Source organism: Dermacentor variabilis, chromosome 6 (assembly GCF_050947875.1).
Source record: "Dermacentor variabilis isolate Ectoservices chromosome 6, ASM5094787v1, whole genome shotgun sequence".
Taxonomy (NCBI): Eukaryota; Metazoa; Arthropoda; class Arachnida; order Ixodida; family Ixodidae; genus Dermacentor; species Dermacentor variabilis.
In genome coordinates, this window is record NC_134573.1 from 50,097,174 (window position 1) to 50,241,352 (window position 144,179).

The 144,179-nt window shown below is 47.9% G+C and overlaps 1 protein-coding gene and 1 long non-coding RNA gene across 2 annotated transcripts; one reads left to right on the forward strand and one right to left on the reverse strand.

Annotated features, from left to right (window-relative positions):
* Nucleotides 1–15,741: 15,741 nt before the first annotated feature.
* LOC142584159 (uncharacterized) lies at nucleotides 15,742–17,134 on the reverse strand. The gene is made up of 2 exons (XR_012828714.1): nucleotides 17,053–17,134; nucleotides 15,742–15,878 (listed from the first exon to the last, which is right to left on the reverse strand). It is a non-coding gene; the product is annotated as an uncharacterized LOC142584159 (long non-coding RNA).
* A 5,732-nt stretch (nucleotides 17,135–22,866) lies between these two features.
* LOC142584160 (decapping and exoribonuclease protein-like) lies at nucleotides 22,867–98,757 on the forward strand. The gene is made up of 6 exons (XM_075694329.1): nucleotides 22,867–23,333; nucleotides 57,162–57,391; nucleotides 85,941–86,163; nucleotides 89,746–89,881; nucleotides 92,876–92,961; nucleotides 98,595–98,757. The coding sequence occupies exons 1-6, from the start codon at nucleotides 22,918–22,920 to the stop codon at nucleotides 98,713–98,715; spliced, it is 1,212 nt and encodes a 403-aa protein (XP_075550444.1). The 5' UTR covers nucleotides 22,867–22,917; the 3' UTR covers nucleotides 98,716–98,757.
* Nucleotides 98,758–144,179: the final 45,422 nt, after the last annotated feature.

Below are 144,179 nucleotides of genomic sequence, written 5' to 3' on the forward strand. Positions count from 1 at the left end.
GTAGAAAATTCGCGCACATCGTTCACGACGTCCTACCGAAAAACAGTCGCATCGAGGCGATCCTAATCGAGCTCGTAGCTAACCGACTCTTAAAACAAAGTGTTTTCGTACTAAACGTCTACAGCTCCCCCGCGCACTACAACCAATCCTTCCACGCGTTCCTTACTAAAGCCACATCATTGGCACGAAACTCACCGCTCATTATCGGAGGTGAATTCAACGCCCCCCACCCGTCGTGGGGTTACCCCACAGTCAGGCCTAGCGGCAACAACCTCTCGCGCGCAATATACGACCTGTATCTCACCCTGGTGACAGACCACAGCTTCCCCATCAGATTGGGTACGTCAACGCGGAGCGATACCTACGCGGGACCTCACGTTACTCCGAAATGTTGTAAACTACACATAAACGAACACGCAAGAGAGCCTGGGCAGCGATCACTTCGTCATACGTACAGAAATACCAAACACGACGGCCCCACCCCGAATATTCACCCTCACAGACTGGGACACCTTCCGTAAGTTACGGAAGGAAGATACGATCACGTATGACTCCTTCGCGGAACTCCTCTCTGCGATAAAGGGCGACGTACCCAGTGGCACGAAAGCCATTCAAACGGAACTGGATGTCCCAAGGGTTCACCCTCACCTCGCACACTTACAGAAGGCCAAGGCTGCGATACGTGCGCGAGGAGAAAGCAACGTCTCAACAGACGCCTGCGCAAACGCATCGTGATACTCAACCGAGACATAGACCAATCCTGTACGGAGCTCACAAGACTTCAATGACACGAACTCTGTTCGGCAGTCGACGGCTGCATGCGGACAGGAGGTAAGTGGAACCTCCTGAAACGCATGTTAGACGAAAGCCAAGCGAAGGATAATCAAAGCCACGCGCTAGACCGACTTCTACACTCACATAGAGAGAAAGGGGGAAGGGAACAGTCCTTCGTGGAAGAAACTGCCAAACGATACGTTCCGCCACGCGACGCTCACCCCAACGATTACCGAGCATAAAGTGCGAAACCACTCCCGAACTAGACGCTGCCTTCACGGAAGCAGAAGTCCGAGAGGAGGTACACAACCTAAACAGCAGGTAGGCTTCAGGACCGTAATTTATTATGAATTACGGTCCTGAATTATTATTATTCCTTATTAAGACCGTAATTTATTATAAATTACGAATCATTACGTAATTTAGACGACCAAGCCATTACATTACTCACGAAAGACATCAACCGCGTGTGGGAAACAGGAGAGGTACCAACGCAATGGCACACTGCCATGGTGGTCGTCATTCCAAAACCCGGCAAACCATTTAACCTCGACAATTTACGCCCCATCTCCCATACTTCATGCGTGGGTAAAGTAGCCGAGCACGTAATTCAAAACAGAGTCACGATACATTGAGGAACACGAACTCCCACACAACATGGTAGGGTTTCGACCCCACCTATCCACCCAAGATGTCATGTTACTCCTCAAGAGACAGATCTTCGACGTTAAAGCAAGAGACGTTCGAGGCATCCTCGCCCTCGATCTCACGAAGGCATTCGACACCGTCTCGCACCGCTTCGTACTGGAGTCTGTGGCAGGCCTCGGCCAGAGATTTGAGCAGTACGTACGCTCCTTCCTAAAAGACAGAGAAGCCCGACTGCGAGTCCCAGAACTTAAGTCGGACCCTTACACACTGGGCTCCGCCGGAACACCGCAAGGCTCCAGTCATCTCTCCATTACTATTCAACATAGTGATAAAGGGACTCGCCGACAAACTACGAAACATCGCAAACGTAAACTGCGCTCTATACGCAGATGACATTACCATCTGGAGCCCGGGAGGCTCCCTGGTAGACATGGAGCAGACATTACAGTCTGCCCTAGATGCCACGGAAGAGTATCTACTAGACACAGGAATGAAACTATTCTCCAAGAAATCGGAACTCTTACTATTTCGCAAGTCTTGCCAAGGCGTCCGCTATCGAACACCTCTTGACGAACTTCCGATCGCACTACACACAAGAGTCGGACAACAGATTCTGCGAGTCAACCACATACGCATTCTTGGGCTCCTAATCGAAGCCACCAGATGCCACGGACACACGATCAAGCCCTTAACCGCCAAAACCGAAAACATGATCAGACTCACCCACAGAGTCTCGGGGCTCAGGAAGGGTCTATGCGAAGATAACCTTCTGCGCGTATGCCACGCGTTCCTTAAGAGCCACATTAATTACGTCGCCTCTGCCCACAACTGGACTAATATAGAAAAGACGAAACTAAACACACTCATGCGCAAGAGCATCAAACAGGTCTTGGGCATTCCACAAAGAGCAAGTACAGCAAAGGTTTATCAGCTAGGCATGCACAACAACATCTACGAAGTGATTGAGGCTCAGACTATGGCGCAAATGCTTCGTCTATCCTCTTCCAAAGCCGTGTTGCGTTTCGCCTGCGACACGTGGTTTTGCCGGCGCGACGGCGGCGGGGCGGCGGACATTTTGGCCCGATCGTCGTCACCGCAACACTCATCGCCAGGTGTTTCCAGGCGCGTCTGCGGCGATGCGACCGCCTAGGGATTTCGTTCCAGTCATTGTGCCCGAAACAGGCGATGCCAAAGCAGGGATCTCATTCCAGTTATTGGGCCCGAAACAGGCGATGCCAAAGCAGGGATCTCGTTCCAGTCATTGTGCCCGAAACAGGCGATGCCAAAGCAGGGACCATCTTCTCGTTACAGTCATTGTGTCCGACCGGCAGCGCCACGACAGTGTGCTGCGCAGCGACACGACAGTGTGCTGCGCAGCGCCACGACCAGGTGCTACGAGATCGTGCGCAGCGCCACGACATGGTGCTACGGCGTCGCTACGACAGTGTGCGTCACCATTAGCCCATTGTACATTCACGTGCTCGTCTTTTGAGGGGTTCCTTCTTGCCCTCAACTGCGAGAGTATAAAAACAGCTGCCCCCGGACGCCAGAGGAGGGCTCCGATTTCTTCCGTTGAGTGAAGTGCTCTCCCGTCTCTCTACTTCGGTCAAACCTGACCGCCAACTCTTTGCGATGTTAAAATAAACAAGTTGTTTCGTTGTTACCTGTCGACTCATGCTTTGCCGGGACCTTCGGATGCTTGCAGTTGTACCCCAGGCCGCCAGGCCAACGCTACCCTTGGGGCTTGCGACCCAGGTACAACCACGGGCGTCAGCGCCGAGTTCCCAACAGATCGTACCAGAAGTCAGATCCAAACATCTGGTGGCAGCGGTGGGATCGCCTACGACTTCAAGCATCTGGTTGCCAGCGGTGAGATCGCCTACGACTTCAAACAACGGTCTGCCAGCGGCGAGATCGCGACAACGGAGGCCAGCAGCAAAGAGATGCAGTTGACAGTATGCTGAGCAGCTCAACGACGATCCGGGAGCAGTGCAACGAGCCCTGTGTGACGACTGGTTGCCTGCAGCGGAACGACTGCGCGGAATTCCTGCCTGCGAGGTTTGGTGAGTGCGGGACTTTCTTCTTCTGAGCTTTGCCAGGCTTTTTGTTAGTGTCAGAAACAGAGCTGGTAATTGTGGTTGTCGTTGCTGCCGGGTTAGTTTGCGGCAAGACAATAGTAAGCAGTAGAGAAAGCAGCATTCAGAGCAGCCATGGATTTGAAGTCGTTGCGCAAACCGAAATTGTTGGAGCTTGCAAGAGAGTTGGGTCTGGATGTCTCAGACAAACTAAGAAAACCTGAACTGCTAAAGGCTATTCTTGAGTTAGAGGCTGAGGATGACGAGCTGTCGGAATGCCTTGAGACTATTGAGGAGAGGTCAAAAAGACAGGAGCGCGAACTTAAAGAGCAAAAAGAGAAACAGGAGCGCGAACTTAGAGAGCAAAAAGAGAAACAGGAGCGCGAACTTAAAGAACAGAAAGAGAAAGAAGAGCGTGAACGTAAAGCAGAGAAAGAAAAAGAAGAGCGTCAACACGCTTTGGAAATGAAGCGTCTTGAGGTAGAGATGGAACGCGCTCGTAATGGAAGTCAGGCACACGGTGCAGGAGAACGCGTATTGTTCAAAATGACTGACCTGATGCGGCCGTTTAAGCTTGGAGAGGACATTGGTTTGTTCCTGGTTAACTTTGAGCGAACGTGCGAGAAGCAGGGGTTCTCTCGGGAAACGTGGCCACAGCGCTTGCTCACTTTGTTACCCGGCGAGGCGGCCGACGTAGTCGCTCGCTTGGATAGAGAGGAAGCAGAGGATTTCGACAAAGTAAAATCGAGTCTGCTAAAAAAGTACCGGCTGTCTGCGGAAGCGTTCCGTCGGAAGTTTCGGGAAAATGAGAAAGGCAGAAGTGAGTCATATACAGAGTTTGCGTATAGGCTTATGTCGAACATGCAGGAGTGGCTCAAAGAAGAGAAAGCGTTTGGTGACCACGATAAAGTTCTGCAGTGCTTCGGGCTAGAACAGTTTTATAGTCGGTTACCTGAGAACGTGCGATACTGGGTCTTGGATAGGCCAGACGTGAGTACGGTGGCTAGAGCCGCTGAGCTAGCCGAGGAGTTTGTGACGCGTCGAGCTCGCGGAGCTAAGGACGGTCAAAAGGGTGAATTTGGCTCCAAGTCTGAGAGGCCAAGGTTCACGCCCATGAGATTTAAGGGGGACACGCGTAGTGAGGATGCGAGTGAAAGCAATCCGACCAAACGTAAAGAGACGGCAGCCGAAGCCGAACGCAGAAAGCGGTTCGAGATGAGGCGAGCGGGCGTTTGTTATACGTGCCAGAAGCCGGGTCACTTTTCGGCGCAGTGTCCGGAAACAACACCAAAAGTTGTGTTTTTTTCAATAGGCAGCACGGACGAGAACATGAAGCTTCTCGAGCCTTACATGCGAGACCTCCTCGTGAACGGGAAAGAGTGCCGAGTGCTTCGCGATTCCGCAGCTACGATGGATGTAGTTCACCCATCTTACGTAGAACCCCATATGTTCACGGGCGAGTGCGCGTGGATCAAGCAAGCCGTGGAAGCTCATAGCGTGTGTCTGCCAGTAGCAAAAGTGCTTATTGAAGGACCTTTCGGAGCGCTTGAGACAGAGGCGGCAGTGTCATCTATGCTGCCACCCCAGTACCCGTACCTATTTTCAAACAGGTCCGATCACCTCCTGCGCGAGAAGGGGCTTTTGTTTGGTGAAGCTAGTGTTCAGGCCTTAACCAGATCGAAGGTTCGGGAGCTCGCTGCAAAGGCGGTAGTTGCGGGGCCGACGTTATCAACCAACGAAAAAGGGTCAGAGGCGCAGCAAGCTGATATTCAGAGCACGCCCGAACAGAATAAAATTGAGTCTGTAGCGTTGAAGGCGCAAGATACTGGAGAGGAAAATCCCGATTCGGGAAAGTTAGAAGAGCTATCTACTGATTTGCTCATCGCGCCTACGTCAGACGGACTTGATAGGTTGCTAAAAGTCAGCCGGTCGGCTTTGTTAGCCGAGCAAAAAAAGGATGGCAGCCTGGAAAACGTGCGCTGCAATGTCAAAGAAGGTATCGCCAGGAAAACTGCGCGTTTTGTGGAAAGAGGTGGAGTCCTGTACCGGAAGTATCTAGACCGCCGAGGAGTGGAGTTCGATCAGCTGGTCGTGCCTCAATGCTATCGTCAGGATCTGTTGCGCTTGTCACATGGGGGTTCGTGGTCCGGACACCTAGGAGTTAAGAAAACTAAGGACCGTCTCTTGCAAGAGTACTATTGGCCAGGGTGTTTTCGGGACGCAGACCATTTCGTGAGGACATGTGACACTTGTCAGCGGGTGGGCAAACCAGGGGACAAATCGAGGGCGCCGTTGAAATTGGTACCTATCATTACGGAGCCTTTTAGACGGCTCGTTATTGATACAGTGGGACCTCTGCCGGTAACAGCCACGGGGTACAGACACATTTTGACTGTGATCTGCCCAGCGACAAAGTTCCCTGAAGCAGTGCCGCTTAAAGAACTCAGCTCAGTTGAGATAGTTAATGCACTACTGTCCATATTTGCGCGAGTTGGTTTTCCTGCAGAAATTCAATCAGATCAGGGCACAGTGTTTACTAGCGCTTTGACGACAACTTTTCTCGAAAGGTGTGGGGTAAAGCTGTTACACAGCTCAGTGTACCACCCACAGTCGAATTCCGTTGAGAAGCTCCACTCCGTCATGAAGCGCGTGTTGAGAGCCTTGTGTTTTGAACATCAAACTGACTGGGAGCTGTGTCTGCCTGGGGTGATGTTTGCTTTAAGGACCGCGCCGCATGCGGCTACGGGGTTTTCGCCAGCTGAACTGGTGTACGGTCGCTCGCTTCGGTCTCCGCTTCGCATGCTTCGAGAATCATGGGAAGGTAGGGGCGACGACCCAGTCGTGGTGGAGTACGTACTTAAGCTCCTCGAACGCTTAAGAAGGGCACAGGAGTTGTCAGGTGAAGCAATGACAAAGGCCCAGCAGAGGGCCAAGGTTTATTATGATCGGACAGCCAGGGCCCGTCGTTTTGAGGTTGGCGATGAGGTCATGATATTGCGCACATCGCTAAACAACAAACTAGACGTGCAGTGGGAGGGCCCAGCACGAATGGTTCAGAAACTGTCGGACGTTAACTACGTGGTAAGTCTGCCAGGAAAGCGGAAAGCACAGCCAGTTTACCACTGTAATCTGCTCAAACCTTATAGACAAAGGGAAGCAGTGGTGTGCATGATGATAAACGTTCCTGAAGAGCTTCCGGTCGAGCTTCCAGGACTAGGCTCAGTGACGAACAGGGAAGACACCGGTCAAGTCATTAGTGACCTTATCAGTAAAGCACCGCTGTCGCCTGAGCAGAAAACCGAACTACACCAGCTATTACAAGAGTTTCAAGGTCTGTTCTCTGAGAGGCCTGGTAGGACTTCTGTACTTACTCATGATATAGAACTTACCTCCACAGAGCCAGTACGATCCAAGGCGTATCGGGTGTCACCCCGCCAGAGCGATATTATGGAGGCTGAGGTAAAGAAAATGCTACAGCTCGGTGTTATTGAGGCAGGTGAGAGTGATTATACCTCCCCTTTGATTTTAGTTGAGGTACCGGGCAAGGAACCTCGTCCTTGCGTCGACTACCGCAGGCTTAATTCCATCACTAAGGATCAAATTTATCCGATCCCTAACATCGAGGAGCGCCTTGAGAAAGTTAGTAGCGCTCAGTTTATTTCCACCCTAGATCTTGTCAGGGGTTATTGGCAGGTTCCACTTACAGAAGAGGCTAGTAGGTATGCGGCGTTCATTTCACCAATGGGAACATTCCGTCCTAAAGTGTTGAGTTTTGGTTTGAAGAACGCGCCATACTGTTTTTCAAGTCTCATGGATAAAGTGTTGCGGGGACAGCAAGAATTCGCTTTACCGTATCTAGACGACGTAGCGATATTCTCCGCATCCTGGTCTGAGCATATGACACACTTGCGGGCAGTGCTAACCCGCCTGCGCGAAGCAGGCTTGACAGTAAAGGCTCCTAAGTGCCAGTTAGCACAGGCCGAGGTTGTCTACCTCGGTCACGTGATTGGTCAGGGTCGTCGCCGCCCCTCTGAAATAAAAGTGGCCGCTGTGCGAGACTTTCCGCAACCGCGCACCAAGACCGATATTCGGTCGTTCTTAGGTGTCGCCGGCTACTATCAGAGGTACATCCCTAGGTACTCTGATATCGCGGCTCCCCTGACGGATGCTCTAAGAAAGACAGAGCCTCAAACAGTCGTCTGGGACGAGACAAAGGAAAGAGCTTTTAGCGCCCTAAAGAGTGCCCTAACAAGCCAGCCTGTGCTACGATCGCCAGACTATACAAAAGGGTTCATTGTTCAGTGCGATGCTAGTGAGCGAGGCATGGGCGTTGTACTGTGCCAACGGGAAAATGGAGAAGTAGAACACCCCGTCCTGTATGCTAGTCGTAAGCTGACCAGTCGTGAGCAGGCGTATAGCGCCACCGAGAAAGAGTGTGCATGTCTCGTGTGGGCCGTTCAGAAATTGTCATGCTATCTAGCCGGCTCGAGGTTTATCATTGAGACAGATCACTGCCCTCTCCAATGGCTGCAGACCATCTCTCCCAAAAATGGCCGCCTCCTGCGCTGGAGCCTTGCTTTACAACAATATTCCTTTGAGGTGCGTTACAAAAAGGGGAGTCTCAACGGTAACGCCGTTGGCTTAAGTCGAAGCCCCTAACGTAGGAATCAGCCTCAAAATTGTTTGTTACTGATGTTTTTCTTCCTGAGGCAGGATTTTTTTTAACATATTGCTTTTGTTTAGTGTTTCAAAGTGATGATATGCTTTCTAGTGCAATTTTTCAATTTGTGGACGCGTTCTGAGTGATGCTAGACTACTGTAAGGAACTAGGCAGTGGTATAAAAAGGGGAAAGAGCCTGGCAGGGCTTAGTGAGGGTTGTGCCGTGCTTGCTGACTGAGCGGTTGAGTTTTCAGCGTAGTTCTAACGCTTGCCGGGAACGAGAACAAAAATGTGAACTCTCCCGAAGTCACTTTGCAGTGTCCCGTGCGAACCTGAACGAGAGAACGAGGCCTTCTCTGTGCGCTGCGCTCAAGAAACGTCAAGGGACGCCCGACTTCGGTTATGAGCATCATCGAGCGACATCCCTCCGGACAGCGGATGCAGTCCCCTGTCCATCGGGATCTCCTTTCCCCGGCGGGGCGGTCTGTTGCGTTTCGCCTGCGACACGTGGTTTTGCCGGCGCGACGGCGGCGGGGCGGCGGACATTTTGGCCCGATCGTCGTCACCGCAACACTCATCGCCAGGTGTTTCCAGGCGCGTCTGCGGCGATGCGACCGCCTAGGGATTTCGTTCCAGTCATTGTGCCCGAAACAGGCGATGCCAAAGCAGGGATCTCATTCCAGTTATTGGGCCCGAAACAGGCGATGCCAAAGCAGGGATCTCGTTCCAGTCATTGTGCCCGAAACAGGCGATGCCAAAGCAGGGACCATCTTCTCGTTACAGTCATTGTGTCCGACCGGCAGCGCCACGACAGTGTGCTGCGCAGCGACACGACAGTGTGCTGCGCAGCGCCACGACCAGGTGCTACGAGATCGTGCGCAGCGCCACGACATGGTGCTACGGCGTCGCTACGACAGTGTGCGTCACCATTAGCCCATTGTACATTCACGTGCTCGTCTTTTGAGGGGTTCCTTCTTGCCCTCAACTGCGAGAGTATAAAAACAGCTGCCCCCGGACGCCAGAGGAGGGCTCCGATTTCTTCCGTTGAGTGAAGTGCTCTCCCGTCTCTCTACTTCGGTCAAACCTGACCGCCAACTCTTTGCGATGTTAAAATAAACAAGTTGTTTCGTTGTTACCTGTCGACTCATGCTTTGCCGGGACCTTCGGATGCTTGCAGTTGTACCCCAGGCCGCCAGGCCAACGCTACCCTTGGGGCTTGCGACCCAGGTACAACCACGGGCGTCAGCGCCGAGTTCCCAACAGATCGTACCAGAAGTCAGATCCAAACAGCCGGTAGGCTAATCCCAAACGAAGCCAATGTCTCCCCTTCGCCATATCTCGAGCACGCGGTTCCCCTACCGAGCGAAATTCGAGACAACTACAAAGTCTCACCGTTTCCCAGAAACGTCCACCCACAACACAACGTGGGTAGGCGGCGGGCCCACGCGATTCTAGACCGCATCGACGCGGATCGTGAAGCCACCGCATTTGTGGACGTGGCCCAGTACGGCAACACATCCACTTTCGCAATAGCAGTCGTGGACGGCAACGGAATGCTACGATCATCCCCATCGGTTAAAACGAGCACCAGCGCTAAAGCAGAACAAATAGCCGCAGCCATCGCCATGGCAGACCCCACATTTACTCATGTCTTCACGGATTCGCGTGCCGCAATTCGGGCCTACGAATGCGGCAACGTATCTAAAGGAGTAGAACGTATACTACTAGCGAGCTCAAAAGAGAGCAAAAAGTGCCTCTCCTGGTTCCCCGCTCACATGGGGAAAGACATTGACCGCCAAAAAGCTAGCCTCAATGAGAAACGGCCCAAGGCCGTGCGCGACAACTTGCCCGCCTAGTCTTGCTAGCCGACTATATCAATTTTTCTTCTTTTTTCCGCCCTTCGTCATCGGCTCGGACACGACTTACTCGCCGCCGTGCTGCCACTATCCCTGCGATCTGCCCCATGACACGTTTCGTCATCTTGATGTAAACAAAAATTGCATTTTGCAAGACTTCCGTCTCCCTAGACAAATTTCAAGGCACGTGAGCTCTCGACAACCAATCGCAGCGTAAACATGGCAAATAATGGCGGCCGTGCAGCCGCGACGCGTGTCGAGTATAGCGCACAGGGGCGGAATTTTATAACGGTTCGGGAAATGAACCGATCACTACGCCGCTTACGTCACTAAATGTGCCACTCCCAAGCCGATGGTGGAAGAAGGGGAGGACGCGACCAATAGATGAGAGGGTGCCACCTCTTAAGTGTACGTCATTATATGACGAGCTTATCGAGGAACTGCAGAATGTTTCTGCTTGCTAAATAAATATAAAATATAAATTATAAACGTGTGGTACAAACGTCTGCTGCTGGGCGTTTACGCAGTGCAGAAGTACTTTATGTCATTTTTCTTTCATTCTCAGCCGACAGTCGGTATCGCAAGCGTAAATGAGTTGGCAGAGCGCAGCGCTATCTAGTCTGCTACCAGGAGCTTGCACGATGCACGCAACATGCACGACAAAACCCTGAACTGGTTCTTAGGGTCATTTTTGCTAGCCGACTATATCAATTTTTTTTTATTTTTTTCGCCCTTCATCATCGGCTGGGACATGACTTAAGGCACGTTTATAGTCCGACGTTATCGGCGCGCGGGCGAGCGTCGTTCGCGGTCAGTCACGCTACGTCGGTTGCGCTGCGCCAGCCGAGATGCCATCCCCTCTATACTTCAACGCGCGCGCCGTCGGCTGCTATCTTCGGAGTATGCGCAGAACGTTAGCCGAGTCGCGCGCCGTCCGCAAAAGCCGTCTGCGGAGTTGTGTTGGCGCCTTTTTCTTCGCGCGCAATGCATTGTAGGTCGACGCGGTCGGCGGCGCCGGCACGCGAATGCAGCAGGAGCCAAATTTGCGCCGAGCCCGTCGGGGCGCGCTGGCAGCCGCCGGTTACGTCGGCGCTGCAGTGCGTCGCACTATAGACAAGAACGGCACCGAGAGCGGCGCTGCTGCGCCGGCGTTGAGAGCGCCGCAAGCGAAGCAAAATTCTAATAGCGGGTGGTACCCCTCTCCCATCTCTCGTTCGCACCGCCTTGATTGCCTCTTGCACTGCGCGTGTTTGGGCACGTTTCGTACCGCGCGCGGTGTGTGCCTACGTGTGTGTGCGTGGACGTTTTATTCGAAGGACGATGTACAGTCTGTTTCACAGTTAGAAAACTCGGAGCGCATTGCATCGCGATGCGGCGAGCGCTTGAGTCAGGCGGCGGCAGCAGCTCGCGCAGGTGGTCGAGGGGCGGGATCTTGAACGGCGTCGTCTGCTACGGCGGTGCGCGCTGGCCGCATTGTCGGGAAGCGTTCTACTGTCAGTTGCAGTGCGCCGATCTCGTCGTTACTGCGTGAAATGAGCCGGTATTCTTTACTAAGCGTTGTGCGACGCCCACTGATACGCCTCGAAGGTAAGTTCATTGCTGAAAGGTGCAGGGCAGTCATAGACGACGTACTGATTCCATACATTCTTAACGGCCCGTTCCTGGAGGGCGACTATATATTCTAACGCGATAGGTCGCCGATCCACACTGCTCGCGTTGTGCAAGAACTGCTGGAAGAGCGCGCAGTCACTCTCTTGGATTGGCCGCCTCAATCCCCGGGCGCCAACACCATTTAACATGTCTGGGGCTCGTTGAAAGTATCGCTGGCGCACCATCCCCTCTATCAGACGCCCGAGGATAGGCTTCGATCCACCATCTTCAGTGGCTGAGAGGTGCTGCGAATGAGCACATCCCTGATCAAGTCATTCTACACTTCACTGCCTTCCAGGATGAGCGCTGTCATCGCTGCCGGCCGCTGTGGACATGACGAGATACTAACTGAAGTTCGGAGCGTGGCGTGTACAGTTCCCCGCCGGCGGGTGGGGTCTGTCTGGTGTAGTGAATGATTGTCAAGAAAAATCACTTCCAGCTCATTGTCTTAACCTAAAACATTCCTTTAATCGTATCCGTTTGTTTCATCGTGTTCGACCCCCATATTTATCATTGTTGAGTGCTTTGTTTTCTTTTCGAGTCAAATAAAGACTGAGCACGTTCCGCGCACATCTTGGTGCGTCTTGTCACTGCTTATTACGGTAGCACACACAGTGAAGAAATATACGTGCACGCGCTCAGTACCCCGGCCTTTCGAAAGAACAAACCAAGCATGCTGTCAAAAGAAGTTTGTGGAACTCCATTATCGCCAATGCCTTCATTGCCTCGGAGTTTGGCTTCGCACAACGTTTAGTAAAGAATATAAGCTCAGCTCCCGCAGTACCGATGAAATCGGTGCACTGCCCCTGACAGTAGCACGCTTCCCGACAATGCGGCCAGCGCGCGCCGCCGTAGCAGACGACGCAGATCACGACTCCGCTCCTCGAGCGTCTGCGCCTGCTCGAGCTGCTGCCACCGCACGACTCCATTGCTTGCCGCATCGCGATGCAATACGTTCCGAGTTTTCCCCTAAGTGTGAAACAGACTGTACACGCTTCTATTTACCTTTAAGAAGATCGATACGATTGACGATTATTTTTATGGCTGCAAAAGGGCAGCGTCTGTTTAACCGTGTAAGTGACGCTGAGCAGGTAATTGTAAACGACATCGTATGTGCCGCTGGAAAAATCGTCAGCACATACGATGCGGCACATACGAGCTAAAGTCATTTTTGCAGTGTCTCACAATGTTTGCTACAAATCCGTGTTCTCTCTGATGGCGACAACGGACTTCCATCGACACTGTGCGGAAATAAACAAAATATATCGCTGCATAGCACATTTACGATATGCGCACACAACTTTACCTACTACGTCCCCTACAATATGGAATAGAGGCAGCAATGTAGACAGCTTGGCCATTTTTTAACAGTGCTCAAGAGATGGAAGTCGAAAGTATTAGTAATCATTCCTGCTTCTGCAATGCCGGCGCGACCAAGACACGGGCGTCTATCGTCCAATAACTCAATCGATCGGTGCAGTGGTGAAGCGGGAATAATAATAATAATAATATTTGGGGTTTTACGTGCCAAAACCACTTTCTGATTATGAGGCACGCCGTAGTGGAGGACTCCGGAAATTTTGACCACCTGGGGTTCTTTAACGTGCGCCTAAATCTAAGCACACGGGTGTTTTCGCATTTCGCCCCCATCGAAATGCGGCCGCCGTGGCCGGGATTCGATCCCGCGACCTCGTGCTCAGCAGCCCAACACCATAGCCACTGAGCAACCACGCCGGGTGGGTGAAGCGGGAATGAATTCCGGTCATGTTCAATGCATCGTGCACATATTCAATTTCTCGGCACGCGTGAACTTCAGCCACTGCTAGCGCATACAACAGAAGTGGTTTCCATTCTTGGGCAGCGCACACACAAATGAAGCACGAGAAACAAGACAGGACAAGCGCTCGTCGAACGCTTCGTTTGCCAGTTGCTTACTTCGCTCGGCGCACCGCAGTAATCCATGTCTGTCGTCTGCTTTTTTTCGTGCCATTTTCTTGTGAATTGGCAGAATATATCACTGGTGGCATCAACCCTTTCGTGTTTACATTGCGGTCGTGACAGTTAACAACACAATAATTTCCGGTCATCCGAAGAGGCGCTGTCGCAAAGAAGAGACGTTGCGCGCGCAGCGCGTACTGAACGCGGGCGCTCCGGCCAAGGGAAGCGGCGGCGGAAACCTACACCCGTTGGAGATGAAATCGTTCCGCCAGGGGAGAAACGAGCGCTGGCGTCTAGGATGAAACTTGGCGTGCGGTCGTCTATAGGCATAGAGAAAGGAATACAACAAGGGGCTTCTTCGATTTTACACTTCTGGCTACCCGCGGGCTGCCAGAGCCAGCTAGAGCGCCTTCGTTTTTCTCGGGTTGCTCCGCCCACCGCGCGACGCACTTCCGCCGGGCGTTCGTTTTGCTCGGGCTGGACGGTTCTGGCTACCCGCGGGCTGCCAGAACCTGCCAGGACGATTTTGGTCTGGCTGCTCTCTGGAAGTTCTCTGGCTAGCAGACGACTAAAAGAGGCGATGGGCGCTCGCCGCCATCTTTGCTGGGACTTCACGGATTGCAACGCGGGCGCTTGAGGACTTACATTTACCTCGCTCAGCCAACTGTCTACGGTCATCTTCGGATTTCCTTACTTCTAGCGTTATCTTTTTAGGTGCTAACGCTCCGTTGCGCATCGCGAAGCGGTGTGATACGAGCCGTGGTGAACCGCTTGAAGCTTTTGTGTGTGTGTCCCTTGATTGCTTCTTCGCGGCGGTGAACAGAGCGCCGCGCTCTCATGCGTGCATGTTAACTGCATCGTGTTCCACGAAAGTTGTAGACGCTCATCCACACATTGCGGTACATTTTGGGTTCGTCTTTCGCTGGTGGCGTTCCTTCTCACATATCTCGCGTATGTATATATCTCTCCTTTCTCTGCAATTAGCCAAGGCTTTGCAGCTAGCCCATGTTCGCTCCGTCTGTCCGTCGTATGCTTAGGTGGCAGCTCGAAACCGATGTGTTCGAACTGCAGGCCGTTGATATAAGAATACACTGATTGCACTCGGTACATTAGACACACACGTATGTACATTGGCTTATTGCTCTCATGATTGCGACTAATGTTTTTCGTGTGAAACGTTTCGCTGGTCACAGGCGACGTGCATTTTCATGCGCCAGCCGCGTCCCCAGCTCCTTGGGGTCAAAATGAGAAGCACCACCAGCCACAACAAACTCTGAAATCGAAGCCCGTGCAAGCAGGTAGGCGCGAAATTTTATGCGTATGAGACGTATCCGATAACCTGCTTTTTCATGTCTTGTAATGACACAGCGCTAACTTATCGATGTCGCCAGTGGGCGACGTGATCGCCGCGAACAGGGATCCTCCAACTATCGCTTTCGAGTATACAATCACGATTTCGCGTCTTGTCATCTGCCGCGTCGGAGGCCACCTGTTGCGCTGCGCAAGGCGAGGTTGGCCCAGTACGCGTCCTGCGCCGAGTCGCGCGAAATCGCGCGAAAGTGATCATATTCCTGATTGCAACTATATATTTTCAAGCTGGTAACGCATAAATGGGCCGACTACGCCGAGCGCGCGCCGGCCTCGCCGGGCGCTGCCATGCTGGTAGCATGTTTACATTTGGCCAGCTGTAGCGGCGTTCGATTTTGCAAACTTCGGGCAGGTTCGGGTTGTCTTGGGATCCCAGCCCACGTGACTTCCTGTCAGAACCGGAACTAGCTGGCTGCCATCTGGCTGCCAGCGGGCTGCCAGAACTCCGAAAATCGAAGAGGCCCAAGAGCGGACACTCCCATAGAGCCCAGCGGCCGAATTGACTGCAGCGCACCAAGCCGTGGATGTTAAAACCTGAAGCACACTTCCGGTTTCGGTTTTGTGCGCGCGCGTTTTGAATACTAGCTGGTGCGCGCCACGCCGGCTCAGTTTTTCATTTTTTTTTTTTTGCTTTTGCAGCAAATGTCTATATTTTTTATTTATTAAATATTTATTTGCAAATCATTTTATCAAGTAAAATTGATTGCGAACGATCTTCACAAGGCTCCATTGAATATGTGCCACGTGCAGTGTCATAAAGACTCAAGACACCTTGTGAAATGAGGCAAAATTAACGTTTATTTTATTCTTTGTAAATGCTCGTCGCGGGCTTTTTGTGCATTCATCCAGCGTTGTGGCACCAGGTAAGCAGCAGTAGTTTCCGCAGGAAGCTCCACCAGACGACGTGAGCTAAAAAAAAATACAAGCGTTATTTTGGTATTAACATGTAAGAATAATGCCTGTAGAGGCGAAGCGTGCGAAAGTAGTGAGTGGGCGGCATTACAAACAAAAGCAGTTCGTATTTACACACACGACGTAGAAAATACCAGACTCATCCCAAGCAATACCGTACATACCACAAACAAATTCCAATCCCAAGCATTCGCCTCTTCCCAGTACTTATTTCCTGCACTTTAATAGCACGAATGCGCGGGCAACGGCGCGTTTCGCGAACTTGGCTACAACCGACGCGATAGTACGCTACGAATGCACAGAGGTGGCCACAATACAGGCTCTCAACCAGAGCATGCTGGACGCTCGCAGAATTTCTTCTACTCGCACTCAAGACAAAATGCGTGGGTGCCGTTCTGAAGACAGAATTTTCGAGTTACTAGTTCCTGGCGTTTGAGCTCCTTGGCTTACCTCTTGTGCGTTCTGCAGGCGCAAGCAACGCACTCCCGTGTTATCACTCCTGACGATTGCTCTACGCGTTTTCGACAAGCGTGGGTACCGAAAGAAGGCTTAAATTGTTGCGGGGACATAAAATTGCCACAAACTTGTCGCAGTAAGATTCAGTACGCGCCAAACTGACTTTGTCACCACGGCCGAGCTGCTTTTCGCTGCGTCACAACAGGCGCGGCGAGCGGGCCTCATAACATAAGAGTATCGAAAATGATTTTCAACAATGTTGGGCGTCAGAGAAAGAAAAGCGCCATGAACTTGTCAGTGCATTAAAGCGCGAAACCGCGCACCACGGCCGAGCTGATTTTCACTAACCGAGTGACAGCGCCAGGCGCGCGCACTGCGCTCGAAAGGTAGCCCAAAAAGTAATGAAATTAGTTTCAATAATGTTGGCAGTCAGAGAAAGCGCCAAAACTTGTCGCAGTAAAATTCAGTACACGCGAAACTGCGTCACAGCACCCTGTGCGACTTGCGTGCCCAAAAACTACCGAAATTAGTTAAAATAATATTGGGGCTCATAGAAAGCGTCGCAAACATCTCCCAGTACGATTCATTAATTTAAATTAACTGCTCCACGACGGCCACGGTTTTTCGTTAACTGCGTCACAAGTCTAGCCTATGTGCCGGGCAGTAAGCCTAATTGCTTGAAGTGCGTCGCAGACTGTCGAACAAACTTTCTCACCTTGCCGTAGTCCAATAGTGCAGTGCTGCCATGTCGAAGTTCCGAATGAACGCAATAATTCACCGGGAGGCCACCAAACCAGGCTAAATCCCAAAATAGAAAAACAGGCACACGGGTGCCCGAACAGTCCAACGCTCAGATGCGCGGCCGGTCTCTCTCGCTTCGGCGGTGCGTCTGACGAATGACGCCAACATCTGGCTCGTCATTCACCGGTTCGCCTGTCGCTAGGCAACGGAAGTAAGCCGCAAAGTTTAATTTAATTTATACGCAGATATTTTTAATTTTTCCGGGAAAGAATAAAAAAATTAAACAATTACTGTTAATCTCATTTCACATACTTCTTTTTTTCGATGCTCGCGGCCCCAATTCGTCGATGTTAATACTATAGCGTGACGTGTTTCCTGTTTCCAATTTTCGCCGAGTATTCGCTCTTGTTCGATCCCTTTCTCTATGCTATAGGAGTTGTTTTCGCGAACGTGAGCGTGCGCGAGCGCGAGCGCGCGTTACGTCGGACTATATTTACGCCTTTACTCGCCGCTGCGCTGCCGCTATCCCTGCAATCTGCCCCACGGCGCGTCGCGTGATAGAAGCAACGGAACTTGAAATCTAACATGACGATATACGGGCCCTGCCTTGCCTGCGCTAAGTAAAATCAAAGAGTGTGGCGCTGACGGTGCGTGCTATGCCGTGAAATTGAGGAACAAAGTGCGGCACTCCCGAACTAGAGAAAAAAAGGCAGCCAAATAAAAGATCTCCACAATATCTTCCCGTCCTTACTGTATAGTTTTATCAGCCGAACGAAAAAAGTGCTGGACCAGCCTAGGTTGAACCCTTCTGATTGCTGAACGGCGACCTGCGAGCCGTTAACGCTGGCGATAGCACTGGGAATTCGATCTCACCATGCAAGTATCTCATTGGCAATGGCTTGGAAGCGGAGGTCACGGGAAAGCTGACCCAGCCCTTCTACCGGCCAACACAGTATTTGCGAGAGCAACTTCGTGGATAGTGTCGGCAGCAGAGATCTAGGCCCTTCCGAAGAATGCTTCGATTCAGACCGACTTCTGGGAGCTGCAGGCCGGTAGCGATGAACCGCAGCGCGCAATTCCGTCCTCCGCGTGGAATGACCACTGGTACACTGGTACCCGAGTCTCCTCCAATCGATAGAGTAGCCTGCAAAAGGTCTACTTAGAAAGCCGGCAGGGGCGGTGCAACTCATTATCTGTCATTTCTTCGAACGCGTATTGCACATCCGGCCGTGGTCGACACCGAAAGAGCAACACCAAGCAAACGACGAAGGCAAGTAATAGCCTCCGAAGCAACCAACGCACGCGCGCGCGACGCCCGCGTGTCTCCGGGGTCGCGCGACCGGCACGCGCGGCCAGGGTCGCAAGCCAACAGCCAAGCCACAGCAACGGAACCCAAAGCGGACTATCCCTTCGCCGCTTCCGCTCTTAGCCAAAGACGGGTTCGCATTGGAAATGATTGACAGATGCGTGAAGTGAACATGATTTGCATTGCCGCCCCGCTGTCTCTGACGGCCACTGACGCAAGAAAAACTTTGACGAATCACGTGAGGCCAAGTGACCCGGTCCCCTTCCGAACAGTTATAAGATTCGGCCCAGAAATACAAAAAGAGCGGACAATCCCATAGAGCCCAGCTGCCCATTTGACTGCAGTGCACCAAGCCGTCGGCGTTAATACCTGACCCACACTTCCGGTTTCGGTTCTGTACGCGCGCGTTTTGAATACTAGATTGTACGCGTCACGCCTGCTCCGCTTTTTTTTTTTTTTGCGTATACAGCTCTACTGTGCGCGGTATTTGTGCGAAATCGTTTTATTAATCAGGAAAATTGATTGCGAACGATCTTTACAAGCGTCCATCGAATATGTGCCACGTGCAATTTCATAAAGACGCAAGACGCCTTGTGAAATGAGGAAATTGTTTTATTCCACATAAATGCTCGTTGCGGCCTCTTTGTGCATTATTCCAACGTTGTGGCACAGGTAAGCAGCAGTATATAGCTTCCGTAAGAAGCTCCACCAGACGACGTCAGCTGAAAAAATGAAATTGCAAGCAAGTGTTATTTTGGCATTAACATGTAAAAATAATGCGTGTAGAGGCGAAGCGTGCGAAAGTGCTGAATGGGTAGCATTGCAAACAAAAGCAGTTCGTGTTAACACACACGGCGTAGAAAAAACCGTACTCATCCCAAACTATACCCTACATACCACGAACACATTCCATTTCCAAGCATTCCCCTCTTCCCGGGCCTTATTTCATGCACTTTAATAGCACGAACACACGGGCTACTGCGCGTTTCGCGAACTTGGCTACAACCGACGCGATGATACGCTATGATTACACATTGGTGGCCACGAAGCAGGGCCTCAACCAGGCCATGCTGGACGCTCGCAGAATTCCTCCTACTCGCACTCAAGGCAAATGCGTAGGTGCCGTTCAGAAGGCAGAATTTTCGAGTTCCTAGTTCCTGGCGTTTAAGCACCTTGGCGTTATCTCTTGCGCGTTCTCCACGTGCAACACACTCCCCTTCTTGGATAATTGCTCGTCGCATTTTCGCCAAGCGTGAGTACAGAAAGAAGGCTTAAATTGTTGCGGGCAAGAATATAGTCAGAAACTTGTCGCAGTAAGATTTACTGCGCGCCTAACTAACTTTGTCACCACGGCCGAGCTGCGTTTTGCTACGTAATGACAGGAACGGCGAGCGTGCGTCATAAGTAACAAAAAAAATGTAGCAAAATAATTTTCAACAATGCTGGGCGTCAGGGAAAACGCCATAAACATGTCAGTGCATTAAAGCGTGAAACTGCGCACCACAGCCGAGCTGATTTTCGCTAACCGCGTCACAGCGCCAGGCGCGCCCTCTGCGCACGAAAGGTACCCCAAAAAGTAAGGAAATTAGAATTATGTTGGCGGTGAGAGAAAGCGCCAAAATTTGTCGCAGTATAACTGAGTACACGCAAGACTGCGTCAAAGCACGTTGTGCGACTAGCGTGCCCAAAAACTACCGAAACAAAAAATACCGACGATTACGTTACTTCCTAATGCGAAATTTGAGCGCAGCAAATAAGCTGTTTCACCTTTTCGATAGATTGAGGCAAAGAAATCGAGCAACACATGTATGCGCTATCACAGAATTTTTTTTTTATATTTCCCGTACTCCTGGATCATCTCGACGGCGGCGACGGTAAGCTTGTGCTTCGGCGGCACGCACCTCTGGATTCTGACGGCGACGGCGCTGGGCCTCTGCTCTGGCAGCTCGTTTAGCAGCAGCAGCAGCAGCAGCAGACGGAGGACTTCCATCGGTCGTCTCGCTCATGGCTCAGAAAGAACTGGCAGATAATTTCGCAGTGGCGAACGGCAGCGGCAATTTCGGCTCGGGCGGTGCACATATACAGATCCGCCGCCACCGATCTGGCTCTCTGATTGCCACCGCACAGGGCGAACGGCAGCGGCAATTTCGGCTCGGGCGGTGCACATATACAGATCCGCCGCCACCGATCTGGCTCTCTGATTGCCACCGCACAGGGGTTGCATTGGAGGAGGAGCGAAGAAAGGAATTAAGTTCGAGCCGGCGCTTTGACAACCGGAGACTCGCAGGAAGAGGGGGGAGGGGGGCGGCGTGTACACCCAGCGGCAAACGATGGGGGCAGAAGCGCGCGCAGCAAGCGGACAACACGATAAAGGGAGGAGGGAAGAGATAGCAGCGACTGACTGATGCCGCTGACGCCGATAGTGAGTCAACCCCAGCTGCGGAGTTGGTTTCAGGGACAACGCCGCCGATGCCGACACAAACAATATGATACCCTCGCTTCCGCAGCGCTAAGAACCAGGTCTAGCCGTGGGAAGGTGGTCACGTATTCGTCGACGTGCCGGGGCCTACGTGAAATAACCGGCGCGTCGGCAACTGAAGAGCACCCTATCCGCCACACAAGAACAGGGGGGGGGGACCCTTTCCTCCTCTTTCTGCATGGCGGCGACGGTGTTCTATGCAGTCACGTTATCTTGACTCTCTAGCGGCGTCAGCGGCATCCAGCGGTATCAGTCGGTCGCTGCTAGCGCTGGGGGGATGAAAGGGGGGCGGAGCTGGTTACGAGGCCGACGACAACGCCGACGACGACGCGAAACCCAGGAACGGACGCCAAAGAGCTGCGCTCTAATAATATTGGAGCTCATAGAAAGCGCCGCAAACAACTCGGAGTACAATTCATTAATTCAAGTCAATGCGCCACGACGTCCGCCCTCTTTTTCGTTGACTGCATCACAAGTTTAGCCTAGGTGCCGTGCCGTGAGCCTAATTGCTTGAAATGCTTCGCAGACTGTCCAACAATATTTCTCACGTTGCCGTAGTCCAATATTGCTGTGGTGCCATGTCGAAGTTCAGAAGGAACGCTAGAATTCGCCGGGAGCCCAACGAACCAGGCTGAATACAAAAATAGAAAAACGTGCATACGCGTGACCGAACACGCCAACGCTGAGATCCGCGGCCGGTATCTTTGGCTTCGGAGCAATAACTGGCAATAACGCACGCAGCGGGCTCGTCCTCCGCCGATTCGCCATTCACTAGGCAACGGATCTAAGCCGCAAAGTTTAATTTAATTTATACGCAGGTAGTTTTACTCTTGCCCGGAAATAATAAAAAAATAAAACAATGTCTGTTAACCTCATTTCACATTCTCTTTTTTTTTTATTCTCGCGGCAGCAAACGGTCGGACTAGCGTGACGTATTTCCAGTTGCCACTTTTCACCGAGTGTCGCCTCTTGTTGTATTTCTCTATGAGCCAGCTATTACGTCGTGAGGAATGGCGTTACTCACTTGAACGCGGCGGTTTCGTGAGAGGTTTTTTTTTTCCTTGCGTGTTTCTTCAACAAGTGGCGTGCGCTTCACTTCAAACGTTGCGTGACCTAGTTGCACTGCATTCGTTGGCGAAAGGTGTGAGTGCAGGTTTTTTTTTTCCTTTATGGTGCAAGTTCACGCTGGCGGCATCCGACGCGCTTTTCTCGTCGTGATGATAAATGCGGGACGCCCCGCGAAGAGACGTCGGGCTGTGTTTGTTGACCCTCCGTAACACATGCTCTGAGTGTACGATGGGTAGCAAAATTAGTAAGTGGAATGTTTTCAAAATAATAGTGTGGGGAAATGTTGTCTGATAATTGTTGGATATGAACACATGGTTTCGCAAGGAATTACGAATGACTGTGAAAAGTATGCGCATAGGTTACTATGCATTAGACTATGTGCTGGACATAGTACTTTTCATCATTGAAACATGTTTTGTTTCGCCAGTTATATTGGTTGCCTTATTAAAGACGAATAAAATTGAAGTTGATATTGAAAGCTCTCTGGCAGTCTCATTTATTTGCATCCTATTCACTCACCTTCCTAAGGAAGCTACTGGAGCAACTGCTGTCAATAACAGCCTAATTACGTTCACATTAACACATATGCCACTCCTAATAGTTAAAGGACACGCTGGCGTTTCAGCTGAGGTAAGTCGCACACTCGTCTCGGCTACAATAGAAAAATAACTGCTGTCGTAGCGGTCGTAATACCCCACGCTAAAAGAATTCAAGCATTCGCACCGAGCAGCGTAAGATCATGATGTTCCTGTGATATCCGGTTGTGACGTAACCTTGTTTTTTATTTTTCATCTTTTGCTTGCTGTTAGTTGTCCCCGCGATACGTAGGTGGCGGCTGTTACAACGAGCCCCATTTTCTTGACTTGCGGGCTTCCATGGAAGCTTCGCTACCAGTTTGCGCATACCTTTGAAATGACATAGGAGGCTGTGGCCTTGCACGGCAGACAGTGGCTGGCGAGACACAGGTCAGGGAAGCTGGCGTAGTAATGGATGGTGCTTGCGAACGCTCGGGGGTGGACGCCCGTTGCCACGAGTGGTGTGTTGTGCCCGCCGGCGAAAACGTTGCGGCCTTAAACGTGCGAGATGCCGTTTCGTCGCCGAGCGGCGACTGTCCCAGGTACGACGTGCTCTGCGAGGTCGGTCACTACTCCGTACGAGGTGAAAGGGAAGAGTTCGAGTACATCGACGGCGCCGCTTTAAAGAGGTACCTGCTCACTCCGATCCCGTGGGAATCCATGCTGAATCTGAATATCGGATACACGGAGGCAGTGCGGGTAAACTGGATAACCGGTAAACTGGCGCCCACAGAAAGTCTACTCCGCTGGGTTCTTCTCAACAGAGACAAGGTGGTCGCGCGCTCTTCTAACGAGGAGGCACCGTCGTCGGGGCTAGAAAGGAAGAGGTGAGTGTCCTATTCTCTTTCGACGTCGAAAACTTTGCCGCTTGTAGAGGTGTGCGAATATTCGAGACAGCTCAAATAACCAATCTAATAATCTCAAATTCGATTATGTATACGAATTTAATCGTCACGATTAGTACCTACCACTATTTCCCCAATAACTTTCCAGACCCTCAACTAACGTCCGTCAAGTGCAAAATTGTAGCAGAAATGCGATAAATTGAATAACGGCGGCCGCAGGAGACTCAAAACATGTGATGGGGCAGGTGCTTACGATTGTATTTAGATCACGTGAGATATGGCCAAGCGGCATCCCACTGAGCTCTATCAGACTAGGACTAAAGGTAGAAATCTAATCACACAGGCAGGCCAGCGCCCGTTGGTTCTTGAGCTTTACACGCTGGACCGGGACATCGTTTTCAGCTACTGCAACTGCGCACTCGCCAGCGTGACGACGCTGTTAACAATTCAGTTTCTGCATTTCGGACGCACTAGACGCACCCCCGTGATATACACCCGTGTAGCTAAGCTCTCAACGCATGAATTGGGCGACGATTAACCTGCAAAATCAGCGAACAACGCTCCGGTCCACTTGCAGAGAAACATATTGACAGGTGCTATTTCTGCTTGGCCCCAACTACGGCACGAGGGCTCAAGGATGGAATTTGCTCAAATCCTGCGTTGATTTTTCTTCCGCACCTCTACGAAGTGCCGTAGGCAATACGTAGCGCAGGGAAACAGTTGCTTCCCGCTAAACAGCGATCGATCACCCTCATTCAGGAGCCCTGAGTACCTGAACGTACAGCATTTTCAGGTTTTAATTATCAACGCTGTATAATTTGCATTGTAATCACAGATACTAACGTTGTGTATACATAATTACGTGAAAATTGTTGTATAATGATCGCGATAACGACTGCTCATTGTTTGAGAAGTAATTGATTCGTTTCTGCTAATATTTTAAGTATATTCCATTCAGCTCCAAAAATTTGCACTCCCGTCAATTAGTGTAAAGTGATCGCGTGTTTGCGGCAGTCATGGTATATCAACTAACTTGTTAGCCGACGCACTTAATATGTTTGCTTTTTATCTCTTGAGCTGTCGCCATTTAAAAATTCTGGTGCAAGCTATGTTACGACTAGGCCAATATGTTGCCTCCCCATGAGTACGGCTGGTGACTAATTTGGAGCCGTGATTCGGCTATAAAGAAATTTAAAAATGAGTCATAACCTCTGATTTTATCATCACGCCAAGACTGAAGTGTGGATCGCTTCATGTAGCTACCATCAATCTGGTTCGAATGATACCCGATGTTTCTTTTTTTTTTTCCCTGTGCAGTGGGCGTATTTTGGCGACTGGCTGTGACGCAAAAAAGTTTTCTTCCGGGTAACTGTTAATCACGTTGGAGTCTCGTTAGGCTAGCTGAAGCTTCATTTTGCCATTTACGTGTGTGCTGCTTCACGCAGGGAGCTAGTGCCCCAATAAGATGCAAATACTGGCATTTTGGCACTGCTTCCCACTTTCAATTTTTCACTGCATTCTTCTTCAAGGGCCTAAATGCACTGCCCAATTTATTTGCCCCAAGCCTTGAGGTAGCACAAATTGCCTGAAAAGGGATAAAATCAATGTAGTGCCATTCGGTTTTATTTGGAACTAGTCACACTACTATTACGGCCAAGTATATATATTATATTTCGCGCATTGGCGTAAATCAGTAAAGCGTCTTTGTCAATAAGAAATCCCGCTCTCCTGAGAGATAACCGCTAAGTAAAGATTTTTCTCTAGCGAGGTAGAGAGATTGAAAGCTGACGAAAGGTTATCAGATGTTTTTACTAAGCCACTGAAAAATGGCTAGCATGGCTTAAAAAGCCACGCGGATAAAACGAGCATCCTTCAAGGTTACGACCCGAAACATTTGCCAATTCGACAATTGTGCCTTACACAGGGCCTCTTTGATTTTGCACTACCAGCAAGCTGCCACAGCGCGCAGCCTGACCTCGTTATATAAGCGGAGCTGTTAAGCTTTTCGTAAGTCCGTTTCGTGCCTGCAGAAAACTTGGTCCAGCTGTGCATCGCCGAGCTACGCAACCTCCTCGCTTCCCACATGTGCGTATACGGCGCAGTCTCGCCGCGTCATGCGGGCGCTTCCCTTTCCCCCGCCGAGGACAAGCGAGTGTTCGCTTAGCCGTGACGTCAGGGATGTGCTAGAAAGCCCTGAGTCTACAAGGAAGCTCGGCGCGTGGCTCAGCGGGACTACGATCGACGAAGGAGAGCCGATCCTGCACACCGCGCCGAGGCCGCCGCCGACAAACGCCGTCGCCGAGCCAAATATCCCGAGTAGCCAAGCCGTGCATAACGTCGCTGAACTTGGCAAAACCAAGCAATACTTAGTGCAAACCTATCCAAGCCACGCATAACCTCGCAAAACTTAGTATGAATCTACCGGAGCCATGTATAACCTCGCAAAACTCAGCAAAAGCCGGAACTAGCTCCACCGTGACACAGGCTTGCACAACTAGTGCAAACTGCCCACATTTTTTATCAAGTTCCGTAGCCCAACGTGCGGCGCACTTAGGTCGGGCGCTCGTTTTTCCCGACCTTGACGGGCCTTGCTAACCGCAGGCTGCCAAAACCTGGCAGGACGAGTTTCTGGATAGCAGAAATAATGTAATTCTCTGGCGAGCAGAGGATATAAAGACGATGAGCGCTCGCGGCCATCTTAGTCTGGATTCGACCGATTGCGACGTAGGAGCTTGAGTATTTGCTGACATCGGCTAGCTTCTATAGTCGTTACCTTCTGAAGCCCGTTCCGCCTTGTGAGATGGTGCGATACGATAGGTGTCATGCACTTCAAGCTTTTTTTACAGCGGAGCTGTTAAACGCTAAGTTCTGGCGGTTTGTGTGCCTAGGTAGAAAAAATCACCGCCAAAGCACTCCGTACTGATGGTTAACCAGCGAAGCTGAAACGTGCGGCGCAGGTGTTTATCGCTGGGTCCATCCCGGCGGTTCATTAAACGATGGCTTGGTAGGCGGCCGGATCGTCGGTACTTAGATGCTGCTTGCGCACGACTGTAGGAGCCGGTTCTTGTGCCCGGGCTGCAGCATCGGCACGGCGCAGACGAGGAGCTCGTTCACGGTTGTGCTCGCGGCGTTGCTGATTGCTAGCTGTCTGCTCCTCAGCAGCGCGCATGACGCGTGGCCTACCCATTTCGGAGACGGAGAAAAAATGCTGAGAGCGCGCTCGGCTGTGAGGGAAAGCAATGACGTCACTAATGGCGAAGCCAATCGGCGGCCTATTTTCTTTTTTTTTCGCGCATGGCGCCGGACTGGAGGAGTTTTCGTTGTACAGGCGACAGACGGACGGACGGACGAACGAATGAGCTGGACATATATAGCTTTTCTGTAAAAGTAAATCCGGGATAGACATTGTTTAGTATGGATTGCGGTTTTACGTCACACGCTCTGGAGGCAAAGCACGTAAACTTATCTCAGTTCCCTTCGCCCCATGCAATGGGTAGGCCGCGGCAGGTTATGACTGCGGTAGAACAGCGCGCCTGCGAAGAACACTGTAGTGAACAGAAGCCTGAATGTGCGCGGCGACGGCGGGCGGCACGTAATACGGATGAAGATCGTGCCCCAAACACAAAGCGTATGAACATTTGGTACAATATAAACGTACAATATGTAGCGAAACATTTCACGCTAGCTCGGATAGCGTCAAAGTCGGCCCACTAAAAATAGCGAGCGAGTGCACTGGCAAAGTGCAATGACAGAAGACGCCCACTAGGTCTAATATACGTTAGGCATGTGGTGTTTTTACTGCGTGAACAAATGAACTGTAGTATGCTAGTTAGCTTGGCGATTCGGTACATCTGCATTATTATTACTCCGTATTATTATTGTGTCCGTCTTTTTAGTGCGCGCTGTAACTAATCATATTGTGCAAATGAATTCGGGAACTTCGTTACGTAATTTCTGTACCATAGTGCCCACACACCGTCTCCAGCACGCACAAGGCGTTTCATGTACCCTACCCACTGTGGTTGCCGCCCCGATTTAGCCTACCCGATTTCTTTATTCCTTTTCTAGTTGCACGAGCATCGAGTGACGCTCTTGTTTCTTGCGCACCGCTTCCGGTTCAGCTTCTAAGACGACCTGGAATGAAATTCAAACTAAATAAAGAATTGAAACAAAATAGTACAACACAATATTCATGGGTGTCATTATAGATATATCCGGAGGATAAATTTAGTTACAAGTTTAGTTACTGAAGTGTTAAAATAAGCAGAATTATATTAAAATCACTGTTTACCGCACCCCAAAGCACATAATTGTACACTCTAAGAGACCCGTCACCAAAGCAGGATTTTGGCGAAATTCATGGAAACCCGAAAGTAGAAAGCGGAAGTAATGACGTCATACGCAAGAAGGTGGCGGGATATTTAACCGGCTAATTGATGGAAAACAGTTGTCTGGGATAGACTTAAAATCTGCCTAGCAGAGCGGATGCGACGTCACTCCCTGCTCTCTCGCTTCTCTCCCGGCGCTCACCTGCTCGCTTGCTCGCAGTAGCTGCGCGCGCGCGCACCTTACATCCACTGACGTCAGCACCGTAGATGGCGCGTAAGGTGCGCTTGGAGTAGTGTTCCTGTATATGCTCCCGCAGGGAGCAGAGTTGCGCATAGGTCCGCCGTCGTGATCCAGCTCTGCAGCGAAGCCACTCCTCGTGCGCGCAGGAGCCAAATGCCGCGCGGTGTTCCGCCTTTTTCTCTAGTGGTCGCGAGCTACAAGCGCCAATTGTTCGCAGGCGCTTAGCAAAGGGCACTTCTTAATACAGGCTACGCTCGAACGAGTCATTCGTGCAGTCGTAGGGGGTGGGTTTCCAACCAACCGAAACTTTGTATGTACCTTTGTAAACACGCATATACAAACACACACATGAACGTACAAATAGGGGGTAGGACCGCCTTCCATTCCCCAAAATAATATACTCTCGTGGCTCGAACAGCTCCAAAGTTCGCTCGCAAACGCGCAGTACGTTGCCACAAAACGCGGTGCAATGATTTTCAGCATGTATATGAAGTTGTCTTATCACTGTCAGAAAGCAAGAAATGTTTTAAAGAGTGTTTAAAACTTCACACACGTAAGGTGGCCACTTAGCGCATTTTGGCTGCCGAAACCAGCCGATTAATAACCGTCGCCAAGAGAGCTATCGTGCCTGCAGTTATGTCAGTGACCGTTAACAGAGCGTCATTTATCACTAACCATCGTTCACAATTAACAGCTGCACGTTTTCGATACATGCGGTGCAGACACAGATTTAAGCGCATTTCAAATGTTCACATGCGCACATTTTAAGCAAAGCTTGCTTTTATGATTCATTCATACCGCAGACTAATCAGCTATATAGTAGCAGCAAATCTGCAAGTACAAAAAGATTCAAGTTGCAAGAGCTTCTAGATCAAATTTATTTCATACAAGGGAATGCAGGAACGGCTGCTGGCAGCAGGCCAAGTGTGCTGGTTCTTGGAACCTTGGGGGTAGAATTCAAAGAAACTGGAAAGGCAACAAGCTATTAAGAGTAGGTTATTTTTATTGCATTAATCACATCAAGATGGCAGACTTGCAGAGTAATTATTCACACAGTGCAGACTGTAATCTGACAACACATTTTTCTTGAACTCTTACCACTCGGAAAAAAGCCAGTAGTTGAAGACACTGTATCAAATCAATGAAATCACTGAAGCAGCTTTTGGCCAAAAAGCCAGTTTACAAAGCTTTGTGACCTATCGCATCAGAGGCAAGGAAATTTTACGTCATTGAACAGTGCATTCACTCCACTCCCGCCCACAGGAAACAGCATTCACCAAAGCACAACGTAGATTCCTAGCGTGTTTAAATGAACGACAAGTTTTTGTTCCACTGGCCGATACATGATGCTCACAAGCTAGCACACATACACACATACAGTTGCGGCTTAGCTTCTATGGCAGCAATTAGTTAACAAAATAAATAAGCCTGTGCACTTCAAGACAATAAATTGACTAGAATCAATTTTACTGTTCTCAAAACTTCACTCGGAGAAGGAATATATTACAATTATCACAGCTCGAGAGCTAATAATGCATATGCCAACTTAGCACCCGTTTTATCCTTGTTCCCTAGTGTGCTTTCTGCAACGATGTCCTAGCTCTTCAGAAATTGCGGTTGACGAGAGAGGTACATATTACTCATTTCAATTTTAAACTCTGAAGGGTGCATTCAAACTCAAGAAGCCCAGACTTGTTAGCAACAACACTCTCACTATAGTATCAGTGTGTCTCCAGCTAGTTTGCTTGGCTGAAGCATTTACTCCTATGGCTGACTTCCGTGCGGTTTGTGCAGTGTGGTGCGCCGCTCCCCGTCATACTGGAATACAAGTGCCAGTACGATGTGTTTCGTATCACTTCACCAAGGTCCTTGACTTCACATCGTCGAATACCGTACCTGAAACCCGCAGCTGCTCCTCTCAACGCACGATCGACGGTCCGCTGATTGCAATGACGATGGCACTGACGGAAACGACAAATTCGCATGAGTTGGCGATGCGCCCGTAAAGTTGGCTTCGCAGCGGCGCGGATCATTTGACGTCATTTTTCGCGCTCGGCCAATAGCGGTGCGAGCGGCGCCGGAAAAGGTATGCGCAACTCTGCTCCCTCCGGGAGCATATACAGGAACACTAGCTTGGAGCGCTGCTCGCTAGGGGGCTACGCCCCGCCCGGTCGCGCGCACTGCCATTCCTTCTCGCCCTATTTAACTCCTTACCCGCATATCGCACCATGCAGGGGAAAGACGTTCGCTCGCTTAACCTAAAGAACAACAACGCCGAGGGGTGAATGCCACTAAGGGCTACCTAAAGCAACATTAAGGTCGCCTACCATGATTTTTTTTATCCCGTGAATCTTGCTGTCAAGCAAAGCTCGAGACGCGCTCATGTGTGCTATTCGCGTGCTATCTCGCGGTTTGTAATTGCTGTTACATTTTGCAAGGCCTACTGCGCAAAGTATCAAAGCTGAACGAAATTGGAAACCGAGAAAAGAACACAGTATTTAGCTAGAAGAGGAATCGAACTGGAACGTTACGATATTTTCACTACGGAGTGAACTCGAAGGAAAAAAACTAGTTTCAGTTCAAACTAGATACCTTTCTTTTTTTTCTTTTTTTTTTTTTTTGAGCTCCCGACCCAAGTTATGCCTGTATTTGTTGCTTAACTAGGCTACCTCGTCTGTAAATACGCACCATATTCCTGTGATTTTAAATGTGCCAGCACCGTTAGTACGGTTTTCACCGCATTGCTTCTGTGTGCAGACTATAGGTGTTAGGTAAACCCGATAGTACTTGCGAGTATATATATATATATATATATTGTTACGAAGAGTTCTGAAGAAATGGTTTTATTTACAGGCGATGGATGATGATCGTAGCGTGATAGTAGCGCAGCTCGGCCTCTCCAACGCTTCGTCCTCTTCGTCTTCCCTTCTTTTCTCTTGTCCGTGCCTTTCGTATCTGTTACATTTCCCCGCAAGCAGACGAAGCCCGTGGGACGAGTCAGGATGCACAAGCAGGGTAGAAAGGCTTCAGGCGAGCAATGTGAGTCAGCTGAGTTCTGCTTGATCGCCGACCGTTGCACAGCAGGCGAGCTATGATGTGAGTTCGCTCAGGCGGTCCACAACTACAAATGGGCCTGAATATTGTGACAATAACTTTTGGCACAATCCACGCTTGCGTTGCGGTGTCCAAAGAAGGACCAAGTCACCTTTTTCCAACGATACTTGTACGTGACGGTTGTCGTATCGCTCTTTTGAACGACTTTGCGAGGCCAGAGTACGAAGACGAGCTATTCGACGCGCTTCTTCGGCGAAACACAAAGTCTTCGATACAGAATCGTCACTGTGCAGAACGAACGGTAAGAAAGTGTCCAGAGGGCTTCGCGGTAACCTGGCATAGAGGAGATAAAATGGGCTATAGTTCGTGGTTTCGTGTTTTGCCGTGTTGTATGCGTAAGTGATGAAGGGCAGCACGTCGTCCCAGTTCTTATGATTGGAGGAGACGTACATGGCAAGCATGTTGGTCAGCGTTCTGTTCGTCCTTTCAACGAGGCCATTGGTCTGTGGATGATACGGCGTGGAATGACGGAACTGGGAAGTGCACAAACGAAGTAGCTCTTCAATGGCATCAGCAGTGAACTGGCGACCACGGTCGCTGATGATGACACGTGGTGGGCCATGACAAAGGACCACTGAACGCAACAGGAAGACCGCCACGCAAGCAGCGGTGGAAGACGGTATGGCTGCAGCTTCGGCATAGCGTGTAAGATGGTCTACGCAGACAATTATCCAACGGTTCTTGTTGCTAGATAACTGGAATGGACCCAAAAGGTCAATGCCTACTTGCTCGAATGGCGTGTTGGGTGGTGTCAATGGCCGAAGGGGACCCGGGGCTGCGGTGGTCGGTCGCTTGTGACGTTGGCACGTTTCACAACTAGCGACATAGCGCTTGGTTGTTTCGTACATCTTGGGCCAGTAAAAGCGCTCCTGCGTGCGGTGTAGCGTTCGTACGAAACCGAAATGGCCGGATGTCACATCGTCATGCATGGCGCGTAGAACGTCGGAGCGAAGGCTCTCCGGGACAACAAGCAGAAAACGCGCCCCATGCCCGGAATAATTAGTTTTGTAGAGTAATTTATCACGGACGGTAAAGCGACCGCTGCCTTGAGAAGTTCGGGCGGCGACAAAAAGCGGATCGAGGGTAACATCACTCCGTTGTTCTCGCTGAAAGTCTGCCGCGTCAGGGAACGTAGAAGTAACAGCAGCGAGACCGTCGTCAAAATTCTCAGCATCGCAGTCGGTAGCCGCAAGAGGAATCCGAGAGAGGCAGTCTGCGTCAGCGTGACGACGGCCACTCTTGTACGACACCACAAAGTCGTATTCCTGGAGGCGCAGTGCCCAACGTGCGAGGCGACCAGAGGGATCACGCAAACCGACCAGCCAGCATAAAGAATGATGGTCGGTGATAATCTTGAATGGCCTACCGTAAAGATAACACCGAAACTTCCGTATGGCGAAAACAGCTGCCAGGCATTCCTGTTCCGTAACCGTATAATTCCGTTCAGATTTGCTCAGGCAACGGCTGGCATATGCTACTACATGTTCTGCGCCACTGTGACGTTGTACAAGCACCGCTCCTATCCCAATTCCACTAGCATTAGTGTGAACTTCAGTTGGGCAAGACGGATCGAAGTGACGCAAGAGCGGTGCTGACGTTAGTATAAACTTCAGTTGAGAAAATGATGCGTCACACTCTGGTGTCCAATTGAAGGATGCATTTTGTCGCAAAATACATGTCAACGGGTAAACGATGTCGGCAAACCTGGGAACAAAACGACGAAAATATGAACATAGGCCAATGAATGAGCGAAGTTCTCGTGCTGATTGTGGTGGCTTGAAGGAGCTCACCGCTTCAATCTTACGAGGATCGGGTCTGATGCCATCCTTGTCAACTAAGTGTCCCAGGACCAGTGTTTGACGTTCGCCAAAGCGACATTTCTGTGAGTTTAGAACCAGTCCAGCTTTCTCGATGCAGTCGAGAACAAGGCTGAGGCGTTCATTATGTTCTTCAAACGTGCGGCCAAAGATTACAACATCATCGAGGTAACACATGCATATTTCCCACTTCAGACCACGTAGTACTGTGTCCATGAATCTTTCGAAGGTGGCAGGAGCATTGCCAAGGCCAAAACGCATAACATTAAATTCGAATAGGCCATCTGGAGTCACGAAAGCGGTCTTTTCCTTGTCGGCAGGGTCCATAGGTATTTGCCAATACCCCGTTCGCAAATCAAGTGTTGAGAAGTAAGAAGCAGCGTGTAAGCAATCAATGACGTCATCTATTCGCGGTAGTGGATAGACATCCTTCTTCGTCACCGTGTTTAGATGTCTGTAATCCACGCAGAATCTCCACGAGCCATCTTTTTTTCTGACAAGGATTACTGGGGCTGCCCATGGACTAGACGACTCTTGAACGACACCTTTGTCCATCATATCCTTGACTTGTTGTGCAATAACTTTGCGCTCGGAGGATCACACTCGGTAGGGCTTCTGGCGGATGGGGTGTGCGGAGCCGGTATCTATTCTGTGACGAGCGCGGGACGACGGTAAATGAAGGCGTGCATCTCCATGCGTGAAGTCGAATGCAGCCTCATGCCTGGCAAGGACATGTACCAGTGCTTGCCGTTCCGACGTACCGAGAGCCTTGCTGATCATGCCAAGCATTAGCTCTTCAAAATGGCTATTAGCACAAGGAGAGCAAGCTGTAGAGACGTCCGTAGTTAGGGCCGCCATTGAGTTACATGCGGCTTCATCGAAGAGAGCGATTTTCATACCGCGAGGAAGGACAACCGGCGTGGCGGAACAGTTCAGCGCCCACAATGTGGCGACTCCTTTCGTCATGCACACGACAGAGCAGGGCACAAGTATCTTTTTTAGCGCAGTTTATGCGGAGAGGCCTAACTACAAGATCAACACAATCAGCGTCAACAGTAGTTGCAGAAACACGAACGGGCGTCAGGCACCACGATGGTGCAATCACTTCATCAAGAACACTGACTGTGTCTGTGTTCCTGTGTTCGCCACGCGAGCTTTGTTCGGAATCTGTTGATATAATTAACTTGTTCAATGATATTTCGCCACAACCAGAGTCCACAGAAGCGCCGCACTGTTCAAGAAAATCAATACCAAGAATAACATCGTGCGAACAACGAGCAAGAACAAGGAATTCCGACACAAAAACTTTCCCAGCCAACAAAACGCTCACAGCACAAACACCAAGGGGATGAAGCCACTCGCCGCCCACTCCACGAAAAGTAATACCGTCGTTCCACGAAAACATAACTTTGTGGCCTAGACGGTTCTTGAAAGCGAGGCTCATCACAGACACAGTCGCCCCAGTATCAACTAACGCCATGGTCGGTATTCCGTCAATCGAGACATTCACTTCGTTTTTGAGCATCACAACAGGCAGAGGAATTTCTGGCAAAGACCGTCCGGCGACCTCACCTCCATTGGCCGCGGATGCTAGTTTCCCGGCGGCGGTGACGAAGAACGGCGCCGAGGGGACGGAGAGCGACGGGGACGATTATTTGACGGCGTCAAACTCCGCTCAGAAGTTGGCGAATCGCTGCGTCTGGTCTCGTGTGGGAAGTGGTCCATTGGAAGGGAATCGGTCGTCCGCAAGTCATATGAAGTACGGGTTCTGGGTGGCGAGAACATTGGTGGTGTCCTTCGTGATTGACTGCCTTGGCGACAATACCGTGCTATATGGCCTGTGGAACCGCAGTTGTAGCACACGGGAGGGTCGCGGTTCACAGCATCTTCCTCGAAACGGATGCTAGGCTGCTGCGGGCGGTGACAAAGTTCGTTGTCATGTGGATAACGTGTCTCTGCGCCTCGCTGAAATCCGTCATATCGTTCATAAGTCACGTCGTGGTAGTAGGGTCGGTGCCCTTCTTGTCGCGGCCTGACCGAAGTCACAGGACCTCGGGGGTAAAAACGCGGCTGCTCTCGTTGTGGCCGAGCGTCATAAGTAGCGCCTCTGTCGTAGAGACGTGGCTGCTGTCGGGGCGCGAGTTCATAATCCTCGGTGCCCCTCGCCACAGAATATGGGGCGATGGATGCCACGTTTGACTCGAAATCTGGTGGTAGGCGGAAGCTGTGAGTGCCTGAATGTGTCGCTTGTGCGTGCAGGCTGAGCTCTTCCCGAACTATTTGTCTGATTGTTGATGCAAGATCGAGGGGCTGGTTGCTGTCCACGCTTGCAACTGTTGTCACATTGGCTAGCCTGCCAAACTTCGGCGTGATGCGCCTCGTTTTCAGCTGCTCGAAAGTACGACAATGCCGAATGATGTCAGTGACGGAAGCCAGGTTGTCCTTTGCGATGAGGAAATTATAGACGTCTTCGGCAATTCCTTTCAGGATGTGCCCGACTTCATCTTCCTCAGACATTCCAGAGTCCACCATCCTACAGTTTTATTACCGCCTCAATATAGGTCGTGCAGGTTTCGCCTGGCACTTGCGCACGTTGCAGTAGCGTCTGTTCCGCCCTTTTCTTTTTCGTCGCGGAGTCGCCGAATCTCTCTTTGATTTCAGAAACAAATCTTCCCCATGTTGTGAACGTTTCCTCGTTATTGTCGAACCACAGCAACGCAGTATTCGTTAGGAAGAACACGACGTTCGAAAGCTGAGAAGCGCTGGTCCACTTGTTGGCGGCACTCATCCGGTTATAACAGATGAGCCATTCCTCGACGTCTTCGTCCGATCTTCCGGCGAAGGGACGCGCATCTCTCAGTTGCAGAACGGAACTTGTCGGCGCAGCTGTTGGAATGGGCCGTTGTTCGTCTGCGTCGTGGGACATATTCAGCTCCGGTAGATACGGTGGGAGTCCAGCAATGCGACTGCTCCGTCGAAGAATTTTTGGTTCAGCCTCCGTCTTCGGGTGTCAATTACCCCGCACCTTCCACCACAACTGTTACGAAGAGTTGCGAAGAAATGGTTTTATTTACAGGCGATGGATGATGATCGTAGCGTGATAGTAGCGCAGCTCGGCTTCTCCAACGCTTCGTCCTCTTCGTCTTCCCTTCTTTCCTCTTGTCCGTGCCTTTCGTATCTGTTATATATATATATATATATAATATTGGAACGAAGAAGAAGAGCACAAGAACAAGGCCAGCCAGATCATCTCTTCCATGCCTGCTGTGCAACCAGTGCCGTTCGGGCAACCAGCTGTTCCTGCTCTGCGTCGCCTGCCTCCTCGGTTAAGAAGAGACGTTACCCTCGGAACTGTTCAGTGCATATATATATATATATATATATATATATATATATATATATATATATATATATATATATATATATATATATATATATATATATAATATTGTAGGGGGCAATATGCATGGGGCACAGTGCGGACTGCCACCGCTGCGGCGCGAGACCCGAGCTCGGGCTGTTGACGCGAAGCGCTAGGACTCGTTATCTAGAGCTACCTGCGATCGCTCGAACGAGCTGCAATAAACCCCATTTCAATATATATATATATATATATATATATATATATATATATATATATATATATATATATATCCTTCAAGGAGTGGAAAGTTCGAAACGAACCAAACACCGTCCTGCTACCTACGTTGCTAAGCTGTCCAAGAAGACGCACTACCCACTTCACGCCTGCTGGAGTGGAACACGGCCGAACGGCACAGGCGGCGCATCGCGTTACTCCATAGCAGGTAGCGGCTTCCCTCTGGCCGATGCCCGCTGTCGTGCGCATTCTGAAGCCTCAACATTCTGTTGCGCGTAGCCGACCGGCCAGCTCCTGTATTGCTAGGAAATAAACAGCTGTTTCCTTACGAAGATGTGCTACCTCTCTTTCAGCGCGTGAACTCACCAGACTATGATGCGTCCAACGTACTCAGACCATAGCGAGAATTAGATACTGCGCACGGGTCCGGGTGAACAAGGGCGCCTTTGTGCACGCAGAGCGCCACGCGCCACTTGCGTTCTTTTATACGCATTCGGGGTTCTCGTGTGCACCTTTTGCGTTCTTTGTACACTCCACTATTTTCGTGCTTTAACTTAGCGTAAGCAAACTCTAAAGTGCTTAGGGGATAACTTAGTATTTGCGTACTTGCAAATTTCACCCAGCACAACTGTTAAGTGCAGGCATATACCTCTTCAATAGCGGCAAGTAGCCGCTAGCACGTTAAGCGTAGAAGTGTTACTTTGCCATTCGGTGGACATAACAATGAAGCTAGTCATGAATGATCTTTTTTCTATATTTAGTTATAGGGATTCTGAAACAACATAGTCCGCGGATAGCATACGCTGTTGCGAGCATGCATCTCAGCCAACTTATGCAGTCGTACCCGATGCGTGGAGATCGCAAACGGAGCGCTAATTCACTTTTCTCTCAAACGCTCTTTCCGATAGAAGCCTTCTCTTCATTCTTTTCTGGACGCTTCATTTGGTAATAAAGCAGATTCCTATCGCGGCTTCTATTGGCCGATAGCTGGCGTCAATCAAGAAGGGTGTTTAGATCAGTGCGCTCCTTGGTACTGTTACTGCGTATATTTATTGAAGAAGTTTACTAAACAAGCTGAATTAAGTGAAAATATGCTTTTTAAATTTCGACCAAATGTCGCAGTTTCGCCTGACAGGAGAAGCGCGGATAGCGATAGCAAATTAGTAGATAGTCATACGAAGTAAGGATAGTAGTTTCAACAGCCGTATAAACTAGTAAATATTAGCTTACTAACTAAATTAACAATTATATATTGTATAAGAGCCACTGAATGAGGACGCGCCAAAAACACACACCGAGACAACGCGACAGAACGAGGACGTAGAAACACGCACAGAAGCAGCCCTGTCTCTGTGTGCCTGTTTCTTCCTAAGGTCCATCTTCAGTCACGCTTGCACATTTTATCATGCATTCAAACCAACTAGGCCCCCAACGTGTTTTAACTAAATTAATATGCACAGTGTCACGCACGCACAAGTTAACATGAACACATCTTGCTCTATGAGCGCGGAAGCTCGCTGTCAGAATGCTGGAGTGAGGAATTGTGGCAGCAGCAGCGATTGAATCGTACATCTTTTGCTCCAACGCGAACGAAACGTCGAAAGAACAGCGCATTCGAAATTACCGACACTACGCGCACGCTTCAAACATGGCAGATCGCTTTGAAGACTATAGGGCCGCGCGGGCGCGCACTTTGGCCACGTCGCTGGTCGCTTTCAAGACACGACGCCCGCATGGCCGCACCGTGAGCGGCACACACCAGGGAAAATAACGCCCCCCTCCCCCTTCCACGCCTCACCCCCATGCCTCGCGCGTAACAGGAGAGGCGCGCTTATGGTATGCGTTCCTCGCTGGCACATGCGAGATTGAGCCGCGTTGACCCTCGCAAGCTTTCCCTCGCACTTACTGCCTAGGCGCGCGGCGACCATTTTATCAGACTTTATACGGAACCTGACGGCGACATCAGAAATGCGCCTGGAGTGCCCTTATAATTGCTATCGCAATAATAATTGCCTACTTCCGGAAGAAGCCGACTGTCGTTTGCTCGCGCTCAGTCACGGTCGCCCGCGTAGGAATTAACCTTTGGCTACCTTGCTTATCGTTGTCGTAGCAGTCGGGTCTCGGTAATTTCTTCTAGTTCTGAACGCTCAACTAGACTCCAACCACGTGAAACTTATGGTCTGACCACACGCACGCCTTCCGGCGCGCACTGGCTCCAGGCCGCTCCTGGTTAGGCGTCTTGACAGACTTATGGATCACACTTCAAAAATGCGCAAGTTGGTGGTGGCTACTATCCGTCGGTCAAGATGGTAAATGACAAAGCCGGTCCGCACCACGTAGCAAGGGCAGACTGAAGCATTTGGGCGCGAGCACGCACTCAATACCTGTCGTGTACAAACAAACGCTGGGCACAGGCACTGCAATTGCATGTAGCTGCGGTGTGCTACGTAGCGTAGATACCGCGGCCATCGTGGGCAGCCGCGACGAGTCCACTAGCTACAAGCGCAGTGCGGCCCGCTGGAGACAGCCACGTTTGGTTTGCGCATGGCGGGGCTTTAGGTTTAGCGCGTTGTAGGCGCCATCGGAATTACTAGCGCCTATGTTAACATCCAAAATAAAATCTGGACTGCGAACCCCAATGACAATTAGAAGGCGCAGCGTTGTGGGCACGCCCCAATGCGGAGTAGCCTTCTCAGCGCAAGGCATCGAAAGAGGAGCCGAAGAAAGGCTTGCCAATAGCTCCGCTTCTACTAAACGTATTGAAGTAGGTTTTGCGGCGAAGTATTTCTGTAATAGCCTATTTCAACTTCGAATGCCTTTCTAGATTTCGATAAACAGTGGTCAGGGGCCCCTTTAAGATAAGCCTAGATTCAAGCCTATGAACGAGTTCTTCGAACACAAACGTGTGTACAATTGCTTCCTATCGCCTGTCCTCCATGAAGTCCTCGTCTGCTATTCTTCTCCTCTTCTCTTTCTCCATCAGAAGAATAGCAGCTCAGAAGTAGCATCGAGTTCTTGCTATATATAAATTTGGGCTGTTTTACTTTGTTCTTTTCTCGGTTATGCGTTTATTTTTCTATGGTGGGGTCCCTTCTGATACTTTCGCGCTCACGCGCTGGTATCTCCTTTTTTTTCATTCGTAGACGTCGGTGGCCGTCACACAGCGTGTTGCGTACTCCAGGGTAGCGTACCGTACTGCTGCCGAGAAGTAGCGGCGCCTGCCTAACGAAGCTCGACCGACATTACTTATTGGGTAGCGTGGCGTTGTCGGCGGGCTGCAGGCATGGTAAATAGATCATGGCAACCAAGCAGGGGCGAGACGATTTGCTAGTGCGAAACTTGCACGGTTTATTCAAAGGTAGTTGAAAGAAAATAAGAAAATCATGAAGTATGAAGTCTCAAGTAAGAAGTATATCAAAGTACATTTCGGAGCCCCTTAAGTAGCTCTCTACGAGTGTGGGCGGGGTCTTGCTTCCATCGATGACACGTGACAGGCACGGAGAGAGGGCCCCTCCTCCTGCAATACCAAGCACGGGTAGGAGAGGTCGATCCCCTCAGCGACAAATCCGGTCGGGTGAATGACCCCTCCGGTGCACGTGGGCTCCGGGTCAGAGAAGGTCGGGTGAATGACCCCTCCGGTGCAAGTGGGCTCCGGTTCGGAGAAGGTCGGGTGAATGACCCCTCGCCACGTGGTGTTAGACGCCAACCCTAACAAGTGTCAACGTTGCGAAGTCTCGCAACACTTTCCTGGCGGTTCGCTCTTGCTATAAAAAATATAGCGCACCATAAATGAAATATCTTTGTATGCATCATGTATTTCGATGTAAAAGCATGTCTCGTATAATTATGTTGCAAAATAAAACGTCACTATTACATGAATGGCGTCACAGTTGAGAACCTATTCGCAGCCAAATGAGCACAGGGGCACGTTTGTGTGACTCGGCCACCGCGCATCGGTTCCACTCACGACTGAAACATTCCGTCACATACAAAGAGCCCAAAGGCAAACGAATAATGTTTGACCTGGCGTAAAATTTCATCCACAAGTTCAAGTTGTTCTTGATGAAGCAGTTATTCCGTAGAAGACATCGCAAATTTTAAACCAACTGCACTGCGAAAAAATCAAAGGCCGCTTTTTAAAGAATTATGATTAAACGCGAAGCAATCCCTCAATTCAAACGGAATCAAGGTCAAAGGCCAACGACCATACAACGAGCCCAAGAGATATTGAGCGACCCGATGCTATGCATGCGCGATTTGATTGCTTGTTTAGGATTGTATTTATTTAACGCTGAATTTGAACGAAGAAACATTTCCTTAAGTTGCATAGGCTTTACGTTAGATCATATGCTGCTGATTACCGAACACACTCACTCTCACGGACCGACTCTACACTTGCCGACTATTGCCTTGTGATCGCTGCGGTAGATGGTCAGAGGCTCTGCCATCGTAACGCGACACAGCCTGCTTGCAAACGTGAGATCAATGCAGGAACGGTGTTGCGTCGTGGGTCTCTGTAGCGTTTTCAGTTTCAACGAGTAGCGATCTAGCATGAAACTCTCGATCCGTTTGCCGTGCTCTTTCGCCACATCGATGTTGAAGTCATCACACACGAGAATCGGCATACTATGTCGCTTTAAGGTCTTCATCATTTCTGCCAGTAACATTTCCGCGTCAGAACGAGACGTGTTCCGTTCGATGTACACGCGGACGATTGCAAGACTAGTTGCCATCTCAACAGCACAAGCGTATCCCAAGATGGCTTCTGCATGCCGTTGCCGATACACGGGATGGGCATTACGGGCAGGATAGCGCTCGCGCTTACGCTTGCGTACGGCCGCCTCTGCTTCCGTGCGCTGCACCCGCGGCTTGCCCAGGGTGACGGCCGGCAATGCACTGCGTGACGCGCGTAATGCAACGCAGATGTGTGCCGGGCGTTCCAGTTAACTCCGACCAAGATTTTAAAATAATGCAAGAGCTCTAGCGAGTTCCTACCGACTGCATGGTGTTGCCAGTCGTGCGTATTTAACAGCGAGTATTTTTTCATCACGAAGTAGTAATTGCTTTCAATTAGTAATTGATTTAATTATTGCTTGAATCGCAAACATGTCAATTACAAAGTTGTAGGTTACAAAGTAACCTCCGGATCAAGTATTTATATCGTGCTGAAGGGTGCCTGGTTGTTTCTTACGATAAAAAAAACAAAATCCCGCGAAATGCTTGAAATAAGAAATAGATGCGTGCTCGAGCGCCGCTACTCTAGCGCCTCGAAGATAGAGCTGCATTGGTTTATCGCTGCATCGTCCAAGGCTTCGTCGTGTAGGATGGCTCGAGAGGCTGCGCCAGCTAACTAGAGTGGTGCGATAGGCGTCAGCATCTGCGCACGCGAGAATGTTTGAGCTCGATCATGAGGCACTCGGGAAAGCTTTAACCTTCGCGTATCATGAAACGAAGTGCAAAAGAAATTCCATGAATGTTAAAAAAAACAGTGCGCATAAGAGCACGAAAAATAAGAGAAAGGCAACTCTCAGAAGAACAGAAAAGAGCTACTCAGGGGTTTATTTCAATTAAAAATAAACTAAAAACACGTAAGGCGCCCCAGCCGCGCACAAGGAAACATGCAAAGGTACAACCGGTTTCGCCATTTACCCTTTCTGTCTCTTGAACTCCGGAAGAGGCAAAACAAAGAAGTTTATTTTACCCATTTCTATCTTTGTTGTAAGCGTTTTTTTATTTGAGGATACGGTGACATCATGAATGTGCGTTGACAGTCACGTTTTACGCCAGTTATGAGCGGTTATTTTCCACTGATACTTAGAGCACGTGCTCAAACAGGTCACCGTCGGAAGCAATACACTACTTGCTTTTTAACACTTGTGCTGTCGCAGGTTTCAGAAGGGACGTTGGAATGTCGTGGGCACTCTGCTTATTTTTGCCTTTAGGGCGTCAGGTGTGGTAGTTTCGCTGCTATACACGCGATCTTTGACGTAGCCCCAGGAGAATAAGTTCAGCGGTGTCTTGTCGGGCGACCTTGCAGGCCAGGGTACAGGTCCGTGCCACCCAATCCACTGGGCAAGAAAAAGCTTGTCGAGCCACGCTCGAGACTGACCACTACTATGCGCAGATGCACCATCGTGTTGAAACCAGATTTTCCGAAGGGGCGTAACTGGAACGTTGCAACAGACGTCGTTTGCGGGGCCCTCAAGATGTCGTTGACGTAGCGTTGCGTCGTTAGTGTGTTGTAAAAAAAGATGGGTCCTATGATGTTGCCGTCAAAATACCGCACCACATATTAAACGACCACTGGCATTCGTGTCGTGTCTGTGCCATACCGTGGGGATTCCAATCATTCCAGTAGCGCGCGTTGCGAAAATTGTGCGTTTCTGCAGAAATTAGCGCCATCCGTCCAAAGTGCGCGACTGACAGTTCTTCTTCACATTTTGTGAAACTCCAATTGGCAAAGTCAACTGTGTTTGCACATTCTCGGTCTTCAAAGTTTTTTTTTTATGAAGGTGTGTACATGATACGGGTGCATATGATGTTTTTTTTTAAATCCTGCACACTGATGTCCTTGAGGTTCCGGCTTCCGCTCTAGTTCTAACTCTCACTACCGTGAGAGTTAGAAGCAAAGAATGCTAAATCTCCCGTTTCCGCTTCAACTGCCGTCGCAGTCCTGTGTCGCTTTCTTGTGAAGCTACCCGTCTTGCAAAGGACTTCGTAGAGAGAGAGAGATGCAAATGAGAGAAAGGCAGGGAGGTTAACCAGACTTAAAACGTCTGGTTTGCTACCGTGCACTAGAGGAAGGGAAAGGGGAAGACGGAAAGAAGAGCGTGACAAAAATAAAAGCGTGAGAAAAAATATGAAAAGGGACGACATGGGGTCATTATAGTCTTTCTAATAGGCCACTGTCACGTAGAAAATCAACAAAGCCTTGACCGGCTTTTGCTGCGATGACAGTTCACGTCGGCATTCCAAAACTGACTGTTCTAAAAGTGGCCTGTCGTCAAGGCGTGCCAACGCGGTCGCTAGTGACAGCCGGTGCGCGCTGTATCGAGGACAGTGGCAAAGCACGTGTTCGATTGTCTCCTCGCCGCCGCAGTGTCTGCAAGCCACGCTGTCGTCCATACCAACTCGGAAGGCGAAGGATCTTGTGTAGGTGACACCAAGCCACAGTCGGCAAAGTACTGCTGTTTCGAGTCGAGAGACTCCAGGTGGGGGTCGAAGTCGAAGGGATGGGTCCAGTCGGTGTAGACGTGTATGCTTTAAGCTTGGTGTGTTCCATAAAGTTTTGATGGCTTCATTTGCAAGCGTCTGTTCTTGAGAATGGAATGGAGTCTTGCAAGCCTTCCTCGTGTGCAGATCGTGCTGCTGCGTAGGCATGTTCATTGCCCATCATGCCACAGTGGCTTGGAATCCACTGCAACGTGATGGCGTGTCCATGCTCGACGAGGTGGTGAAGCATTTCTAGAACTAGTTGTTCGTGGGGTCCTCGGCGTAAGGCAGAAACCAAACAATGAAGAGCAGCCTTGGAGTCAGTGAACACTCTCCATTTCTTGGGTAGTTCTTCAGTAATTACACGATGTGCACAACGAATAGCAGCAAGCTCCGCGGCAGTCGATGTAGTCTGCTGAGATAGTCGAATCTTTATGGTGGAAGGTTTTGCAGGAAAGATCACCGATCCTGCAGACCCATTCACCATGGTTGAAGAGTCAGTATATAGATGATGATGCTCGTTGTACGTCTCGTACAGCAAGATCAGTGAAAGCTGCTTGAGTGCTGGAGACGAGAGTTGGGCTTTTGTTCGTATTCCCGGTACCATTAGTCGAACCTTTGCTTGAGCCAAGCACCATAGTGGAAACGGAACTTTCGCTGAAGCTGTACAACCTGATAGAAGGTATGCACGATAGAGCAGGACTGTTTCACAAAAGGAAGCACGTGGTCGATCCTCTGGCAGTGAGGCTAGATGATGGGCAGGTGCTCGAGCAAGGTGTCTTACGTGTGCTCTGAGCGCTTCCATGACTATATGGGCCTTGGCTGGGAAATCGTGTGCAATGGCAATTGTTTCAGCCATTGACGAGCACCGCGGCAATCCAAGACACACTCTAAGTGCCTGGGCCTGGACGCTTTCGAGTGTACGGATATTACTTCTGCAGGTGCTGTTCAGCACAGGCAAGCTGTATCGCAAATACCCAAGAAAGAGCGTTCTTTACAGTTGCATCATTGCATGTACTGAAGTACCTCAGACATTTCCTCCAAGAAACTTAAACACATTAGATATATCCGTCAGGCGCTTCTTTAGGTAGGCCACATGAGGACTCCAGCAGAGGTCACGATCAATGATTACGCCTAAGAATCGGTGTGTCCTGACATAAAGTATTCTTTGACCGTCGATAGAGACATCGTATGACCTCATTGCCTTTCGGCTAAGCGCGACCAATGCGCATTTTTCTGGCGAGATCTTGAGGCCTTGTTCATTTAAGTACGCCGATGTTGACGTGGCAGCTTTTTGAAGCTTGGCGCGTGCTTGCGGCCGTGTCACACCAGGTGCCCAGACGCAGATGTCATCGGCATACACTGATATTTTAACTGTGTTCGGAAGTCATTTCACGAGGCCAATGAGTACAAGATTGAAAAGCGTGGTACTCAAGACACCGCCTTGTGGAACTCCATGGTGCGTATAATATTGCGAGGTTGGACCAGCTTCAGTGTTAAGAAATAGAGACCGCCTATGTAAATAACTGTGAGTCCAACGATATAATGGACCGCCTAGGCCCACCGATTACAATGCTTCAAGTATGGCGTCATGAAGAACGTTGTCGTAGGCTCCCTTTATATCTAAGAAGATTGCGACAGATAACCTCTTACACGTCTTTTGGTGTTGAACATAGGTTACCAGATCGATAACGTTGTCGATAGAACATCGGTGACGTCGAAAACCAGCCATGGCGCCCCGGTAGATTTCGTAATGTTCAAGGTACCACTCAAGTCTGGCGAGGATCAATCGCTCCATTACCTTCGCAACGCAACTTGCCAGCGCAATTGGTCGGTATGAAGTAATCTCTAAGGGAGACTTGCCAGGCTTAAGAAGTGGTACCAGGCGGTTGATCTTCCAATCTTGGGGAACTCTGACCTCCTGCCAGGACTCGTTATAGATATTAAGGATCGCACTTCGTGCCCATTCACCAAGGTTACATAGCATGCGGTAAGATATGCCATCCGGACCAGGCGACGACGACCGATTACAGAGGGCGTGCGCCACGTCAAGCTCTTGCGTCGTGAAAGGCAGATCCATGCGTGAATCTGGAATACGGTTCAATGTAAGCGAATCTGTGCGAGTTGGCTGACCCGCAGTCATAGCACAGAAGTCTTCCGCCACATCAATGTCTTGTCGGCGCTAGAATAGTGCTAGGGCCTTAAACGGGAAACGCTGTTCCGGAACAGAACGTAGACCTCGCACAGTTCTTCATATTTGAGATAGCGGTTTGCGGGGATCTAGCGACGCACAAAATTTCGACCACCGCTGAGCCTCTATTTTATCCATGCGGCGTTGTACCTTCTTTTGCATTCGCCTGTCTGTTCTTAGATCCTGAATTGACTTAGTGCATCGATATCTTCTTTCGACACGACGGCGAATCGCACGAAGTTGCTCCAATTCCAGGTCGAATTCAGAATACCTTGGAGAACACGTGAGTGTGCGCGTGGCTGTCTGTGCCGTTTTCTTGATAGCTTGTTGAAGTACACAAGAGAGGCCTTTGTGACAAGCGTCCTCAATCTGGGATTTAAAGACATTCCAATCTATTCTTCGTATCGTGGTGGACGTATACGTGCTAGACATTCCCTTGATCATGAAGTAAGTGGGGATGTGGTCACTTCCGTGCGTTTAAATGTCTAAAAACCACTGAAGATGTGTGGCGGGGCGGTGGGCTGCGAAAGTCAAATCGAGGCAGCTGCTGCACGTTATTCCCCGCAGAAATGTTGGACACGCGTTATTCAGCAGGTAGAGACAATTGTTGGAAACTAATGAAGCTAGTAGTCTTTCCGTCGCATTAACCTTTGAACTTCCGCAAATGGTATGGTGTGCGTTGAAGTCCCCGGTGATAATCCACGGACCAGGTTGTGTTTTTTAAGATGTCTTCTAGCCTTTTCGTGTCAAATCGACTTGATGGAGACGGATACACCCCCAACAGTGCAAAGGTGACTTTCCTATTTTTAACAGTCATGCACACATACTGATTGTCGTCATGAGGTTGCACCGGTTGGACGACGTAAGTGAGTTGACGGCGAATAAACACGACGACCTTGCTACTTTTGATGTAGCTTGATAAGATTATTGTCTCGTAGCAGGATAGTCTTATTGGATGGGATAATCTTGGTTCACAGATGCAATGATTAGAAATCGGTTAGTGAGAACAAATTGACGAAAATCGGCGATGCGAGATCTTAGACCTCTCGCGTTCCACTGAAAGATCGACCCTTCTCTGACCTCCTTACGAAATGACTGGTGGTTGCCAGTCATAGCTTCACTCAAGGCTTGCTAGGACAGGGCTCAGTGCATCGAGCAATTGTAGTCCACTTCGAGCAGATGGAGTGTCAGTGCTTGTCAGCATGGCCCTGATGACATTCACAATGGATCGCAGCACCGGGATCATTTGGCAGTCAACTATTGAAGCCTCACCAGCAGAAGCGGGCCTCGATGGGAGCATCAAGCGTGGAGGCTCCTTAGAATACTGAGAATTTGCAAGCGCCAGCCACTCTTCCACGGGGGCAGCCTTTCCCGTCGGAGGCCTCCTTGTGCTCTCGGGCGTTCTATTTGAGGGTGATGGCGTTGGCGCAAGCGGCGCACGAACTCCTCCCTGTCTTGAGCGTTTCCGTCGATGACGACGTCGACGCCGGATCTTTTCTAAGGCTTCTCTATGGGTTGTTATCCCTGACCATTTGCTTCAGAACAATTCGAACTCTTTTTTTATTCTTGGGCATTCTTTAGATGTCGCCTCATGGGTGCCTTCACAGTTGCCACACCTAAAGTTTGTTGCACGACAGACATCTACAGTGTGTGACTCCGCGCAGTGGGGGCACATTGGGGAGTTTGCGCAGGCGCCGTTAACATGCCCGATCTTGAAGCATTTGAGGCATTGAAGCGACTTTGGGACAAACCACCGTACGACATGTCGGAAGTGACCGACCTTTACGTGCGAAGGGATGGAATCCCCCTTGAACACAATCTTCACACAACGGCTGTTGCCGAGTCGGCATACGTGCGTGATGACCACTCCTTCGTACGTTCTAAGTTTTGTTAACGGACTAGGGCGTCCTCCACAATGCCGCATCCGGAATAGCTTTGCTGCCTTCCTCTTGTCTCCGTGCGCCGCCCCCAGAGCCAAGATAATTTTAGCCGTCTGACCATTTGTGAAGGGCATGACTGTCTTCTTGAAGAGCAGGTCACTGGCGCGGTACCTTTAGATCTCCCGTTATTATCTACGCACTGACACGTGAAGCAAGAATTCGACAAACGCATGTGCTGGCCCTACAGATCCGCCAAAAGGCATTAGATGGACATAGCCTGCACAATGTTTGTTTCTATTGCTAAAGGAAAGAAAAGGAACATACGTTCCGGGTGCGCCTATCTGCAGAACTTCATGAGTGCTTGAAATTAGCGGCGAGTGCACCGTCACGGTTTTCCGGCTTCGAAATCCCCCCCCCCCCCCCCTAGGCTCTGTTACGCTTATCAATGCGTTAGCGGCGTGTTCGCATGATGCCGCGACCAGGACACAGCTTAAAGCCCTGTATCGAGCTGCCGCCGCTAGTAAAGCCGCGTATCCGTGGCTATTAGCTTGGGAGTGCTTGATAGAGGTGCGCGAGTGCGTATCTATTTCGTATTTTTGATTTTCACGCGCTTTTGTTTTTTTTCGGCAAACCAAGGACGCAAAGGTGAGCGGTACAGAAAAGCTTGATTCAGAGGTTATTTCAGATGCCCTACAGATTTGTAATCGATATGTTTGCAATTCAAGCAATAATCAAAAAGTTGGTTTAAAAAAAGAAACAATTTGTATTATACTTCGTGGTGAAAAAAATTCTGGTTGTAAGTACACACGACCGCGGCTACTATGCAGTCGGTACGATTTCTCTAGAACGCCTTCTTTCTTTTTCTTGGTCCAAGCTCACTAGGACACCCAGTATACAGCTTGCGCTTCCAGTGAATTTTGTGCGCATGTGTTACTCTTTCTGAGCTCGTCGCTTCACATCATTATCAGGCACTGACCGGCCGGCCAGACGGCGCTGGCGCGGTGCAGCGAATATAAACTGTAGTGTTCTACTGATATATGTAACTTGGCTTTCTTGCAGTGCGTTTTAGGCGCTCACGGACGAAATAGTGGCTCATAGAAAGCTTAGCTTTCAAAATTATTCGATCATTACCATACTCCCTAGCGCAAAATTTCAGTGCAGCTAGCCAGCGCGGACAATCTCTTGCGTCACGTTTCAGACGGAGCGAAGTGTGGTCCGTCTGGCTCGCTGATCGGGAATCGCTACAGACAATGCGTGGGTTACGCGTGGGCGCGATTCACAACAGCCGTCGGAAACAGGGGCCCTATAACGTAAAACTATTCCAACATGTTTTTATTCCACTCTCCTTACATCAAATTTGCTTAACCGCCGACGCAAGCACCGGGCGGTGACCCGCAGGGTTGTCCTAACAGACCAATGAAGCGCTCTCCTCGTTCATGGGAGGTCACTTTTGTTTGCTTGAAAAACGAATAAGATTGCCTACACTCAGCAGCTTGTCTTATCTAATTGGCTCATAAGAGGCAATGAGCACGCTGAAGTGGAGAGGGATTCGATGGGCCCGACCCAGTGCACTGAAAATCGGTAACCGGATGAAGAGGACGGTGCCGGCAACTGCGATTGGCCCGCTTTCCCTTACTTAGCTTGCGGTGGCTCGTCGACAATCGCGGCGGCATGCAACGGAAGCTTGAGAATGACGCTAAAACGGATCCTCAGCAAGGAAGAGCTGGCAAAACGAGGTCGTAAGCTTGCCGAAAGTGCTTGAAAGTGTTACACGGATAGGGAAAAAAGTTTTATTACACGCAAATAAACACATGCTTTCCGGAAGGAGCGAATAGCCAGTGCCTGAGCGATCGGCGTTAACCATATTTTATTCCTTTCGGAACGGGGCAGCCTGTGGCTATTCAGAGTAAAATTCAGTTTTGTTCGGCATTTCTAACTCGTACACGTCCCTTTGAGGTGGTGAGGTTTTGCGGTTTTGTGACGTCGCGTGAGAGGCAGGTGAAGTGGATGCAGCCCGAAATCTTTTGACCAATAACCAAGGACTGTTGCAAAAAGGCGTCGAATCAGAAATAACTATTTTTCTTTTGTTCGGTCAAGTCATGCATAATCAATGTGTACACGTCATATCAGATGGGGAGCTATCGCGGTTTTTGTGACGTCGCGTGGCAGACAGGTGAAGTAGGGGTGGTCCAAAAAAAAATCGACCAATCGCGGAGGGCTGACTGCAGAATTGGAATAGAAAATTTTGGAGTAGCTTTACGTTATAGCGCCCCACACCTCACAGCTCTCGCCGCCTTCTATCGGTGAACAGATGACGCACGCTACTGTAGCGCCATCTCGTAGCCATCGTCGCCGCAGAGCGGCCCTTTGCGTCTATCAATTTCGCAGTACCCTCCTCCTCCAGCTCATGCCTTTACTGTAGCCTCCTCCTCGTGCTTTGTTCGCTTTTCATCCGCCGCTGCACTCCGTGTTTGCTCTTTCATCCTTCCTCTCGTCCGCTCCGTTACGCCGACGCCGCCTACTCTCAACGCAGGAACGGGCGTGTAAGACCTTCTAAATGCACGCAGTGGACACTTATATGGCCGCTGTTACGGCTGGCCTGGTAGGTGGACAACTTATGTTGCACCGCCAAAGCCATTGCGAAAGCCCGCTCGCTTCAAATTTGCCGTGCCGCCCGCAACCGTTGAAAAACACCTAGGAGGCTGCAACGGCCAAAATAGGCCTCCTTCCACACGGCTACGCAACGCCCTGGTGTCTGCGGAGCCTTGCCAGCGCTGTCCCCTTTCAGCAAGCGGGACGTTTGAGCTTCGTGAGAGCATTCGCACCTTCTCCACCGGAAGGAAGGCACCGGCAGCGTGCGTGTATCCGCGCCAGTGCTTTTCCCCTCTGCAGAGGCAGTGGCGGTTAGAGAATCCGTTGAGCTGGCTTCCATGTACCGAGCGACTACCGCAAGGATGGAGAACGTTTTCTCTCTCCTTCTCCTGAGCAAGGGTGTTCCAGACTCCATAAAGGACGCCCCGCCAACCGACTCCACCCATAGAATAAAGACCAACTTTAGAGAAGGGAAACTGTGCCTTCCCCAATAGTTAGAAAATAAGAATCGGAAGCGCATGGAACTGATGCATGTGGACGCCAGATGGCACTGCTCAAACAGGAAGCGTGAATGAAGTTTTTTTTTTCTAGAGCAAAATCCAATATGCCCATTTTTGCCGGGTACGCTGGAACAGCGTACGCTGCTGGCTATGCGGCACGCCTCATTGCCTTGGCTGCGGCGTGGCTGTGCGTTCTAACTGCCAGGAGACCAAAGGGCTTCTACTGACGCCCATACAAACAAGCCACACGTGAGTGAAATGAATGTGCGACTTTATTGGCAGAAGGCAACCAGTGTACGCTCTCGTGCAAGAGCAGAAATAAAATTTGCATGAGGAGATACGCGGGAATCATTGACGCGAGCTCGTAAACGGCTCACCGTCGTCGTTACACGTGGCGGTCTGGTAACAAGCCACAACCAGAAGCGCAAGCGGATTGGACAGAGTGCCCAAAATGTTTATAGTGACAGTCGCCGTTAAAGATAATCAACTTGCATTGTGAAGCAATTGGGTGACGCAGGTATCTGCTGCCGCAGCCAACACAGCGATATGAGCTCTACCTGGTATTGTAGCGTTAACTTCTTTCCAACCTGCGCATTTCTTTCGGGGGCCGCTATTGTGTGGCTCACACCTGGTGGCCCACTTTGTCTCAATATGGAGAAGTCGGTTTCATGGTCATCACCTTCGGCACCACTTTAGTGGGCATTTCCACCCGTGTGGCTATCAACTTCCTACACGTCGGACCATGTAACACGTAGGGTCTCCATTCATGTATAATCGCGGCCGAGAAAGGCCACAGGCACTATTTGCCCATGGCGGCAGCACGAAAGGACGAACGGGGAGCACGAATCACGGTGTGTATAAATTGGAAGTTATGTAGCTGTGCAGGTTGCAGGAGCAAATGCTTACTTCGAGAAAGTGCATCCGAATGCAACTGACCAGGCGGCCACGTCCTAAAAACAAAACATGAATGCTGAAAATTGCGATATTTGAGCGTGATAACCATTGTACGCCGGCATTAGAGGGAGGCACACGAGGGCGGCCTTGACAGGGAGAAAGTTTTATTTACTTTATCAAGTCGATGTTCGCGCGATTTACGTTTTCCGGAGTCTTAAAGTATATTTGTGTTGAAAGCTGCGTGTTTTCGTGGTTTCTTGTCCAACTGCTTTGGTATTTAACCAGTCTACTCGAAACCAATCGGATCGAAAATTAAACGACGCTCTTACACATGATGCGCATTTAGCGTGTTGCCGTATTCATGTGTGCGCTTTTGATTTGCGAATCATGGTATAAAGCGCAAGTGTCTAATAATATAGTAACGGCATTTTCAAGTAAGAATCATATCGTTCTTAATAACAGCCGACTTACGTACAGTAAGTTCATAGACTACATCGGCAGTATCAAAATTTCACCGCCAAGTCTCGCCACTTACTGGTTTTCGACACTTTCTTTACCAATTTAAAAATACAATTCCTTTTTGATACGCGAACTGCCTGCTGGATTCTAGCACTATAAATCAGGGTCATTTGATTTCCACCAACTCACAATGCAAGAATTCAACCAGGGTTTTCTCTGCCGGTAAAAAAACGGCAACAGGTCTTGACCGTGTCCACTACACAATGCTGGCACACCTATCTCAAGCATCAGCGGAAACACTTCTCAAATTTTTCAACAAAACCTGCGAATCTGGAGTAATGCCTACAGACTACAAGAATGCAGTAGTAGTGCCTTTTAATGAATCAGGTGAATCCGCAACGTCCCCAAGAAGCTACAGGCCGCTTGCGTTAACAAGCTGTCTAGCCAAATCCTACGAGAGTATCATAAACATAGGGCTCACATTCACCCTTGAATCAAGGAGCCTAATAGACATGCACCAGTGCGGATGCAGAAACGGCTGCTCGACAACTGACCACCTCGTACGACTAGAACATGAAATACGTAACGCGTTTCTACACAAACAACACTCTCAGTTTTTTTAGATCTAGAAAAAGTGTATGATACCACGTGGCGGTATGGAATTTTAAGATACCTTGCTGACTTGGGAGTGCGCGGCGGAATGCAAAACTGTCTATCTGATTTTATTGCAAATAGAACATTTCAGGTGCTCCTCGGCACAATGCTTTCACGCACATTTACAGAGGAAAATGGCGCTCCACAGGGTTGCATTCTGAACATGGCACTCTTCACAATCAAAATGAACTTTGTTTATGAGGTCATTCCATCCTCTGTTATACGCTCAATATATGTCGACGATTTGCAAGTGGCTTGCCGCGCCTCAAATCTACCCATTTTCGAAAGGCAACTACAAATAAACATAAATAATCTTATACAATCGGCTGACTAAAATGGATTCCGCTTTTCAACAGACCAAAACTTACAGTTCTCTTCTCCCAGAAACAAGGGTTACACTGCAATCCAGTTCTCACATCGAATGGTACAACCTTGCCGGTCAAAAACGTTCACAAGTTTTTAGTCGTAACATTTGACACAAAGCTTAACTTCCTGGCCGACATTAACACAACTAAAATTAAAGCAAATAAAGCATTAAATATCCTCAAGATGTTATCGCACAAGCACTGGGGATCTGACCGAACTTGTCTACTACGTATATACCGGTCCCCTGTACGTAGCATCCTCGACTACGGTAGTGTAGTTTATGGTGCTGCTACGCAGTCGTACATTAAGCGACTTGATCCAGTTCATAATCTCGGCCTACGGCTGGCGAGCGGTGCCTACAGAACATCGCCTGTCCGAAGTTTATATGTTGACTGTAATGACCTGGGCCGTCCAGCAGGTCTCGGCGGCTCTTGAAAGACAAAGGCCGAGCGAAACCGACGGAACGTTGCCCCTCAGGGCGACCGACCGCGGGAGTAACACGCGCTGAAGTTGAGTAGAGACCACCCGCTGAGAAGACGTCAGGGCCCGCGTCACGGCGCCATTTAGTCATCATAGTGTCGTTGTGCAGGCGACTACATGAAGTTGTCTCTCTCGGACTGTAATGAGCCTTCCTTACAGCAACGCAGAGCGCTACTTACACTTTTCTATGTACTACGAATTCGGTCATCACCACAACATATATGCTACAGCATCGTAACACAGTGCAAATCACAGATACACTACACAAACGAACCGAACATGATTCGGCCGCTAATCGTGCGACACGAAGAATACGGTCAGAGTTATGATGTTCCTCATGAGGCCCTGCAGGTTGCTTAAAGGCCGCAAATATTACCACCATGGTACAACTTTTCATAGCTATGTGACTGGACACTAACACATCTAAAGAAAAGGGACATTCCAGAAGAACACATATTACAAGAGTTCCTAGCTATTCAAGAAAAGTACAAAAACAACGCGGTATTTTATTCTGACGGCTCTAAAACAACATTACGTAGGTGACGGGATCATAACGAGAATTATGTGGAATATAGCATTCGAATAACTAGTTTTTTTTTGGTATTTACGGCCGAAGCTTATGCGATATGGACGGCAGTAAAAAAAATCACCACTAACAAGCAGATGAATGGCGTCATATATACCGATTCGTTGAGCGCGCTCAGAGCTCTTAACCTTAACTCAGTGTCTGAAACCCTGCTTGGCGATGTCCTAAACATGGTGGCTTATAATAAATACGGAAGAACCATACTATTCTGCTGGATCCCAAGCCATGTTGGGATACTAGGGAATGAAGCAGCAGATAGATGCGCGTTCATGGTAGCGCACGAAGGCATAACACAAACAACACTTGCATACTGAGACAGTATCCTAGCGATTCATAAGGCCATGGCATCAAAGTGGACAGCAGAATGGGACTATTGCATAAATAACAAGTTACGCACAATAAAATCCCTCCTTAGCGAGTGGAAGTCGTGCACTCACCAGCAACGCTTCTATGAGGTGATCCTATGCAGACTCCGAATCGGGCACACACACTTGACACACAATTTTCTACTTCAAAACGAAAACCCGCCAACATGCGAGAAGTGCCATGAACCACACACAGTATAATGCACATTATTATGACATGTCCAAATATTGAAACACAGAGACGGAAGCTTTTACAAAATCTCTATAACTTACACATACCTTTACAACCCGCCTCAAAACTCGGAGATGAACCGCTAGTGACCTTCACTGACTAGTTCAGCTTTCTGGAAGGAACCGTTTTTTTACACAGACTCTAAAGTAACGCAGCTTTCGCTGCTTTAACATTTGAATTCTTAATATCTTGTGGATGGCGCAGCATGGCCTTAGTCGCTTTTGCGCCATTAAACCCGAATGAACTAAGTAACTAATTTCCACCAACGTCTCACAACACAGTCTGGTTAGTTGTCAGACCCTTTCACTTATTCCTCGAAAACTAGACAGGAGAGAAGTACAATATACAGGTTGCCTGATAGTGGAGCCTGCCTCTTCGAGGATTTCCATCCGTATACATTATACAGCCTGGCTAACCAGCAGTTAATTGAGAATCAATTACATCTAACAATCACAGTTGCATCTCAAGATAAATATTTTCATCTCAAGGCGGGTCTCGTCCCAACACGCACCTGAATGTATCGGAACTTGTGGAATGTCGCAGACTGTATCGGTTCCCACTGTCACCGAACGTTGCGTAATCAGATTATATGCCCGATGCATAGTGTTAGAGGTTCTGGAACGCGCCCAAGCCCTATTGATTACGGTGAAATTCTCGAATAGACATTTATTAATGACGGACGCGCTTGACTCGCAGATCAGTTTTCGGCGATCTAAGACTCTGTTCGCTGTTATGATTGTGCTTGTGTCTATGACTTGTTGTTCTCTGGGCACAAGTTTGCCTAATAAAGGGCTATATTTTTAACCGTTGTTCTGGCAGTTGTATTCATCACTGCGGCGTAACAATACGGACATTTGACAGTAACACAAATTTTAATAGTATACGTTTAGATTCATGTGAAATAAAAATTGAAAATCCTGTCACATTTCTCTGCTAATTCAATGAGGATAGAGTAGATATATACTAGTTCACCAATATGAAGAGATTTAGCGTTCGTTGCCATTAATGTACTTCTAGTGAGATGGTAGAAAATATAGGATATAAATTCGTACCAGCAGTCAAAGGGCGCGTTTTGTGCGTTTTTTTTCGTTTTCTATTCCCTTCGATGCCATCAAGAAGTGTGACATTTCTTCTCTTTCTGTAAAATAATGCGAATTCAACACTACCTTGGACTCGCACCGAACCGCGCCTTCTTGAGCGCTTGGACCGGATAGTTGACGACAAGCAATTACTTGTCTTGAGGGAGGATTACAGTCTTAAAATGGGGCCAGTGGCACCTTGAATAAGATTATTCGCACATTATTGAGATTGTTATCTGCAGAGGATGCTGCGAGCAATACGGCGAGCGTTTCGACCGGTAATAAAATGCGACATATCGGAGTCTATGCTTCTCACATTGCGGTGCACGAGCTGTTCATTTTCTCTCTTCTTTATTTTTTTGCCATGTGCTATTGCATGGACACTGAAGGTGAATTTCCGCCGTCGTCGTCACTATCAGCCTCGCTGTATCCGTGACGTTCCGTATAAAGTGCAAATGTTAGAACATCGATGCCGCTCCACGTGTGCTGTAGTTGCGAGCAAATGCGTGCGAGTGTGAGCCGATTATGGCAGCTTGATCCGGCGATGAGATTTCGCGCTCGTAAGGGAGGAAGGTAGGTAAGGTGCGCTCCATCTTCTCCCGCGCCCGAGGGAGAGCGGGGAGATGAGCTCTCTCTCGGAGAGGTGATGAAGAGTGCAGGTTAGCGGCGCATTTTCTCTTCTCCTGCTGCGGCGGCTCAGCGTGGCCGCGCGCCTTTCACGTTGTAAAGCTGCGGCGGGTTCGAAGGCTCGTGAACGAGAGATGCCTCATGGCTTCGTGCAGGCTGTGTTCTCGCGCACCTTGTTCGTGTTGAAGGGAGTGAGCAGGAAGTGGAATTCGCTCGCCGCAGCTGCTGCATCGTGACAGCGTTCTGGCAGCGAGTGTCCGCTGTGATCGAATGAGATGTATTCCTCATTGCCTGTGCGAACGTGACAACTTGCTTGTTAATGTACTTAGTGAACTAATGTTCACAGCAGGTTATGCAGCTCGTAAGACGACTAACCTTACTTGGTATAGTTGTATAATAATTTGCAATCGCAATCAATTAATTGCCTTCCGCGTAACGTTTTCACTTATTTATGGCTCTGAGGGCGCTCAGTGGATCAATATTTACTAATGGATAGGCACTCCCGTCATAACTCATCTTTCTGGTCGCACGCGCAATTGCCGATAAAAAGTTGTATTACATGGGCAGTACCTTCACGTCCCTGCTTTCTGCGCAGCATGTCTACGGATTTTATCTGCAACCGGAGGTGTTTGAAAGAGATTATGTGCACGCCTTTCGAGGAGAAAATAGCCTGGCGGCTGGTGGCATGCCGACACCAAGGCATCGTGTACATCCATGACCATCCTACACAGGCTGAAGTTCATAAATGTCTCAAGGAGAGAGGCAACAAGAAGCTGGAGCGTAGCAAGTACTGGGGAGTCAAGTTCCACCGCAGCATGACCACAAGTGAGTGTCAACGATCCACCCATATCTCCCATCACGGTTTTTTTTTACATAATCGCAACACAGAATGAGTCAAGTAAAAAAAAGTTTACGAAGAGCCCACGTGGTGTGGCGATTCGTGTACGCGAAGCATTCTGAAGAGTTTCCGGTAATTGGCAGGTGGTGGGGATATTGATGATCAATGTTTAGATTATTGCGCGTTTGCTACAATAAGTGTGTGACGAGCGGACGTTCCTACAATTCCGCCCTTTTGTTGGTCCAGGTAGGACGCAAAACAGACAGTGAGACTTGTTTACTTGAGGCGTAGTTGTATAGCATTGTTCACAACTTGCAAGAAAGTTAGCCCTGTCATTGCCTCACATGGAGCATCGCATGTTGGATAAATGTTAAACTTTAATTAAAGTATCATGATTTACATCCCAAAGCTACAATCTAATTATCACGCCTGCAGTGGTTGTGCACTTTGGATAAAAGTATAGCACCTGGAGTTCGTTAGCGGGCAGTTGAATGGTCATGCAATTCGCCCCCGTCGATATGTGGTTGCCAAGGTCGGCACCGAACCCGAGATCTCGAGCAACGCCACCCGCCGTGTTTGCTCAGTGGCTATGTTGTTGGGCTGCTGAGCACGAGGTCGCGGGATCGAATCCCGGCCTTGGCGGCCGCATTTCGATGGGAGCGAAATGCGAAAACACCCGTCTACTTAGATTTAGGTGCACGTTAAAGAACCCCAGGTGGTCGAAATTTCCGGAGTCCTCCACTACGGCGTGCCTCATAATCAGAAAGTGGTTTGGGCACGTAAGACCCCATAATTTTTATCTCGAGCAACGCTATGGTCGATGAGACATCGCCGTGGTTACAACAGTGTTGATTTGTTTGGCAGCCGTTTGCGTAGGGCCGTGTTGGCGCTGTGCTGCTTAAATGCCGCTTTGTGTCGGCACTCCCGCAGAACAAAGTGCACGATGCTTTTTTTTTGTTACCGTACCAACTCGCCCAACTTTCTGTCCTTTTGCGTTATGTTTGTTGTTGAGAAATAGTAGAAATGTACCATAGCGTGCATTTACTTCCCATTTATTTATTTAGTCCTTATCTGCTGCCATGTGTAACAGTAGCCTATAAAGAGACTCCAAACGACGCATATTTCCTGACATTACATTTGGACACCACACGGGTTCGATATGCACATTTCAGAGAGACTGCCCAACCAAGAAGCATTTCCGAAGCTTGAGCGTTTTGACAGGTTCAGATGATAGCCTAGTCCCATCCATAGATGTGCTCCAGAAATTGACGTTGACACAATGAAGGTTATGTATATCTTGTACTCACTGCCAAGGTAACGGGCGCGCGTTTGAAGATTTTTAATCATCACCCCGTAACCTTCTTGCAGATGACACGGTCCAGGCACTAGTGGCGCCTTGTGCATCTTTAGATAGATGAAGTCAACAACATCGATGGCGTATCCGATTATTGCACTGGGCACTTGCTTCAGCAGGAGGACGACGAGAGTTTCGGGAAAACCGTTCAGTTCGAAGATTCTGCGTAGGCCCGCCAAAACGGCATGCAGCATCAGATGGTCGTCGTGGCTTTTGTATCGGCACCCGCATTCAATGGCGGGTGTACGGGTGGTAGTGTACGGCGAAGCCGTCGATGTCGTGAGAAGGTGGACAGACGCATCGCGCCAGGGCGTCCCCTACCCAGCAAACAGTACTGCAGGTTGTCCTCGAGGTACCCACCCACGGCGAGCACTTGATGGGTGCGGCGCTGGCGTTTCTCAGGATGGTTCTTAGCTTGACCTGTCCGTAAGTATTGTCGACTGTCGGTGCCCTGCTCACCGGAACAGCATCGAGGAGCCCGAACTAACAGGACACGACGTACAGGCAGATCCAGGAAGGCATATTATCGTGGAAGAAAGCGAGCGAGGAGTCTCTGAAGAACGCCGAGTTGTACAGGCAAAACAAATCCACATCAGCCGAATGCGCCTGTGAAGGGACTTCTGCGGCACTGCTTGCAGATTGTCGTCGCTTACAAATGGTTGCCGGCGACAAGAGTGAGCCACGTCTGCCCAGGCATCTACAACCGGCTAGGTCTGCCACTCTGCCAGGCTAAACGATGGCATTGTCAGTTTCGTCAAGCCTGGAGTGAGCATGGGAGTGAGCAGGTAGATGACCAGTCATAATGGTAGCAGTAGCGTCGCCAATGCCACGGCGTAGAACACCCAGATCTATCAAATGGGACCCTACCTGTGACGACCCGTTCTGCCTGCGATATTTGTGGCTCGTCTGGCTCTTGCAACGCCGGCAACATCAGTGACATGTGTGGTAGCGGTGGATCTCTCTTCGACAGCTGTGACTTCTGAATGGCTGTTATTTTCCTTGTTCGTTTGCTATTCAACGCGATGACGTCAGACGTGCTCCCGACTGTTGATGTCCGTGCCGGCCCAACCTCAGCAATTGTGATAGCAACTCTAAGAGCACCACTTCCACTGGAGGGAGGTCCGCGAAGTTATTAATCCAAGACCGAGGCAGCAACGATGAAGCCTGTTGCTTGGAAAACATCACTAGCTGCTTCTTTGGTAGATTCGTCGATGATCGCGTTTGTGGTCCACAACTGACGGAAAAGCTTTGGCGCTCACGCATGCGCACTCAACATGACATCGTTTTTTGTAGCGCGTGACAACTGCAATTCCTGGCGTGGTTCTTGAGCAGTTTTCGGGGTTTTAGACAGGATGCGAGAACCACCGGCGGTATTCTCAAGTAATTTCTGTCGTTGGACACCTCCGATGCGATGCTGAGTTTGCGTTGCCAACTTGTCCTTTCCCCTAGGCGACCATCTGGATGAAGAATGTCTGCCAACATGGAAACGCGGGACTTCTCATGGAATTCGAATAGTTTTGAAATACTCAGGGAAAATTCCGAGAATTTGTGCTTCTATCAGAGAAAATTAACTGTAATTTTATTGAAAGGGAACGAAAGTCGCGTTAATGTGGCTCCAGTCACGTAGGAATTGCAACGAATCGTCATTGACACCATGTAATCGGCTCGAGGAGTTCCTAGAGTACTGTTAACTAACGATTTTCCAGACGCCTGATTTTTCGGACATGCCTCTTCAATGAACCTATATGACGCCAACTCGGGTAACTGTGTGTAACTTAGCGCTTGCCACTCTTCTATGGGTAAAAAATGGTTTAGCATTTCTCCAATGCTTGGCCGTAATCCAACCAGTGTTATATATATTGTTACGGAAGGATGAAAGAAGAGAGAGGACGAAGAAGATTGGAGACGCCGGCTGTTGCGTGTTGTTGGTGGTCAGCCATCTTAACCACTCTGGCTCAGCCTCTATGTATATTGTAAATAGTCTTTCTATACTCGCAACATCACCGTAACATATTGGTGGAGGTGCGGGGTACCAGGGCTGGAAACGGAGCTCCGCAGTGGACGTCGCATCACCGTCCGCATTACGAATAATGGTGAGCACGCGGGATCACCGCCGTTGCCGCCTCCAACGTTATCGTCTCCAGCTACATCGCTGTCACCTTCAGTTGTGGTGGTGTAACCCAAGGATCCTAGAACTTTCTGCGGGACCGATGGCGCCGACGTCTAAGAGTGGGTAGCTATGTACGAACGCGTGAGTGGAATCAACACTTGGGACCCAACACTAATGCTAGCTAACCTGTTGTTCTACCTAAGAGGAACGGCAAAGGTATGGTACGAAAACCACGAAGAGGAGCTAACCAGCTGAGACCAATGCAAATAGAAGTTGACAGAGTTGTTTGGCAAACCAACAGGCCATAAAAGTGCCGCAAAGCAGGAACTGGCCTCCCCTGCCCAATCTCCCACGCAGCCCTATGTCTCATACATCCAGGACTCGTACATGCGATGGCACCCGCAGCTTTCTGTTCGCGTAGCCCTGATGCTACAACTTCTTCCGTTCTTCTCGTACAAGCCATCGTTCGCCAAGAATTTGAAAATACTGGTTTACATTCTGTATGTACTGTCGCCAATCCCAGAGCTAACGAATGCCCATCTACTATTTTCGCTCCACAGCGACGCTTCTCTTCGCGTCGGTGTGGACAAACCGACTTAGTGGACAACTGCGGACGAGCAGCCTATCTGTTTCACCTGTCGCCACACTGGTTATGCCGCCCGATAGCGTCGCAACTCGTGGCCCTCAGCACCTCGCACGCCGACGAAGCTGAGCCGTTTTTGTGCCACAGCCCGCAATGTTTCGCCCACCACCGAGCCTAACAGCGCCGAGAACTCTGCTAGGAACACATGGTACAGTCGCTCACCATCGCGGCGCGGACAACATTCTCGTTCAGCACAAAGACGTCGTCCATCTTCCCGCTCGCCAGAGCCACGTCGCCTTTCGTCTTCTGTGGCCTTTGGCCGCACCCTTTTGGAAAATTAAGAAATGCAGCCCTCGGAGCTGGTGCTGCATTGCCTACTACAGCAGCAAATCCTCTGTCTGTGCCCACAAGGAGAAGTGTAATAGGCGGTAAAATATACGGCGTACCTGTCCAAGCACTCGTCGACACTGGAGCCCACATATCTATGATGAGTGCTAGCCTACATAGATGTTTAAAGAAGGTCCTCATCCTAGCAGCTGCCCGAGTGCTTCGCATGGCCAACGGCGGCATGCTGGTCGTTCTTGGAATGTGTACTGCACGTTTAATTATAGCTGGCCGCCCTACTTCTGCTCTCTTTGCTGTGATCGACAATGGCGCTCACGACGCTATCCTTGGATTTGACTTTTTATCCACTCATACTGCTCTCATCGACTGCGCGACCGGCATTATACAGTTGGAACTGCTTCAACTCGCCGATGCTCCGAGCACCGCTCCACCGCACTTGTGCTCGCTTCACGATGTGCGTCTGTCACCGGAGGCAGTTACTTACCTTACTTTGACCGCCTAGCCACAGGTTCCTCACGGTGAATATGTGCGTCACCCCATCATCCACATGCTTTTGAACCGGAACGCTGCTGTTCCGCATACGTTGGTCACGGTTACAAATAACGACGTCGTTCTAACGTTTCTATGTTTCAGCCTGTGCCCTCAAGTGCTTCCGGCCAGCATGCTCTTGGCCAGCGTTTCCAGTGGTTGGGAATTTGAAATTGAGAATCTGAATGCCGAAAGTGTCTTATTAGCGCCAATTGCAGCTGAAAACTCTTATTCCTTAACAGATGACTTCGCGAAAATAATTATTGCACCTGACCTCACCTCTGCACAGGCCACGGACATACGACTCCTGCGTGAATTGTACAGTGACATCTTTGATTTCGGCGAGAGGCCATTAGGCCAAACATCGGTTGTGCACCACCGTATAAACACTGAAGATATGAATCGTATTCATTGGCGTCCCTATCGTGTATCGCATGCTGAACGTCGAGTCATCAAATCAGTAGACAAAATGCTCCGCAAAGGGGTCATCGAGCCATCAGCCAGCCTTCGGGTTTCGCCTGTCGTCCTTGAGAAAAAGAAAGATGGTACCTGGCGTTTTTGCGTCGATTATCACCCCTCAAATAGAATAACGCGAAAAGACGTCTAGCAACTACCACGCATCGATGGCGTCTTGGACTGCTTGCGCGGAGCTAAACACTTCTCGTCCATCGATCTTCGATCCGGCTACTGGCAGATCTCAGTTGATGAAATGAACCGCGAGAAGACAGCCTTCATCACGCCGGATGGCTTATGTCAGTTCAAAGCCATACCCTTTGGCCTATGCACTGCTTCTGCGACATTTGATCATATGATGGACTCTCTTCTGTGAGGCTGCAAATGGGCCACCTGTCTTTGTTACTTTGACGACGTTGTTTTTTCTCCCACGTGCGGCAGCCACCTTAGCCGAATCGCACCCAATTATTGTTGTCTTCGGAAAAGCCGAACTTCAACTGAACTCCACGAAGTGTCAATGCGTGCGCCGTCAGATTACCGTGTAGGCACACCTCGTTGACACATCCGGTGTCCAACCAGATTCGGAAAAAGTTCGCGCCGTGCGGAGTTTCACTGTGCCACGTTCTGCTTCTGACGTGCGCTGCTTCGTCGGCCTGTGTTCTTACTTTCGCCGTTTCGTCAAAAACTTCGCCGACGTTCCTTGGCCTTTGACAGATCTTCTAAAGAGGAACATGCCATTCTTATAGGGCCCGGTGCATGCTCACGCGTTAGCCGCTCTTAACGGGCTTCTGACCACCCCTCCCATACTTGCCCACTTTGATCCATCTGCACCGACAGAAGTCCACACTGACGCAAGCGGCCATGGCATCGGCGCTGTTCTCCCCCGACAACAGAATGGTACCGAGTGCGTGATAGCTAACGCCAGCAGCCTGCTGTCACCTGCCGAGGGAAATTACTCCATCACCGAGCGGGAGTACTTGGCCTTAGTTTGGGCTGTGGCCAAGTTCTGGCCATGTTTGTATGGCCGCACGTTTTCAGTCGTCACAGATCATCACGGTGATCTGTTTGGCTGTCTTCCCTTCGGGACCCGATTGTACGGCTTGGTCGCTGGGCTTTGCGGCTCAAGGAATTTTCCTTTAGTGCCCATTATAAGAGTGGACGCCCCCACAAGGACGTTGACTGCCTCTCGCGTCACCCCGTGGATCCTCTCAATCCTGTTGCGCATGATCCGGTGACCTGCGTGATGGCTTTCGCTGACATGACAGACATGCGCACTGAGCAACAACGCGACGCATCCTTACAGACCATAATCGCCGGAGTGCAATCTGACTGCAACGACGGCACGTGCCGCATATTCGTGCTGATGACGGCATGCTCTACCATCGCAATATCAACCCGACAGCCCTGAGTTGCTCCTTGTCCTTCCTCGTCATCTGCGATCCGTCGTTCTCGAACAACTTCACGATGCACCGACGGCAAGACACCTTGTAATTTTGCGTATATATGACCGCGTACGACGCCGGTTCTTCTGACCGGGTCTCTACAGCTCTGTGCGTCGTTATGTCGCAACTTGCGAATTGTGTCAGGACCGGAAGAAACCTCCCCTGGCACCTGTCGGACGACTCCATCCAATTGAAGTTCCCTCTGAACCGTTCTTTCGCGTAGGCCTTGACCTGCTTGGCCCTTTTCCGACGACGACTAGAGAGAATAAGTGGATCGCCGTCACTACTGATTACGCGACACGCTACGTGATAGCAAAGGCGTTGCCGACTAGTTGCGCAACAGACGTCGCCGATTTTCTCCTCCACGACGTCATTCTCCACCACGGTGCACCTCGACAGTTACTTACAGACCGTGGCCTCTCGTCCTTATCTCGAGTTGTCGACGACCTCCTCTGCTCTTGTGCCACTGGGAACAAGCTGTCCAGCGCCTACCACCCACAAACGATCGGTCTTACGGAACGTCTCAACCGAACAACCAGAGATTCTGTCGATGTACGTCTCCAACGATCACCGCGATGGGGACGCCACGCTATCTTACGTGACGTTCGCGTATAACTCGTCCCGACATGACACCGCAAGATATTCACTCTTTAATCTTTTGTATGGTCACCACCCCACATTGCCGTTTTACGCCATCATCCCTTCTGTGCCACGTGTTGCAACTGAGTACGCTCGTGAAGTCATCGATCGCGCTCACATCGCACGTCAAGTCGCCCGATCTCGTTTATTAGCCTCGCAGTATATAGAAAAAGAGCGTTACGACCACTGCCATCGGTATGTTAAGTTCGCGCCAGGTGCTTGGGTGCTCCTCTGGTCGCCATGTCGTAAGGTTGCCTTCTCCCAGAAGCTTCTCTCTCATTACACAAGGCCTTATGAAGTCCTACGCCAAGTTAACGACGTAAATTATGAGATTTCGCCGCTACACTTTGATGCATCCTCGAGTCAGACGCCTGTTTTCGTCATGCATGTTTGGAGGCTGAATCCATACTTCGCTAGCAATTGTTCCCTTACTATGCACCGAGACGGCGCTTCGCCACCCGGGGGTCCTGTTACGGAAGGATGAAAGAAGGGAGAGGACGAAGAATATCGGAGACGCCGGCTGCTTCGTGTTGTTGGTGCCATCTTAACTACTCTGACTCGGCCTGTATATATATTGTAAACATATTCTTCAAATACTCGCCATCTCCCCGTAACAATATTGATACAAACACCTCTCATATAGTCTGGGTAGCAGAGGCTCCCGCGTTCTCACGTTCCACAACAATAAGCAAGCTTTTTCCAAAACGAAGCTTTCTATGTATCACTGATTCGTCCATGAGCGCCGAAAACGCACTGCAGGAAAGCCAACTAACACATCTGTGTAGCACACTATAATTTACATTTGCTGTACCACGCCAGAGTCGGCTGGCCGGCCGGTCAGTGCCTGATAAAGGCGCGAAGCGACGAGTTCAGCAAGACTAGCGCATGCGCACAAAGTTCCCTGGAAGCGCAAGTTGCCTCTGCTTGCCATAACACCACTCACGTCGCGATTAACTGAGGTTCCCTGCTTCTCGGAGACAGCAAGTGCCCGAGAACACGGGCTCATCTTAGGCTCTGAAAAATTCAATCCTAAACAAGTAATTAAATCACATATGCATAGCAACGAGTCGCTCAGCATTTCTTAGGTTCATTGCGTGGTCCTTGGCAATAGATGCAATGCTAAGCGAGCAATCAAATCACATATGCATAGCATCGGTTCTCTCAGCATTTCTTGTGTTCGTTGCGTTGTCGTTGGCTTTGGACTTCGATTGAGTTTGCATTGGGGGAAAGCTTTGCGCTCATCCACATTTCTTTAAGAAAGGGCGTTTCGTTTTTTTAAAGCCTCGGAGTACTGACGTGAGTGGCGATACTTCAGGGAGGTGTCCTTGCTCTTGTGAACTTAGATTTTGGTGCACATTACAGAACACCAGGTGGTCAGAAATATTTTGGAGTCCTCCACTTTGCCTTGTTCCATGATGAGACCGTGGCCTGGGCGCGTAAAACTTCATAATTTATATTTTTAATGAGAGGTACTTCGACACTTTTTCTGGCAGCGTTCTAGACAATGAAGAGCGAGACTATATGGTCACGCGGTTGTGACGGTAAAAAACAGAGTAGCAATACTGTGAACGACGACACTAACTTTTATTGGTAGAACCTGTGCCCACAAGAATGGGCTGCACTCAAAGCACAACGATAGCGGCGAACACAGCCGGCAATCGTCGAAATCCGATCTACCGGTCAAGCGCGTCGGCTGTTATACACGAGCCATTGAACCTCCCAGATGTAACTCTTGTGCCTGCGTGTCTTCCAGAAAGTTCTACGCCGTTCGCGTCGCGCATACATGCAATCGGATTACACAAGGTTTGGTGACAACATACAGTGGATAGAACAATCGATAACATTCCAGAAACTTACTATACATGCAGGCACGTCCCGCGCTGGATGATAACATTTGTTAGACGGTGAAAAGCGCTCACTCTAGAAAGATAAACAAGTCCACGTGTCAATATTGTATGCATGCCAATGCACAGTGACCCGATCAGGACACAGGCACCTAGCATGCACGCAATCTATTGTGTGATCACGTTACTGGCGTGTTGGTATTTGTGCGATTGTTCGGCATAAGCAACCGTGTTTTAAACTGAGTTCTCGACCCTTCATTAAATTCTGGATGAAGCGGCAGGTTCCCCTTTACCGAGAGTTAGGTACCAGATGTAATTCTCATTAGTACATAGCTGCCTGTCAAAAATTTGTACATAAATTCTCATCGAGTTCAAATTTTAAAGCATCTATGACGTCCCATTTTCGATGGCTAGTAGTAAGGAAGAGGACAGTAGATTAAGATCGTAATATCGGACCCAAAGAAGATGTCGGCTTCAGTAAGCAAGGACACCAGAAACATTCGTAAACTGATAACACATATGAAGTTATATTGGATTAAAAGCAAAAGGTGGTGTATTCTAATGTCTGTGACATAAGCTATCTCAAAATTTTCAAGTAGAGTTGGCAACACTTGACCAAGCATGGTCTTCTGACTAAAGGAGCACGTTGGTTTGAAATGAATTGCCATGGGATGAAGTTTCGTTTTCTTTCAATAAATAGAGAAGTGCCGGCAGATCCCATGCCCAGCGGGAATTGATGATAACTCAAAGCAGTGTGTGGGGAGCCTAGCAAGTTAACGAAACAACCATGAGAGGAACAAGACGTAGGCAGCTGTTTCATGACCTACATGACACGCATGCAATGTCTTTGATGTGAAGGTCAAGCATTTAAGTTCCTCATGCACTCTTGTCATACTATGCCAATTCTGGCACATACTAAGACGTACGCAGCCGTTTCATGACCTACATGACACGCATGTCATGATCTAACATTTATGTTCGTCAAACACTCTCATCCTACGAGGCCAATTTTGGTACATACCATGTTAATGAAACCACCATGAGAGCACCAAGACATAGGCGGCTACTTCATTGCCTGCATGACACACATGTCATTATATTCATGCCATCCCTGCTGGGGCGTCTGCGTCAGCAGGCATTTGGTGCGTTGCGGCACCACGTACCCGAGCACACGAGGGTTGGACCCTCGCGCGTGTAGCCGTATTCGGCTTAGCCGTGTCCGGGGAAAGCGGCATTCTGGGGGTTGAGCCGATGCCGAACGCTCGGACGGTGAAGGCCCCCCGGTGGAGGCAACACATCTCTGGCCTCTGCTTCACGTGCACTGCTCCTCCGGACAGACCCACCTGGAGGAAACCAGCACGCGCCCTTTCTGCCCCCCTCTTCAATCTTTGTTTCGCATCTTCTTCCTTTTACTCTCCTATCGTCTCTTTCGGCAATTCCTAATTTTTCTAGGCGGCTTGGGTTAACCTTGTGTTAGCCTTTCCCTTGGGTATGTTATATTCATTTTTTGACAATATATGAATGAATGAATGCTTTATTTCGACAATACATTGTCTGGGATGTAGGGGCTAAAGGCAGATGCAACTGCCTGACAAAGGCCCCCCCTCATACCCGTACATTGCTCAGGGGGTGGAACATCATGAAGATACAGTGCAACAAAGAAACAACAAAAAGAACAAAATATATGCAGCAGGCAATCAAGTATACAAAGAAGTAATAGTGTTACTTTATACATAATATATTGTTACGTCGGAAGTCGCAGACAAAAAGTTATATACAAGTATATTTACAAGGGATTACGCCGCACTTGGCCAAGAGGCAACCGCCCGCGCTAGCCTCTAATCGTCGTCGTCGTCTTCTCACTGCTCGCCTCTTCGTCATTGTAAACACTGTTCCGTAGCACTACCAACGGCGGCAAAAGCGCCATGCCGGAGCGACCAAAGGTCGGACTCTGAAGCAGTGTAGTAGGCCTTGAGCCTACTGACGTGCACAACATCACTAAAGGCCAGAGTAGATGACCAGGTTGAGCTCACAGGAACAATTTCGTACGTCACAGGCGTCACCTGGCGCAGCACGCGGTAGGGCCCTGTGTATCGTTAAAGGGGCTTTTCTCAAAGTCTGACGTGACGAGAGGGCGACAGCAGGAGCACGAGTGCACCAGGCGAAAACTGTACGTCACGGTGGCGGGCGTTGTACTGACGCTACTGAGTGGTTTGCGAGGCTGTCCGTCGAGCACGGGCAAGCTGGCGTGCATGGTCGGCGAGGGCGATGTCGTCGCGCGCATACTCGCTCGTTGAGATCGCAGCAGGAGGAAGTGAAGTGTCAAGGGGCAAGGTCGGTTCGCGACCGTACAGTAGGTAAAATGGAGAAAATGCGGCGGTGTCGTGCCGGGAAGAATTGTACGCAAATATGACGTAAGGAAGGGCAATTTCCCAGTCATGGTGGTCCTTGAAAACGTACTTGTGGAGCATATCTGTAAGAGTAGGTTTAACCGCTCTGTCAGGCCATTGGCTTGAGGATAGTATGAGGTAGTCAGCTTGTGTTGGAGTAGAGCAGGAACGCACAATGTCGGCGATAACATTCGAGAGGTAGTTACGGCCACGTTCAGTAAGCAGCTGTCGCGGGGCGCCATGAAGTAAGATAATGTCACGCAAGAAAAAGTCCTCCGTCAGCGGCGCAACTGGTAGGGAGAGCCCGTGGGATAGCATATCGGGTGGCGTGATCAGTTGCGACGGCTACCCATTTGTTCCCAGAGGATGACATAGGAAAGGGTCTGAGGAGGTCTAACCCAACACGAAAGAACGATTCCACAGGGACGGTGATCGGCTGGAGATGACCGGCAGGTTGCACCTGAGGTGTTTTCCGACGCTGGCAGGGATCACAGGCAGCAATATAGCGTCGGACGGAGTGAGCGAGACCGGGCCAATAGAAGCGGCGGCGGACGCGGTCGTACGTGTGGGTTACCCCAAGATGTCCTGCAGTGGGTGCGTCATGCATCTCATAGAGCACAGTCTGTCGTAGATGTTTCGGCACGACAAGAAGATCAGATCCGTGAGGGAGGAGGTTCCTTCGGTACAGAATGCCACCCTGAAGGACATATCGGCGAACGGATGCGTCGGTAGGTGTAGAGCGCAGACGCTCGATGAGTGCTCGCAGCGATAGGTCTCGGTATTGCTCATCGGCGATGTTAGCGAAGGCAGACACAGAGAAAAAGCCGTTGGCGGTACTACTATCGGCGTCGTCAGGTTCGTATACCGGTTAGCGAGACAGGTAGTTAGCGTCCTTGAGTAGTCGGCCAGATTTGTAGCTGACAGTATACGAATATTCTTGGAGGCGTAAGGCCCAGCGACCAAGTCTTCCTGCAGGATCTTTCAGTGAGCATAACCAGCAAAGCGCGTGATGGTCGGTGACAACGAAAAAGGGTCGGCCATATAAGTATGGGCGGAACTTCGCAACCGCCCAAACTAGGGCCAGACACTCACGCTCAGTAATGGAATAGCTGAGCTCCGAGGGTGAGACGAGCCTGCTGGCGTAAGCGATAACACGGTCGTTGCCACGCTGGCGTTGGGCCAGTACTGCGCCAATTCCGTGCCCGCTGGCATCAGTACGGACTTCGGTAGGTGCAGAAGGATCGAAGTGGGCCAGAATGGGAGGCGTTGTGAAAAGGTCGATTAAATGCGAAAATGCAGAGGCCTCGTTATCGCCCCACTGGAAAGGGGCGTCTTTCTTCAAAAGCTCGGTTAATGGTCGTGCTATGGCCGTGAATTTTTTCACGAGACGGCGGAAGTACGAGCAAAGGCCGATGCAGCTGCGCACATCCTTGACACACTTCGGAATATGGAAGTGCGTAACAGCATGGATTTTGCCTGGGTCCGGTTGCACTCCGTTCGCGTCAACTAGATGCCCAAGGACGGTAATCTGGCGACTGCCGAATTGGCACTTCGATGCGTTGAGTTGCAGACCGGCTCGACTAAAAACGTCCAGGACTGCTGAGAGGCGCTCGAGGTGCGTAGGGAACGTTGGGCAGAATACTATAACATCGTCCAAGTAGCACAGGCAGGTCGACCATTTGAAACCGTGAAGAACGGAGTCCATCATACGTTCAGAAGTGGCAGGAGCGTCACATAGACCGAACGGCATAACTATGAATTAGTAAAGACCGTCTGGTATTAGAAAAGCAGTCTTCTCGCGGTCGAGATCGTCCACAGCAACCTGCCAGTAGCCGGAGAGAAGGTCAATAGAGAAGTATCGAGCACCGTGGAGGCATTGAAGGGCGTCATCAATCCGAGGTAGGGGATACAGGTCCTTTTTGGTAGCCCTCTTAAGGTGCCGATAATCCACGCAAAAGCGCCATGAGCCATCCTTCTTTGCCAGTACAACAGGTGACGCCCATGGACTACATGACGGTTCAATAATGTTCTTGGCAAGCATTTTGCGAATTTCTGCGTGAATAACTTGACGCTCAGCCGGTGACACTCGATACGGGCGGCGATGAATAGGAGGGGAATCGCCGGTATTAATGCGATGTTTAAGGGCTGTTGTTTGGGCCAAAGGACGATCGTTAAAGTAAAAAATACCGTGGTAGGAAAACAGAACGCGGTAGAGCTCGCGAGCATGCTCGGATGGCATGTCGGGCGCAATCATTTTCTCTAAGTCGGCAATGGTACAAGTTGCCGACTGCGATGGTAGAAGAGGATCAGCTGAATTGTGGTCTACTGCAATAGATGCTACTGAGTGATCCTCGAATGAGCAAAGCTAGGCCAGAGACATCCCGCGTGGCCGCACTTGTGTCATAAAGCCAAAATTGACCGCTGGCAGGAAGACTCAACTCGCCGTGATAGATAAAACTGTATGAGGTACTGTGATCCCGTATGTAAGTAGGACGCCTTGCATAGGAGCCGCGATGTAGTGACCGTTGGCCACTAGTGGGGATGACACTAAGTCAACGTAAGTCAGTGCCGAAAGTGGTAAGCGAACGAAGTCGACGGAACTGAGGCGACTGGGGTGTGGTTCAGCGGATCTAGAACAGGCAGGTCAAGGTGGAGAGTACTGGCGGAACAATCGATGAGAGCAGAATGTGCGGAGAGGAAGTCTAAGCTGAGGATTATGTCGTGGGGACAGTGGGCGATGAGTGTAAATAGCACGAAAGTGGAGCGATTGGCGAAGGAGATGCGGGCGGCACACATACCAATTACAGGGGCTGTTCCGCCATCGGCGACACGGACAATAGGCCTCGTGGCAGGCGTGAATATTTTCTTCAGGCGGTTGCGAAGGTCAGCGCTCATTACCGACAAATGCGCCCCAATGTCTATAAGAGCAGATACAGAAACGCCGTCGACTTGCACGTCACCTTGAGTTGCTGCATCGTCTAGTTTTCCGGCTGGGAGCGGCGTCCGAAGGGAGTCCGCGAAAAAGAGCGATGGGGCTGGGAAGAGCGAAATTGTCGTTGTTGGGGTGAAGGCTAACGAGAATAGGGGCGGTTCGGCGCAGGAGAATCAGTGGCGGCATTATCGGAGCGTGCGACAAAGGGACGAGAAGGGCCACCTGAGGGGCGAGAGTAGTCAGTATAAGCATACCGAGTCGGGGAACTCCAGCGACTGCGACAGGGCCGAGAAATGTGCCCGATTCGACGGCAGTGAAAACAAATGGGCTTTACGTTAGCAGTGCGCCATTCAAATAGGTAGCGGAAACATGGTGGGTAATAAGATGCCGCACGGGGCGGAATCGATGAAGCCGGGTGGTTACCAGGGTGATGGGCCGAGCAGATGGTGTTTAGACCCATGTTTGCGAATTCCTGGCGGAGAACTGCCTGGATCAGGGAAACCGTGACTGCAGGTGCGTTGGAGGGGCCGGAGTAGAAGGCAGCCGGATAGGCGGCCTCGATCTCACGTCGGACGATCCGGGTAACATCGCCAGCGTTCGAGGAGCGTCGGCTCAGGAAGATGCCGCTGGGGTGTTGGGCAGACGGGAAAACTGCTGGTCAATACGTCGGCTTCTAGCGAGTTCCAGGCGGCGGCACTCTTTTATAACTGCATCCACCGTCGCCACGTTGTTATAAACGAGCAAGTTGAAGGCGCCATCGGCAATGCCTTTGAGAATGTGAGAGACCTTGTCGGACTCCGTCATGTGTGCGTCAACTTTGAGGCACAGAGCCATGACGTCCTGAATGTACGTAACGTAGTGTTCCGTTGACGTCTGCACGCGCCGAATAACGCCTTCTGCGCGCAACTTGGTGACCGTATGGGTTGCCGAACAAGTCTCAGAGCTTTTGCTTAAGCGAATCCTAACTGGTGAGCTCATCTTCGTACATCCGAAACCAAACTCGAGGTGTGCCACCGAGGTAAAAGACTATGTTGGCGAGCATGATAGTAGGATCGCACCGGTTACTGCGGCTGACGTGTTCGTACAGGCTGATCCAGTCATCGACGTCTTCCCCATCTTTGCCCGAGAATACGTCAGGATCACGAGGAGCGGGGAGAGTGATGTAGGTCGTCGAAGTGGCAGCAGGTGTCGGAGCCAGCGGAGTCGAGTTGTCGTCGCCGGGAGCCATGAAGGAAGGCTCGACGTACCGTCCACTGCGAAGCCCCGTGGCGAGGTACAGTGACCGTCCACCTCCACCAGATATGTTACGTAGGAAGACGCGGACAAAAAGCTATATACAAGTATATTTACAAGGGATTACGCCGCACTTGGCCAAGACGCAACAGCCCGCGCTAGCCTCTAATTGTCGTCGCCGTCTTCTCACTGCTCGCCTCTTCGTCATTGTAAACTGTTCCGTAGCAATATTATCAGTAATGCGCGAGAACATGGAAATATTTAAATAAGCAAATAATACTGCTCAGTGTTACAAGGCATTATATAGCAAATAGGAGAATAAATGTAAGAAAAAGCCACTACAATAAAAATAAAAGTTATCGAGACCACAAGGACAGCTGAGTACCATTAGGAACCTAGCAAAAGATAATTCCTAACATTTTCTTTATACTGTGAGCATATCTGCATTCCTGAATCATTGTAGCGATTTCTGGATTATTATTTCTGAAATGAGGTACTAGGTAGGCGAGTGTGTGTGTACCATATTTGGTTCTAAACGTAGGTGTTCTCAGTATGTTGGGTTTAAGGTGATATTGTGAGTTGTCGGATGACAGAAATGTGGAGAGGGTATTTGGGTAATGCAGCATTTCCCTATGTGTATACATAGCAAGCCTTAATTGGAATAGATGATCTATTGTGAGTGTGTTTAGCTTCGAAATGTATGGTGCAGCGTGATCACGACGTTGAAGTTTTTCTATGCAACGCACAGCTCTTTTTTGTGGGATTGTTAGCCTATCTAAATTAGTCTTAGTAGTTGTACCCCAGATTAGTAGACAATAGTGTATATGTGAATGAACAAACGAATAGTACAGCTGTAGGTCCAACCATTTTGGCACCAAGGTTCTGGTATTATACAATATAGAAATTTACCTGCCCATATTTGCATGTGCCTTGTTTGCATGTGGTGTCCAGCTCAAGTTTTCTTCAAGGACGACACCTAGAAACTTATACGCAGAAACCCGTTCGATAGCACAATTTTTAAATCTAACGCAGGTACTGTAGTCATCAGGCTTATTACGGCTTTTGAAAATAATATACTTAGTCTCTTTTACATTTAAAGTTGATTACAATGCAACCAGTTTGATAGATTAGTTAACCATCTATTAGCTGCCTTTTCAAGTTCAAATAAGTGTTTACCTTTAAAAAAATATTTGTGTCGTCTGCATAGGGAACTATGTCAGGAGTTCGCGGTATGTTCACAAGATCATTTATATAAAGAATAAAGAATAGTCCCAGGATATAGCCTTGCGGTACGCCATATTTTATCGGCTTTAATTGGGAACGGCAACCATTTTGGCTAGTAAATTGCACCCTGTCGGGTAGATAACTGCGTATCAGGTTTAATACCAAACATCTAACACCGTAGTGTGGGAGCTTGTGAAACAAAATGGGATGCTTAATAGAACCGAACGCCTTTTTAAAGTCCAGAAATAACCCAAGAATGTATTGCTTATTCTCAATATTAACTAATTTTTCTTTAATGTCTAGAGCGCCGTTTCGGTTGCTCTCTTTTCACGGAAGCCAAATTGCTGCTTGGAAATCATTTGGTGGTTGCCAATAAACTCCATTATTTGTGATTTTATTGTATATTCTAGCACTTTCGAAAATAAAGGTTGCACAGATATAGGCCGATAGTTATCCAAGTCATTATTAGAGCCACCTTTGGGAATGACTACTACTCTGGCTGTCTTCATACCTTCAGGAATGGTACCCGTGGCGAACAATTGATTGCAGGTGTGCTGAAGTCGGCCACATAGTAATTCAGCAACAGGTTTAGTTTGGTCAGCCTTAATGTTATCATAGCCAGCGTCTGAACGTCTAAGCGGCAGTATCTTTATTTAACGATTTCAGGTATGCAACTATTTCTAGTTCACTACGTGGAGTCAAGAAAATAGATTGTGAGCAGGAAGAAGAAATGTATTGTTCCCAGTCATTTATTGTATTATTTGTCTGACCTGGTGCACGAGAAGTTAGGAAATGATTGTTGAATTTGTCCGCTAGGTCGGCTTCAGTGAACTCAACGCCGTCAATGGTTAGTGTGGTAGGAAGGCTAGCCTTTGTTTTCCTTATCAGCATACGTGCCAAATTCCAAGATTCTCTGGGATTACAGCAGACCCCAGCAAATCTTACCTGATAATATTGAATACGAGCTCTCTTCAAATATGAGTTTAATTTGTTGCGAACTTTTTTGTACTCATGTAATACAGATATGTCTCTTAGTATAATGAAGTTGTGGTATAGTTTATCTTGTTCTCTAATTCTATTGCAAAGATCTCTGTTAATCCATGGTTTCCTGGTCTTGCTGTGCCTTTTATAGTATTGCAGTGGGAAGGCAGCATCATAGCAGTTCTTTTCATGTTGTAGGAACAAATCGTATGATACGTTAGGGTTCTAGTCACTGCACACATAATTCAAGCCGATACTTTCAATACTAGCATAAAATGTCGACAAGACATTGCTATTGAAGGAGCGATATGCAACAGGAGCATCGCTAACATCATTTTTTTTTATTTGTCGCAGGGAAAAACAAAACACTGATAAATGATCGCTCAGATCAGTTAGCACACCAGCATTGACTTCATTTCTATTGTGGTTAGTCATACATAGGTCTAGTAGAGTTTCAGTTATAGTTGTCATTCTGGTGGGTAATCCTATGACGTTTGTACGCCAGAATGACTCAATGACATCTAAAAATTGTCTACTATGTGGGCTAAGTAATAGCAGATCAATATTAAAATCACCAACAAGGTGTCAACAGGCGTTGGTGCCTGCAGCCTTAGGCGTTAAGTGTTGCAGCGTCCCTTAGTTGGGATTCATGGTGGGTGGCCGCTATTGCTGCCGAAAAGAAACCGAAGTACTATCGGAACACCCGCATTTCCCCGCCTACTTGATTGGCACCCTCAAAAGAGGGGACGCACCGATGAGCTAAGCACACGCTTCAACCGAGCAAGAGAGACCTATCCGAAATTCCATGTCGTACACAGTGAGAACTCTGAAACACAGGCGAAATCCATTTCGTCACTCAAAGTTTCTAAATCTTTGACCGAAGCCTAAGGGTCCGGTTATAAAGTGATTAAAATGACTCGCGGTGACCTTCATCTTGATTCCTCAGAAACGAGAGTACGAGAAGCTCAATAATCTTGTGAAGTTTGGCAACATACCAATTTCTGACACACCACACCGATCAATGAATAGGTAACACGGAGACTCATCAGAAGCCGACCCCCTAACATTGTCAGAAACTGAACTCCTGGAAGGGTGGAAATATCAAAATGTCACCAATGTAGATGTATCATCACTAGACGGGACAACAAAAGAATCTCCGCCATATGATCATCATCATCATCATCATCATCAACCTGGTTACGCCCACTGCAGGGCAAAGGCCTCTCCCATACTTCTCCAACAACTCCGGTCATGTACTAATTGTGGCCATGCCGTCCCTGCAAACTTCTTAATCTCATCCGCCCACCTAACTTTCTGCCGCCCCCTGCTACGCTTCCCTTCCCTTGGGATCCAGTCCGAAACCCTTAATGACCATCGGTTATCTTCCCTCCTCATTACATGTCCTGCCCATGCCCATTTCTTTTTCTTGATTTCAACTAAGATGTCATTAACTCGCGTTTGTTCCCTCACCCAATCTGCTCTTTTCTTGTCCCTTAACATTACACCTATCATTCTTCTTTCCATAGCTCGTTGTGTCGTCCTCAATTTGAGTAGAACCCTTTTCGTAAGCCTTCAGGTTTCTGCCCCGTAGGTGAGTACTGGTAAGACACAGCTATTATATGCTTTTCTCTTGAGGGATAACGGCAACCTGCTGTTTATGATTTGGGAATGCCTGCCAAACGCATTCCAGCCCATTCTTATTCTTCTGATTATTTCCGTCTCATGATCCGGATCCGCCGTCACTACCTGCCCTAAGTAGATGTATTCCCTTACGACTTCCAGTGCCTCGCTGCCTATTGTAAATTGCTGTTCTTTCCCGAGACTGTTAAGCATTACTTTAGTTTTCTGCATATTAATTTTTAGACCCACTCTTCTGCTTTGCCTCTCCAGGTCAGTGAGCATGCATTGCAATTGGTCCCCTGAGTTACTAAGCAAGGCAATATCATCAGCGAATCGCAAGTTACTAAGGTATTCTCCATTAACTTTTATCCCCAATTCTTCCCAATCCAGGTCTCTGAATACCTCCTGTAAACACGCTGTGAATAGCATTGGAGATATCGTATCTCCCTGCCTGACGCCTTTCTTTATTGGGATTTTGTTGCTTGCTTTATGGAGGACTACTGTGGCTGTGGAGCCGCTATAGATATCTTCCAGTATTTTTACATATGGCTCATCTACACCCTGATTCCGTAATGCCTCCATGACTGCTGAGGTTTCGACTGAATCAAACGCTTTCTCGTAATCAATGAAAGCTATATATAAGGGTTTGTTATATTCTGCACATTTCTCTATCACTTGATTGATAGTGTGAATATGGACTATTGTTGAGTAGCCTTTACGGAATCCTGCCTGGTCCTTTGGTTGACAGAAGTCTAAGGTGTTCCTGATTCTATTTGCAATTACCTTAGTAAATACTTTGTAGGCAACAGACAGTAAGCTGATTGGTCTATAATTTTTCAAGTCTTTGGCGTCCCCTTTCTTATGGATTAGGGTTATGTTAGCGTTCTTCCAAGATTCTGGTACGCTCGAGGTCATGAGGCATAGCGTATACAGGGTGGCCAGTTTCTCTAGAACAATCTGTCCACCATCCTTCAACAAATCTGCTGTTACCTGATCCTCCCCAGCTGCCTTCCCCCTTTGCATATCTCCTAAGGCTTTCTTTACTTCTTCCGGCGTTACCTTCGGGATTTGGAATTCCTCTAGACTATTTTCTCTTCCATTATCATCGTGGGTGCCACTGGTACTGTATAAATCTCTATAGAACTCCTCAGCCACTTGAACTATCTCATCCATATTAGTAATGATATTGCCGGATTTGTCTCTTAACGCATACATCTGATTCTTGCCAATTCCTAGTTTCTTCTTCACTGTTTTTAGGCTTCCTCCGCTCCTGAGAGCATGTTCAATTCTATCCATATTATACTTACTTATGTCAGCTGCCTTACGCTTGTTGATTAACTTCGAAAGTTCTGCCAGTTCTATTCTAGCTGTAGGGTTAGATGCTTTCATAAATTGGCGTTTCTTGATTAGATCTTTCGTCTCCTGCGATAGTTTGCTGGTATCCTGCCTAACGGAGTTTCCACCGGCTTCCATTGCACACTCCTTAATGATGCCCACAAGATTGTCGTTCATTGCTTCAACACTAAGGTCCTCTTCCTGAGTTAAAGCTGAATACCTGTTCTGTAGCTCCGCCATATATCTTATCCTAACATTTGTGTATAGCATTCTGCCTGAAAGCATTGAAACAGGATACATTAATTTAACTCTCTGACCATATACCCCAAACTCTAGTCATGGCTCGCAGAGCTGTCGTCGTCAAATAACTTGTGCAAGGTGTGGAGTCGAGGTCAACCCGTCCAAGAACTGATGTGGCACATCTCACTGTGTAAACTTCACTGGCGACCATGCAGCCTACTCACGTTCCTGTCCGAACTGCAAAAAATAAAAAGATAATCAGGCTACAAGTCAAGGAAAATATTTCTTTTAAGGGAGCCCGTAAGAGGTGCTCACCTTTCCACAGCACACCGTAAGCTGATGCGGCGCGTCTGGGGGCAGCGCCACAGCGGCCACTGCCTAGTGCCGGCGCAGCGAGCTGTCACTTGTGGCTCCTGCTCGGGGGTGGAAGTAGTTAAGCATACTCCACTTAACCAGGAAACAGGCCCAGCTCCTCTAGGGTGGCCAGCACCACAAAAATTTTCGGCGCCAACCTGCACTAGCCGTAGTGATCCCGCAGGACTACCGGGAGCCATCGCGATGGGCGCAGCCAAAACTGTCTCACCCTCCCCAGCCCCACCTGGCACTAGCAATAGCCAGCGCAGCTCAGACCCAAAGGTAGCCCCATTGACCTCCGGGCTGGGGGAGACAGGGGTCTCGTCCTCTGAGGCGAGACTCTCATCGCTTGCAAGAAACTCCTCGCTTGCAAGAGCGCGTGTCCGGCTCCTCACAAGAGGAAATGAACACCACACCTATCCTTAAGGCGCACCAAGCGCCTAAGGAGCAGCGAGGCTCCCTCGACCGCTCCAGTAAACACAAACCCCGCGCTACAGGGCCTCGAAAGGGCTGTGTGATCTATGGCAACACTTCCTTTTTTGTATACACAGCACCAATACACTTTCAGTATGAATAACCAAAATACACAGTCAAACGTCAGAGGTATTGTTAGAAACTTCTGTTAAGTCCAAGAACTTATCGATAAACACAATGCAAAAGTGCTGCGTATGCAGGAAACGGACTTAATATCAAAACACACAAACTTTCTCCGACTATGTTACATTCCGTAAAGATCGCGATGATGCTTTCGCATTATCAGGCGATGTTGCCATTGTAAATAATAAAAGCATAACGTGTCAACGTTTACATCTAGAAGCGCCCCTTTAATCAGTGGCAGTTTGAGTTGTTCTCCTAAACAAACTCATCACCATTTGCTCTCTTTAAATACTCCCTCATTACAAGTTATACAAAGATGAATTTCAGTTCTTTCTGGATTTATTGCTACAACGTTATCTCGTTCTTCGCAATGTGAATGCCCACATCAGTTTGTGGGGCGACACTCGTGTCGATGTACGAGATCGTCTTGTTGAACAGTTTCATTTTTACCCTCATGCGTGTCTCCTGAGTAATAAGCAACCTACATATCAGTGTCTAGCACACAGAACCTATTCCTCTATTGACCTTAGCATTGTTTCTTCGCCTGTATTACCTGAACCTCATTGGGAAGTTACCGAAAATGCTTGCGAGAGTGATCATTACCCAATGCTACTGAGTACATCCAAAGGAAACGAATCTGCACCGCAGGCGAAGTGGAAGGATGATACAGCTGATTGGGAGAAATTTCGAATTCTTTCTAGTATCTCATGGGCTCACCTGTCTTCATTAGGTATTGCTGCTGCTGTGGAGGATTTTGTAGCCTTTATAACAGGTGCCTCTTCTAAATGCATGTCTGAAGTAAGTGGTGTGGCGTCCAAACGGCGTACCCCGTGGTGGAACCATGAATGTGGGAATGCCCACTGCGCACAATTTTATCAATTTTAAGAAGGTAAAGTCCCAAGAAAGGAGAACGCATCGACAGGCCAGAAGAGAGAGTTGGAAGTTTTCATCGGGTGTCAGCTGGTATAGAGATGAGGCGAAAGTCTGGAACAGGGTTAATAAAGTAAGAGGGCGACAAATATATTCACTCGCTTTCGTAAATACACAGGGCGATAGCTTGGAAGACCACGCAAACTTCCTGGGCCCACATTTTAAACATAGCTCATCGCACTAACCTCAAACATTTAAACGATACAAAGCCAGAATAAAAAAAAAGAGAAGCCGGAAAGAAAATGCAAAAAATACAAGGCATGCCATGAGCCATTCACTTTACCTGAGCCATAGGCATCAATAAACAGCTCCAATAAACCTGCCCTAGGCGCTGACCGTGTAACATATGAAATGTTGCAGCACGTACGGCCTGAAATATGAAAAACCCTCCTTTCCCTCTACAACGCTGTATTGAGGCCGTTATAATTGTTGTTCTGGAAGAGAGAAATGATCCGTCGTCTGTTTCGAAATTACCGGCCTCTAGCTCTGACAAGCTGTCCCTGAAATGCCTTAGAAAAAAAGATAAACCGCCTCCTACTGCATTTCCTAGAATCGAGCAAGCTGCTTGACCCATGCCAGTGCGGGTTTCGCGAGGGTCGATCCATCAATGACCATTTGATACGTGTTGAGACACAAATTCATGAAGCTTTTGCCCACAAAAGTTTTTTGTCAGCATTTTTAGACACGGAAAAGGCATAGGACAGAACTTGGCGCTTTGCAATCCTCCGTGATCTGACTGGAATGGGAATCCGAGGCAACTTACTCAATGTGATTCAGAGTTACCTCTTCCATCGCCCATTCCGTGTTAAAGTAACGTTCTTTATCGTGCTTTTACGCGAGAGGTTGGTTTTCCACAAGGTGGTGTGCTGAGGTGCTCTTTTTATTGTCAAAATGAACTCGCTCCACACTGTCAAACAATGTACTACGTTTTATTTTGTATGTGTGGATGACATGTAATCATGTAATGTAATAGAAATCATGTAATCTAAGTATCGGTCAGTGGCAAGTACAGCTTCGCTTAAATGAATTGTGTGAGTGGGCAGACCAGAACAGTTTTAAGCTGAACCCTCAAAAAAGTACGTGCGGTTTGTTCTCTAACAAGAGAAGTATACTGCCAGACCCAGTAATAGATCTCAATGGAGAACGGCTCTCTGTGAGCATAGAACACAAGTATTTAGGAATCCTTTTTGATGGCAAGTTAGGTTTTGTCCCACATCTGAAGTATCTTAAGGCAAAGTGCCTCAAGACTGTGAATTTGCTAAAATAATTGTCACGCACAACCTTAAAGAAGCGGTAGCAAGTACTTTGTAAGCTTGTACAAAGTCTAATATTATCATGTCTTCACTACGGAGCCATAGAATATAATTCTGCTATGTCTAGTACTTTCAAAATCTAGTTGCCCTCACGACTAGTCCTGTGCAAAGCCTGTACGTTTAATCTAATAAATGGCCTTTATATTTCCAATGGGCATATTGAAGCTTTTCCTACGCCTTGATGGTAAAATCAGCTGTAGACCATTCACGTCATTCAATCATTCACTTGTCCACGTGTAGGCTGTTCCGTAACCGCTCAGCCACTAGGCCTCCTTTGTCGCTCCGATTGGAAGCAGTCAGATGAAACAGACGTCCCTCTTTTAGAGAATGTTCTAATCGCTCCTACTAGGCTTCTACTGCCTTACGGGCGGCAGACTATCCAGTGTGACGCCTCTTTTTCAGGACTATCAAAACCCGGCATGGTTGCTCAGTGGCTATGGTGTTGGGCTGCTGAGCACGAGGTCGCGGGATCGAATCCCGGCCACGGCGGCCGCATTTCGATGGAGGCGAAATGCGAACACGCCCGTGTACTTATATTATCTCCTTTCCTCTTCAACATCGGACTTAGGAAACTTGCTTTACAACTGGAAAACATCCCGAAACTCGGATGTGCCTTCTATGCCGACGATATCACTCTATGGGCAACCAAGGGTTGCCCCGCCAATACATCTCGAGATTGCCGGGCAACCTATAAAGCGCGTCCCGACCGCACGCATACTAGGTATGCACATCCAGGAGAACAACGGCATAAAGCTAGCCTCAGAAAAATTAAATCACGTTATAAGAAGCACCGCATCACTCATCGCCAGAGTAGCGCGCAGCAAAGATGGTTTCACAGAGGACGAAACCTTAAGACTGGTACAAGCCCTCGTCATAAGCCGTGTCACGTACGCGCTACCGTATCAAGTCAAGCGCAAAAGCGAGACAGAACGCATGGACACTCTTATAAGAACCGCGTACAAAACGGCCTTGCAGCTACCGTCAAGCACAAGCACAAAGAAATTACTAGCGCTAGGCGTATACAACACCTTTGAGGAGCTAGCAAGTGCCACGCTCATAGCGCAGGGGGAGCGCCTCAACAAGACTCAACAGGGAAGACACCTTCTTCAACGGCTAGGGTACCCGGTGACACCTCAGTACTGCAAAGAAGAAACACAACTCTTGCCTAACCACATTAGAGAGAACATTGTAGTAGACCCTATCCCCAAGAACATGCACCCCACCCACAATCAGGAGAGAAGAGCAGCGCGTGCCCGCATGTTGCACAAACGTTGTTTCAGGGACCCGGATACGTACTACACGGACGCTAGCCCGTATCCCTCGTCGCCACGTTGCGGGCTCAAATGCACAATCCCCGTTGTCAATCAGGGGAACCTGGTAGCCTCAGCCTCCATCCGCGCCACATGCAGCGCAGCAGCAGAAGCAGCAGCAATCGCTCTCGCACTTCGCGACGCCGAGAGCAAGGGCAGGTCCGCCCGTGTCCTTACTGACTCACAAGCGGCTTGTCGTTTATACCTGAACGGAACACTCCCTATACAAGCCATTCGAATCCTGGGTCGCACACTACAATGGACCCATGGTATCGTCTGGTGCCCCGGGCACGAAGGCCTGCGGGGCAACGAAGAGGCGGACTGCGCAGCTCGAGGTCTCACTAGCCGAGCGGCAGACCCCACCGTTCTTCAGCCCCCGACAGACCGACGAGCGACCCACGAGTTATTAACGACAGGTCAACAAATACTACAGGACCAACGGCTCGGAAGAACGCAATACGCTCCCCCACACAAAGCTCTCAATAAACTCCAGGCAAGGGACTGGCGCCGCCTACAAACTAACACATACCCACACTTGTCTCGTCTACACGCAATCTACCCAGACAGTTATACGTCCCGAACATGTCCCTGGTGTAGCAACCACACAGCGACACTCGCGCACATAACACACGAATGCACCGACCATCCGGGCGACGCAATTTCACCACGAGTCACAACACACACACACTCACTACGTGGTCTTGGGAGGCGAGACTCTCCGAACTGGACCTGGGAAGCCAACTGGCGACCCTCGACCAGGCCCGGCGAGCCGCGATCGCCAGTGGAGCCCTGTCAGAGGGAACCACCCAGGAATAAACCGCGCAACGGTTTCTGCAATAATAAAATTTCTCCTCCTCCTCCTTACATTTAGGTGCACGTTAAAGATCCCCAGTTAGTCCAAATTTCCGGAGCCCTCCACTACGGCGTGCCTCATAATCAGAAAGTGGTTTTGGCACGTTAAACCCCATAAAGAAAAACTATCAAAACGAGCAACTGAGGCACAAATACATTCGCATATTGTTGAACTTGAGGAGAGGTATTCTTGTCGCGAGTTTTATACAAAGGCTTCTAAGTCTCCTCATGGTGTTGCTTATACAGCTCTTGGACCATCGATTTTAATAACCGGTACATCATATCCATATACGAGTATTTTTACGGCGGAAGCATACGCGATCCTCTCTGTAGTTAGACAATAAACAGACAAATCTCACAAGGACTATTGTATTTATGGACTCATTGAGTGTAGTCTGAACCATAATGAGTTGACTAAAATGCAAAAACAATATTTTTAATGAACTGTATTCATTGCTACGCTCTGCTTATACGGATAAACAAGTCATGGTCCTTTGCTGGGTGCCTGGCTACAGTGGCATAAAAGGCAATGAAGCTGCTGACGATAACGCCACCTCAGTAGCTTTTAGGGACACCGACACAAACCTACCCATTCCAGCCAAGAACCTTAAACCATACTTACGTCCCAAGCTGAAGAAACACTAAAAGAAAGAGTGGGATTCCTAGGTGCTCAATAAGCTGCACTTGATCAAACCCAAGTTAGGGCACTGGATATTCGTGGAAACGACACGATACAAGGAAGTGCTCCTTTGTCGACTAAGAATAGGTCATACCTTCGGCAACGACTCTTGCTTACTGTAAGTGATCATCCCTAATCCCGAAGGTGTGGCGAGAGCCTTACAGTTCTCCATGTCGTGGTCCAGTGCAGGGAAATAGAAACTGAGCTTGAAAAGTTTTTTCGTTCTGCGAATCATCAGCGTTTCCTACTTGACCCAGCATTTCTTTAAACAACGAACCGCATTTTAACCTGAAAACAGTTTTTAGTTCTTTATATGAAGTTAGCATTTAGTAATCATTCAACCAGGTCCTGTTTAGTACAGCCTGGCCTTTAAAGCTGTAGTTGCGCTGTCATAAGTTTCTATAGCGCCTGCCTCCCAGTTCTTGCTTTACACCGAGAGCCCTGTGGAGGGTTTATGTATCCTTTCATATGGTTTCTTCACACCAAAACATTTATGCCATTTTCTATCTTGACTCATTGTCATTACTCGGATGCTTATATATTTTACGCAGTTTACAGCGACTCGTTTTTTGGCCTCCTTGCAGCCACATGACATCGACATTTACATCTCAATTTGATCGTTTCATAGATATTACAGAATGCATTACCATATGCCATGGCGCTCTTTGGCCATAGCTGGCCCACGCGCCAATAAACGTCATAAATCATCATGATATTCATGCCATGAACAGTCATTTATGTTTGCCACACTTTTTCGTACCATGCCAATTTAGGTACGTACCAAGGTAACGAAACGCCTATGAGAGCACGCACCATGAAGTAGGTGGCTAGATAGATAGACATAGATATAGATACAGATATAAATATAGACAGATATAGATAGCGATAGATATAGAGATAGATATACAGATAGATAGAGATATAGATAGAGATATAGATAGATAGATGTATAGTCGCAGCACTGCGCGACTGAGGCAGAGAAAGAAGTAGAGTGGGCACGCGTGAATTCGGGGTACTTTGCGCTGGCTGGGCCTGGCCTGTAGCTTCCCTCTCGGACCTCGTTTCACCTTGTAAATAAACATCATACGTAACAATATAGATAGATATCTATGGATAGACATTGACGTACATATGGATGGACGGATACTGTCAAAGTGGGGAAATGTTCGCCAAGAAATGCTTCACATTTAAAATGCAGCAGGGGATTTATTGTTTGGCGAACAGCGGGCACATTTTTCTGCGATGCAGCCGACCCAGAGGTTGTTCCCGATGAAGACGAGCTGGTCAGGGAAGGAGATACGTACAACGCCGTCCTCCGCGGCCAGCTTGGGTCGCACTCGTTGCTGATGGCCACAGAAGTGAAAGCTGTGGACCCTTCTGTTAAATGCGAGTCGGGCTCCACGGCTGGCTACGTGGAGTTTAAGACGAATCGCATATTATCTCCTCCGTGGCATCGTTCCAACTTCTATAGGTAAGTGTCCACCGCATTGAACATCAGTTTTCTTTACATCCGTTGCTACCTGGATGTCGAAAAAGAACGCTAGCGGAAAAGGTTACCCTAATCATAATTTCCTCGAAAATAAATCAGAATCGTTCTTTATAAAGTGTTGCCGAATAGAATGTGTACAGAAAAAAATGATGGTTCAGACATATAGGACCGTTGTAGGCACTCCATATGTTCGCCATTCTTTCAAATAAGTTATTCAGTCGGCACGCAAACATGGCAGATTATCAAAACAAAAAATTACATTGTGGGTGAGAGTAGGTACAAACGTTGAGTATGGGCCAGTAACTACTGCTACGTCGGCGGATGCGCTTGCACTTCTGAATTCAGCCACGGCCTTTGTGTGCTGTGGCCGAAACATTGCTCCTGGGGCTCCGCTGATTCAACATGTATGTTGAGGTTCCCTAGTCCAGCGCTAGATAAGAGGTCAAAAAGCTGGCCATAAAGACGCAGGAAAGCTCATTACTGAAACTAGGTCAGCCGCAAAACACACATATGCGAGAAGGACACAGCGAACGAAGAAAACTCGACCACGCTAAAACGAGCGGTAGTAGGTCGCTAATAAATAGCGTCGCTTTCTTAGTGCTTGGCAGCCGTAGCTGTAGAAGGCAAGCTAGGTTTGTGTTTATTACTAATGGTGATACGTCTGCTTGGAGACTCCAAGCACCACGACGAACTGTGCACAACTTTATCAAGGCACAGTGAACGTGATTTTGACTTCTTTGTCCGTCCTTGGAAAGTGCTAGACTGCCCGCCCAGCGCAGTTGCGCAAAAACGATCCCTTTGGAGTTTAGCACAAACTCTCGTTGTTGACCGTGCTGAAGCATCAAGGCGCTGGTTTGTTTCTCTAAAGAAGCAGCTAATTGATCGAGAGGGACTGGGACTCAAAGTTTGGAGTTACAATGTTTGTAATACAATATGAAATCGCGCTGACTACGAAACCACAGCCCATGCACCCCGTTTCGCCGATCGCCAATCTAATAATAAATAACCGGAGAGGCAGAGCAATTTACTGATTATGCCGCTGTGAAGGTAGCGAGGGGTCCAAGCTATGCATGCCGTGTCCATACATTCACGGTGTTTCGAATTAATAAACTCTGTTCTGAATATGTCCTTGAAATTTTGCTGTGTAAATTTTCCTTCGTTTTCTTTCTTTTTCTCCTTTTATTCCCTTTAGCCCTTTTCCCAGTACAGGGTAGCCTGCCGGTACTTACAGGCTAACCTCCCTGCCTTTCCCACCCTTCTCTCTCTCTCTCTCTCTTTCTCTTGCTCTATCTGAGCAACTAATTCATAAGCTGCACTTGACAGCAAAATACGCCTCCGCTAATTCTTGTAAGGATCCCTGGGCTCCTATTCAATACTTTAGGTTTCCAATAAACCATCGCTGATACCATAGTGACGGCGGTAAACCGAAACGTTTATCCACGCAGCACTCAAAGCTTTTCGCATGAGTCTATAAAGAATAACAAGGACGTGGCTGCTGTTCCCGGAGTCGGTATCACAACTTCTAGTTTTGCACTGCATCCTCAACCATTGAACCACTAGGCCAATTCCGAAGATAATGCAATGCCGGCCGACTCGCGGCGGAGGTGAAGCAGGCGTTAAGCACTCCCAATACGTGGGCCAATTCCGAAGATAGTGCAATGCCGGCCGACTCGCGGCGAAAGTGAAGCAGGCGTTAAGTACTCCCTATACGTGGGCCAATTCCGAAGTTGGTGCAATGCCGGCCGACTCGCGGCGGAGGTGAAGCAGGCGTTAAGCACTCCGTATACGTGGGCCAATTCCAAAGATAGTGCAATACCGGACCGACCGCGGCGGAAGCGAAGCAGGCGTTAAGCTCTCCGCATACGTGAGCCGATCCCGAAGATAGTGCAATGCCGGGCCGACTCGCGGCGGAGGTGAAGCAGGCGTTAAGCTCTCCGCATACGTGAGCCAATCCCGAAGATAGTGCAATGCCGGCCGACTCGCGGTGGAGGTGAAACAGGTGTTAAGCACTTCCTATACGTGGGCCAATTTCGAAAATAGTGCAATGCCGTCCGACTCGCGGCGTAGGTGAAGCAGACGTTAAGCACTCCCTATATGTGGGCCAATTCCGAAGGTAGTGCAGTACCGGACCGACCCGCGGTGGAGTTCAAGCAGGCGTTAAGCACTCCCTATACGTGGGCCAATTCAGAAGATAGTGCAATGCCGGCCGACTCGTGGCGGAGGTGAAGCAGGCGTTAAGCACTCCCTATACGTGGGCCAATCCAGAAGATAGTGCAATGCCGGCTGACCCGAGGCGGAGGTGAAGGAAGCGTAAACACTCCCTATATGTGGACCGATCCCGAAAATGGTGCAATACCGGACCAACCAGAGGCGCAGGACAAGGCGTTAAGCACTCCTTATACGTAGACCAAACCCGAAGATTGTGCAATGCCGGAACGACCCGCGGCCGAGGTGCAGTTCGTCATTACAGCGCTCACATAGACTGCTTCGCTGGTCATCCTTCATCACAAAGTGGAATGGCGCTCACTTTTTCTTTTGTAAGATTTTTCTGACGCCAACATTTGTTCGTAAGTTCAATTCGTGAATTCGGCCCCTGGTTATTTCCTGCAATAACTTGCGAAGGCCGCCTTCCTATGTATATAAAAAAATTTGTATGGCCTACCAACTTATCAGTAATATCTGCTCTCTAAATTCAAATATTCTGTTTTTATTGTTATTCCGTCATGTTTCTAGCTGAAAGTGGCAGCTTTTACTGAACATGTCTTACATAACGATCGAAGTTGCGCACATGTTGAAGAAAGCCAGCAGCCGGGGAAATATCTGAGTGTATTGTCAACAGCTGACATTTATGGTGCTAAAAAGCTCTCACACAGTTTCATAATCGTTTGTATCAGGTATATGGTGTGCCGTGTAGTCTGTGTTGACAACTGAAACTGCTGTACCGAGTAGACAGGGAAAACAAAAGCGAAAACTTCATTTACGAATTTGTGTTCCGCAAGAGCAGACAAAGAACACCATTGGACTTTTAACACAAGTATGAATTAGTGGCTGAAGCTGGGAAGGCGGTTTATTGGGAAAGCGTCCACACTTCATGTCGATGACCCTACATGTTCTTTACTTATTCGGCTCAGGCGGGGTAAACAGTGGGCTACCGAGGCTGCGTATGTGCCACGTATGGACATTCTGTGCAACGCTTAGAAAAGGTTTATATTATTTAGCTCACCCCTGGATTGTGTGCCTGTAAATCGTTCTTTCATAAAAGGCCAATTTTGTTCCACATGAACGTTATGTGACACGATTATTTCAGATTTGAAACAAACGTGATACTCTCATAAAATAGGCTTCTGTGTAATTCTGTGTTCAATGTTCAATATTTCAATGTTTTGTGTGGCTCTGAATATCCATTGATGCTAAGATCTGTAATTACTCTATTTCCTACTACGTCTTTCTTTTCATGACGATATCTGTTCCATTGCCCATTTGCGTGTATACGCGCAGTGATGTCACAGCCTTAACTTTAGTCGTCAATAGATTTGCCTTTTCCTTGCGTCCTTTCCACGGCAGGCACAAGCTGCTCAGCTGGTGGGCCCAGTCGCGCCTCGGAGGCGTCCCGAGGGCGCTGTGCGGTTTCCGCGATGACGAAGGCTGGCTGATGCATATCAAGGAATTCGACGTCATGACGATGCCAGACAAGGCCGAGGTACGTTAATTGCCGCTTCAGACGCAATTGCGTACAAGCGTAGAGCCGCGCCAATCACTGAAGGTCCGTCAGCCATGTTGCTCCATAGACACCGTGCCACGTAGACTTAAAACTGTACGTGCGTGTCTGGTGATGGTGAGGTCGGAATATTATTTAGATATTTTTGCCGAAAGCATATACTTCTGTAGATGTTGTATACAATACCAAAGTTACAGCCTCAGTGGCGCATTGAACTTTCTAAAACCGTAATGGTGATTTCACTTCTAAGTTGTAAACAATGAAGGGCAGTATAGCACAGACAAAGAAACAGCATTAAAAAATCGCGCCGAGCTTGAAGCCTTATTTCTTCGTCGTAATATATCTCGTTTAACACTATTCCGTAAGCTTTACTGTCACATATCTCTTCATAACGAGTTCATGTGTGAACCCTCAGCCATTTTTCCGCGTCATAATAATTTTTACAAAGTCGAATGCATTATGTGTCGTTCGCTCGCATTTGGTAAGTCATTTATACCTCGCACTGCGATAGAGTTGAATAATCTGGCATCGCACATTGTCACGGAAACAAATGCCTCGGAATTTAAAGAGGCTCTGCACAGTAACATGAAAACCTAATGTATGTTTCACTCTCTGATTTGTAAACTGAATCTTTTTTTCCATACGCTGATAACCAAAGCCTCCGTGACGTTGTCATTGTTTGGGCAAATCATTTAAAGTTGCTGTACTGATAACTATTTTTATTTGCTTTCTTCCGTGTTTTTACGTTGATACACTGTAATTATTTATTCCCAATTTTGTTTTTCTGTTGTATTGAAATTTATGCACTGTTCTTTGCCCCACCAATGTAACCTTTATCCCATGTAATTCCCTCTCTAGAAGGCTTTTAGGGTTATTGCGGAATAAAATAACAAATTAAAAAATATCTTCCATTGGTGTTGGGGATACAATGACCTTATGAAGCATATATTTAGTGGAAGAGCCACGCTGAAGCTGCAGCATTTAATATACATCAGCTTGGGCTTTCATCGCCTTCAAAATTTGTCATCACTTATCATCTTAACCATAGTCATCATCAGCGCTCATAATAAATTATCTAGCTCATCATCAGTCATCGTCATGAGATTTTTCACATGTTGAGACCGGACCAGGGTTGCCAGATCGCTCCAACCACAGGTAGCTCAATTGGCCTTCGCAGTAGCCCAAATGAAGCCAAAAGCGAAACTTTTGGGTAGCCCAAAAGTAGCCAAAAAGCTGTGTTTTTGTGAAGTTATTTCTTAAGCATATATGTAGGTTAGATTGCCTACATATTAGTTTTTCCACGCTTGACCACGCATGACCTCCTCGCGCATCGGCACTGAAGGCATGCGGCACGGAAACAGATGCTGCACAAGCGCAAGAAGTGCAGGAACGCTGGCATGCGAGCAAATGCACAAGGCAAATGCGGTCTTCATTGCAAATGCACTGTTTTATTTTTCCCAGAGCACCAAAAAATCACGAAAAGAACAGCACACAAATAGCACCGCGCACTAAACACGCTAAGCAATGGCATGTATTCGTGCGTTCAATATTATTACTTACAGCTCATGATAATTTTGCTTAACACCACACAATGCACTAAACTAAAACTACAAAAAAATAGCAAGACAAAGTATAACACAACAGATGGCGGTTGGTACAAAATCTAGCGCAACATAAGACATAAAAAAGTATGCTATGATTAAGCACCACGAGCTTATTGCGAAGTGGAACTGCTTGGTACAACAAAATGTCAGAGCTGAGACGGGACGAAAATTCTTTGCCCGGTTTAAAATCATTGCAGCAGCTTCCGTTCCTCGCCAGGCCAAACATCACGTGAAGGAGCGTTACCAGTGACACGTTCGGAATTCTATTTCGAAGGTCTGTTTTAATGAGCGAGACCTGGCTGAACACTCGTTCGACGGCGCCATTTGGTACGGGTTGTGATAGCAAAGACAGGAGGAGGGTTTGGAGTTGCGTAGGTAACGGGTGGCTGTGGCGCAACGGAAGAGGATATCTTCTGCGTTGGCCTTGGAGCAGGGGAAATTTGGGCTGGAAGGGTCCGAGCGAATTGCCACGTAGGCGCCATGCGGCAGGCAGAAAATTCGGCAAATTTCGATTAGGTTCTGCTCAGTGTTCTCCCTCCTTTCTGGTGCCGAGTTCCCCCTCGGCGCATCGTCAACGGGAGCTAAAAGCATCTCATGTTTAAAACGTAGGACGCCGAAAGCTCACATGTGGATACAGCAATAGTCTCTGTTCGCTGACGCGCGCGCGCGCGGGTAGAGTTAGTTCGCAAATGGAGACGTGTTTCCTGAGGCCAGCTTTCCTAATTAAAATTATCAAAAGGCCGCGATCCTTGACCTTTTGACGTGCATATGTGGTCTCTCACACAGAACTTGCAAATTTTCATTTTTTAGCAGACGCGCTCAATTCCTATAACCTGCTGTCGTCTGCGTTTTCATTCCAACGTGTTTTTCATTTCTGCTTGACTATTTTTACATTTTTTTTACCCGGGAAAAAAATGTAGTCCAAAAATAGCCACATAGCCAAAAGGAAAATTCGGACGCCAACTCGGAGAAAAAGTAGCCCACTTTGGCTATTAGCCCAATCTGGCAACCCTGCACCGGACAATCTTCGGAATCGTCCCACGAAAGAGGCTAGAATCAAAGTTTAGAAACAGGCTTCCCCTGCACGGATAACTCGCAGTAATTCGCCAAGGAAGAAAAATGAGTCTTCAAAAGGCACCACTTAGTAAACACTCCGAACTGACCACAGAACACTTGGTATGCGGTTAATGCATATTTTAGCTGCACATAGAGGAATTTTGCAAATTATTTTGGCAGGAGTGTTGGACTTTTAATTTCTCTGTATTTTTTTTTACAAGAGTGTATTTTCATAGCAGCGTTTTGCTTTTTGTCTGTGAAGTCTGTAGTATAATATGTCTGCTGTAGAACGTCCATTTTTCCCTTATTATTACAGGGGCAGTGGTCAGAAGACGTGTGCATGCAATTCTGCGACCGGCTGCTTTCCTTTATTAAAGAACATGTTGAAGGGGATGACGGAAGGTGAGAGAGTATTACCACACTCTTTTGTCCTCTTTCCTTCTAGCTCGCATGCCCGCTTGCACCGTGCCTCTGACGTTACGTCTGCTAACAATACTACGAGTCCCAAATTAAAAATATACAAGGGCGACTGTAGCTGGACAGCACCAAGGTGTGCGTATATATATATATATATATATATATATATATATATATATATATATATATATATATATATATGTGTGTGTGTATGTGTGTGTGTGTGTGTGTGTGTGTGTGTGTGTGTGTGTGTGTGTGTGTGTGTGTGTGTGTGTGTGTGTGTGTGTGTGTGTGTGTGTGTGTGTATGTGTGTGTGTGTGTATATGTATATGTGTGTGTGTATATGTATATGTGTGTGTGTGTATATGTATATGTGTGTGTGTGTATATGTATATGTGTGTGTGTATATGTATATGTGTGTGTGTGTATATGTATATGTGTGTGTGTATATGTATATGTGTGTGTGTATATGTATATGTGTGTGTATGTATATGTATATGTGTGTGTGTATATGTATATGTGTGTGTATGTATATGTGTATGTATATGTGTATATATATGTGTATATGTATATGTGTATATATATGTATGTATGTATATGTATACGCGCGCGCACACACACACACACAGGGTTTCCCAGTTGACTTGGACCAAGACTTTAAAACTACTCAAGAGCTCTAGAGAAATCGTACTGACTGCATAGTAGCCGTAGTTGTATGTACAGGCTCGTCCACTCTTAGGGTGAACACGGCTCACCGTGGCCGCGCTCCGCGGGGCGCCAGTGCGTCCGGAGCGGCGGCGCATCGAAGCGAAGCGGCGCAGGCGCACACGGACTTCGGGGAGGCGCTTCGCGTCGTCTGCTACAGCGCTGGAGCGCGCCGCTCTGGCTTTGCTGTAAAGTACGCTTCGCTAGACCCAGGTGACTGAGCGACCGAGACGGCGTGGCGGGAAGGCGCACTTCACTTACTGGAGCATTTTCCAGCTGGTTCGGTCTACAGCTTGTGAACAGCCTGCTTAATCAATATACATTAACAGAAACAAGCTTATCACCACATAAATCACTTAGCATGTTTTTGATAAGTGATGAGGGTAAAAATACAGTCATTTCTTCGCGCGCTTTATTAGGCGGGTGCCATTTTATTTTACTCTCACAGCACTTGGTGTAGTGCATACCGAAAAACCTGTTAGGCGCGCTCTTCTTCGTTGGAGTCATCATGTGATGAGCCTAGCGCGCCATTTCGCGCATGTCTTGATGCTAGAACGAATTTGCTTAATTGACCTAAAAAAGCGACCGAAACCCGCAATAAATTCCACAGAATGTAAGAGAACGATTGGTCAATCAGGCATCATCATGTTTGCCATCGATTATACCATTAAGGAGTGCAATAATATTACTTCGACAGCAACTAAGAAGTGACATCCGCTACTTCGCGACTTTCTTATTGACGCGTTAATGTCGCTAGTAGCGGTGCATGGTGCGCTTTACGCGATGTTGGAAAGGGCTCTCCCCGGCATAGCAACAGATTTGGCGGCAGTTTTACTCCCCCTTTTCATCTTCCTACATCATATTTTTGTTGTCACAGATTAGTTAAAATCGCCGAAGCGGTGCCGGTCCTTTGACGGCTACCTGACGTGAGAAGTCGAATTCTTATTTATAGGAATCGTCGGTCAGTTATTTGATTACATTGATTAGGGGGAGTGAAACATGTGGCGCCGTCGTTTATTTGGTTGTTTGTTTTTTTCTTCTTGGAGTCGATGCACGCCGCATGCGAATGCCCTTTCTGTCCGTTTTGAATAGGTAATTGAATGGATGGATGAATGGATGCAAAACTTTAGTAAGGTCCTGAGGTACGCGACTCAGCGCGCTGCGGGCCGCTCCGACGTTGGGACAGTCAGGCCTTGCCCGACCGCGTAATTGAAGTGGAAAATCTATAACCTACATGTCTGTTTTCTAGCTTAAATTACGTCTTGCCGGGTAATTAAGTCGTTACTCGCTTGTATTTCATTTCAGTACTTCCTCGGAATAGGTCATATGTATATTCTCACTAGCATATAATTGTGCGGTATGCGTCCCGAAGCGGCACATGGCCTCTGCGTTACTCCATATAGAGGGGCATCGGATAAATTTGGAGAAAAGGAGGAATTCATTTCTCTTTTTTTAGGGGTTAGGGGGGTGGCGAGGCTGAGTGGGTAAAACCCAAATATGAATACGGCACAGGAACCCTTGCCTTGAACAAGCGATGCTGTTGCCGTCGTGGGGAAGTGGCCGGTCCCTGTGTTGGACGAACGTGGCCACGATAATTAAACCGGCGGTCATGAGGGTGGCCCGGTGTCGTCTGCCGACAGCATGCCGGTGGTCGGCCAACGGGATCGACATTTGTAAAAGCCAAGCCCGGCCCAAGCCAGATTGCTATGTTCGGGCCAGTCTACTTTTTAACTGACCATGGGCGTCAGCCGGATCTACCGCCGAGCCCCCCCCCCCCCCCTCCCCCTTCTTTTTTTGGCTTAGGTCATGCTACTCCATTTTAGCTTAACATGGTGATGTGGTGCAGCCAACGGCTGCTCACGTGAGTGACTGGCCACTCACGAGTTAAATATTCTGGGATGACTCGTCAAATCGAAACACACCAGAGGTGTTTCCATTAAACGCATTTCTATCAACTTGCATGATGAATTGCATTTTGTTCGGTTGTCGGTTGCCGGGGCACTTCGGCGACAAAAACGCTGTAACAGTGCAGGATTTTATTTCCCCGGTGCACTTTCGGAAACAGGCCATGTCGCGGGTACCGGAAAAAGAAAGACGACGCATTGTAGATCTGTGCCTACAAAACTATTCTCAACGCGTTGTATCGTAGATGACAAAAAGGCCACTGAAAACTGTGAATCGAATAGTCCAGGCTTACAAGGATGGAAGAATTGCGGATGCTCCCCGTAAAGCCCGGCAAACAGTGACCACTGAAGCTGAATACATGACCATTGCTGCGGCGGCTGCTGCAAACCCGACCTTTATCGCTCGGGAAATTAAGAACAGCCTCTGGCTGGGTGACGTCTCTGACACGACTATCAAGCGTCGCCTCTACGCCCCAGCCTAATAAAGAGCGCGAAAAAATGACTCTATTTTTACCATCATCACTTATAAAAAGATGCTAAGTGATTTATGTGGTGATAAGCTTGTTTCTGTTAATGTATATTGACTAAGCAGGCTGTTCACAAGCTGTAGACCGAACTAGCGGGAAAATGCTCCAGTAAGTGAAGTGCGCCTTCCCGCCACGCCGCCTCGGTCTCTCAATCAGCTGGGTCTAGCGAAGCGTACTTTACAGCAAAGCCAGAGCGGCGCGCTCCAGCGCTGTAGCAGACGACGCGAAGCGCCTCCCCGAGGTCCGTGTGCGCCTGCGCCGCTTCGCTTCGATGCGCCGCCGCGCCGGACGCACTGGCGCCCCGCGGAGCGCGGCCACGGTGAGCCGTGTTCACCCTAAGAGTGGACGAGCCTGTACATACGGCCAGTATATTTTCATCACGAAGTATTACTTAATGAATTTCTTTTAATGAGTCAACTTTCTTCATTATTGCTTGAATCGCAAACATTTCAATTACAAAGTTGTAGGGAACCTAAAATAATCACCGAATCAAGCATTTGTTTAGTGCTCAGCTTTGTCTCTTCGGTTTTTCTGAGAAAAAAACAAAAGCGCGCGCAACATCCAAAATATGAAATAGGTACGCGCTCGCGCGCCCCTACTCAAGCGCTCCCAGGCGAATAGCCACGGATACACGGCTTTACCGGCGGCGGCAGCTCGATACAAGGCTTCACGCCATGTGATAGTCGCTGCATCAAGAAAACACGCCGCTGACGCATTGATAAGTGTAGTGGAGCCTTGTACGATGCGGCGATAAGGGAATGCGGCCGTATATGTTTCCATGGTTGCTTGTAGGCGCTTGAGTAGAGGCGTGCGCGTGCGCACCTATTTCATATTTGACGTATTTCGCGGGATTTAGTTTTTTTTTTTTTTGAAGGAACAACGGGGACCACTTCATCACGATATAAAAGTTTGATTCGGAGGTTATTTAAGGTACCGTACAACTTTGCAATGGATATGTATGCGATTCAAGCATTAATTAGAAAGTTTACTAATTAAAAGTAATTAATTATTACTTCGAGATGAAACAAACTGGCAGTAAGTACGTAGAACTACGGCTACTATGCAGTCGGTGCGATTTCTCTAGAGCTCTTGGGTATTTTTAACACCTTCGTCCAAGTTAGCTGGGACATCCTGTGTGCGTGTGCGTGTGCGTGTGTGTGTGTGTGTGCGTGTGTGTGTCTATATATATATATATATATATATATATATATATATATATATATATATATATATATATATATAAAAAAATGTGTGTGTGTGCGTTCCCTTTTTTGCCGTCCCTTGGAGCAGGTCCGACTATTTCCTACATTTGGCCTAGTTTCATAAACAGTATTAGATAACCCACTTCTCAAATAATATATGCAGAACAAAAATAATAATGAGAAAATTGTAGTAGCCATCCTGAAAAATTTCTCATCCGACTTTCTAGTGCTGAATACGTGCTACATAAAAGTTCTTCCCCAGGTCTGACAAAAAATACCCGTGCAGAGTGAAAATTGCCGTAAGTGGCTGCAACTACTCGCGCTGCACTTTTTTTCTGTTGTTCCTGATGGTGATTTGTAATCAATGAATACAATTTCATAAGCAGCCTTAAGCCATAGTGATCTTTTGACATTGAGTGTTAGTTTTGATAGGGGGGTTCGAGGAATGGTATTTAGCGCTGTGGGGAACACACGCGTCCATCTTTCCCCGCCTCGTCGCGGTCGCGTCGAGAGCCGGCGTAGACACCGGAGCGATGCACTACGTTCTCTCCCGGTTGTCCCTCGCTCTCACGACGCACGAACCCCTCCTCCCCGACTCGCGTGAAGGTATCTGACGGGCGAGGAGGACATCCCCTCGCAGAGGTAAAGTATAAAACAGCGCCACTGGGGCAGACCCTCTCCCTCCGACACCGAACCCCCAACCTGCGGCAATGGAGTACCTGCCGCCACCTCCTGAGTGACCTCGTTTGCATCTTGGCTACTAGGCGCGAAAACGCGCACGACACAAGGAAGGAGACGGGACAGAGCGCCACTTACAATGACTATGACTATCCCGGGCAACGAGGCCAGCGTATTATTACTCATTACAGAGAGGCCTTCCTTCTAGCACTGTTCTTTATGCTGCATGTAGCAATCAACGTTGTTAGAGTTGACGCCACTCGTAGCCTTATTCGTTCTAATCCGACGTAGCGGCGATTCCCGCGCTACGGGTTGGGGAGTACCCGGAGCCACTGTGTGGGGCTAGATCAGGAGCTCGTCTTAAACGCTACCGCACGCAGAGTGGAACCCCAATATTGCTGACCTTGAGAAGCTAAAGATGCGCTGACATTCTGTTGTCTGGAAGATGTATTATGCCGATGCGCTTCGCTAAGGCCATGGTACAGCATGGATATGTCGCTTGTGTTACGGGAGAGACAATCTCCAGAGAGTGAACAGGGACAGACGTGAATGGCGCTTTACCAGTAACGTAGTCTCCGCTTTTCGTGTTTCCTTACCCGCAGGACTGTCTACTGCTTCGAGTATGTGCCGTCATCATGCGAGGTTATCTGCACGCGCCTGACAGATCCCGGAAAGCTCTTTGCTTTGCCGGATTGGTTTCTGGAGGCGTTCGAAGGCTGCTGAAGTGTTCACTCCAGCTCCGAGTCGTCGCACCCGACATGATGCATTTACACCTTCTGGAAAAAAGAACTTTATTGTGCCCTTATAGTTCATAACAGCTTACTGTAACTTTTGTTGCTCGTAACGATGGCTTCTTGTGATTTCTCAAAGAAGTTAGATATTTTTCTTTGTAATTTATTTTTCTTTAATATATATATATATATATATATATGTGTATATTAGCAATGTTCTGAGGACCTCGGGTTACTAATTTGGCAAATCGATCGCAAACGCACTGAAACCAGCCAATGATTCTGTTACCTACGGAATGTGTAGGCATAATTTTTTGCATCCTTCTACTAAGTCCGACTGGTGAAAATAAAATTAATAAATTATTCTTATAAGAACCTCCGATTTTTTGTATCTATGTGTGTGTGTGTGTGTGTGCGGAAGGTTGGGGGTGAGGAAGGGCGCCTAAGAAGCCAACAGTTATTTCACAGTAATGCTCAAGTATACTGTGCCTTGCGAAATGATTTGCGTGAAAAAGCATCGACGTGTTTAACATGTCACAAGTGCGCTCTCTCTTGCCTGAAACTACCAATGCTCGTGGTGCATAGAGACTATGTAATTAGCAAGGATTGCGCTACGTTGGACTGGTTTTAATGGCAAGAATTGCACTACGTTTGACAGGTTTGAGTTCTCTGGAACCATATTTTTGCGTATCGGATTTCATTAGCTCCCCAAAATGGAGTCTGCAATTATGCACGGTAGGTTAGGGGTTGGTATACCACAGCGAAGTTGAGATTGTCTTGTGCCACGCGGTTTAAGGCGCGCACAGAATACTTGACAAAGCTGTCTCGTTTTCGGTGTTTGGCGGCTTACACCACAACCTGTCAATGCTTTGACAAGTTTGTGTCGCAAGTAAGACAGGTTTTTCTTGTAATCGGGGAAGAGAATACGTAACGAAATAAGTTATGCGATTGTTCTGCGCCACGTGAGATTGTAATCCTCTAACGTTCTATATGCTATAATTCAGCGACTGCCATGGCTGCTGGTACCTTTACTAAATCAAACGCCTTTTGGTAATCTGTGTAGGCCATAAACGAATTCCTTATATTCTTCGATCTTCCCAGTTTTATAGTCGATTACGTAGGCATGATTCATTGTTCAATATAAATTTCTATAGTCAGATTGTAGGTTCTATTTTCCCAAACGATTTCCTGACTGTATTTCAACGCTTTCACTGCCGCCTACCCCGCATGGCTTATGCCAGCGGCAGCTCTCGTACAGAGTGCACTGTAAAAAATTCCCATCGTTATACAGAGGAACTGCAGGTTAAAATACGAAAAATGTCATCTTCTGAAAATACTGCAAAAGTTTCCGTTAAAATACTGAAATGGTTTAAGGTTTAGATATGCTTCACCCGTCATAATACAGCCGCTACGCTGTTCTGCATGAAACAGGCAGAATTTCGCATTTTTGAGCGATCGCGCTTCTACCCCAGGTACAAACTCAGAAAACACGTGGTTCCGTAAGTCTGACCTTCAAGCTCGGCCAAGGTTAAACGGGGACTTAGCCTGCCACTACCGGCGGCTCCTGCGTACACCGCGTGGGCGCCCGTATCTTGAAAGCGATCTGCGACGCTGACAAAGGGCGCGGTCGCGCGGGCCTCATCCATAGAGAAAGAAATTCAACAATAGGAGACACTCTTCAAAAATTGGCAACAGGAAACACGTCACGCCTAGTTTCGACACCATCCGTTAGTTGACGCGAGCATCAGAAAAAAGAATGTGAAATAAACTTCCAGACAACGTTTTATATTTTATTCCTTCCCACATATATCTACAGGGGACAAGTCAGTCCACACAGCAATTACATCGGTAGCCCCAACCCTACACTAGACGCCGATTTCAGCGTATCTGAAATACATGCCGCTCTACGCAAGCTTAACGGTCGTTCTGCTCCAGGGCCAGACGGGGTCACTAACAAAAGCCTTCGCAATCTCGATGACGAGTCCGTGTCCCATCTGACTCACTACATCAACGATTGCTGGCGCAGTGGTGCCCTTCCAGCCGCCTGGAAGACTGCCAACGTTATCCTAATCCCAAAGCCTGGCAAACCATCTAGCCTCAATAACTTAAGGCCCATCTCCCACACTTCATGCGTAGGCAAGGTGATGGAACACGCCTTCTTAGCACGCATCAACAGTCACCTCGAGGACAACTCTCTCTATCCCCACACCATCATTGGATTTCGCCCTCACCTTTCTACTCAAGACGCTATGTTGCAGCTCAAGCATCAAGTGCTAAACGATCGTTCCCGTAACATGAAAGCCATCCTCGGACTCGACCTCACTCAAGCCTTTGATAACATTTCCCATGCAGCTATCCTTGACCAGGTCTCCAACCTCCACCTGGGAGAGCGAGCCTACAATTACATCCGTGACTTTCTCTCCAATCGCACGGCTACCCTCTCGGCCGGGGATTTACGATCAGACCAGCTTCCCCTTGGCAGCAAAGGCACCCCGCAAGGTTCAGTTATCTCTCCCATGCTATTTAACTTAGTCATGATTGGCCTTGCCAAGCACCTACAGCAAGTCGACAATATCAACCATACCATCTACGCCGACGACATCACCATCTGGTCGTACCGAGGCAGTGATGGTCAAGTGGAATCAGCCCTCCAAACGGCGATTGACACGGTTGAAGCCTATCTCCAAGGGACCGGACTGCGCTGTTCGCCGGCTAAATCGGAGCTTCTGTTATACAAGCCCATTCAGCGGGGTCGCCCTCCCAAACACCAATCTGATCACCGACCCTGTGACGCCATCACCCTACGCCTTCAAGATGGCAGTCCTATCCCACACGTCCCTAGTATCCGGGTTCTCGGTCTCACCATCTCTACCAACGGCTCCAACGCCTTGGCTCTCAACAAGATCTGTGCCCAATCGCAAAACACCCTACGACTTCTTAAACGTATATCTAACCGACGAGGAGGACTCAAAGAAGAAAGCCTTCTCCGACTCGTCCAATCCTTTGTCATATGCCACATTACGTACGTTGCTGCGTACCTCAACTGGTACCGGGCTGAGCAAAACAAGCTCGACAGCCTCATACGAGGGGTCTACAAGCAAGCACTTGGGCTCCCGCATTGCACCAGCACTGAACTCTTCAACCAACTGGGAGTTCACAACAACCTTTCCGAACTCATTGAAGCCCAACAACGCTCTCAGCTTGAACGGCTCACCCTTACTGAAACGGGGCGCTTTATTCTGTCCACGCTTGGCTTCACCTACCATCAGCAACAGGGCCCCAAACAACCGATCCCGACCGACATCCGTAGCTGGATCTACATAGACCCTATCCCTAGAAATATGCACCCTGAATTTAACAGGGCCCGGCGCCAAGCTCGGGCCGGAGCTATCATAAAAGCCCTTGCCCACGTACCTGGCGTCACATTTGTTGATGCAGCCCAATACTCCCATGGCACACGATTTGTGGCCGTCGCCACACGCGATGGAGCCCTACACCACGACTGCAGCGTCACTACCCCCACTTCCGAGACGGCTGAAGAAGTGGCCATCGCCCTGGCCACTTTGGATCCCACCTGTCACACCATAGTGTGTGACTCTCGCTCAGCCGTTACTAACTTCAGCAAAGGCCGTATTTCTCCCCAAGCTCTTCGCATCCTCTGCCAGGCACCACACTCTAAAGACAGCATAATCTCCCTAACATGGATCCCGGCCCATGCGGGCCCTGTCCACCCACACCTCCCCAATCTCAACGAGGTCACCCACTCCATTGCGCGAGGTCTAGTCAACCGCGCCGGAGTCACTGGAGATGAGTTGGACACCAGGGACAGTCTGACAACTTATAACGATCTCGTTAAGGCATTTCACCTCAGTCACCGAATCTTCCCCCCGCCTCACCCAAAGTTTAGCCGGGCGCAGGCTACCACCCTGCGTCTACTACAAACAAACACGTACCCTTCACCGCCCGCCTCCACCTTATATTTCCGGACGTCTACACTACCCCCAACTGCCGGTGCTGTGGAATTCACCCGGCTACGCTTCCGCATATGCTATGGGAGTGCCCAGCACAGTACACCCAGACTAACACCACGACTCTCTCGTCGAGGTTGCATGAGGCTCTGCGGAGCTCCGCCCTCGACGACCAAACCTGGGCTACCCAGCACGCCCGCGAGGCGGCGGCAAGGCAAGCCCTCGACGTCCCTTCGTGGGAGGCTTAGGCCCGGCCATCATAAAGTGCTGGTTCTACAATAAAAGTTTATTCCTCCTCCTCCTCCTCCTCCTCCCACTAAAAGTGAAAAAGTTTTGCGTGTAAATGAACTTATACTTGGCAACTTTTAGTTGCGTTGCCTAGCAACAAGCTAACGGCACGCCAGACGCGCGTGCATACGTCATGCGCCAGACAAGCCGCAGAAGTGAGCGAGGCCGGCTGCCCATGTGAAGCTCGCGTGCTCGGCGACCCGTCTCTTTTGGATGTAGCCCGTTCTTTGGGCTCCCGGCGTTCTCTTGTGTTCCGTCTGCATTTCGACATGGCACCGCTGCACTACTGGACTACAGCAAGGTGAGGAATTTTGTTTGACAGTCTGCGATGCACTTCAAGCACATTTAGGCTTACTGCACAAAACTGAACCTATATAGTGACGCAGTTATCGAAAAACAGCTCCGCAGTCTAAGCCTAGTTAATATGAGTTAATTACTCGTACTGGGAGATGTTTGCGACGCTTTCTATGAGCCCAAGCATAATTATAACCTATTTCGGTAGTTTTTGGGCACGCTCGCCGCACCTGGCTTTCTGACGAAAAGCACCTTGGCCGTGTGACGCAGTTTCGCGTGTACTGAATCTTACCGGGACGCGTATTTCCAACTGCTCGTAGGTACAGCGGTGCGTGGAACTTGCGGAGACGATGGACGTTTGCGCGCATGCGCGAGTGAGAGCGGGTGCGAGAGAGGAAATGTGGGGAGTTTTGCTCCTTGAAAATACGACTCTGCCTAGGTACTACGGAGGAGTTCCTCGGCGCGCGGTGTATGCGCTTGTCCCTATAGGCGTGTCGGCAGCAGTCGCGGGGCGCGGTTGTGCTGAACTTACCATTGCAAATTGGCGGCTCGACGCAATCATATTTAATCGATCATGTTTTTACTTATGATAACAACGTGTCATTATTTCGCATTATTGGCGACGCCTCCAGGACACCAAAGCGGCAACGGGGATATCAAAGCGGACAGCCAATGTTTTATGCGAACACCCCCAGGCACGCGTCGGCCTCTGCGAGCCCAAACCCACGGGCCGCCCGGCTTCCAGCTTTGATCCCCCCGCTACCGCTTGGGTGCCCCGGAGATCCTGCGCCGCACGCTTTAATATAACCTCAGCTAGGTGCTCTCCTGAGGCCTCCGTTTGCCGGTTACATGTGCCCTCCTGGAGCAGTGCTTGTAAAAAATCCGATCTATCGTCGCGACGAAAAAAGCGACCCGCGACTTATAAAACACCAGTCAGAACACTGTCCCTTCAGACACAGCGATCACCAAGCGGCGTCCGCGCCCACTGCCTCACAGCGTGGGCAGCCAGCGGCGGAGTGTATAAACCAACTCGACCGAACTCCGCAATGTTGGCATGTCTGGGGACAAACGAATACAACGCGCTCTAAGAAACCTCCTCCGTAGTGCCTAGGCTGAGTCATATATTCAAGGAGAAAAAGGCCCCAGATTATCTCTCTCGCGCCCGCTCTTACTTGCGCCTGCGCAGAAACGTCGAGCTCCGTCAAAAGTGGCATGGCCAGCTGTATCTACGAGCAATTCTAAATACGCTACCGGGACAAGTTTTGGCGCTTTCTCTGACACAAGACATTATTGTAACTAATTTCACTACTTTTTAAGGTACTTTTCAAGCACAGTGGCCACGCTCGGCGTAGTGGCGCAGTTAGCGAAAAGCAGCTTGGCCGTGTGCCGCAGTTAGTTTCGCGTGTACTGAATCTTACTGGTAGAAGTTCGTGACGCATTCTTTGACCCGAAAAAGTATTGTAATTTATTTGGTAACTTTTTGCGATATCTTGAAGCTTGCTCGCCGCGCCTGGGGTTGTGAAGCTGCTAGCAAAAAAGCAAGACGGCCATAGTGAGTTAGTTTTGCGTGTACTGAATTTTAGTGGGACAAGTTTGTGACGCATTTTATAGACCTGCAAGAACATATACCTTATTTCGGTATCCACGCTTCTCTAAAATGCGACGAGCGATTGCCGAGAGTGATAACACGGGAGTGTTGCATGCGCCGGCAGGACGCATAAAAGATATCACGGAGGAGCTCAAGAACATGACATTTATGTATTCTGAGCGACTGAAAACAGGCTTTGCAACTACGAGTCTGACTTGAGTGCGATTAGAAGGCATTCTGCGAGCGTGTAACATGGTCTGGCTGAGCCTGTGTTGTAGCCACCTTTGTGTACTTGGCGTACCATGGTGTCGACTGAGGCCAAGTTGTTTTGGAAACGCGCAGTCACCCGTGTATTTGTGCACTTAAAGTGCAGGAAATAATGCCCGGGAAAGGAGGGGTGCTTGAAAATCGGATGTTCAGATTTTGTGGCATTGTTAAGGAGGAGTCTTTGCTGCGAAATATACGTAAAAGTGAATTTATCTGTAATGCCGCTCATTCACCACTTACGCACGTTTCGCGTCTACACGCAATACTCCTGTTAGGTCAATATACCGAAATGATACATGCTTGTAATTTACTTTCTTTCAGCTGATGGCATCCGGTGGAGCATCGTACGGCAACGACGGCTGCTTACCTGGTGCCACAACTTTGAATGAATGCCGAAGAAGCCCGGAACGAGCATTTATATAGAGCAAAATAAACATTTCATCATTTCAGAAGACGTCTTTCGTTTTCTTTATGAAATTGCGCCTGACAGATTCGGTGCAGTCTTGTAAAGGTCAATCGCAATCATTTCTACTTAATAATGAAACGATTCCACGCCAAGGCCACACGAGGTTCAGCAGAAGCGAAAAAGAAAATGAATGCCGCGCCGAGCAGCGGAGCCGGCGCGGCGTGCACCAACTGGTGTTCAAAACGCGCGCGACCAAAACCGAAAGGAGTCAATAACATCCGCTTGGTGTGCTACAGTCAATTCGACCGCTGGGCTCTATGGGAGTGTCCGCTCTTGTTGAAATTTCTTTCTCTATGCCTCATCTCCAAAGCGATCTGCGATGTGTACGAAGTTGGAGTGCTGGTAGCTTCGTAGGCTCTGTGCTTTCGACGCATATCTCGCGCTGAAGCGAGACGCAGCATGAAGGGGAATTCGCTTGCTGCTGCTGCCGCGCCGAGCAGCGTCTGTGTGTTATGGTGAAATGGTAGATCCGGTAGTTGCTGACGGCGCCGAGCAACATCTGTGTCCTTTCCCAAGACAAAAAAAAACCGTGCTATCACTCGACAAACTTGGTTTAACCGTGTTCAACCACCGCACATTTCTTGTTATGTGAACATCTGTTGTTGTTGTTGTTTTTTGCGAGGAAAGCTTGCACGCATTTTGAATGAGCGCTTGTACTCAGAGTTTCATCTAATGCTGTTTTATTCAACACGCGAACTGTACTCATTATGAAAATACCTACAATGTTTGAGAGCTATAGCTTTCTGCCAAAAGCTGCCGTAACGACCATATCTTCAAATATGTTTTCGCACCCTCTATTCCGGTCGCAGTTGGCCGCCCACTCGGGCCTTGTAACGATGATCATACGGGCAAATATATGCGTGTAATTGCATTTGTTACATCATTTGGTTTCAGCGCTTTCCAGTTTAATATACAGCATGTATGTTTACGTGAACAAAGAGGCACGCATACGTGCCCATGTAAACAAAGATGCGCCGCTTAGGCGTTGGTGTACACTATTGATAAGTACCGAAACGCAGCGAGTGGTATAATGACCATAATTGCGTTTACATTTAGCAACAAATGGTCTCGGAGAAAACTGGCGGCCTATCGACCCAAGTGCAGCGACCAGGTGAAATTTTGAAATGCCGGAAACAACCCGAGTGTTCGATGGGGGCGAAAAACGAAAACACTCGTGTACATTAGATCTAGGTGCACGTTAAAAGACCGCACGTGGTCCTAACTTCCGGAGTCCCCCACTACGGCGTGCCTCATAATCAGATAGTGGGTTTGGCTCGTAAAACCTAACAATAATAAAAAAACAAGAGTGAAATGGCTTTACTGAACTGTACAGTACACTATAATCAAGGGTTCGACGAAAGTTCGTCTGGTCAGGCATGGAAATGAAGGGGATCATGGTCGCTGACCAAGCTGATGTATAATCCGACGTTTCGGAACCGCGTACTGGTGCCTTGTTCACTGAGTCGGACAGGAAATCGTCGTCACTTACCCGCCGTGGTTGCTCAGTGGCTATGGTGTTGGGCTGCTGAGCACGAGGTGGCGGGATCGAATCCCGGCCAGAGCGGCCGTATTTCGGTGGGGGCGAAATGCGTAAACACTCGTGCACTTGGATTTATGTGCATGCCAAAGCACCCCAGGTGGTCGAAATTTCCGGAGTCCTCCACTACGGCGTGACTCATTATCAGCAAGTGGTTTTGGCACGTAAAACTGCTTAATTTAATTTTTTTCGTCGTCACTTATGTAGCCAGCACGTGACGTAATGAACGTGCGTAAATGGCAGGCATAGTCCCTGGTGTCCGGTTCGTCGCAGCTGGCGTCGATTGAATGATTAGCGATTCTATCAGCCACCGGGACGACATGTTCTTTTCTTTGGCAACAACAGTGACATTGCCCCAGTAAATATTGTGATTATGTACTGTACAGATTATACACAGTACACAAAAGTTGCATTTGGTCTCAACCACCACCTAATAGTTTAACACACCCCATCTCTGTCAATAAGTGTACATGTGCATTCATTGACACACGAAAAATATGCATAGTCTGCACTGTTCATGTGTTGTCAATGCTTAATGTTAGATGTAATCGCAAGCATTTAGCGCGCTTCATCTTGAAACAAAACAGGTGATCACGTATGTTCTTGTACGGCACAATAAAGTTCACAAACGTGCGTGGATATGTACGGTGTACAAGATACACGATGGTGACCGAAGATGAGGGACCTAGTACTGCGGGTACCAAAAACGAAGAAAAAAAAAACGAGACACTCCCAGTGCCCTGTCGGTGTAATGTTTCAACCTTTCTATTTGAGCCAACATACAACATCATTTATTCCATGAACTTTATTCTACCCATGAGAAGAATTTATGACACAACTCCTTATCCATTCATTACATGCACCAGCCAGCCCAAGTTAGCACTACACAAGAGCTTATTGACGCGTTACCGTGCAGTGCATCGCATTGCACTGCATTGCTGCACTGAGGTTTGCCACCCCCAGTAGGAAACCGGACGCTCGTCTGGTTGACCTCTATGCTTGTCCGCTCCTTGCTATCTCTATCTCTTTGTACAAGATGCACAGCCTCGTCCACTCAGGGTGAACACGGCTCACCGTGGCCGCGATCCGCGGGGCGCCAGTGCGTCCGGAGCAGCGGCGCATCGAAGCGAAGCGGCGCAGGCGCACACGGACCCAGGGGAGGTGCTTCGCGCCGTCTGCTGCAGCGCTGGAGCGCGCCGCCTCTTGCTTTGCTTTAAAGTACACTTCGCTAGACCCAGGTGACTGAGTGCCCGAGGCGGCATTGCGGGAAGGCGCACTTCACTAACTGGAGCATTTTCCCGCTGGTTCGGTCTACAGCTTCTGAACAGCCTGCTTAATCAATATTCATAAACAGAAGCAAGCTTCTCACCACATAAATCACTTAGCATGTTTTTTATAAGGGATGAGGGTAAAAACAAAATCATTTTTTTCGCGCTCTTTATTAGGCTGGGGCCCTTTTATTTTACTCTCACAGCACTTGGTGTAGTGCATACCGAGAAACCTATTAGGCGCGCTCTTGGTTGGAGTCATCAAGTGATGAGCCTAGCACTCCGTTTCGCGCATGTTTTATGCTAGAAGGAATGTGCTTAATTGACTTGAGAAAACGACCGAAACCCCCTTTAAATTTCGCAGAAAGTTAGAGAGCGATTGTTCACTCACGCATCATCATGTTTACCATGGATTTTACCATTAAGGAGAGCAATACTATTACTTCGACAGCAACTAAGAAGTGATATCCGCTGCTTCGCACTCTCGTATTGACGCGTTGATCTCGCTAGTTGGAGAGCATGGAACGCTTTACGCGATGTAGGAAAGTGCTCTCCCCGGCGTAGCAACTGATTTGGAGGCACTTTTACTCCCCCTTTTCCTCTTTCTACATCCTATGAAAAACTAAATTCATTTTTGTTGTCACAGTTTGGGTAAACCACCGAAGCGGTGCCGGTCCTCTGACGACTACCTGACGCTAGAAGTCGCATTCTCATTTAGAGGAATCGTCGTTCAATTATTTCATTACATTGATTAGGTGAAGTAAAACATGTGGCGCCAATGTTTTTTTTTTGTTGTTTTCTTTTTTTTTTTTTTTGTCCTTGGAGTCAATGCACGCCGCATGCGAATGCTGTTTCCGTCCGTTCTGAATAGGTAATTGGAGTGGAAAATCTATGCTATACATGTCTGTTTTCTAGCTTAAATTACGTCTTGCCGGGTAATTAAGTCGTTATTCGCTTCTATTTCATTTCAGTACTTCCTCGGAATGGGCCATATGCATATTCTCACTAGCATATATTTTTTGTTAATTGTGCGGTATACGTCTCGAAGCGACACATGGCCTCTGAGTTACGCCATAAAGGTTGGCATCGGATATATTTGGAGATTAGGAGGAATTGATTTCTTCTTTTTTTAAGGGGTAGGCGGTGGTGGGCTGGGCTGAGTGGGTAAAACCCAAATATGGATACGGCACAGGAACCTTTGCCACGGACAAGCGATGCTGTTGCCGTCGTGGGGAAGTGGCCGGTCCCTGTGTTGGACGAACGCTGCCACGATATTTAAACCGGTAGTCATGAGGCCGGCCTGGTGTCGTCTGCCCACAGCATGTCGGTGGTCGGCAAACGGGCTCGCCATTTGTAAACGCTAAGCCCGGCCCAAGCCAGGTTGCTGTGGTCGGGCCAGTCTACTTTTTAACTGACCATGAGCGTGCGCCCGATCAACCGCCGAGCCCCCCCCCCCCTCTTTTTTTGCTTAGGTCATGCTACCCCATCTTAGCTTAATATGATGATGCGGTGCAGCCGAGGACTACTCAACTGAGTGACTGGTCACTCAGGAGTTAAAGATTCTGGGATGACTCGCCAAATTGAAATACACCAAAGGTGTTTCCATTAAACGCATTTCCGTCGACTTGCATGATGAACTGTATTTTGTTCGGTTGCTGGTTGCCATGGCACTTCGGCGATAAAAACGCTGTAACAGTGCAGGATAATTTCATTTCCCCTGTGCACTTTGGAAACTAGCCATGCCGCGGGTACTGGAAAGAGAAAGACGACGCATTGTAGATCTGCGCCTACAAAACTATTCTGAACGCATTATATCGCAGATGACAAAAAGGCCACTGAAAACTGTAAATAGAATCGTCCAGGCTTACAAGAAGGATGGAAGAATTTCGAATGCTCCCCGTAAAGCCCGGCAAAGAGTGACCATTGTTGCGGCGGCTGCTGCGAACCCGACCTCCACCGTTCGAGAAATTAAGAACAGCCTCAGGCTGGGTGACGTCTCTGACACGACTATCAAGCGTCGCCTCTACGCCCCAGCCAATTAAAGAGCGCGAAAAAATGACTATTTTTACCCTCATCACTTATAAAAAACATGCTAAGTGATTTATGTGGTGAGAAGCTTGCTTCTGTTTGTGAATATTGATTAAGCAGGCTGTTCAGAAGCTGTAGACCCAACCAGGTGGAAAATGCTCCAGTTAGTGAAGTGCGCCTTCTCGCAATGCCGCCTCGGGCACTCAGTCACCTGGGTCTAGCGAAGTGTACTTTAGACCAAAGCAAGAGGCGGCGCGCTCCCGCGCTGTAGCAGACAACGCGAAGCACCTCCCCTGGGTCCGTGTGCGCCTGCGCCGCTTCGCTTCGATGCGCCGCCGCGCCGGACGCACTGGCGCTCCGCGGAGCGCGGCCACGGTGAGCCGTGTTCACCCTGAGTGGACGAGACTGTACCATCTTCTCGGCCAGAAAGCGTTTCCCTCTTTCAGGGTTAAATTATTTGTGGAGAAATTCTTTTACCGTTCCAGCAACTATACCATAAACGGGAACAAGAAAACTATTCTATTTTTTTCTCCGTTCGCCGGGGTGTAAGAATAGGGCGGATGCTGACGTGTCGGACCTAGCTCCTCTTGGCTTGCACTTTGGGCCGGATTGGTTAAGTACCGGGTAGTTTTAGTTAGTTTATTGATTGCTGCGTTTACCTCTCTTTTTTTGTAATTTTAGGTTGAAGCAGTCATCTTTCCTCCTTTTGTTGTATTGGAGATCACACTGATGTCCAGGAATTGTGCTGGACAGTGTAGTTGCTCTTGGACAGCCATTCTTCAAAATTATGAGCTACCTCTTGACCTCTTTGTCCGTAGCGTAGTGAGCAGCATTCCCGTCACGCTGGTGGCTCTGGGTGGACACTCGATCAGGTTCTCCAACCCTAAATCTCTCCAAGAACTACATGCGGTCACTCCTAAGTATCAGACATATTCACCTTTAGTGGACCCGTACCAACTAGTGCCCCAAGCGGCCCCGGCACGAAGCTAGCGCGTTTTCAATGGAACAAGCGGGTTTTTCGCGAATAACAAAAGCTGCAGGTCAATTATTGAAAAAGGCAGGTGACAGACGTGTTCTGAAAGACAATCCACACGAGCCAAATACAGTGATCACGCTATGGAACGTAAGAATTTTGTTCCCACAGCGGTTAAAGATTTAGCAATGGAAGCCTATGGAAACGACAAAAATTTGTACTGGATTTTCGAGGGAATACCGTAGCCTGTGATTAGACTACGGCGTCTATCGTAATACCCAGTGCAGCGTATGTAGTCCGGAGACTCAGCTTTCGATTGATGCCTATCTCGACTCTCCACACATGGCGTAACACTGTTCCCAAAAGGGTTTTTTGTAACACTGTCGTGAAAATTCACGTGGTATATATAGAAACATGATCGTACCACTGGGCGAAGCCTCGGAAGCCGTGGCCGACGTCTGAGAGGCGAACCGGCGATACAGCACCTACGCTGCAAGGTTCGGACCCTGCACAGGGTGGCTCCGGCATCAACGATGGCGTCTAGCCACGCGCTAGACGCGGAGGGTAAGCACCATGCTCTCGGCCTTTTCACTTCCTTTCGAAAATGGGTCCAGCATCTCCGTTGAAGGTAGCTACACTTAATGTCAGGGGCTTGGCAGGAAAGAAAGTCAGGTGTATCGGCTTTTAGCGGAGCACGACATTGATATATTGGCCGTGCAGGAAACAAAAGTTGACGGTGAGGAAGAGACCGGGAGCATGATGCGACGTTTCACGTCTAGATTCTATGCTATTGTAAGCCATGCCATCGGCACATCTGCTGGTTGTGTCCTTTCTATTAAGAATTTGCCGGCTCTGGTCGTGCATGCTGATTTCTCGTTCTTGTCAGGTCGGTGTGTTGCTGTCGATTTCACACTCAGCGATACAGAATGGGGTGTGTTTTATGTTTGTACGCACCAAATGTTGTGGATGAAAGGGCCGATTTTTTTCGAAGCGTTGAGCAGCGTCTCAGTTTCGATAAACAGCTGATTATCATGGGCGACTTCAACTGTGTCCTGAGTGCTTGCGATAAGACTAGTGATCGGGGGTTCAGGGATGCAAGTACTGAGGTACTGTCGCAAATCATAGACAAATGGAACCTTGAGGTTGTGGCGGAGTGTATGCAAGGCGCGGGTGGTGTGAAGTACACACATTTCCAGTGTGCAAGTCATGCCCGTCTTGACCGCATTTATGTAACGCTGGACGTGATTCTAAAATGCAACAGTTATCAAGTAGTGCCGGTGTCTTTCTCAGACCACTGTTTAGTAGAGTGCGGAATTGGGGCACAAAAACGTGGCAGTGCTTTTAGCTGGGAACTGTGGAAGATAAACAACAAGCTGATTAAAGACGATGCTTTCAACCGTGCGGGAATTGAAGAAATCGGCAAAAGTGAGCCGAATAAAGAACTGAAAATATGGCAACAATGGGATCTTTGTAAGGAACAACTTAAAATGAAAGCAATAGAGTGGTCTTGTTCCATGGTGTACGAGGAGAAACTAAATGAACGTAATCTAAGGTCTATGCTTGCAAAACTGCTCGAGGAAGAATGCGAAGCGCCTGGTAAATGGATAGATGACATTAGGAAAACGAAACAAAAAGTTGAAGTGATAGAAGGGGAGCGTTATCGCGGTGCGCTGAATCGGGCGAGAGCGGAACATGTAGCTGCTGGGGAGACGCCGTCTAAACGAGCCCTCGGGATTGAAAAAGCCCACGCTCGTCGAAATCACATAGACAACATAGAATGGGGAGGTGTCCTATCGGATGATAACGAACACATTAGGCGTGCATTTTTTCAGTACTATCAGGCGTTGTTCGCTTTACATGTTGCCGACACGAACACGTTTAAGGATAAGTTTCTTGGGGCACTGCCGCGACTCAGCGATGAGCAGAAGGATAGGTTAGAGCTGCCAATAAACGAATCAGAGGTAGAAACGGCAATAGACAATTTAAACCCTGGTAAATCGCCAGGACCGGACGGGTTAAGAGCGGCGTTTTACAAAGCTTTTAAGCGTGGAATCACGCCAATATTGACGGTCGTGTTTAATGAAGCTTACGAAATTAACGAATTGCCTCCGTCTTATGCAAGATCACACACTGTCTTAATCTCCAAAACTGACGAAGCAGAGAAGTTACGACAAGTAACAGCGTACCGGCCAATTGCACTCACAAATGTGGATTACAAAATTTATATGAAAGTTTTAGCGCGAAGATTACAGTCAGTAATCCAGGAAATCGTTGGACCGCATCAAACGTGCGGGATTAAGGGACGATCTATTACGACTAATATTCACACAGCAAGATGCGTGCTGGAGTGCTGCGATATTACAAATAGCCGCGTGGCCATCTTGCAACTAGACCTTGAAAAAGCTTTCGACTGTGTCGCGCATGAAATTTTGCTTTGCATACTAGACCATGTTAATGTGGTTCTGTTATTCGCGAGGGTGTCGCCCTGGCGTATCGGATCTGCACGACGAAATTGATCGTTAACCAAAGTCTGGGGGCACCCATTAGCGTGCAGCGGTCGGTACGCCAGGGTTGTCCCCTTAGCCCTCTTTTGTTTTGCGTATACATAGAGGCGACGTGCTTAAACATCGTAAAAGAAAAGACAATTCCTGGCTTTCGGTTGCAAGCAGAGGAAGTCAAGCTGTTGGCATATGCGGATGATGTGGCGGTTTTTCCAAACAATAGGGAAGGTGTAACTGAGGCTATTAAATGTGTAGAGAACTGCCAAGTCACAGGCAGCAGAGTGAACTTAGCAAAATCACTAGGGCTCTGGCACGGAGAATGGCAATCGACGCCCGACCGCTTTGCAAACGTGTCCTGGGTTACGGCGCCAATGAGGTAGTTGGGAGTACCTCTAGAATGCTATCGTGATAGCGCGACATATTGGACAGCGCAGACGCATGATACACGAGGAAAGACGGAAAGGTGGAAAGGAACGAACTTTTTGATTTTTGCTAGAGCCAACGTGTGCAATCTGTTCTTTATTAGTAGGCTGTGGTATGTAATGCAGGTATTACATTGTGTAAGGCTCAATGTACAGAAGCTGCATCGAATTTTCGCCATTTTCGTGTGGGATACGCAATGGGAAAGGTGCAGCCGAACGAATTTGTTCAAAGGAGTCAAGAATGGTGGATTGGGCCTGGGACACCTTTATTTTTTTTTTGCGGGAGATTGTGAACAGGTTTCTTTTCCTTCACGGCGTCAGCGATCCTTCTTTGCGCACCGTATGCCAAGCAAGGCTCGGGCGCGCGTTGCCAGACTTTGTTGTTTCAACCGAAACACTCACGGGAGGCATTTTCGGATATTTTAGAGAAGCTGTCGCAAGTGTACGATTCCTTGCAACGAGGTTTTCAAATCAATATTTATCTACTGTCAAAAACAAAAAAAAAATTGTACAAGGATTTGTGTGACGTTGTTTTGCCGGAGCCCATGTACAGAGCCTTGTACAGTGGAGGCCCTGGTAGGGACGTGTTAAAGGGAGTAAAGAAAATGCAAGTTGCGCCAGGGGTAAAGACATTTATTTAATTACACACTGGAATATTGCCAGTAAAAATGTTTTTCCAGGAAAAGGGCTTATTTCTTCCATGGGGATCTCACTGCCTTATCTGCAAACAACCAGAAACGATAGATCACGTTTTTCTTCATTGTTGGAGAGGCGTATTTTTTGGGGACGTACTACAAAGAACGTTAAAGAAACAATTTTCCCTCGACCCTCAGGGAATACGGTATCTACCCATTACTAACCAGGATGGTTTTCCGTTTCATTTAATAATGTTAATTGGCCTCCACAGTATTTGGCGCTCTTGAATGGCAGGATACTACTGCGATCCCGACGCACGACCAACGCGAGTTTATTTCCGTGAAACTGTGCATTGGTTTGTTGAGATTTTGAAGGCCGGTGGCGATATTCCCTAGTGGCTGTCAAGGGTGGAGCCATTGATGGCTCTAAATTAATTTTAATGTGGCGACGCCAGCCGCCTACCAGGCTGATTATGTCAATACGACGTGGTCATTGTATCCTTTATATTTTGTTTTGTGTATTGCTATTGCTGTTCTTACTTTGTCAAAGTCAGGCAATAAAGAAAAACAAGGATGCCGTGCCCGAGTGGTAGAATCGCGCGCACCTTTAGTCCCGCGTCGCGGTGGCCGCGGTTCGATTCCCGCTTCGCCCCCCCCCCCTTTTCTTTTTAGTGCTTGGCTTCTCAGGTTTATTGGCTGGGGCTGTTGGTGTCTTGTTTTCCTCAAGCACAGCGCAAGACTCAGCAATGAGTAGCCCAAATATAAATTTGAGAAAACGAAAACAAATTCAGCAGTAGCTAGCTAAAGGTTTGTTTCGGTGGAGACCAGTGGCCAAGTCCAGATATGAAAGAGGATGGAGAAAAGTCGAGTCTTTCCACTTCAACACTGGGAAGCACAACTCCCATAAATAAGTGTGACTCGTATTTAATCTACTTCTTTAAAGGAGATTACTAACCTGCATTGGGAAGTGTTCACTTCAACAAACACAGCATTAGGCAAGCTTCATATGCATATTTCACCAGCTACTGCATCATTGTTTCGCATTACGAGTGAAACTGCAATTTTCTTTATGTCACAACTTGGCCAATTTTGTGTTTTGCAGTAGGATGTTAGCAGTGCTATTAAGGCACTTAAATGCTCATTAAAAGTAGTAGAGAAAAAAATAAAAGTAGAAAAGCAGTGGGTGTCCGCCTACGACGCCCATCAAGTAAAGACAGAATAAAGAACCAACTTTGTTAAAGGTGCATGTGCGATATGATGACGCTGCCTGAAAGGGCGAACACAGCGACGCTCCTGCACAGCGCCGGTTCGCAAATTGCATTGAATATTTCGCCACTTGAATAATTCGATCGTCAGCATCACTTGATAAATACGGGTCTGACACTACCAGAGTTCACCGAGACCAAAAGCCGACATGCCACACCACTACTACTGTACGACTTTTCACCAACAAATACTGAACTCACTGCGGAGACATCAAACGACCAGCGGTCAGCGTGGGCCGGAAATTCAACGCGCCACATGCCGCCATCATCTCTCAAAAGTCCCTAAACGATCCTGTCCCTATACCTAGGATCAAGTCATCATCATCATCATCAGCAGCAGCAGCAGCCTGGTTGCGCCCACTGCAGGGCAAAGGCCTCTCCCATATTTCTCCAACAACCCCGGTCATGTACTTATTGTGGTCATGTCGTCCCTGCAAGCTTCTTAATCTCATCCGCCCACCTAACTTTCTGCCGCCCCCTGCTAAGCACCCTTCCCTTGGAATCCAGTCCGTAACCCTTAATGACCATCGGTTATCTTCCCTCCTCATTACATGTCCGGCCCATGCCCATTTGTTTTTCTTGATTTCAACTAAGATGTCATTAACTCGCGTTTGTTCCCTCACCCAATCTGCTCTTTTCTTATCCCTTAACGCTACACCCATCATTCTTTAGATAGCTCGTTGCGTCGTCCTCCATTTAAGTAGAACCCTTTTCGTAAGCCTCCAGGTTTCTGCCCCGTAGGTGAGTACTGGTAAGACACAGCTATTATACACTTTTCTCTTGAGAGATAATGGCAACCTGCTGTTCATGATCTGAAAATGCCTGCCAAACGCACCCCAGCCCATTCTTATTCTTTTGATTATTTCCGTCTCATGATCCGGATCCGCCGTCACTACCTGCCCTAAGTCGATGTGTTCCCTTACCCCTTCCAGTTCCTCGCTACCTATTGTAAATTGCTGTTCTCTTCCGAGGCTCTTAAACATTACTTTAGTTTTCTGCAGATTAATTTTTAAACCCACTCTTCTACTTTGCCTCTCCAGGTCAGTGAGCATGCATTGCAATTGGTCCCCTGAGTTACTAAGCAGGGCAATATCATCAGCGAATCGCAAGTTACTAAGGTATTCCCCGTTAACTTTTATCCCCAATTCTTCCCAATCCATGTCTCTGAATACCTCCTGTAAACACGCTGTGAATAGCATTGTAGAGATCGTATCTCCCTGCCTGACGCCTTTCTTTATTGGGATTTTGTTGCTTTCTTTATGGAGTACTACAGTAGCTGTGGAGCCGCTATATATATCTTTCAGTATTTTCACATACGGCTCGTCTACACCCTGATTCTGTGATGCCTCCATGACTGCTGAGGTTTCGACAGAATCAAATGCTTTCTCGTAATCAATGAAAGCTATATATAAGGGTTGGTTATATTCCGCACATTTCTCTATAACCTGACTGATAGTGTGAATATGGTCTATTGTTTAGTAGAGTTTACGGAATCCTGCTTGATCCTTTGCTATACAGAAGTCTAAGGTGTTCCTGATTCTATTTGTGATTACCTTAGTAAATACTTTGTAGGCAACGGACAGTAAGCTGATCGGTCTATAATTTTTCAAGTCTTTGGCGTCCCCTTTCTTATGGATTAGTATTATGTTAGCGTTCTTCCAAGATACCGGTACGCTCGAGGTCATGAGGCTTTGCGTATACAGGGTGGCCAGTTTCTCTAGAACAATCTGCCCACCATCCTTCAACACATCTGCTGTTACCTAATCCTCCCCAGCTGCCTTCCCCCCTTGCATAGCTCCCAAGGCTTTCTTTACTTCTTCCGGCGTTACCTGTGGGATTTCGAATTCCTCTAGACCATTCTTTCTTCCATTATGGCCGTGGATGCCACTGCTACTGTATAAATCTCTATAGAACTCCTCAGCCACTTGAACTTTGAACTCAACTCCTCGAAATAACGCATGACTTTGCTACAGTATTAACTCGAGACTTCAAGTTGACGCAATATTCATAGACTTTTTCAAAGCATTTGACAGGGTACCCCATCGAAAATTAATTGACAGACTTAAGAATATTGGGATTGACACTAACATAGTCCACTGGATAACCGCCTATCTCTCTAACCGCAGCCAGTACGTTAAAATAAATGGCACTGAATCTGAAGAGTTAGATGTCTACTCCGGTGTTCCACAGGGGTCTGTGCTGGGTCCGATTCTTTTTCTAATTTTTGTTAATGACATTCATTCTCAAGTTGAACCTGACGTAACTGTAAGGCTATCTGCAGATGACTGCGTCATCTACACAACAGTACGGACGATTAACGACCAGATTCGACTTAATTCCTCCTTAACTAACATTGCCAGATGGTGTCAAGAATGGGGAATGGAAATTAACGTAGCAAGAACTTCATCCATGTATATAACTCGAAAAAAAGGTACCCTTAAAATTTGCGTATCATCTAATGGGATTACATGTAACAGAAGCCGACACAGTTAAATACTTGGGTGTTACCATCACAAACACATTAAAATGGGACGTTCTCATTAAACAGACGTGCACAAAAGCATATAGACAGCTGGGATACCTTCGCACGAAACTTGCACTGGCACCTTCCAAAGTTAGGCTAGCAAGTTTTAAGGCCCTTTTAAGGCCAATCCTTGAATACGGCAGTATTATCTGGAATCCGCACCAAATCTACCTTCTTAATCAACTGGAGGGAATTCAAAATAAAGCCCTCAGGTTTGTGCATTGGCAGTATTCACGTGACGTCAGCATAACCGCACTACGCAACCGGGCAAACATTCAAGCATTGGTAATTCGCCGACGCGTTGCGGCCTTAAAGTTTCTCTACCTTCTTTATCATGACAGCATTAATATAAGCAAACACGAGTGCCTAAAACCACCATACCAGCGCTCAGCCAGAACAAACCATGACAAGAGTATCAGGCCATATACCTCCCGCTGTAATACATTCAAGTATTCCTTCTTTCCGTCAGTCATAGAATTATGGAATAAACTGCCACACGACATTCTGTCCTCGGAATCTGTTATCACATTTTCTGTCAAGATTGAAAATTTTTTTGATCAGCAGGTTGCGCCGTTGTAGAAAAAAAAAGGGGCTGCGCACGGAGTGTATGTTTCATGTGGATGCTGACCGCAGTTCTTGTAGTGTATGCTTTTACTGTGTATGCCGCTTGCAGTTATTCCGAAATCTGTTTATAACGGGGGGGGGGGGGGGGGGCGCACCCTTTCTTGTACTGTTTAGTACAGGAACAGTCTGTACTGTTTTAGGACTTTCGTTTCTTTCATTTCTTATTTTCGGATCTTTTTTTTCTATTGCTGACAAACTGTACTTTTCGTTGTTGTTTTTCTTTGTTGTTCCCACTCCTGTAAGAGCCTGTAAAGGCTTACAGTATTAATAAAATAAATAAAATAAATAAATAAACTATCTCATCTCTATTAGCAATGATATTGCCGGCTTTGTCTCTTAACGCATACATCTGATTCTTGCTTATACCTAGTTTATTCTTCACTGTTTTTAGGCTTCCTCCGTTCCTGAGAGCATGTTCAGTTCTATCCATATTATACTTCCTTATGTCAGCTGTCTTACTCTTATTGATTAACTTGGAAAGTTCTGCCAGTTCTATTCTAGCTGTAGGGTTAGAGGCTTTCACGCATTGGCGTTTCTTGATCAGATATTTCGTCTCCTGCGATAGCTTACTCGTATGCGGTCTAACGGAGTTACCACCGACTTCTATTGCACACTCCTTAATGATACCCACAAGATTGTCGTTCATTGCTTCATCACTAAGGTCCTCTTCCTGAGTTAAAGCCGAATACCTGTTCCGTAGCTTGATCTGGAATTCCTCTATTTTCCCTCTTACCGTTAACTTATTGATCGGCTTCTTATGTACCAGTTTCTTCCGTTCCCTTCTCAGGTCTAGGCTAATTCGAGTTCTTACCATCCTATGGTCACTGCAGCGCACCTTGCTGAGCACGTCCACATCTTGTATGATGCCAGGGTTAGCGCAGAGTATGAAGTCTATTTCATTCCTAGTCTTGCCGTTCGGGCTCCTCCACGTCCACTTTCGGCTATCCCACTTGTGGAAGAAGGTATTCATTATCCGCATATTATTCTGTTCCGCAAACTCTACTAATAATTCTCCCCTGCTATTCCTAGTGCCTATGCCATATTCCCCTACTGCTTTGTCTCCAGCCTGCTTCTTGCCTACCCGTACAAAAATGACTGTTGATTAACCATTGATATATTGTTGGGGAATTGTTGAAACAACGGACTTCAACCAATTTTCAAGAGCAATTGAGTTCACTCAATCCTTGAACAACAAGATTACCGTTGAGTGTTCTCAATAAACAATTTATTGGGTAATTTGTGTTGATTTATCTAGTTGTTTTTTTGTTGTGTAGCAGTTGAGTCCAGTACAATAATTAGGACTCGCATATGAAGACATTCCAAACATTTATTGCGATGCGTTCCTACCTCATTCCTGTCACTTTGCGGCAGGTGGGTTCTTCTTTCGCCTCGCTTTCATTAAAAGAAAATAATGTGGGACCGATGGGGTGGAAACGAAGGTCGGCCGTCGAGCCCAGTACTCTAACCAATTGACCACGAGCGCGCGCATACTCCTTTCATTCGAAAGCCAGTAAGCTCTGAAATGCTTGGCGCATGCGCGGCGTGCCACTTCCTGGTGCTGTCGCTACAGCTGGCGCTTTCAAGCGCCTATCTCCGGGACCGCCCCACTTTCGTAGCCATTTTCGCTACGTAAAAACTGCAACGTTAGACTAGATTCATGACCGCCAAAGTTCATAACGATTTATTTCTTCGCCGCTGTACAAATGCCATCGTCGTTTTAACGTACACTAGATGACATAACCATTGGTACGATCCGAAATGAGCACGTTTCGGGGAGCAGAAGAATGCGAAATTCACTTGCAAACACGGTGACTACGCGCATGTCGAGTTCCACAAAAGTAGACACGCCGGCAGCGCGGACGGCGATAAGACAGGTGCCGACAAGCGACGACGCTACCTTCGAGCATCGGACGCGCTGTGGGAACCGTATGATGCAAGCGCGCACACGCTACAAACATACACGGGTGAGGTCTTCGAATTTCCTATGACGTACCCTCTGTCCGCAAAGCAAATATACTTTTTTTATCCAATGTGCGTGGTACTAGAGATCAAAGAACGAACGCGCTTTGAGATCGCAGCGCGCAGCCGCTATAACCATTGACTTCAAAGAGCTTCAGATTCAGCAATGGCCGCAACAGTATCACAGCTAATCGCTGTATCTGCGGCTGCTCCCGTCTCTCGCCTTGCAAGAAGCACGCGATTTATTTGAGCCTCGCCGAACTGTCGCCGTCTCATCTCACAAGAGTACAGGTCTCGTATGTTCAGTTAAGAACATCAAAGGGAAATGAAAGAAATACAGGTAACAGACTCTTATCACACCTTACTTGTCACCTCGTCATCTGCAAAGGCACTACAAACTATTTTAGAAGCTTTATTTTTGTAAAAGTAGCAAAACTAGTAGTAAGCTTTATTTCTCGGTGGCACGACAAACGTCAAGGTTGCGTTCGGGTGCGTATGTGTGCGCGCAAGCGAGTGCAACCGAGCTTCGTTTTGCGCACACTTTTGCAACAGTACACACGGTTTCCGCTAGTTTCGTAGTCGCATTTCTTGGTCGTAGTATTTATTGTTTACGCTACAAATTAGGTTGTTCTTAAAAATTTATAAAGGTTAGGTAATCAAAAATTATTGCTAATTAATTAGCGGTTTTTAAGTGCCATTATGTTGTGTTTGAAAGGTTTTTATAACTGAATACGATAGTGAAGCTGTGAATGGCTTTCGGACTCAGTTATTCGGTTGCAGTTGTGTGTTGGTTCCCGCCTCGTGCTTCTTGATGAAAGTATTTTTTTCGTTTCGGACATCATGACGCACATTTTAGTGAAATGCTTTAACGACGATAAGTGGGACGTTTATCCGTTGAAGTGGTTGGCTCACGCAGCTGCTAGTCTACTACTGATGTGCGAGCCTGGTTGTTTTGATGAGTTGCGCGGCAGAGGTCATGATGCCTGTTGGAGAGAAGGCACCCCGAAACAGTCGCAGTCGCACTTCTGAAGATAGGTAAGTAATCTCGTTTTCTTGGGCACTAGAACAACAGAAAGCTAAGCTAGTTGGTAAGGATTCATTATGCAAAATAGAAGTGAGGCGTGCAGACAGGACACAAGAGTAGAGAAGTAGACAACACGAACGCCAACTATCAACTGAAGGGAGCACAGAGGCGAAAAAAAGAAAGAAGACACAAAACTCATCTGCGCCTGCTCAGGAATGGTAACACCACGTGTCAATCGGGTACACGTGCCGGTCTACGTGAGAGGTAACTGTTAAGGCACTTAATCTCTTCCTTATGTAAAGTAATCGAAGGCTGACTCACGCACGCACTTCCACCATTGTAGATATGCCATGCCTATACCATAAGACGCGTATCTTCATTCTTGTGCCTGTACAATATCGCGCATTCATCCAACTCTGGCGTGCAGTTACAATCTCGGCAATGTAGCGAAAGATTAGAAGGCGATCCACCGGTTTACGTCATTCTATGTTCCATTAGCCTCTGATTGATACACCGTCCCGTTTGCCCTACGTAGAACTGGCCACAGCTGAGGGGAATTTTATAAACCGCACCCATACGACAGTGAGTAAAACTGTTCTTATTGTGCTTCACTGGACATATATCTGTTCGTTTTTTTGCCTTTTACCCGCTCCTTTTTATTCTGTACGGCAGCACATATCTTACCTAGCTTATTGGGAGCAGTGAAAGCAACATTAACATCATATCTACTAGCAACCTTTTTAAGCCTGTGCGACACTGAATGAATATACGGAATAGCCACTACTCTTTTTTTGCTATTACTGCTTTCTGTAATCACGTCCGTCCCTCTCGAAACCGACTTGTTTAGGCGCTCAGCCACAGTGGCCACCGCTAGACTAGGATAACCTGCTTCTAATAGGCGCCGGACCTGCACATTAAAACTGGCGCTCATTTTGTGCATGCAAGATCTTGTGAGGGAAGACTTAAGGCACGACATGGCAATTCCGTTTTTTACTAATTTAGAATGCTTGGATTGAAAGTTTAGCAACGGCTTCGAAGATCTTGCGGAGTACTGCCATCAAGCATGATTTTGTTCGAAGATCAAGGAAATGTCAAGAAACTGAATTACGCGACGCTGCGGAAATTCCTTGGTAAACTCTAATCCTCCCCCACAAAGTTTAAATTGCTCACTCACTAAGGTAGCAGCGGAATCGAATTCTTCCCTATTGCAGAAAATCAGGTAATCATCAACGTAACGAAATATCTTGATAACGCTATCACCTAAGGCTTTCTCTAAGCAGTTGTCAACCTTAATCAGGTAAATGTTGCTAAGAATAGGGGCAACCTTTGAGCCAATACAAATGCCTGATTTCTGCAGAAAAACGCCATCTCTCCACCCAATCAGCGTTGACTTCAAGTACATAGAAAGAATTTCTAGAAAAGCTCCTGTGGAAACACCGCATCTGTCAATAAAAGCCGACTCTTGCACCTGTTCTTTAATGCACTCATTTACGGAATTTAGCAACCCGTTATGCGGCAAGGAATAATACAGGTCTTCGATATCCATACTAAAAGCTGTACAGTCACCAGCATTTTCCTCTCTCAAATACTGAACTAGAGCCTGAGAATTACGTAGGCAAAAGGGGTCTGAAAAAACTAGTGAAGCTAGGCAGTTCTGTAGGTAACAGGCGAAACAGACCTGCCGCGTCCCTTTCTCTGACACTATAGCACGAAAAAGAATTCCTTGTTTATGGGTCTTACCCGCGAAAAACAGTTCTAAGGTGAGGGATTTAGCTTTCTTGACATTAAAGACAAGCCTATCAAGATTATGTCTTGACAAGAGGTCAACCGTACGTTGCTTAACTACCGAAGGCTTGAGTTTTACTGGCTGCAAATTCTTTTCTATGGCTGAAATCGCTTTTTCTGAAAACATGTCATCTGGCATAATTACGAAATAACTGACAAGGAAGGTTATTTCGTAATTATGCCAGATGACATGTTTTCAGAAAAAGCGATTTCAGCCATAGAAAAGAGTTTGCAGCCAGTAAAACTCAAGCCTTCGGTAGTTAAGCAACGTGCGGTTGACCTCTTGTCAAGACATAATCTTGATAGGCTTGTCTGTAATGTCAAGAAAGCTAAATCCCTCACCTTAGAACTGTTTTTCGCGGGTAAGACCCACAAACAAGGAATTCCTTTTCGTGCTATAGTGTCAGAGAAAGGGACGCGGCAGGTCTGTGTCGCCAGTTACCTACAGAACTGCCTAGCTTCACTAGTTTTTTCAGACCCCTTTTACTTACGTAATTCTAATGCTCTAGTTCAGTATTTGATAACGGAAAATCCTGGTGACTGTACAGCTTTTAGTATGGATATCGAAGACCTGTATTATTCCTTGCCGCATGACGGGTTGCTAAATTCCGTAAATGAGTGCATTAAAGAACAAGTGCAAGAGTCGGCGTTTATTAACAGATGCGGTGTTTCCACAGGAGCTTTTCTAGAAATTCTTTCTATGTACTTGAAGTCAACGCTGATTGGGTGGAGAGATGGCGTTTTTCTGCAGAAATCAGGCATTTGTATTGGCTCAAAGGTTGCCCCTATTCTTAGCAACATTTACCTGAGTAAGGTTGACAACTGCTTAGAGAAAGCCTTAGGTGATAGCGTTATCAAGATATTTCGTTACGTTGATGATTACCTGATTTTCTGCAATAGGGAAGAATTCGATTCCGCTGCTACCTTAGTGAGTGAGCAATTTAAACTTTGTGGGGGAGGATTAAAGTTTACCAAGGAATTTCCTCAGCGTCGCGTAATTCAGTTTCTTGACATTTCCTTGATCTTCGAACAAAATCATGCTTGATGGCAGTACTCCGCAAGATCTTCGAAGCCGTTGCTAAACTTTCAATCCAAGCATTCTAAATTAGTAAAAAACGGAATTGCCATGTCGTGCCTTAAGTCTTCCCTCACCAGGTCCTGCATGCACAAAATGAGCGCCAGTTTTAATGCGCAGGTCCGGCGCCTATTAGAAGCAGGTTATCCTAATGTAGCGGTGGCCACGGTGGCTGAGCGCCTAAAGAAGTCGGTTTCGAGAGGGACGGACGTGATTACAGAAAGCAGTAATAGCAAAAAAAGTAGTGGCTATTCCGTATATTCATTCAGTGTCACACAGGCTTTAAAAAGTTGCTAGTAGATATGATGTTAATGTTGGTTTCACTGCTCCCAATAAGCTAGGTAAGATATGCGCTGCCGTACAGAATAAAAAGGAGCGGGTAAAAGCCAAAAAACGAACAGATATATGTCCAGTGAATCACAATAAGAACAACAGTTTTACTCACTGTCGTATGGGTATGGTTTATAAAATTCCCCTTAGCTGTGGCCAGTTCTACGTAGGGCAAACGGGATGGTGTATCAATCAGAGGCTGATGGAACATGAAAGGTCGTAAACCGGTGGATCGCCTTCTAATCTTTCGCTACATTGCCGAGATTGTAACTGCACGCCAGAGTTATATGAATGCGCGATATTGTACAGGCACAAGAATGAAGATACGCGTCTTATGGTAGAGGCATGGTATATCTACAATGGTGGAAGTGCGTGCGTGAGTCAGCCTTCGATTACTTTACATAAGGAAGAGATTAAGTACCTTAACAGTTATCTCTCACGTAGACCGGCACGTGTACCCGATTGACACGTGGTGTTACCATTCCTGAGCAGGCGCAGATGAGTTTTGTGTCTTCTTTCTTTTTTTCGCCTCTGTGCTCCCTTCAGTTGATAGTTGGCGTTCGTGTTGTCTACTTCTCTACTCTTGTGTCGTGTCTACACGCCTCACTTCTATTTTTCTTCGGCACGTAGCCTTTTTTCTATATTGAAATTGACGAGTTTGACATGTTAAGCACACCGTTCACTTTCTTTGGGCAAACCGCATGCCTCGGAGCAAATGCGCGCGATATTAACTTTCACGGCCGCCGTCACTTCGTTTGATACAATGGTTTGCGAAAAGGCAGTGGCGCCCCATGTGCGTAAAATTGCATAGCTTCATTCGTTCCTGTCTAATAACGTTTCCTTCATTTGTATGAGAGAACACAATTGGAACACAAGGATCGGCTTCTCTGCGCAGTGATAATTTTGTACAGTGGCCACGTCATCTTTCATGGGGGTTCACGTGGGCCGTCTAAGCGCTTGTTATCGCGTTCCGATACGTGAGAGGCGCGCTGCCTTTCAAGGTATTTAGGCACGCACTACGAGCTTAGGAGAACCGCGACAAATAATTGTGCAGCAGGTGTGCAGCTGTAATGCGCTTGTACCACACTCGTACCGGAAGGCAGTGTTGCATTTCACGCTTACACATTTCGTAACTATGGCGGCCGCCGTGGCAATTTGGGGCTCGAGGTCGTGGATACGATCCCTGCAGCGGCCGCATTAAAAAGGAGCGGAATGCAAAAACGCTCGTGCATTGTGCATTGTATGCACGTAAAAATTTCCAGGAAGTCAAAAATAATACGGAGCCCCCAACTACGACGTGCGTCATAATCAGATCGTTGGTTTGGCACGTGGAACATCAGAATTATTTTTTTTTTTTCGTGGTGGCTCATCGTATACCATACGGCTAGTGTGATCACCTTTTGTGCCGTAGCGGTTAAGCGCGCCTCGGTTTAGGTTGCGGCTAATGATGCGGCGCACCGCGAAATATGTTTCGCCTCTTTGGGATTTGCGGAGAACGGCCAACCGAGTAGTCACAGCTTCCGCGCGGTGACTGTACACGGATACACAGCGCAAATGAACAGAGGTGTGGTGACGACGTCGGCAAGAAACACAGCCGCCGATGGGCTCACCTTATCGTCTATCACCGCCAAAACTACCGCAGTAAGCATCTTTATCTAGCGCGGCGGGTTGCCGTTGAAGGCGTATTGTACAATATTAATAGGCGATAACCGAAACATGCCACCGTTCTCTGCTGCCTCTTTGAGTTGGACCGATCCGAATGTGCATTGCTTCCAGAAGCGAAAGGAGCGCCAATCGGCGCGTTGTCGCCTCGAGCTAAGCGTCGCCCTCGAGTACCGTTTGCGCGGTGAAGCATGACGCGTGCATGAAGCTAGCTCACTGCGCGGACACTACCGCGCAAAACGCGCAAAGGGGTGTACGCGACGTGATGCACACAAATCGCGCGGGATGATCGGAGCCACGCCGGAGCGGCTAGCTTTAAAGAAGCGGTACATGTTCTCACTCGTACAGGCACCAAGGTCGATTCAAATAGGTCGCGAAGCTTCGGGCGAAAAGCGGTTCAGTACAGATTGTCACCGACATCAGCATGGGGGGTTATGGGAGAAGCGATTGAAGCGCGACTATGTTTGGAGGGAACAAACACTGGGAAAGAAAAACGCGTTTTTTAATTCAAACGAGACACAGTTAGATTCATTCAACGAAAATGAAATTCCTAGTCCATTTTATATATTCGTGATAAGTTAAGAAAATACAAGTTTAATTTTATTATTATTAATAAATGCATTTCTTTTCAGCGCCTATCGCTACAGGGGGCGTTGACGCCACTATCACTCGCAATGCAATGCACGTCTTGAAATGGGCAGAAAGGCGCACTCCTAAAGGTCACCTGTTGAAATACGCCCCCCTCACAGTTTGAGTTTTCTTGCTTGTCGAAGTTTGTCTGAATTTGGTGGCGTGGGTAGCTTCATGGCTTCATCATCTGTTCAGTCAAAAGTAGCGAGTTACGACCGCCAGATAATTGTGTAGTTGTTTTCGTTCGACTGCGCTGGCCGACGGGCTTGGCATCCGACAATAGGATCAGCACTCTACACCTAAAGCTTTCGTCGGCCTCCAAAGAAAGTATGTTCTGTGCAGGGATGCGATTTCGACAACCGTATGGCTGACCTTTTCCTGCGTCGCTTTCCGCGCTGAAAGCTCGGAACGCCCATGAAATCGAATGGCGGGGCATTTGAATATATAGCTCCAAAGCAATGACAACAAAACAAATTTCGCGCCTTCAAAAACAAAATGACGTCACTTCTGCTTTTAACGGACATGGCGTCACATTATTTTTTCTTCCGCCGGAAGTGTTCTCACCACATACTGATGGCGCTAAGCCCCATGAACCGCAGACGGACCGCCATGTTTTGAACGTATGGGCTCCTATGGAAGCTTCGCTACCAGGTATATTTACCTTGCAGGCACGCTCGCGCTCGCATCGCTCTCGGCGTATCTTTAGGTCATTCCTTCTGCTGGACTTCTACCCAAAGATTCCATCTGCTTGGTATCGGCTATGCACTGTAGCGTGGTCTTTGGTTCTGCGAGAGCCGGGAATATTTTTCCCCGCTGTGAAACATCGCTGTGCGTGTTTTAGTAGACATTTACCGTAGCAACCCATTTCTTCCTTTTCTCGACGACACTCGTACAGAGTCGCAAATTTTTGCTTGCCAGTATAGTGTGTACTTCTATTTCGTGCGCAGTTATGTGCATTGTGTGGCAGATTCTTAATCCGCGTAATCTCATTTTCTGTCCACATTCCCTTCTCACAGGTCACGCATGCAGCAAATTCCCAGGTGCTAAAGTCGTCTACGCCGAAAGCACCTTGGCGTCGGGCAAGAGACACCCGTTGATATGTGGCTGATTCACTAGCAGGCTCTCATCTCTGTTGTTTTAATCGCGGTGAAAGACGTGTGATAAAGCTTGTATATTTACGCGAAGTCATTTGTTTCAAGTGTGTTATTTTGCCTTCTCACAGTCAGCTGTAGCTCTTTCTGTGATGTGTTAGTGTACGAAACATTTTAATGTAACATATTCAGATGTATTTTGTGCATTCACCTGCAAGCAGCTTCAAGTGTTTATGTGTTCAAAGTTGGTTGTTACAAGGGTATGCTTAAGCCCTGCCTTTTGAGTCGCTTAGCCTTCTAGTCATAAACTTAAGCCGAAAGTGAACGCCACAATGATCGTTTTGATTGAATTCATATGTATAATTTTTTTCAGATGTGTTAACATGCTAGAGTGCTGTAGGTACTAGCCTATGTTTCCAGGTTCGATGTAGTGGTGCCTTATGTACTGTAATATTTGTTTCACGTGCACGCATCTTTAGTGTAAATAAAGGTACTTCAAGTTGATCAGTCTCTCCTTTGATTTTGTTTGTGTTTGGGAAAGTTATGAGCAGGCACCGGGGCATGCAAGTGTGAACAGCAAAGCAATTTCAATATCTGAATAAAAATCCACTAGCCCAACGAAACGTCAATCATATTTCAATGGCGACTTCTTAAATCTCAATGCCATCTCAACTGTGCCACAATGTGCTTTTCAGTGCTGTGGATATAATAATTCAACAACAGGTCAACAGAACTATCACAACGTCAGTTCTACGGAGAATCAATGGTAACTCAACAGCCATTCAACAAAACGAACACAACGCGCCGTCTAAGCACAATGGACTTTCAATGGTAACTTAACAATTATTCAACATTGAGGTACCCAATAGTGTTTCAATTAAATTTCAGTGGCCAATATCCAAGAGTCTTCAACACTCAACCCAACAATTCTCCAACAAACTCTCAATAATTCCCCAATAAAAGCTCAACATTGACCAACGAGAGTTCAATGCCTTCTCAATATTTTTTTGTACGGGTACCTTGGCATTGAAGTCGCCCATCAGTATAGTGTATTTTGTTTTCACTCTACCCATCGTCGGCATAGACTTGTACAACCTTCATTTTGTACCTCTTATTAAGTTTCACATCAAGACCTGCCACCCTCTCGTTAATGCTATAGAATTCCTGTATGTTACCAGCTATATTCTTATTATTCAAGAATCCGACTCCAAGTTCTCGTCTCTCCGCTAAGCCCCGGTAGCACAGGACGTGCCCGCTTTTAGCACTGTATATGCTTCTTTTGGCCTCCTAACTTCACTGAGCCCTATTATATCCCATTTACTGCCCTCTAATTCCTCCAATAGCACTGCTAGACTCACCTCACTAGATAACGTTCTAGCATTAAATGTTGCCAGGTTCAGATTCCAATGGCGGCCTGTCCGGAGCCAGGGATTCTTAGCACCCCCTGCTGCTTCGCAGGTCTGACCGCCGCCGTGGTCAGTTGCTTCGCAGCTGCTCGGCACTGAGGGCCAGGGTTTGATTGTTGTGTTCATATAGGAGGTTGTGGCCAAGTACTGCACCGGGGTGGCCAATCCTGCTCTGGTGAAGGAGTGCGTTACTGGTTCTGGTCACCGGGATCAGGTCACACTCCAGGCCTGTTCATGCAATTTTATCAACACGCGGATTTTTTTTAATCCGGTAGAAAATTGCGTGCCACCGGGATTCGAACCACGGACCTCTTGCACGCGAGGCGAGTGTTCCACCTCTACGCCACCGCTGCACCTCTCAAATCACGTGAGGGATTTTTGTATGACATTTAGGCGCACGCTGCAACCACTGCTCCTCGTGCATGTGCAGAAAGAGCGGAGAAATCCAATTATGATGTGCTCGTATTGAGGATAGTCATATTGAACGTCGACGCCACGTTGAATAAAGCCTGCGACTTCAGTTGCTCAGCCGCTAGAAAGGCTTGAGTGGTAGCATACCGCTGGCCGTATTTGGTAACCACAGCGATAAACACACGCTTTGCGGAAGTAAACAGAGGAAAGGGGCGTAGTGAGTTGGCCGCCATTATCGAGCTCTCGCATAGTTTGAAGAATGAGTGTGGCGAAGTATGACGCACAAAACAGTAAATGCCAACACTAATCAATCAGCGTGGTCATACTTGCGCGTCACGCCATGGTGACCTGCCACCAGGACATCATGAAGTTGCAGCGATGAGAGTTTTCGTTGGGTACTTGAGAATAAAAACGAGCACATCAGAGACGTCCGAGGGACATTTCTAGGGTACAAGAGCACATCGCCCCCCCCCAAAAAAAAATCACGAATATAAACTTACGAATAGGGACTTCACAAGATCGGGCACTACGGCGCTTGTTGATCTTGTTTAGGATGACGTCAGCATTTCATTCAGCGTTTATTTCTGAGAAAATGAGTTGAAGTTCCCTTTATTTGCATCACAATGGCAGGCGTAATCAGGCAAACATTGACAGCATTTCATTAGAGAGTGCCTGTCTACTCTGTGGAGATTACGTATGACAATGACAACAAACACAGAAAGCTTTGCTTACATCGATTCGCACATACATGGGATCCGCATAATTTTTTGACTGTCAATTTAAATGCTTAAGAATAGTACTCACTAACACAATATTTCCATTCACAGACAGCAAAAGCGGCTGTCGTATCCACAGTAGAATTGATTAAAATGGCTTTTATCCCATGGACATTATGTCGTTGCCAACTTCCGTGGGATTGGAGTCGTTAAAATGGGATACAGTTGACAGGGAAATCAGGAGGTTGATGAACGGCAAGAAAGCAGAAGCTTGCACAAGACCTCAGGGTTATAAAATGACTTTTTGAGCAGATTTGTCAGGGGGCCACGCAATGGTTTCCACGTCTACCCGCCGTGGTTGCTCAGTGGCTATGGTGTTGGGCTGCTGAGCACGAGGTCGCGGGATCGAATCCCGGCCACGGCGGCCGCATTTCGATGGGGGCGAAATGCGAAAACACCCGTGTGCTTAGATTTAGGTGCACGTTAAAGAACCCCAGGTGTTCAAAATTTCCGGAGTCCTCCACTACGGCGTGCCTCATAATCAGAAAGTGGTTTTGGCACGTAAAACCCCAAATATTATTATTATTATTTCGACGTCTATTAAAATCCTCCAGAATAGGAACAGAGGCTGACAAAAATGCGGGCATTTTGGGAAAGTTGAAACCACTGGAAATTTCAGGACCAGCATTAGCCTAAATATAAAAGATGAGTTAAAAATAAGAAACTATAACGTTGACAGGGTGGCCAAATTTTGGCACAGATAAATTGGCTGTTGAAGCAGTTCAGCTGAAACGCAATGGTGCGAAATAAGGCGAGAATGTCGGCAAGTGTTGAACAAAGGTCAAGCAGGTCCTGTGGCCGACGCCAGCGCTCGGCAGCTGTCAAGCGACTGCACGTATTAGCGAGATGCCTGGTCGTCAGTAGTTACGGTATGATACGCGGACTGCATCACATTGAATACAGTGCATTCTACGGTGTCATTCTTCGACAGATGGTACCGATTCTCGCGCAATGAGGATGGGAACAAATTGTCTCACGTGCCGGCTGTCACCTTCCTCCTACTGCCAACATTCCTTCCCCTCCGTAGTTGCTTAGCTTTTATTGGGCTCGGCTGCTAATCGCGAGGTCTCGGGATCGAATCCCAACCACGGCAGCCGTATTTCAATGGGTGTGAAATGCGAAAACCCGCGTACTAAGGTTTAGGCGCACGTTAAAAAATCCCAAGTCGTCTAAATTATTCCCGAATCCTCCACTACGGCGTGCCTCATAATGAAATCGTGGTTTTGGCAAGTAAAACCTCATAATGTGTTATGTAACATTCGTTAAGGAAGTCCTGGGCAGTCGCACAACTCTTGAATACAACTAAGTGTCAGGAGTTGTGCGCGAGGTCTTTCAGTATGTGGAAATAGCCTTTATGGCGTTCGATAGCTGTTAGTCTACATTGCGGCTATATAATAAAGGCGGAACGGCAACATGGTAGAGAATGTGGAGAACATACAAATCCAGCATATATTACTGCACAATAACTTTAAATAGCGCTCTTGCTTCACGCACGTGGATAACCGCCATAGGAGACTACTTTGGAAACTAACTGCAAGTACTGTATATATCGTCCCGAAGGGTGTACCTGGCCTCGTGGCCAGTAAATGGTGACGTAATATTGCCAGAAGCTTCGGCCATAGCATGCTAACGGACGACGACACAGACTGAAGCGACTAGCGCAAGAGTGGACAGGGGACACTAAAGACGCTACAAGGACAAGCGCCCCTTTGGAAGTTTGCGCTTATCCTTGTTGCCTCTTTAGTGTCCCGTGTCCACTCTTGCACTAGTCACTTTAACATGGAATACCAACTAGCCCAGTCCCACACCCTGCGACGACACAGGGACAGTTTGCTCAACTCTTGTGTCGTGACTTTTGTGTCACGGTGAAAAACCAACATAACCATGTATATGACTTAATACTTAAGCACATCTAGATTTGCAGCTGCGGCGGTAGCCCATGAGTGCGCATTGCGGAGTCACTAGCGAAATAATTGGGGGCACCTTAATGAAAGCGATTGGTCAAAATCAAAATCCGTCCACGACGGCGTCTCTAGTAGACGCTGTGCGATGTTCGGACGTTAACAATGTGTGCCGACTGAAGAAAGGCTTCCCCGAAGTGCTTCTGACGGTTAGCCTAGCTTCTTTACTCTGTAGAATGAAAAAAAAGAAAAATAAAGAACCGCATCAAAAGCCCAGAATCAACCATTGCGCGTCGCGACTAAACGCTCTTAGGACGACGAATAATTTCCAGGCGACGAGCGAATACGCTTTATCAAGAACACTGATAACGCCGGCGGGAAAAGCATTGTGGCGAAGTTCAGTGCGCAGGGATAGCTTTTATTTTTTTTAATTTTTGCTTGGTTGGCGTCTTCACGCGTCACCGCGGGAAGTTTGAAAAGATTAAGGCCAGTACGCCACGTGGTGGCACTCACGCGAACCAAACCCCTTGTGTCCAGAAAAGCTGGATACGAGCATCACTGATGTCCGGCAGTTTGGTCCAGGTGGCATAGTGTGCAAGTCGCCCGTCTAGGCATGTGTAGTGAACCTGCTGAAGTGTTGCTCTTTGGCATTCATCGCTGTGAGTGCGCATATTCCACCACATCTCGCATGGCCAAAGGGCATTGTGCGTGGCGTCCACTCGCAACTAAGCCAATCTTATACATTGGAGTAGCTATCTACGGCAGGAATAGTAGCTGTTTATATCCGCAATAGCGTTGTGGACAATAAGAGAATCTGCAATGAGTCATTCATTGCGACTTCTACCGGAACTCCTTGTCCCTAGGAAATTAAAGCATGGCCTTTAGTGTTCAGAGTCGATCCGCTGGCGCCAAATCCCCTACAATGCCGGAATTGCTGGCGATATAGCCATGGTGCTGGCAGTTGTAAATCTGCTTCACGAATCTGCACATGTGAGGGTCACTCTTACGGTGATTGTATGGCCCAAGATGAAAAGTGTTATCTTTTTGGTGGATCACACCCTGCTGGCTATTCAAACTGCCCAGCTCGAATGCAAGAAACGCAGGTGTTAGGAATAAATGACAAGAGGAGTTGCTTTAGAAGAGAAGAAATTGCGTCTGTTAAGGAGAGGGCTCACGGGTACGCTGGCGTATCAGCACGTTAGCCTTCTTTCACAGACGCGACTATTTCGCAGGCAACTGACGATGCAGTTCAAGAAGTAATCGCAAGCGCAATGCAGAGATTAGTAGCTAACATGTCAGAATGCATATCTGAAGGGGTCAGTACCGAGATTCCTAATCTGCAGATAACTCCAGTATCAACCCCTGACACCTCTACACTGCCACCTAATAGAGAAGTTAAAGAGAAAAATTACGCTGCCTTGTCTACCTCGCAAAACAGCCACGAGACCTCTGAGTCTTCGTCGAATCCTAGCCAACAGCCTACGCTAGACTTGCACTTCTCCACAGGCGTTTAATTCGACGCATGGGTGCAGAAAGGGAGCCGGTACCCATTGAACCCAGCTTCCTCTATGTCCCCTCTGAATAAGCCCAAAAGCCCAGTAAGGTTGTCAAGGAGAACATTTCGTAGAAGGTAGTTGCTACTCCAATACCATCCTCAATGTAGGGTCCTTGAGAGTATTGCGATTGAACTGTCGTTGAATATTTGCTGCTTACGCCGATTTACAATGTCTTACCATTCAATGAAACCCTGATATAATTTATTACAAAAAACATGGCTCACCCAAGACAGAACTTTTTATTTGAAAAAAAATTTCGTTAATTTTGATTAGATATATCTTCTACTTGGGGTCGTTTACTCAAACTTATATCGTCCAGAGTTTGCTTTAAGGCAAAGATAGCCCTAAAGCTCCTGTCCCCTGAGTTTGAAATACGAGTGTCAAACCTAAGAATCAGAATCAATTTTCATTAAGATGATTAGAAAGATTACAAGATGTTAATATACAGAAGGAGGTCCCGAAGTCAAAGACTGCAATGGGACCTCCTTTACAAAGTAAACGTAATAAAACACAAATTATAGCCGTTTGAACAAATCGTTAACAATGAAGAATTACAGCTCTTAGTATGAGTGGCATGAGTGAAGAAATACATGTGCGTCAATGTCATGAAAAACATAACATGACATAACATAACCTCGTTGACAAGTAATTAAGTAACAGCGTAAGTGACGTGATGAACACAGGGTAATTTGCTAACTCGAATGTATGTGCAACGTAGAAACAAGCCTAATGGTATGATAATGAAAATGAAATTAAGGTACCCTGAAAAATGGTTGTGAGTATGAAGTAGGCATCAGTATTTAACAGATTGTAATCGTTTAGTTTCTTGAATTCCTGAATTTCAAGTGTTTTCATATCTTGCCGTAGTGTGTTCCAGAATGCGATAGGTGAAAAATGGAAGCCCTGCTTCCATAATTAGTATGTATTTTGAGTAAAATGAAGTTTCTATTTATTGCAAACCTGGTAATATTAGTATTCATTAGAGAAGATTGTGGTATCAAGCTTTCGCATCGTATGCAATTGATTTGACGGAACAAAAAGGGTACCCAGGTTATATTTAATGAGTTATGTGACTAAAAGAAGGTAATTAGTTCGTAAAAGATAGGAGGCGTTGTTGTTAGAAGGGCGAAATGTAATTATCCTCATAGCCTGATTCTATAGGATTTGCAATGAGTTTAACTGGCTTGCGTAAGTATTTCCCCAGCAAGTAACGCAGTAGTTAATGTGGGAATGAATAAATGAAAAATATAATGATAGTAATAATTAATGGTTAACCCTTTACTGCACAATTTTTGTTTCCTCAAAATATTATTCATCGAGTTGTAGGGAAGGATAACACTAGCTGTGCTCCCATGGAAACTAACTTTAGCGAATTTCTGTAGTTTGAATTCGCAAAAAAACGGTATGTTGCGTATTTGCAACAACGTGCAAATGAGGAAGAAGTTGAAGGTGAAAAATAGACTTAGTGCGATTCATACTCGGATGTTCATTTGCACGTGACAATCGTTGGTGCACCTACTATTTAGTGTGGAACACTAAGAAGCAATTGTTGCTTGTGCACCACAGGTGGTTCCCACAATTCGTGTAGTACGTCATGCAGATTCCCGTGCAGCCAGGAAAAATGCAGTGTTTTCGTGCTATTGTCAAAACTTAGAACATAGAAGCACAGCCTGTGCTTCTATACAAGGCTGTGCCCGGTGATGACGCGACACGACAGCGTGCGGATGCACCGCATCCGTTTGAAAAAAAAAATTAGACCTGAAAACATTTTTCACACATATTGAATCAAACCGGATTTACACTCGTTGTTTTCGTCACTCCAGGAAAGGTCGCTGCTTTCACAATCGGACAGAATTGCTCGGCCATAAAAGCGTTTGGAAGCCATTTCACTTTTCCGAAGGAAATAAACCATGTACACGTTGTTGCATTTGCGCAACATAGCATCGTTTTCTCGCCAGGAACAAGCTATACCTAGATAACAAGGCTTTTTTGAATCTACAGAGTCAGGAGGTTGTGGAGCTTAGCGCAAGAATTTTTTTTCGCTTTGTCTTATGGAGAAAACACTTTACGATTGGCAAAACTTATCCGTATCAATGCTCGTGAGCGCGCGCAGCCTCCATCACGTTTGTTTTGGTAGAAAATGTGAAGGATGAGCACAGATGTAGAACAAGGCGGCTCGTTTTTTAGACGAATGCTGCGGAAATGCAACAACGTGTACAGGAAGCTCTAAACCGACTTTGCTTCTGTGTTTAACGCCGTTCATCGGAATGTTGCGTAAATGCAACAAGGTGCAGCAAAGGGTTAAACATGTTTCGTAATTTAGAAGTACCCGTATCCCGTAGGTAATTTTCTGCTTTACTTTGGTTAAGTGTTCAATAAATTCTTCAAGTCGGGTAACTAAAAGATATAAGCGAGATGCGTGGTCGTCAGTAGCTACAGGCTGAGTCGGATCTGAAAATTGGCTCGCGGACTCCATCACATGAAATGCAATGCACTCTACCGTGTCATCCTTCGGCGACTGGTACCGATTCTCGCGCAATGATGATGCCAACAAATTATCTCATGTACGAACTGTCACTTTCCTCGAACCGCCAAGACTACTTAATGATGTCCTCGACAGTCGCGACACCCTCGCACACAAGTAAATGTGAGGAGTTGCGCGCTAGGCCTTCAGGTATGTTGGCGGCTTTGTTGGCCTTCGATATCTGCTAGTCGGCATTGAGGCTATATTATGAAGGTGGAACGGCAACATGGTATAAAGTATGGAGAACAGACAAATGCAGCGCGTGTAACTGTACAATAATCTTAAATAGTGGTTTTGCTTCATGCACGAGGGTAGCTGTGGCAGGAGAATACACTGACAACTGTAAGCACTGTATAAGGCATGCCCAAAGGTGTACCCGGTCCGGTGGCCAGTAAATGAGCTGTAATATTGTGAGCAGCTTCGGCTATAGCATGCTAACGGACGACGGCACGGAGACAACTTGTACAATCCTGGTGACGCGCTATTTACCTCAAGATGCAAAATGAAGTTATCAATGTATCTATCTCAAGAGTTAGGCACATGTCAATTTGCAGCTGCTGCGGCAACCCATGAGTGTGGATAGCAAAGTGGTTAGGGAAATAGCTGGAGGCACCTTAACAAACTCAATAGGCCAAAATCCAAAGCCGTCCCTGACAACGTCTCCCGTAGACGCTGTGCGAGCTTCCGACACTAACCACCACATGCAGAAATGCATCTTAACTTGAAGCTCATGCTTGTCTTGATCTAAATGATGCCTGTCGTGAACACGACGAAGGAAACGCAGTGAGCGCCTGTGGGCACGTTAACGCCAGGTGTCATTTAAATGGAGTAAAACATCAGCTTCAACTTCAGTTGCATTTCAGAATACGGGAGAATGAATGTTTTTCGACTGAATAAAAGCTGCCGCGAAATGCTACCGACGATTATCCTAGCTCGTTTACTCGGTAGCACAAAAGAAACAAACCGTATCTGCCTTTCGGAAAGCCTCTCAAAAGCCTAGAATGAATCATCGTTCGTCGAGACTAAAGGCTCTTAGGATAAAAAGTCATTTCTTGCCAACGAGCGGCTAGGCTTTATCAAGAACACTGATAACGCCGGCTGGAAAAGGTTTGCGGTGAAGTGCAGTGCGCAGGGATATCTTTTAATTCTTGTATCTTTGCTTTGCTGACGTCGTCACTACGTCACCGCGCGAAATTTGAAAAGTATAAGGACTACGTCATGTGATGGCACTCCCGCGAACTAAACCCTCCTGACGTCCTCAGATATTTCTGGGTCGGCGTGACAGAAGAGACGAGTCATCTCATCCGTGAATACCGCGACGTTTTCTTTAGGAAGCTGCACTCAGGCTTTTAGTAGAAGTTCGGCCCTTTTTCTTCTGACGATGCTTGTGAATGTCTTCAGGAACTCGCTGCCGAGCACATGTCATGTCGTTAACGAGGACTCTCCATTTTCGAACCAAGTCCTGGCGGAGTTTCCTAACGAAAAATTGGCGTGGCGCAACTTTTCTTCAGGGTTTCACTTGTCCTAAGCTGACACCCTCCATGGAATGCCTCGAGCCTGGTCTCCCAGACTTCCGACGAAGCTCGACGGAAGGTAGGTGGCTCCTTGGGTTGCTGAAGCACTACCGTTGATGGCGATGCTGTTGCTGTCATCGTTGCTGCTGACTTGTTGATCTTTATATTTCACTTGGGTAGAAGACTGTGCTCCGGGGGCTAGCTTTGCGGTCTGAGGCTTGCTCAGTGATCAGGGGCAACGCTGGTATTATCTTCTGGTTTTGGGCTTGCATCGCAGCATTGCGGGGGCGTCCACTACATGAAAGCAAAAGCACCTCTACCAGATGTCACGTAGTAGTGACGGTCAATAACACAGCAGAAATACTGTGAATGACGAAACTGTTGCCAGTGTTATCGGCGTATCACTTGGAACGAGGACTGGGGAACGACAGACACAAGCGTAAACCTTCAACAGGTTTCAATAGTAGGAAGTTAAGTGGTTTATCTACACACATGAATGTGACGTAACAGGCGACTTCATAAATAGGCATGTGCAATCAGCAAGAACGACTTTCACACGTGAAATAGCAAGATAAATTCTAAATAGTAATAAGTTTAAAATTATTCGCGTGTTAATTCACGTGCCTTCTCATTCCCGTTTCTATAGAATGACGAGATTTCCTACGACTGCTGGGGAAAGTAGGGTGGAGGGTACCAAGTAATGCACCGTCCTATGTACGTTACTGCTATGATCTCGAAGCCTATCGTTTAGGCATCGGCCTGTTTGCCCAGTCTGCGTTATCCCGCCCTAACTAGCGCAAAGCAGTACCTTTCTCAGACAAAAGTAACTTCTTATTGTGCGAACTTGTGTGCCAACAAAAGCAAGTTACACTCAAAACACAGCGACAGCGTCGTCATTTATATATTACTCGTCGGAAGTTCCAGCGTAAATGGTAGTGCCCGCGTGCCTTCCAGGAATTAATACACACGTGTCGCACATCCGATCAGATTACACAAGGTTCGGTGGGAGTATACACAACAGATGGAATCAATGATAACATTCTGTAAATTCGATAATATGAGGGTGCCTCTTGCGCAGAGTGATAACGTTTAACATTTGTTAGCCGTGGAAAAGCGGTGACCGTATGAAGTTAAACGAGTACGCGTTTCAATATTCTATGAGCCGACAGCAGACGAAGTAATTATCAGCGACCTCAGTTTCATCAACAGCTGTATACATCGTAAGATTGCTGCACTGGGCATCAATATGATAACTGCAGGATATGACCAACTTTTCCAGATAAAGATTATTCCCATGTTGCTTGATGTATTCCGCCTTCTAATACCCCTTTCGATAGAACGTCGGTTCGAATCCCGGCCACGCCGGCCGCATTTCGATAGCGGCGAGAACACCCGCGCGCTTAGATTCAAGGGCGCGTTGAAGAACCGCAGGTGGTCAACATTTCCGGGGTCCTCCACTACGGCGTACCTTAATCAGTAAGTGGTTATGGCGTGTAAAACCCCATAATTTAATTTTCTTCTTATGCGCAAAATTTTTCCGCGGTGTTGGAATTGGGGTTTTGATCAAAGATTGCGGTATTTCCAGTCCTCTGAGTACAAACTTTAACAGCTGCTAAATTGCTAGCGCTTCGTATTCACACACAGCACCGGGTCATTGCTTTGCTCGTTATCTACAGGCCTCTAAACCAAAGTGTCAGAAAGTTTGTCGATGAGTTGCGTCTACTTACTTTTCCATCTGGTCGAGTATGCATGATAGGTGACGTTAACGTTGACATGCTGAACAAAGAATGGCAGATCGTTACTGTATACTTGAACACGCTTGCTAATGTTGGGATAGAAGCCGTTATCAACATTCGAACACGTGTCCAAGATTTGGGCGCATCAATCGCGTCTTCATGTTAGATCCCGTGAATTTCCGTACCGAGAACGACCAGGTCTTTCTGTTTATTTTTGAGCGAAAGCTGTCCGATCACTTCTTTGTGGGGTGTACCTTTTTATAATGACAGCACATTACTGTCCAGAAACCGATACCAGAAATATTGATTTTTGATAACATGAAACTTGACTGGTCGTTACAGCATTTCCTTTGGCGATCTTTGCTTGCGGAGATTCCCGGAAGTGAACTGTATGAATCTTTTATTGCTTTCTACAGACAGTGCACGCATGTTAAAGGGTGATCGTCATAAAACAAGGAAAACCGTGTTGCCCATGGATGAATGGAAATGTTTTATGCGTGACAGCAGAAAGAGAATCAGCTGGGGCAAGTTATCGTAGTTCCCCTAAGAATAAGTTTCTTCGTGCAGCTTATAAGACGGCTCGCAATAAAGTTACTGCGGTGCTTAAAGATGGAAGACGAAAACACTTTGAAAATGAATTTTCTGAATCTAGGAATAATCTATGTTAGGCTTGGTTTGTTATTAACGAAATAAGGGGTCGTACCCGTAAAGGTGTGTACCAAATAATTGCTGAAAATTTTGCACTTCCGTCTATTCTGCTAGCAGCCCAATTCAATAATTTTTTTCTCGGCGCTTGCAACAAACTTGTCTAATACGACCAGTGATCTTGTTGCTCAATCTGTGGCCAAGTCTGCCTTTATGTCAGAGTGCACTGAAGACGACGTTCGTTATATCCTATTCAACTTCAAACAGTGCAAGTCAGTGGGATAAGATAAACGTGGCTGCGGACGTTCTTCGCAGAAACAGTGTGACCCGGAAGCGTGTTACGCTAGCAGTCATAAACATTGTAGTGACACAAATCATGCCAACTGGCCTCAAGGAAGCTCTTGTAGTTCCCCTTTTCAATAGCGTACAGGTTTATTTTGTTGCCAACTACAGACCTATTTCCATACTTTCATGCATTGCTCTGATATTTGAAAATCATTTTTCGTGCAATGAAAAGCTTCATTGACGCACATGACCTGCTATCGCCAAACCAATATGGATTTACGTCCAGACGCAGCTCTAGGTTAGCTTTAGCTGAACTAACTGATCTCCTGAATTATGCCCTTGAAAACAGCACACTTGTTTACGCATTATTTTTAGATTTATCACAAAATTTTTATTCTGTGAACAAGTTTTTCTGCTTTGTGACCTTCATAGCTATTTCTTCTTCCGAGGGCCTTTCCTATCTTTCCTTGAAAATTACTTGCATGGTCGGACTCAAGTTGTTGTAATCGGAAATATTAAAATTAGGCCCATACAGTTGTCCAGCTGAGTTCCTCAGTGATCGCTTTTATCCACCCTTTTAATTTAACTTATGTGTTAATTATCTCCCTTAATTTATTTTTAATTGCTGGGTTTTTCAGTACGCTGACCACGCGGTTCTAGTATCCCGTCATGCTAACCATGATGAAGCCATGGCTGAATAAGAAATTGGCGTCATGAGTTGGTACTGTAATAACCTAAATTCTATCAAACAAACTAAAACTAAGCTCGCATGTTTCCACAATCCCCTGAAACGCATTCCTGTCATCATTCCTTTGTTTGTTCATTCTACGCAATGTAATAATTGTGCCTGCTCTCTTGTTCCACACCTTTCAAGTGTCAAATACCTGGGTGTTCATTTTGATTCGAGCATGTCTTGGGATAGTCAATTGGTTAACATTGCTTAACAGCTGCGCGAAATAGCGCGCCTATGCCCAATTCATATAAGGAAAATGACAGCTCATGCATTAGGATACAGTGTGCTGCGCTATGGAATTCGTTCTTTTCATTTTGTTTAGTGTTTTGATGCAATAAACTTGATTGCTCATTAAAATCTATAATTAGTGCCGTGATGTATGGTGTTCGAATTCCCAAAAATTGCATTCGTTTTTCTTTTTCGCACACGTATGCCTTCGTTCAGGTTGTTGTTTAAACAATGTGTTATTCTTACGTACCTGTTGAATAAACAATTTAGCTTCTAATATAACTGCTCCTTGCAACGTTTAATCCCCGAACCCTCTTGAGTGAGGCTAGCTTAGCAGGGCTCTTTGAGGAACTATCAGACATTGGGTTATCATCGGCCTTAGTGACATTAGAACTGGTGAGGCTTATACATTGCTCAATAACGTACATGTCCTCTGCTAAGGAGGTCTCTTAGATAAGAAGCAATATGGGGTAGGATTTCTAATCCATAAAGACATAGTGGGCAACATTTACGAATTCTACAGCATTAATGGGAGGGTAGCTGTAGACGTAATCAAACTGAATAAGAGGTATAGATTAAAGGTAGTACAAGCCTACGCTGCAACATCCAATCACGATGGTGAGGAAGTAGATCAGTTTTACGAAGATGCTGAATTATCCATGTGAAAAGTGCAAGCTCAATATACTGTAGTAATGGGCGATTTCAATGTAAAAGTGGGGAAAAAGCAGGCTGGTGAACAAGCAGTTGGCAACTACGGCAACTAGGGACGCTACAGGAGAGATGCTGATTGAATTCGCAGACAGGAATAAGCCTCGAACAATGAACACCCTTATCAGGAAGCGTACACTCTAAGAAAAATTTACACCCTTTGAATCGTATATTGCCACACACCAATAAACGTCATCTGTCTTGTCCGCATTTCCTTTCTTTAACGCTGCGAGCCCGTTACTTCCCAGGAAGGAACGGCATGCGCGTTATCAGCATGACATGGCACTGCGGACACGAAAGTAGCGGGCGCGGCATCTTCAAGAAAGGAAATTCAAGCAAGTCAGATGACGATTATTGTTGTGTGGCAGATATGCACCCCAAAAGCTTTTTTTTTTTGAAGTGTAACAACAGAAAGTGGACCTGGATAAGCCCTAATGGTGAAACAAGAAATGAAATTCATTTCATAATTTCTGCTGATCGCAGCATAGCGGAGAATATAGAAGTGACAGGTAGGGTAAAGTGCAGGGATCATAGGTTAGCAAAGGCGAGGATTCACCTCAATTTGAAGACACAAAGAGTAAAATTGGTCAAGAAACATGTCAGCTTAGAGGCAGTAAGGGTAAAAGCAGACAAAATCAGGCTGGTACTTGCAAACTAATTTGTAGCCTTAGAACACACAGAGAGGATGATGATGACATAGAGGTAATAAATGAAACCATGACGAGGCTGGGGGGCTTCTGAGGCAGCAACTGAAGTGGGAGGCAAGGCACCAACGCAACCAGTATGCAAGCTGTCCCAAGTAACAAAGAACCTACAGAGAAATGATAAA

Coding starts and splice junctions, on each gene's coding strand:
- LOC142584160 (XM_075694329.1), top strand. CDS start 22,918: ATGGATGGTGCTTGCGAACGCTCGGGGGTGGACGCCCGTTGCCACGAG. Junction 57,392..85,940: donor CCACCGCAGCATGACCACAA/GTGAGTGTCAAC, acceptor TCTGCGATGCAG/CCGACCCAGAGGTTGTTCCC. Junction 86,164..89,745: donor CATCGTTCCAACTTCTATAG/GTAAGTGTCCAC, acceptor TTTCCACGGCAG/GCACAAGCTGCTCAGCTGGT.